This window comes from Ochotona princeps, chromosome 1, assembly GCF_030435755.1.
Source record: "Ochotona princeps isolate mOchPri1 chromosome 1, mOchPri1.hap1, whole genome shotgun sequence".
Taxonomy (NCBI): Eukaryota; Metazoa; Chordata; class Mammalia; order Lagomorpha; family Ochotonidae; genus Ochotona; species Ochotona princeps.
The window spans coordinates 7,015,403-7,158,993 of record NC_080832.1 but is presented as its reverse complement, the minus strand read 5'-3'; the positions used below and the strand labels follow the sequence as shown (position 1 = coordinate 7,158,993).

The window sequence follows — 143,591 nt, the reverse complement described above, 5'->3', positions numbered from 1 at the left end:
TTATTCACACCCGAGGCCTACACTTATCTGACCTTTGCTTTTTCACAAATACATTGCGTCTGTATCACTCTAAAAGCAAGTAAGACTCCACTAAAGTGGAGCAAAAGTAGTTAAATACTGGCAAATGCTGGAAAATACATCAAGCAAATATCTTCAGCTTTGAGGTTGCTTAAGTATGTCTGATTCTTTAAAGAACATTAAATCTCAATTGCTTTGGGTCAGCCATCAAAATAGAGCAGGTCTCTGCTTAAAAAAAAAAAAAAAAAAAACCTGTTGAATTTACAAGCAAGTGGCCAGGGCCAGTGTCATGGGCATGTGATGTCTACAGCTCCTATGATGGGTTAAAATTTCTATTCTCACTGTTTTAAAATTCCTTTCTAACTCTCTCTTTTTTAAATTTTATTTTTTATAATATTTACGTAGTTGAGAAGGATGCATGCCCATGTGGACCACTGGCTACAGTGGGAAGGGTGAGGAACAGGGGAAAAGGGATGAGACCATTGTTTCCAATTTTACATTTTTTCTTCCTGTGTCTGGGGGATGAGGGGAAAAGGGGAGATGCCGCACCCAGCATCCTAACTGCATCAGTACCCCAGGGATGGGAAACAGTCACCCAGGATCCCTGATGTGGAACATGATCTGAGGGTTCTGCTAGTGGTTCTGATAGTTCTGAAATGCTGTTGATTTTATTGCTTCAAGGATGGGGAAATCCTTCCAGGTCCACTGGCTGACATAGTCCACCTTAGAGTCTCCATCTGCCCAGATATTTGCTGTCAAGACTTGGCTGGGAGAGTCGTCCAATTTGTTCTGCCCTTCATCCTCTGCTATGGTACCAGATGTCCTCTGTAGGCCCCAATGGACTGCCATATCTTCTCTGTGCATCTGGGCATGCTGTCCACAGCTCTGTCTTAGCAACCAAGAAAGCCCAGTTCTGACACATGCACTCCACAGTCAGACCACAGATCCTGCTATTTCCCCCATGGTTGGAGTTCTGAGTCCAGCAGTTCAGTTGAGGGGAGGGGAGAAGGTGAAACCTTGTCTGAGGTGACCCCAGAACTGATCCCTGTGTGTGCTAGCTAGTACAGGGTCCAGCTCAGTCTGTCACCCACACCAACCTACACACAGTGGTAGCTGCAGTTGCTGCATCAGTTCTGTCTTTATTTCCCTAACCGCACACTTAGCCCTCATGTACCAATGAGAACTGTAGCCCAATCAGAGAAGCCCCCAATAATTCCCACTAGGCTCACCCCCAGCCCTGGTTCCTTTGCATGGTAGTATGTATAGCAGACTGGTTCTGTCTGTCCCACATCCCATTTGGCTTTTGTACACACCAGTGGGTGCTGTAGTCTAGCTCAGCCCAACAGACCCACTATCCAGCCTGCACTTACATGCTGATGGGTGCTGTCACCTGTCTAGCCAGGCCCACTCCCAGCCCTGGTTCTCATGCTTGCCAGTGGGAGCTGCAGCCCACCAGAGAGGTGCTCACAATTTCCCTAATAAGGTCATATCAGCCCCGGATCTTGCACTTTCCAGGTGGTTCTAGCCTGTTAGGATTTGTCTCTAGTCCCAGCATTTGCCAGCTGATGATGTGGCAAAGCCCAACCAGCCTGCACTTACTATTGTTCATGCATGTACCAGTGGATATGGTCACTTAGTCCAGTCTGGCTTTCCCCTTAAATGTGTTCACATGCAGGCCAACAGGTGTTGTAGCCCTGCCTAGCATAGTCTTCTCCTGGTCCCAGTTCTGTGCTCACCAGCTGGAGCAATGGCCCAGCAGGGCAGTCCTCACTGTCCCCCACTGGCCTCTCTCCACCCCGCTTCCCAGGTCTTTTGTGTGCTGGTAGGTGCTGTGACCAAATATGGCATGTCCCCACCTAACCTTGACACTTGCCATCAGGTACTGTAGCCTGCTCCAGCCCTGTCTGCTCCCAGCTCCAGCTCATGCTGGTGGGTGCTACAACCTAAGATGTCCTCAACAGTCCCCAGTCCTGGCCCTACTGTGAACTGGCTGATGTTGTGGCCCAACCTGTCCTGTCCTGCACCCCATTCTGTTCCTCACATTTGCCAGTGGGTATTATGAACTAGCCCAGCCTGGCCCAACTCCTCAGACCTGAGTCATACATATGCCATCAGGCACTGTAACCTGGCTTAGGCCGGGCTGCTCCCAGCCTTGATTCTTGTGCTCACCTGCAGGGACTGCATTCTGACAGAGGAATTCCTGAAGTTCCTCTATCAGGTCACCTCCCAGTGGCAGATCTTGCACACATCTGTGGGTTCTTGGCCCACCCCCTCTCCTGGCAAGAACAATAACCTTGCCCAACTGGCTCACACCCATTTTGGTTTTTACTGTTGGGTGCTTCAGCCCAGCCATACCTGGTCTAACCCCAGACCCAGATCTTGCATGGTGCAAAAGGTGCCAAGACCTAACCTAGCCTATCTTACACCCACCCTGGCTCTTGCGAGCACCAGTGGGTACTAGAGTCTAGCCCAGTCTGACAAACCCAGACCCAGCACACACCCATTCCTAGGGACACTGTAGCCATGTCCAGCCCAGTTCATCACCCCCATCCCAGCTCTCATGCTCACTAGTGGAAACCACAACCCAGCTGGGGCATCCCCTTAGCTCCCCAACCAGGCCTGCTCCCAACCACAGATCTTGTGCATGTCAATGGTTGTTCTGACCCAGTCTGGCATAGCCTATCCCCTGTCTTGGTCTTTGCCATTGGCTGCTGCAGCCTGGCCTGCCCAACTCACACCCAGTCCCAACTCTTGCTGGTAGGTGCTGCAGCCTAGCCAGCCTAGTCTGTCCCCATCCTTGGCTTTTGTGCAGACTGGTAGGTGTGATAACCTAGTCCAGCATGACCTGCACTCTATCCTGGCTCCTGCACATTGCAGTGTGCTAGCAGATTTTGCCTGGCCCTGCTCGGTCTGCCCCACATTCCCATTCCTACCAAACCAATACACACATTTGCTCACAAATGGAGCTTCCTTGCCTGACCTAATCAATATTCAGACCTGAAACACATGCTCACCAGAGGGAGCTGCAGCCCACCAGGGGAGTTCCCTAATTTCCCACACCCAGGCCCACTCCAAGACACAGATCTCACATGTGCTAGCAGGTGCTAGGTCCTTACCCAGCTTAATCTACCCTCTCTGTTTTGGCCTTTGTGTGAATTGGTAGATGTTGTGGCTCGGTCTGTCCCATACCTTATTCTCGAGTGCATCTGTGAAGTGCTACAGCCTGGACCAACCCAGCCTGTTCACAGCCCTAGTACCCATGAGTGTCTTGAGGTTCTATAGTTATGTCTAGCTCAGCCTGGCACTACTCCCAGCTCTTGAGCAAACCAGCAGATACTGCGATTTCATGGGGTGAGCCCACATATCCTCTACAGAATCTATCCCCACACCCGATTCTCTTGTGTGTTGGTTAGTGTCATGTCTCAATCTAACTTTACCTGTGCCCTATTCTGACACTCACAGGTGGGTACTGTGATCTAGCCCTGTCAGGCAGGCCCCCTGCCCTAGCTTTCATGTGTGTCAGTGGGTAGTAGTCAGTGGTGGCTGACGCTAACTAGCCCAGCTCAGGTCTCCCATGTGGGCAGAAATATTGGTCTGACCCAGAAAAGTCCTCCAGATTCCCTCCCCCAAATCGCTCAGTCCTAGCCCCTTTGCTTGTCTGTAAGTACAGTGGCCTTGTCAGTGGAATTTCCCCAGAAGCCATTCCTCACCTTCAACATAACCCCTCAACGCTCCTCCCTCCCCCACATCCCCATACCCCTCTCCCTGAACTACCCATAGTGCCTGTGCCCAGGAATGCATGGGTTCCCCAGCCCAGTCTTCCCAAGCTCAGTCTTCCAATGGGGTGGTGTGCTGGCCTGCAGCTCTGCCTGCCCACTAGGGACCCAAGCTCCTGGCATGCATGCTGGCCTGGGACCCAGCCCTCCACCCACCCAAGCATGTTCATAGTTCCCCAAGCATGTTCATTAGCACACCATGCCAGCATGCTAACCTAGAGTTCTCCCCTTCCCTGCCACCCCCAGCCCACACCTGGGATCAAGCATGTACAGAGATCCCAAGGTTTGCTCCACCTGCCTGGGTGTGAGCCTAGGTCTCTGCAAGGCCCCACCTGTGTTATCCCCCAACTCTCCTGCAAATCTGCACCCTCAGGTCCCCATAGGCCTGCCTGCACTGGCAAAAGCCAGGTGCCCACACTGGCAGAATATAATTTTTAAGATATCTTGCTTTATAACAACTTTTTTTTTTTTTTAAAGATTTATTCATTTTATTACAGCCAGATATACACAGAGGAGAGACAGAGAGGAAGATCTTCCATCCGATGATTCACTCCCCAAGTGAGCTGCAACGGGCCGGTGCGCGCCGATCCGATGCCGGGAACCAGGAACCTCTTCCGGGTCTCCCACGCGGGTGCAGTGTCCCAACGCATTGGGCCGTCCTCAACTGCTTTCCCAGGCCACAAGCAGGGAGCTGGATGGGAAGTGGAGCTGCCGGGATTAGAACCGGCGCCCATATGGGATCCCGGGGCTTTCAAGGCGAGGACTTTAGCCGCTAGACCACGCCGCCGGGCCCTATAACAACTTTTATTTAATTGCTTATTTGAGAGAGAGAGATTATCTACTTGTTGGTTCACTCCCAATAGCCATACTCACATCAGCCAGAGTCAATGCAAGGCAAGAGCCTGGAGCTCCGCTGAGCTCTCCCACATGATGGCAGGGGCCCAAGCACTGGGAGCTCACACCTGCTGCGCCCAGAGTGCATTAGCAGGAAGAAGAGTCAGGATTTGAACGCAGGAACTCCAATACGGGATGCAGATGCCTCAAGTGGAGTTTCCTGCGCAAGCCCTCTGCCACCTGTACCTTTTGAAGAAAAAACAACATGGCACATTCTGCAGCCAGTCCCACAGGAAGTTACCATCAGTTGTGAAAGGGTGTAGCCACCAGGGTGAGGGACATTTCCAAACTCCCTGAGCAGGTTATGAAATACTTTTCTGTGGGTCACACTCTTTCTAGTAAAACACAACCTAGAGAAGCTCCCTCTGGGGTGTCAGTGGATGGGATAGGCCGTGCTGGTTCATGCATGCAGGCCAATCACATAGGTTGGAAATGAACATGGTTCCTGGTTCCTGGTGCTTGCAAACATCCAGTTTCTAGTCCTGTAAAGCACAGTTCAAAGCCTTTAAGATGTTTCTTCGTGAACCCTGTTGGTCTTAAAAACCTACAACAGGAGAGTCTACAGTTAGAGAAATCAGGGGCTAGCATTGTGATGCAGGGGGTGAAGCCAGGCTGGCAGCCCATGAAGGGCGCTAGCTCCAGCCCCAACTGCTTCCTGCTGATGTGCCTGGGAAAGCAGCAAGTGACAGCCCAAGGACTCAGGCCCCTGCTGTTCACATGGGAGACCAGGATAGAATTCAGGCTGCTGGCTTCAGAATAGGCCAGCACGGGCCACTGAGGTCGTTTGTGAACTAGTGGATGGGAGACCAACCTTCCCTTTACTCACTACAGCTGACCATTGTTCCCTCCTCAGCCTGCCTTTGGCTGTGGACCAGCTCTGTCCCACTTGAGGCTCAGAGTGAAGCTGAATGCCCAGGCAACGCTCAGCCTTGCTGGCTGCCCTCAGCTAGCAGTACTGGCTACTGGCAGGAATGGTGGGTGAACCCCTCTTCCCACGTGGAAGGGGACTCCACTTCATGGCCTCTGGGCCCCACAGGTACCAGCCTGCCCCGCCTCTGTGTGGGCGCCAGCGGATCTGTCCATCCCGGAAACGCCTCTCCGTCCATCTCCATTTTACAGGAGAAGACACAGAGACGCACACAGAACTCCAGTCGCTGTAATGGCGGTGCTGAGGGTTAAGCTGGTCTTTGCTGGTGCTGGACACAGCACTGGGGCCGCTACCCAGTGCGAGGAAGGCTGGTCATGATGGCGGGCAGTGCAGCTTCCTCCAGCCCAAGGAAGTGGTCAGGCTGTGGTGAGTGAAGGCGCTAGGATCCGCGTTCCCTCCCCTGCTTCCCCTCCCCTCTCCTACCCTCACTTTCGCCTCTGCCTCCCTCTTTCCCTTCCTTCCCCCGCCCTTTTTTATTTGAAAGACAAAGTTACTGAGCCAACAGAATCTTCCCTATCTACTGTTAACTTCCTAAATGGCTACAAATAGCTGGCGCTGGGTCAGGCTGAAGCCAGGAACTTGGAACTCCACTGTGCGGCCCACACGGCTGCTTGGACCATCCTCCTCTGCTCTCACAGCTGCGTTAGCGGGGAGCCGGAATGGATGTGAACTGTGGTTTCATTAACCTGATGCGGGGTCTGGGACTGCTGTCCTCTGAAAGCAGTGGTGTGGTCTACCGGGCAGGAAACCACCACGAGGCCAGGTGCGGTGGCTCCTAGGCTGCAGAGGCCCTCCCACCCCTCGCGGGACCACAGGGCAGGTGCTTGGTGGTGCGTGACTGCTCACCACGCACCTCACCGTGGCCTCCTTCTGCCCCAGCCTGGGGCACTGGCTCTGTTCCTCTCACCCAGATGAGGAAGGATCCAGAAGCTGACCAGCATGAGGCTGGGCGGCCCACAGCCAGGGGCCCTTTCGCTTTCCTCTGCTGGTGGAGGCTGTGACGTCTTCCAGCCACCAGCTGCTCCAGCTGCCGCAGGACTTCCCCGGCTGCTGTTTGTGTCTTGCTGGGGCTTTCTCGGTCCCCGGCTGGGATGCAGGGGGCAGGATGCTGGGCTGGTTTTGAGTTCTTTGAAATCTCTGAGCATCTTAGAAGAGTCATCACGGTGGGAAGTGTGAAAAGCTTAAGATGTGGCCCATTTCTCCCCTCAAGACAGAAACCAAACTTTTCAAAGGGAATGAGAGGAAAAGTCTGAAAAAAATTAGGTTGATGCTTTTCTTCCTGTCAAACAGAAATGATGTCACAGAGTCACCCTTCCCTCAAGCCTGCCATGTCCACTGTGGAAAGCAGCCCCACCTCCCGGGGCCCCACGGATCAACAAGCTCAGCCGTGTGTGGGCGCGCACATGCGTATTCCCGTGTCTGCATGTATCTCTATGTATCTATTGTTCATGCATGGATCTGTGTGTCTACGTGAGCACACGTGGACCTGTGTGTCTTTGTGAGCAAGGCAGAGGGCTCACACTGCAGCAGCACTAATCTTAGTTGGGGTGGGTGCTCCCAGGACTGCTTCTCCTGGCACCCACCCCCCTTCCCATCCCGTGGACAGCAGAGCTAACTCCTCGAGCAAACCTTGTGTCTGGACAGACATGCCATATGAATAAAGCTGCTACGGGGCTGAAGTACACATTTCTGTCCTTTTGGAAGCAAACCTTGAAAATATCAACACTCGGTGCTTCCCAGTTACCGGCCACGTGGCCCGGGTCTGGTTTCGCACCCGTGGGACGAGCTGCTGCCCGGCAGGCAGCCTGGCTCAGCTCTGGCCTTTCCACCTACCAGACACCTCCCACGGCCTTCATCGGCTGCCCTCAACCCCTCAAGCACCGGAGGGTCAGAAGTGACGTGGTCCTGGGGGAGGCTGGGTAGCCAGGATGTTCAGCACTTGTTGATGTGCAGTGGGTGCCTCAGGGAAGAACAGGAAGCAGACAGGGATTGGAACCAGAGCGTGGCTCTGCATTTGCCCTGAATTCACTTAGCAGGTGAGGATGACTAACCCACAGTGTTGGAGGGAAGCATCATGCACCAGGGACTCTCGGCAGAGCGCAGCTCAAGCGCTAACCTGAGCTTTAACCTTCCGGTGCCCAAGGGCCAGGTGTGACCACCGTAAGTGCCGCAGGTGTGACGAGTGACAGGAAGTGGTAGGGACTGTGGAGAAGGAAGGAAACCACCCGTGTCCAGGGGGCGTCTGTTATTGCCACAAAGGCACGTGGCCAGGGTGAGGTGGTCAGTGCTCAGACCTCCAACGCCCACCCCTTCATCTATCCTGCCACGGGCAGGAAGACACCTGGCAGGTGCAGCATCTCGGGAAACCACAGAGGAAATGAATGAAGGTTGATAGTAGGACAGGATAAACCTGGCAAAGAGGAACCGATCTCTAGTCGGCAGAGAACAATTCTTTGGGATTTTAAAAAAGATGCAGTGCAGGTGTGGCTTCCCGCCCAGGCACGGGTCTCCTGGGGACTGCTGCTACTTCTCCTGTCTGTCTCAACTCCCTGCTGTGCCCGGGCCTCCCCAGGCCACTGAGAGACCGGCGCACTCCCTGGGCCTCATCTGAGTGATGATGTCATTAAAGGAAAAAAAGGGGGCACCCAGAGTGAACCAAATCTCACCACCGGTGCGCCTCAGCACTCTCACCCCGGGGGAAATTTCAGAAACGCAATGGGGTGAGGTCAGAGGCAGGAAACAAGCGACAGTGATGCGGGGAACACTCACCCAGCAGAAACAAAGCTGTCGGAGCCTGTCCAGGCAGGCAGGGGTTTCCGGCAGGTGTCCTCCCCTGGTGAACGTGTGCTCGCCAGAGGCCAGCTGTCCTCCGCAGACCCCTTCCACGGGCAGACTGCAGCGACCTGGACATGGGGCGGCGCAGGAGCACAGGAAGCGGCCAAGGCCGTGTGGAACCACATGGTTTTCTGTGTTCTTGCTGAGCAGGCTTTCTGCTGAAGTCTTCTGCCGGGATCTTGCTCTCTGCAGGCTTGGTGGCCATGGTGGCTTTGAAGTTAGGTGGCAAAGTTGTGGAGTGAGGGGTGAGGGCAGAGCAGTGATGGGTGGGACTCCACAGGGGGGTCCTGCTGCAGGGTGACTTGGCCAGGCTCACGGCCACCCAGCCACTCCACCAAGGAGCCTCCGCCCAGGTAAGCACACCGGAGTCCAGCTTCTGCGAGCACCGTATCCGGCGAAGCAGGCCGTGCCTGGCTGCCACCTGGGAGGCTGTTGCGAGTCCCTTTCTTTTCTACAATTGTTCAGTGAACATCTGTGACAATTGACGGGCACCGTTCCCTGTCTGCCAGACATTCTGCTTGATTTTGTTCATGAGTGCTCGTGAAATGCCATCTTTCCTGCTATGCCGCCGATTCTCTCGTATTTCCTCTGTTTATAACATCAGTTTGTTGTTTTCGGAGACTCAGGGCTCAGAGTTCTGACACTCTTGTAAGCTCACCTGATTTCTGATTCTCACCAGCTAGTGCCCAGCACAGCCATCTAACTCCCGTATACAGGTGGGAACCGGAGCTCCAGGGAGAAGGCAGGTACTGGGGTGGGTGAGGGTGAGGGACACGCCGACCTTGGGGCCCCGGATTCTGAACCTCACACGAGCGAGCAAGAGTCGCCTCTTCCATCCCAGCTCTGGCTCTTGCTGCCTTCTTCACGGAATAGCATCTAAAGCCGGTCTTGCTTGGGACAAGCGGCCAGACAAGACAACTCTGGAGGCTCCTGGGAAACGCCAGCTCCATGTGGTGTGTGAGTGGCAGGACCGGTCGGCAGGGCGGCCTGTGGAGTTCAGGCCTCCCCCTCACTCCCAGGTCCCTGGAGGACAACAAGTCCCAGGGCATCTGTGGCTGGCCATCTGTCGCTGCTTTTCAAACACCTAGAGGACCACGGCCCTCAGTCCTCGAGGCAGGACCCAGCATCTTCTCTCCGAGTCTGACCCAGGATTTGCCACCTCTCTGGCTCCTTGGAGTGTATCTGTCCCCCAGCCCAGCTCTTGCAGTCTGCTGGTCCCATGACTTGTGCACCTGCTGCTGTCCTGGGCAGCTGCCGAGTGAGGCCTTGGTCATATCTCATTTTGGGTGCGCAGCATCACTCACTGTGCCGGGTGCAGGGTATCCTGGGTAAGACCTGTGTTGGATGGACGGTCTGGAGTCTGGGTTGTAATCTGCAGGCATGAACCCACACCCGAGCTCACTTGGGTCAGGACTGAGTGCTGGGCTTGGTTTGATTCCTGTGGGCTCCTTGACGTGTGCTGATGAAAATTATCATTCACACCTGTGGGGTGAGGGCCCTGTGGCAAATGGGGTAGAAAAATTCAACTACTGGGTGCTTCCTGTGTGCAAGTCTCTCTGCTGGGTCCCCTGGGCAGGGATGGAACAGAGAGATGCTCCAGTTCTATTGGACAGGGTCAAGCCCGGGCCCAGGATCCCAGTAGCCAGGTCAGACTGACATGCTTTAGGCTTGCGTCCTCTCACAGGTACCCAGCACATTCTCAGCTGGTCGCCAAGACGACCACAAAGATGACCAGATGCCTTTTCAAACACCTTTAGGAAAAGGCCAAGGGGCCTATAGGAGTCGGGTCATTCACTGATCACAGAGACAAGATGCTGGCCCCAACTGGGCTTCCTATGAAGGGAAAGGCGTGCAGACCACCCACGTGTGTGGCAGGCGGGCTGAACCCCTGTGTTGTCTGCCCTGGCAGGATCTTGGCTCCGGGCTGCCAAACACTCCAACCCTCAGACAGGCTTTTAGCAGAACGTCCATGTCCGTGAGGTTGTGATAGCTAAGGGTGATGGTTACAGTCATACGCATCAAGTCAGATGGCTGATTTCCAGCTACCAAGTGTAAACCACACATGAAGGAACCTAGAGACACAGGCTGCTGGACCAGGTCTGGACTTGACCTTGGACTGGCCCAGCCCTGGCTATTGTAGGCATTTGGGGATGAACCGGTAGATGGAAGATCTATCTCTCTCTTCTCTCTCTCTCTATCTCTCTGCCTTTCCAATGACTCAAAACCATAACTCTGAGAACACCAGGTATTTTTTAGAATGGGACTTGGCCTCACTCGCCAAACACCAGACCCCATGGCTAGCAGGCTATAGAGAAACAGAGAGCTGCCATCCGACCGCAATCCCCAAACAACAGAAACTGTGTCTGTCACCCGCTGCCTCAACCTCAAGATGCTGCCCACAGGTGCCAAGGAGCAGAACTAGCAATATAGGCCATGGTGCTGATCAAGTAAGTACCCAGCACTGTCAGGTCCTGTGGCACACCCCCCGGGGTGTGGTCCCAGCAATACCCAATCCCCGTACAGGTGTCCGAGTGGACACACAAGTTCTGTGCATCCCAGGTGGGCAGGAATTCTGTGGTGTAGCTATAGGGGTGCTCTCCATTCCTGGAGGCCACACAACTCGCTGCTGCCTGGCTTGGTCCTGTGCTTCCCAGGCCCCAGGGTCATGCGGTTGTAGGTTCCCCAGCCCCGTTTCACATAGCGTTTCAGAGTCAGGCCGAGGCATTGGGGTCCTTCACACTGGATTCTGGGCTCACTCTCCCCTCAGAGCCTCGCTAGGGGCACCTGTGTCTGTACTCCCACCCTATCCCTGTGGGAAATGCCCAGTCCTTGCTCCCAACCTGGGCCGTGGAAGCTCCAGGTGAGTCTGGGCGCTTGGGGGAGAGCAAGGTGCGCCCACAGGATTCTGCAGCACCTGCATGGGTCCTGGGACAGACACGGGCTCTGTGTCTGAGAATGAGAGGAGTTCGTGGCCTCAGCTGGCAGTTGTGGTGACCCAGCCGAGCCGGCAGGAGGCACTGAGAGGGCGAGCTGAGCCAGGCTCCCAGGCTGGTGGCATGCAGGGCCAGGTAGAAGCAGGCTTGGTGCTATTAGATTAGGTGTGTTTGCACTCAGGGACCATTCCAGTTTGATGGTGATCATTGGGTCCCTCTGTCAGAGGTCCCCAGCTCCTTCTAGAGGGGTCTTAGCTTTCACTGTAGGTTTTTTTTTTTTTAGATTTATTTATTTTTTATTACAAAGTCAGATATACAGAGAGCAGAGACAGAGAGGAAGATCTTCCGTCCGATGATTCACTCCCTGAGTGAGCCGCAACGGCCGGTGCTGTGCCGATCCGAAGCCGGGAACCAGGAACCTCTTCCAGGTCTCCCACGCGGGTGCAGGGTCCCAAAGCTTTGGGCTGTCTTCAACTGCTTTCCCAAGTCACAAGCAGGGAGCTGGATGGGAAGTGGAGCTGCCGGGATTAGAACCGGCGACCATATGGGATCCCGGGGCGTTCAAGGTGAGGACTTTAGCTGCTAGACCACACCGCTGGGCCCCACTGTAGGTTTTTAAAAATCCCTCAGTATTGGACCTAGTGATCCTCAAGTACCAACCCATCCTAAAGTCAGACAGTATCCCTTCCCTGCCAACAACCCCAGTGACCTCCCAGGTGAGAGGAGAGCCTGGAGCAGTGTGGTGTCTAGGCTCAGGGGAGCTCAGAGCGGAACAAGGTGGGCTGAGAGGTCCTGCTGTGAGAATCCCAGTTGTGCCCCATCCCCACCCCCTGGGGAGGACGTGCTGGTGGACTGGGCAGCTCCTAGGTACAGCCCATCCTTTGCACTCCCCAAACATCAGGTGAATGAGCTGGCCCACAGTCTTCCGGACTTGTCTTCAGGAAAGCTGGCCCTGCCGGGAGCCCACGAGGCAGCAAGGGGCCTGATACGCCCGCGGCTGAAGCTGCGGTCCAGCTGCAAGGAGATGGGGAGATGGAAATGCAGAGAACACGGCTAGACGGCTGCAGCGTGGGCCTGGGGCCGCAGCCTCCCCGCCTTCCGATGCACGTGTTGTTCGTTTTCCCCCTCGCACATCCTCACTCCCATCAGGATTGCCATGGAGGAGAGGGCAAGTTTCCAAGCATTCTCTTCTGTGAAACGAAATCACTTTCTTCTGCAAGGAGATCACAGTACCAGAGTCTAGGTGGGAGTTATTGGGGGGGCAGGGGCGAGGAGTGGTGGCCCAAAGGCCACTTGGTTCTTTTTTAGAAAACATTCCTGCTGCTTTCCGTTTTCAGAATGAGAAGTGTTACTGTTGCCCAACACTCGGGACCACCTGGGCCTGCATAAAGAGGCTGGTTGGCAGGAGAGGGAGCTGCAGAAGCCCTCGACCCAGCTGAGCCCCAGGGAAGCGGGGGGACCCCCAAGGGTGCAGTGAGTTCCTGATTTGGGGTTTAGGGAGTCCTTCTGGGATCCTCATGGGGAACCGGTGATCCTAGCTTCCTCTCTTTAGACAGGGTAATCTGTTTACTGCATTGTTCGGAAGGCAGAGATGGAACTCCTCCCTTCCCTGGTTCCCTGCCTGAGCAGTCCAGGTCTCCTTGAGGGATGTCAGGAACGCAAGCACTTGAGCTGCTTCCCAGGGTGTAACTGGCAGGAAGCTGGAACCAGGAGTCAGGCTGCGACTCCAAGCCAGGCGCTTGAATATGGGGGGCTGGCATTCAAAGTGGTGGCTTCGCCGCTCCGCTGACATCTGCAACATTCCCAAGCCAGTCCAGCACACATGGAACACCCTGCCCTGATCATGCTCTGTTGGAGATAGAAGACAAAACAAGGCCAACACGTGTCTGTGTAGCTTTAAACAGCAACCGGTGTGATCGCACGCGGCATTGCCTCGTTCGGAGGTGGGTCACATTCAAAGCTTGTAGTACTGCTGCGTGCCAGGAAGAACTTTCTGTCGCTGCTGGCATGCTTACTCACCCGCTGCAGTCGGGCTCACAGTTCTGTCCCAGGCTGGCAGGTGCATCCGGGGAGGGCCTTCTTGCTGGGATCCCAAGATGTGCCACGCATTACATGGCAAGAGGCCCGGAGAGAGAGCTAGCCGAATTGATTTTTTAAAAAGAGATATATTTTATTTATATTGAATGGCAGAAGGTGAGGGGGAGGCAGGGGGAGGGAGGGAAGAAAGAAGGGAGAAAGAGAGAGAATCCTCTACCTGCTGGTTCACTTGCCAGCTGGCTTCAGTAGCAGCTGGGAGTGGCCAGCTGAGGCAGGGTGCGTTTGGAACTCCATTTGTGTCTCCCACAGGGTGTCAGGGCCCCAAGTCCTTGGTCCCTCTTTTACCTTCCTGAGCAGATTAGCAGGAGCTGGATTGGAGGCAGAGCGACAGACTGGGATGGCAGTTTTGATATGGGATGCCAGGCACTGCAGCTGGTGGCCTCATCTGCTTCAACCCAGCACCAGCCCTGCCAAATTCCTGTTTGTTTAAACACTCCTGGTGTTTATGACAGGTTCATTGTCAAGGTCATGTAATAACTCATCAATCTGCTAAGCGATGACCGGGTTAATCCATTTCTGAGAGCAAAGCTTAATCACCTCAAGGTCCCACTTGCTATGATCTCATTGTGAGCATCCATGTGCTCAGACCATGGCCAGGGTGGAGTGAGGGGGCCTGGAAGCAATGTCCCGGTTAGCACTCCAAAATGACCCTCACTCACCAGGGAGGTGTGGCCCAACACTCCAGGGTGGCTACTTGAGGGCAGCAGAGGGCTGCCTCGCCCCAGCTCTGGGGCTCTTTATTCTTGATCAAGTAAGAGGCCTGGGGAAGGTTTGTCTGATGAACATGCGGGTCATGCATGAAGAACACACGCCCAGCCCAAGTGGAGACTTCAGTGAGACCTTGTCCAATACCCCAGAGGTTCAGAAGCTCCCCCATGCTGCTCATGGTTCCCCAGCATCAGGGAGAAAGCCACCCAGGCCTGGGAGCATGGGCCCTGATACACCCCCAGAGCAGCCAGGACTGGGCACTCGCACTGGGTGTCAGAAGAGGACAGGCAGGAGCCTGGTGGGGGTCTTGGCCGAAGCGTCTCCTTACCTTTCTGGATCTTGGCCTTGTGGGAAGATGTGCAATCAGAGAGGCCAAGGTCACCACCTAAAGCACAAGCCAGGAGGGGACTGCGGGTGGTGCTGTTCTAGGTCTCCTCCTGCAAGCTCGCCTGGAGACCGGGCACTCCCATCACAAAGATGGGCCCCTGTGAGTTCGCAGTGAGCAGGTGGGGTGGGGGCTTCCTGGAGTGCCAGGCCCCCTGTGAGTTCGCAGTGAGCAGGTGGGGTGGGGTGGGGGCTTCCTGGAGTGCCAGGCCCCCTGTGAGTTCGCAGTGAGCAGGTGGGGTGGGGTGGGGGCTTCCTGGAGTGCCAGGCCCCCTGTGAGCTTGCAGTGAGCAGGTGGGGTGGGGGCTTCCTGCAGGTCTCGGGATTTTAGGTGTGGCTGCCTTTCCTGGGACCTTATAAGGAAGCTCATGGCAGTGTCTGCTCAGACTGCTCTGTGGCTGCGCCCCACTTCGTCCTGGGGAGTTGGCTGTAGCTGCTGAGCTGACCCGTGGGAGAGCCAGGGCTGGCTCTGATTGCCCCGGGTCTTATCTGTGGCCTGGGCAGCAGTCCGCTTCCCTCTCTGCTTTGAGAAGGGCTCTGATTCCCCACAGCCCAGCAGAGGCTCCCTGCCCCTCACCTGGGACACCGTGTGCTGGGAGTGGGGGTTTCTGTGTGCGGTTTACGGCCTTCCTGCGCCTTGAGTGCTGCCTGGGCCCCAGGGTGCAGTCTTTAAGTCTAGAACCCCTCTGCTCCCACTTGCTGTTTGTCTTGAGCTGTGACACGATGATACCCAGGCCCATGAAACAACACTGGGAGTGTCACCTTGTTGCACTGTATACACACAGGGCACACACATGTACACGCACATGCATACACATGACAGAATTCTGATCACTTGCCCTAACACATGGGTCTTTCTAAAATAAGAACTTTCTTTGTCTCTGCAGCTCCGGACCTAGCAGGATGCCTGGTACTTTGCAGGCACTGATTGTGCAATTAAGAATGGATGCAAAGATGCTTCTCACGGGATTGGGCACGGAGCTTTCCTAGCAAAGGGGCAGGGCCCATCTCTTGGCATTGAACTCTGGAAGTAAATGAGACCCTTCAAGTCATTCTTGGGACGAACTTGAATTTTGGCTACAGTGTTGATTTTGCTCCTTCCCTGGTCTTGACTTATTTGGGCTCCTTTTATGGGGCACAAATTTCTGTCCAGCTTGGGGTCTTCGGCAATTGCCAGCAATAGCTATTCCTCCCTCCCCCAGGAAGCTATAGAACAAGCAGGCTTCCAGGGCCTTCCAGGAGATGTGCACTTGTAATGGAAAGAGGAGGTGGAGGGTGGGCCGACAACCTGGGTAGAAAACACCCTCCTCTCACACACACGCCCAGGCATTATGGCTCCAGGTACCTGCTGGGAAGATGGGCTGCAGCAGGGGCCCGGGTGGTGACAAGAAGCTGTCTGGACCCCTGGCACTGGAGTCCCAGCACCCAGGCAACTGGAAGGTGGCCAGTCTTGTCCCTCTCACCCCACTGTCTCATAAGGGGTTATGGCAGGTGGCGTTGGAGCAGGTGACCATGGGCAATACAAGTAGGGTTTACCCACAGTCTACAGGGGACACCTAAGGTCCCAGCCAGTACCAGAGCTGTGGAGCAAGGCTGGGGTGGCTAGCCTTCGTCCCCTATGGCCTGGAGATGCATGCTTCCCACAGAGTGTGCCCTCCCCCCCATGCCAGGGCAATCCGCTGGGGGTGTAGACTCAGGTCAGTTGCGCTACCCCTAGCTGCAGTGTGAACAATTGGAAGGATATCATTGCAGTAAGAGCCATGTGACCCCCCCCTTTCTCTCTCTCTCTCTCTCTGCACCCCCGCCCTCCCCAGCTCCCCACTTCCCTGCCCTCCCCGTCCGCCCCCCCCAGTGTCTTAGCTCTTCATTGCGTGGTACTAACCAATCTTTTTTTTTTTTTATTATTGAATGTTATTTATTCATTGTGGGTGGTATATACAATGACATGTTTTACATTATTTTCTGAATGTCCTAAAGTACTTAGGGCTTTTTTTTCTATTATTTATTATTTTTAATTCATTAATTACATTGTATTATGTGACACAGTTTCATAGGTACTGGGATTCTCCCCACCCCTCCCCAAACCCTCCCACCATGGTGGATTCCTCCACCTTGTTGCATAACCACAGTTCAAGTTCAGTTGAGATTCCCTCATTGCAAGCATATACCAAACATAGAGTCCAGCATCTTATTGTCCCGTCAAGTTCAACGGCTTCTTAGGTATACCCTCTCTGGTCTGAAGACAGAGCCAGCAGAGTATCATCCCAGTCAATTGAAAGCTCCAACATACCATCAGCAAAAATTTACATCATTATGGAATTAATTGACATAGTAATGAGTAACCAATATGTTAAAAGTAAATGCGAGTTCTTAACCACCTTCTGTGACCACCTCACTTACATAATAATGCTAAGGGAAATGAGCCAATCCCAAAAGGTTAAATACCACGTGTTTGCCTTAATTTAAGATGATATGATGTTATGTATAACATGTTATGTTATGAATGTTATATGTTGTGTATAAACTAAAATTGAAATGTAAGTGAGGTGGTACTAACCAATGTTGAGCCCCTTGCTCTGGGAATATGGGGTCTCTCGCTGTATGGCTCTCTATTTCCCTCTGGTGGCAGATCTAAGCATTGCAGCGGACAGAAGTATTTCTGAGGCTGCAGGCTGGGACTGGAGCTGGGAAGCTCTTAGCATGTCTGTGCTGACGGATTTGCTGCAGAAACACTCCGCGGAAATTCGGGAAAGCCCCTGACGTCTCGACAAGACCCACAGTTTCTGCATTCGGAGGAATCACGTGAAGGAGAAGCGTGTGCTGAGCCACACAGACACCAGCTTTGTAACCGCGGACTGCCTGCAGCTCCCTGCCCGTGCTCCTGTTCCACAGCTACGGGAGGCCCACTGCGGGGGCGGGGGTCGCGGGGTCAGGCTCCGCGTTCCAGAAGCAATCTGCACCTGGAAAAGTGCTTGTGTGTGCATTACTGGGTCCCAACCAGACTTATGGGCCTAGGCTGCCTCAACGACCCAACACCACGGTATCCCACCCTGGGTGCTTGCTGTTGGCTACACCGTGGAGAAAGCAGATCTGGTCCTGGGTGGTGAGGAAGAAGCTGCTGAGAGCAGAGGGGTCGTTAACCCCCAGCGAGCCAGCTACACCAAGTCGTTTCTCATGACCATCTGCGGGCCAGGACTCTAAAGCCCTGCATACAGGGGAGCCTTTCCTGCTCACCCCCGTCTCACCTAAAACGTGCTCACGGCTCCACAGCCGCGCTGCACTTATGCCTTCCTCCTCCTAGGTGCCCAGCGATGAAGGACATCCGCCTGGCGACAGGCGCCTGCACGAAGTGACCTCGCTGGCCGCGGTGCCCATCACACACAGAGACCTGCAGGAAGGCGAGACTCGCGAGCCCAGGGTGTGCCTGGCTCCGGACAGGCAGCCTGGCTCAGGAGCAAGTAGAAGCGGGACCGAGGGGTGGAGCACTGGCAGCCGCCCAGATCCTGAGGCAGGGAGGCGCCTTCCGCTTGCAGGTGAACTCAAACACGGCCTCCGTCTGAGCTGTGCGTGGAGCCTAAACAGCTTTAAAGCAATTCCGCCCAGGAACAAATCAGCATCTTTTCAAGTAAATTAGGTACAAAAAAGAAATGCATTTTTAGGTACCTTATAGAACCGAACAGCTACTAATAAAATAGAGCAATTGTAATAATATAGGTAACAGAAGTTATATGACCTCCCTTTCTCTTAAAATATGATTGTCTTCATTCCTACTCCCCACCCTTACAGTAATACTTTTACCCACACTTGACCGTGGAAGCTGGCGGGTGTGGTTTCCCTGAGAACCGCTGCTTTACAGCTGCGTACCTGTGTGTCACCAAGCAGTGCAGGCTTCATCGTGACCGCGTGTTATCAAAGCGTGCCATCACGTGTGCATGGTGTGTTACTATGTAAGACTGTTATCATGCACTGTGTGGTGCTTTGTAGTGTTATCACACATGTCATGGCAGTGTTAACACGTATGCATGTGTCATTACATGTGCATGAGTTATCGTGTATTGTGTTCTCAAAGGTGCGTCATCACCTGTTCATATGCTATCATGCGTGTGTTATGTATTTGCATGTTATCAGGTGTGTGTTATCAAAGCAAATAATGCAATCCTGGTGTCCTGCAAATTCCCCTTTCACAGTGGTCCCCATTCCACGGGTGTTTGAGCAACAAGCCACGTGCCCAAGCCCTAGAGGGGTGCCTGAGTCCTGCGCTTAGATGGCGCAAAGCCAGAACTCCAGGGGCGCACAGCTTTCCCGACCCCAGCCCTGGCCTGCTCCGCAGCACTGCTCCAAGTGTCAAGACTCAAGAAAATGGACTTGGTCGATGCAGAGCTGATCTGTGGCCGTCTCGGCCCCAGGATCCACTATTGCTTTTCCTGGTCATTCAAATCCGAGCATGTTTTCAGTTGTCCTCACACTCTGATGAGCAGTATGGCTCCGGCCCCAGAGCATGCTGGGGACAGCCGTCCAGGGGGACATGGTAGGCAGCAGGGCGACACATCACTCACTGTAAGGCGGTCCATCGGGATCCGCATTTTCTTCTTGGTGTCTGGGAGTGAGCAGGGATCCCCAACTCTCTGAGTCTCCTGTGTGCCTATCCATGTCCTCTGCTGTCATTTCCCAGCATGGCCGGCCTGGGGAACGTGGCTAGTGAGCCTCAGAAGAACAGCCAGGGACACAGCCTCAGCTCGGCAGGTCTCGTGGTGCCCCAAGGCCCTCCGAAGAACCGACCTTCACCTTGCCTCTGTCAGCTCCAGAGGGCGAGTGGGTTCTCTGATGTCTGCGTGGCAGTGAGGCCCAGCCAAGAGACCGCAGGCCCTGCCCGTGGTGGCCAGGTGGCCCTGCTGCTAACGGGCTTCCTGTGGCCAGTGTCATCGCCAGGGAAATGAGTGTGTGGGTTTGTAGCGATGTGTGTACGCATGTGCCTGTGTACATGCCCTGTGTGCTGCACGCTTCATGTGAGTACAATGTGTGCATGTAATCACACACGTGTGCATGTGTGTTGCACGTCCCATGTGTACATGAATGTGTGTGTTGAAGTGACGGCTGCCTGCCTTCCACCAGCGTGCAGGGAGTGGAGCGGGCCTGGGAAGAGCTCGGGCATTCCATGTGGTGAGGGAGGCTCTGGGCTCTGCGAGCGGGGGCGGCACATTCCTGCCTCAGCGTGGATGCTCGGGTGTTAGGCGACCACAGCCCACTTCACAAACACAGGCCTGGGGAGCTGCTGTTCCTACGAGCCTTGCCTGTACCTCCAGGGCCTCCGGAGAGGGCTCCATGGCCACCACACAAGGGAGGGCGTGTGCGGATGCCGCTGTTCATGGGACGCGGCAGCACCACTCCAGGACATTCAGCCGTGCAGCCCCACTGGGGCACTTCAGATTTACTGGGGCACCCTTCACGTGATGCTGGAACCACACAGCCCTTCTCTCACCCTTCATCTCCACTGATGTCCCTCTGGCCACAGCACGCACGGCCCTGCCTGGTGTGGTGAGGGGTCACACTCTTAGCAGGATGCCATTGAGTCACATGGCAAAGAGGGGAGAGGTGGGGATTGCTGAACGACTTCTAGGGAGTCTAAGGGTTGTAAAGGTGCCACATCGCCCCCCACCCTTCAGATTCTGGTCCTGGGGTCAGGTAGGGGCCGAGCTGGGGGTGGCATGCTGTCCCAATGACCTGAAGTCTGAGTTGTTTTAGGACCACTTGGGGTTGGGCTGCTGGCACAGAGCACACAGAGGTAGTGGCCGCGTGGTGGGCAGGAGGTGGAGGAGGCCCAGGCCACAGCTCGCTCAGCTGCACACAGAGTGTGGCGCCTGGACGGTCTCCGACTCCAGTCCCAGGCTCTAGCTCAGGAACGCCTTGAACTTTCACTTAGAAAAGGCCTAGTAAGTTTATGGGCAGGTTCTCACTCTTTGGCATCTGTGGGTGCAGTGACATGGAGAATGGGAAGTGTGGGGATAAATTCACACTGTGAGTCTAAGGGAAATGTATGCAGCCCTTTGTCCTGGTTGATATTTTGGGGTTGGGGTGGTGGTTACCTTTGTTAACCTGATTGTACACTCAGAGGGAAAAACGCCTCAAACCGTCCGAGCTGAGGGACTTGCACAATCAGCGTTTCTGCTCAGACCTGGCAGCGGGAGAGCTGAGGTTGCCGGAGACGTGTTTGGGATGGCCTGCAGCCACTTGGCAGAAATGGAGTCTTGTGTGATGTTGCAAAGGAAATGAAGGCCCAAGGACCGTGGAGGGGAATGTGTGTGGCTGTCCCTGCAAGGGAGTCACAGGTCAGCAGGGGCTCGGCCTGGCTCTGTCCTCTGGGAAAAGACCCTCCTCACTCCCTTTCCTTGAATTTCCTCTTCCTTCTCGCTTTCCCTAGCCGACGGAGTGGTGGGGGACACACCATGTAAGTCCTGTCTGTCTGTGAATCCAGAGAGGGAGGGAAGCAAGAGTCGCCAGGGAGGAGTTCCTGGCCAGTGTTGCACAGTGGCAGGAATGCTGCTCAAACAAGAGAGGACCTAAGACGATAGGAGAGGAGGAAGAGGAGGTTTTGGTGTGTGTGTGTGTGTGTGTGTGTGTGTGTGCGCATGTGTGTGAGACAGAGAGAGAGAGACAGAGAGAGACAGAGAGAATTATCTCCCAGCCTTTGGTTCACTCCCTAGATGGTTATGACAATCAAGGCTGGGCCAGGCCAAAGCCAGGAGCTTCTTCTGGGTCTCCCAGATGGATACAGGGGCCCAAGCACCTGTCTTTCCCAAGCCATTAACAGGGAGCTAGATTGGAAGTAGAATAGCCGGGATACAAATTGGTGCCCATACAGGATGCCAACTTTGCAGGGGAAGCTTACTGCACCACACTACAACCCTGGCTCTTCCTTCCTGTCTTGGTAATTTACCTTTTTAGGGCTAAATAATATTTCATGACCTGATTCTCCCACAGTTTATCCACTCACTCACTGTTTCTAAGAATCGCTAACTCTGGGTAAAGCTGTTGTGGACCTTTGTGAGGCTCCTCTGGGTGGATGCTGATAAGTGGCTTAAGGGTCTGGTTTGTAGCAAACTGCCAAGATGGTTTCCAAAGTAGCTGCACCGTTTGGCATGCCCAGACCTGCAGCCAGTGAGACTTCCTGTTCCTCCAAGGCCTCTCAGCATTTGGGTCAGGGTCTTGGACTTGACTATTTACTCACAGATAGCTAATTTCCTTTTGGGGCTGTGCTGGCAAGCAGACACACACATCCCCATGGGCCACTGCTTGGTGGGCAGCGGGAGTGAGCCTGAAGGGCACCCCCAGGGTGTTGTGTCCTTTGCCCAGTGCCTTGATGGTGGAGGTCATCCGTAGGCTGGGGTTGACTAAAGCTCGTTCCTCTCCATAGCTCTCTTCTGAATGGGCACCTGTTTAAGAAGCAGACGAAGCTATTCATTGCCAAGGACACTGTCATGAACCACATTGTGTCCTGTAGCAACAAGCCCAGCCCAGCACTGGCAAGGTGCCCACTGTAGACACCAGGCCCAAGGCTATGACTGTGTACCGCCTGGAGTACAAGCCGGGCACTGGGGCATGGTGGCCTGGGTTGCTGGAACCATACCATCTTCACCTCTTACACCTACGTGAACTGCCTCAGCCTGCAAGGAGGCCACCTCCTCTGCTAACACAGAGACCCACCGTTGGGGTGGTGGCTGGAGTCGGCTTGTGAAGGACACCGCTCACCCTGGGGACTAGGGCATGACCATGGACCTGGGAGCACTCCACCAGCCATGGGGAGAGTTTGTGATGGTGCGTGTTTCTGGGTCCTATGCCCATGGAGTTCCCGGTTCAGTCCAGGGTGACATCAGGAACCTGCATTGGGATAGCATTCCCACGTGAGCTGACACCACTGTTGTGGACACATGAGTCACAACTTGGGAAGTTGCGTTCTAGTGAGCACAGTGGTGCGTCCAAGTCAGCCGTGAGAAACTTCTTTCCAGTTTTCCAGTTTTTCTAGGGTAAACTATTGTGCAAGAATTCTTGAATTGTTGATACATATTTTTAGAATAGATAACATAGGTGCATGAACAAAAATGAAACCTATGGGCCTGGCTCAGTAGCCTAGTGGCTAAATGCTCACCTTGCATCCATCCCACATGTGCAACGGTCATGTCCTGGTAGCTCCACTTCCCATCCAGCTCCCTGCCTGTGGCCTGGGAAAGCAGTGGAGAATGGGCCAAAGCCTAGGGGCCCTGCAGCTGCGTGGGAGATCCAGAAGAAGCTCCTGGTTTTGGATCAGCTCAGCTCTAGCTGCTGTAACTACTTGGTGAGTGAACCAGCAGACAGAAGATCTTTCTGTCTCTTGTCTCTGTAAACCTGACTTTATAATTAAAAAAAAAAAAAGATGAAACCCATGGTGGACCCCGAGGTATGTGTAAACTAACTTTCAGGTGGAATCGGTTGTCGCTGTTGGTTCCAGCACCTGGTGGCTGGCATGTGTGTGTGTTGACAATCCCCGTGTTCTGTGATATCTTCAGTTCTGCCTGTAAACCCTAGGCTGAGGTCCTTGCCTGTCAGAGTCCTGGGGACCAGAGCGGTGCACGCCTTGCTGCACGTTACTGCAGAAGCCCTTTCTCTCCCTCCCTCTGTGCCCTCAGCACAGCTCCGGTCGCCAGCATCTCCTCCCTCCCCATCTGCCTTCAGGGTCCCTGCACCACCTGCCCAATCAGGTGGAGAGTACCGTGCTGACTGGGCAAAGCCAAGACTTGCCCACTTTCCCTGGGGCCCCATGCAGCACTTTCTTGTGCTCCTCCTATCCCTTTAAAATTGTCTTTCTTTTTTTGCAGAGAGAGGGAAGAAAGGAGAGAGAAAGAGAGCTTCCATTCACTGGGTTGTTCTCAAAACGTGTCTACAGCAGCACCTGCTGGGGTTGCAGTGCCTAAATCAGGAGCATGGGACGCGGCCCAGGCATCTCCCAGAAGAGGCAGGGACCCAAGCACTTGAGCCATCATCATTGGCTCCCAGAGGCTGCACTGGCACAAGGCCAGGGTCGGAAGCTTGAGCAAGGAATGAAAGCCAGGTACCCAGGACACTGGTGTCTTATCCAAGGCCTGCCCCTCTTGCCACTCTCGGGCTACTGGAGCAGCTGCCTCCCAGCAACCTGAGCCCATCTTCCTGCTCCCTGGCCCCCTGAGGTTCATCTTGCCATGGGATGAGATCAGAACTCCCCTCCCTGTGGCTTTTGCTTGAGATCGAGCCTGGCGTGGCCTTCCTGCGTCCCCATGCCACCTCTCTGGTCTGCCTCAGGAGCCATACCTTTAAAAGAACCCGTGAATTGCTCACATACACATCATCATCTCAGAGTTCTTCTGCAGAATTCTGAGGCAAGCCACAGTGCCCTCTTACGGTGCCTGAGTCCCTGCCTGCCTATCACCGTCACGCCATGGTCACGTTGCAGCAGTACACATCAAACCATTGACCGTCAGGGATAATCTGTACTTGGGATCTGTTGTCCCACATTTCGCCTCCCAGGCAGCAGACTAGTGTGAGGACAGACTGCATGGAGGGGTAACTAAATGCCCCTCTCCTCCGTGTCATTAGACTTGGCCCAGAAGCCAGCTTGAGAACTGCCAGGCATGAAGACTGGTGTGGTCAGGAACAGGAGGGATTCATGGGAACTGGAGTTGGATGGCGCCACCCCAAGGCCTGAACACTCTCAGGGCATCCTAGAACTTGGCCACTGTCCTGGATGGGGGACGGACTCCAAGTTGACTCTGAGTTGATTGTGTTCATCCTCTTCCTGGTCGGAATGGAAATCCAGCTGCCGCCTGTACGTCATCGGTCCTGGGTGGACGAAGATGGAGACCGATGCCCACACTAGGCTGAGCCGCTAGAATGCACCACATGGTCTCCGGCATCTACACCTGTCAGGTGCTCAGATTCACCAAAGCAGGTGTATTCCTGGATTAGGTTTCTGATACCTTCGCCCCTAGGGCAAATGAATGGAGCCACTCAGCCAGCAAGCAGGTAAAACCCTGTACAAAGCCACACCCTCCTACCAGGCTAGGCTGTAACTTGCTTCATTCATAGGCTTGCCTGAGGCCAAATGAGCACCAATTCAAGGCTGGTTAGAAAGGATCAGAAAAGTTTTTAGAAAGTTTTATTTATTTGTTTGAAAGGAAGAGGAAGAGGAAGAGGAGAGGAGAGGAGAAAAGCAAGCTCCCATTTAGCTGGTTTACTGTCCAAATGTTTACAATGGCTGGAGCTGGCCAAGCTTGAGCCCAGACCTGGGAACTCTATGCAGGTCTCCCACTCGGTGCCAGCGACCCAAGGGCGTGAGCTTCCAGGGTGCACAGTAGCAGGAGAGCTAGGCCTTGAACCCAGGAATTCTAATCCCAACTCACATCTTACCTACTAAGCCAAACGCTTGCCCCGGAAGAGCTGTTGTAACAAAGCCAAGAGCTCATGCTTTAGAAGCAAAGCATTCAGGAGATCGGATGTTCATGAACACAATGCACAGAGTCCCCCATCTGGTCCAGGGGCCAGGGTGCACGGGGCAGGGGATTCACTTCCTGGCCTGGTGCCGCCTTCCCGTCTTGCCTTCATGCTAACCTTGAACCAGAAGATGGTGTCTCAGACTCTAGCTGCTTAGGGGCCTGTTTGTAACATGGAGAGGATGATGTGCGCCATACTAATCATGAAAGCTGCAGAAAAGATAGATACATTTAGAAGGCTGAGAAAGCCAGTACCTGGAGGGCTGACAGTGTTGACAAGCCCCTTGTATCAGTCAGTTCAGAGAAGCAGAATCACTAGGGGAGACAGACGCAGTATCTATCTATCTATCCATCTATCTATCATCTATGTAACATCCACCTATCATCTATGTAACATCCACCTATCATCTATGTATCTATTCATGAATTCTCTATCATGTATCTGTTAGTCATCTGTGAATAAATTGGCAGCCAGGGTGGGAACTCACGGCCATTGTTGTGATCTGCTCCTGATACTGGGCGCTGAGCCTTGGCCAGGACACCCGACTTAGGGATCAGAGAAGCGGGGGCAGGATCAGGTCCAGGCCTGGCTGCTCCAAATCTTGCACAGCGATCTCTTTTGTGACCCAGCCTAACCAGGAACTTCAGGGGAAGGGCATTCTGGGGAACCTAATTCAGCTTAGCCCTTCTGGCACACTACCAAGTCTACACACGCCAAACACCTGTGCCCCAGGAGCTCATGACTCTTGTAAGTCACTTTTAAGGTCTTTTAAAAGTTTTCAGTTAGATTCAACAGCATGTCTGCTGGTCTTTTGGCAAGTGTATTTTATATTAACAGGAGATAACTAGTGATGGTAGCTATTAGTAATGTTTCATACATGTATTTCCACAGCATTCTATGAATAGTGAAAAATAGATTCATTGAGGCTGGTGCCATGGTATGTCGGGCTAAGCCTCCACCTACAGTGCCAGAAGCCCAGATGGGGTGCCGGTTTGAGTGCTGGCTGCTCCACTTCTGATCCAGCTCCTTGTTCGTGCCCTGGGAAAGCGCTGGATGACAGACCAGGTCCTTTGGGCCTTGCACCCACATGGGATATCTGGAAGAACTTCCTGGCTCCTGACTTCTGACTGCTCAGCTCTGGCCAGTGAGGCCATCCGGGGAGTGAGCCAGTGAATGGACAATCTCTCTCTGTCTCATCATCTCTCCGAAACTCTCCCTTTCAAATAAAATAAATTTTAAACAATTCTTTCTGTACATTATATGCAATTTATGTGTCTGTATTTCAAATATTTAATTACATATATGTAATTGTTAGATTTTTCAGATTCTAAATGGCAGACAGCTTTTTGCTGATAATGCCCTAAAATAAATTAAGACACAGGGTTGCAGTAAGCTAAATTTCTATCCATATGTTGATGGACAAGTAGAAACTTCAGTAAAATGTTTAGCTAAATTCCAAAAATTTATATTTTATATTTCCCTCTCAAGTACATTAAATCCCACACTGATTTAGGGAGAGTCAGTATTTTTTATCATTCGGTTTCTTACTGTTTAGGATATAACATGTATCAGGAATTCTCAGAATTATTTCCTTCCCTATTATAATATTTTTAAATTTTGGATTTATTTACAATAGATGGTATTTCATCAAATAATTGATAGCACCGTCTTATTAGCTGTATTATACACTAATGGAAATTCAGACACTCATGGCAATTTATATTTGATTAATAAAATATCTACATTCAATCATGTTACTGTTAAAGATAAATGATATTTTGTCTTAGCCCTCATTACAGTTATTATTAAGCAATTTGTGATTTGGTGGCTTTTATAATTATAGTCTTATACTCAGGCTACAGTAGAATGTTATTAGTATATGTGAGAAAACTAACTTTATTTATTCACCTAATTTTACTCACAATCTTACTTCCTTTTTATCTATTTTTTTAAGTTTTGCTTATTTATTTGAGTCGCAGAGTTGGTGAGATAAAGAGAGAGAGAAATCTTCCATCATCTTGTTCACTTCCTAATACCCACAACAACCAGAGCTGGGCTAGTCTGAAACCAGGAGCCAGGAGAGTCTTCAAGTTTCCCACCTGGATGCAGGGGCCCAAGGACTTGAGCCATCCTCTGCTGCTTTCCCAGGTGCATCAGCAGGGAGCTGGGTCAGAAATGGAGCACCTGGAACTTGAACTGGCACTCAAATTAGATGCTGTCACTGCAAGTGGTTACTTGACCATCGTGCCAGCCCCTGCTTCCTTTGTTAGATTCTAGGGCTACTGTCCATTCATTTTTTTCTTTGTAATGACAGGAAAGCTTTGGCCTCATCGATCAGTACTTCTTTGGCTGTGGTTCTGAAACTGAGCTTGTCCTACACGCTTGAGCTCTATTAAGCAGCCATGAACCCCTGGGATGCTTAGGCTTAGGTGCAACAGTGAGGAAGATGCTCTCACTGTGTCTTTGTAACAGGGAGGACCAGAAGAGTCGGGTCTTCCTGCATTGCATTGAAATGCCCCCAGAGCATGAGTCGAAGACAGAAGCCCCAAGTGGCCCACACAGCTGGGGCTGCGCCAAAGCTGGGGTTGGAAGCAGGTGCAGCCCTGAGAGCTGTGGCCTATGCTCGTTCATGCACCTTTGCTCCTTTTGACGTGGGCCCATCTCCTCGGACCCCAGTTTCCTTCTGTGAAGGAACAGCGCAGTTGGAGGGTGGTGTGAGGAGTGTGACTGATGTGGGTGGCCAGCTGGGAGCTCAGAGCCTTGGCGTCCCTGGTGAAGTCAACCACATCCTGACCACAGACTTGAGCACATCAGAGTCTGCCTGTGTTCACCTTTCATATTCTGGTTCCAAGAATTTTCTTTACTTAGGAAACTCAGTTTGTTTTCGGTAGTGTTACCAGAGATTGAGTAAGACAGAATGAACAGAAGTGGGTTGGCTCACAGATCTGAGGGCTGGGACGTTCACGTATGGGGAGGAGCTCCTGGCTGTGTCACCCATGAGAGGCTAGAGAAGGAGCAAAGGGAGGCAAGGCAGGACTGGACAGAGGCATGACCTCCCTGCAAGGACAGAACCCCAGTGTCCTTACCGCCTGTCAGATGGTCACAAGGCAGTTTAACTTTGACATGAGTCTGGGATGAAACAAACATTCAAGAAAGTGACATACTTTTATTAAAATTTTCTTTTCATATCTGAGTCACCTGGCTCTGAAAACGTTGTTATTACCTGCCAGTTGAAGGAGTGTCGATGATCAGAAATTGTCACAGCATTGGCGCTGTCCGGGCTTGGTTCTCGGTTTTGGGTAAATAACAGCCCTCCTTTGGTTTTCTATGGCTTCCCGAAACATCAGGCTGTTTCAAACGTGGGAAGTCACATTGTTACAACTTTTTTTTGGGTATTTTTGAAAATAAAGGCATCATTTATTCTGAAAAATCTGAGAAATTTGCTCTGGGAGAACATTGAGGGGGGTGTGATGGGCTGGGTACATATGAGTCAGGGCACGTGAGAGCTATGCAGAATGGGGTGGAGTGGGGTGTTCCCGACACGGGAGGTGTAGGCAGTTAAGGGCTGGGCTAGGGAGATGACGATGGGAATTATGCAGGATTTGGGCCTTGGGATTCAGGCGTGTGTAGCTCCCTGCTGCAGCGGGAACATCCAGCAGGATAGAGTGAGGCTGACTTGTGAGGACGCAGCAGGGCTGGGAGTGCAGCCTGTCTGTATAAAGGCTGGAGCTGAAGCCTTGAACTGAGGGAGTTTCTTCAGGGAGAATGCAGACTTTGCATTCCAGGTTTTAAAGTCAGAATAGATTGTCACCTTCTCTCTGAGCTGTCAGTAACTGGCAGCCTGTGCTCTCAGCTCCTTGCTTCGGCAACTATTCTTGAACTATGGATAAAAGGCACATGGCTTTTGTCCACTCGCATTCTCCTTGTTCGTGGTAGTTGTGGCCTGTGCCTTCACCATGAACCCGGAATAGGTGAATCCTGAAGCGTTGCTCCTAGCCAAATCCAGGGTAGCGTGACTAATGGCCTCTGACCCCATTTCACTGACGGATCAATACTCACCCTTTCACAGGTGTGCATCGCTGCTTAAAGACGCTTGATTGGACATATGTTGATGTGGGTGAGGATGACATAGTGCCTCGGGCACAGATCTGGGCGGTCACAAACAAATTCTATCAGGTAGGACTGTTGACGAGTCGCAATCCGTGAATAATGAGGACCGACTGGGCTAGGAGGAGAATATTTGTGAATTCCAGATCATGCTGGTTGCCGCTTGCTTCCAGCTCTCAGACATTCCATTCTGGGATGATCTGCAGATCTGCTTGTCATAAAGATTTAAGCCACTGAGAGATTAAACCAGCCTGGAGCCACTGAGTCAAGCTACACGGGACTCCTCGTGGATCTCTCACTGCTAAACAATAGTACCCTGTGTGTTAGTCAAAGGAGATTAAACACCAACCTGTCGCCGAGAGTGCCAAGATGTCAGTGGCTCTGCAGGAGCCGTGTTGCTTGTCACATTAAAGAGCACAGATCAAGGGGAATTTTCTACCTGTTGGCTTAGTCCTCCCCAAGAGCTTCAGATTCCTCTGCGTTTCCTGTGGAGGTCCATCTCACGGCTGTTCTGTCCAGCAGACCCTGAGACCACTGAGGTGACTGTTGGGGCACGAGCGAGATCACACTAGACATGTCTAAGGTTTATTAAGGAGTCGTTATTAACCAAGCTTGGTGATAACAGAGCACAATAGCAAATCACAAATCCATATGGCAATCCAACCAATCATAATCCAACCAAACAATCCCAAAAGGAACATTCATTAAGCTGAAGACCTATGTCCCAGCTTCCCCAACAATATAAGTTATCCTAAGAGACATACAATGAATAACCTGGACACACTCACAAAGCTGCAGACATTCACCTTTCCCTGGCTTCTCTGCCCACATTCCATCACTGCTAGGCCTCACCCCTCCTGGAACTCCTGACAGCACACAAACCAGAAATAACACTATTATATCCATTGTCCCATCTAAGCAGTACACAGGGACCATGCTCAGGGGATTACCTATCCTGGGCCAGGCAAGAGTCGAGATGCCAGGGTAACAGAAGCACCTGACCAGAAAGTGCGTGAGCCCCCACTTCATGGGCCTTTTAGAGGGGCTTGTGAGGGGAGTGGTTACACAACAATGCAATACGGTCCCCTCTCAGTTGATAGGTGAGTCACAGGTGGGCAGAAGTGAATACCCAAGTGTTGTGGGCTAAGGAGTTGATTAGTGCTCGTTAGGATGGACAGGAACTGGACTTGTAGCTAAAAACACCTAGACTAATTGGACTTCTCTGCATCCAATATTCTGGCTAAATTAGGACATGGAGAGAGTGGTTGAGGATGCAATTATCATTTCATTGCTGTTAGGACCCACATTCAGGACAGAGGGTAGGGGACACAGCCACATTTCATTTGCCCACTGTCAATGGGTGCTGGCTATCACTGGCTGCACCCCATAGCAGTGACACTGGGAGACAAACACTGGCGACAAACTGGTGGTGAAAAATGCCCATTTATTTAAAAGAAGTCACAAGCTTATACAGGAGAAGGCAGCAGGCAGAAGGACGGTCTGGACAGCACTTCCACCCAACAACAACACTGTAACTGGCTAACAGATATGTCCATCTCTCTGGACCCTCCAATGAAGCTAAAGGTCAGGAAGCACAGGAAACTGTATCTCAGGGCATACTCCTTACTTGTTGAAAAGCAGGATAAATGTAACATTTGACTTCCTAGAGATGTTTACAAAGGAAGTCCTAGGCAGTTCATTCAAGAGGCAGAAAAGAGAGACTGGAGTACAGCCCATTGCTGTTGTTGCCTGCCCAGTGAACAGGCCATGTTGGGGCCTGTCAGCCAGGGGCACAGTGGGGGTTAGGGAGGTGGAGATCCAGGGGCGATCTCCTACAGGTCTTCAAGGAAGGCATGCCATCGACACCTCCACTCTGAGGGCCTGTCTCACGGGGATCTGAGGACCCCTCGCACACAGCCTACACATTTCCTACTGCCGTGGCTGCAGGTTGCCATTTAGAGGCTTCAAGCAGCCCAGGTTTCAGCATCTAACCTTGGAGGTAGGGTGGGTGACCTGCCTGGCGGGCTGAATTCAAGTGGGGTGTCACCCTGAGAGTTCATGTGGATTGGGACCCCCAGATGACTCAGTGGAGAGGGGCATGTCGGGGCATCTGGAGGACACCATGCAGCCCACATCCTGCTGGGTGCCCTTGCTTCCCAGAGGCCTGCACGGAGTCCACGGGAGCACCCTCGGGAGATGGCCAGGCCAGCCGAGAGCACTTCCATTTACATAAGAGCCTTCCTGTTTCCCCCTTTCCCTCTGCTTCCCTAAGCATGACTCTGCAAGGGCCAGAACCATAAGGCAGGAAAAAGCCAAGAGGGAAGTCAGAAGAAGTTGAGGGAGGGAGAAAATCTAATTTTATAGCAAGTTTGACACTTTTATTACTACACAGGACATTTTCTAGCTACTGAACTGGTACTGTTAACAACTTGAAATGATCCTAGGATTTATTTATTAATCATCAGCCCGCAGCAGTCATGGCACTTCCTTGGTTTCTCCCCGTGGCAAGGAAGACATTTTTCCTACTGTGCGTATCTCACACAGTGCAAAACAATCAAAAAGTTTTCTTATGAAACCTTATGTGTTCTATGCACATACTTCTAAAGTTTTCATATACTTCTTATTCTTTAGACTCTCATCTGAAACTTTTCTTTATTCATTTCCTGGTTTGGGATCAGTCTTCCCCCATCAGGGTACTCCCACTCCATCTAGCTACTGAACGGCTACCTAGCATTCTGTAGTACGGTTCCCTCCTCCACTAATAAGTAGCCACATTATTGTGTGTGTGTGTGTGTGTGTGTGTGTGTTTAAATATTTTATTTCTTTTTATTGTAAAGGGATATTTACACAGAGAAGGAAAGACAGAAAAATTTTCCTTCTGCTGGTTTACGCTGCAAGTGGCCACAATGGCTGGAGCACAGCCGATCTGAAGCCAGGAGCTGGGAGCTTCTGTGTCTCCCACTCAGGTGCAGGGTCCCAAGGCTTTGGGCCATCCTTGACTGCTTTCCCAGGCCACAAGCAGGGAACTAGACGGGAAGTGGAGCAGCCCAGACATGAACCGGTGCCCATGTGGGATCCCAGTGCTTGCGAGGGGAGGATCAGCACATTGAGCCGCAGTGCCAGGCCCCCACATTCTTCTTTGCTTTTCACCATTCAACATAGTTGAATGCAAGGGTGGATTTAGCCTCGTGGTTAAAAAGCCATGACACCTGTCACCCTTATTGGGGAACTTGGGTTTGATTCCCGGTTCCTGTGAATCAGGAGGAAGCAGGTGATGGGTACCTGTCATTGATGTGGGAGGCCTGGGTGGATTCCCTGGCTCCCAACTATGGCCTGGTTCAGCCCTGGCTGCTATGGGCCTTTGGGAGTGAAATAAATAAGCCAGTGACAGCATTTTCATCTGTGTGGCCTGCATAAATAGATGCTCCAGGCAGGAAGCACCACTGAAAAGAGCAGCGAACACCGTTGCTTATGTGATCTGTCCCTCAGGCTCCCTGCCTCTGCTAACTGCATCTCCCCATTTCCCTTTTGGCTGGTACACGAAGATGTCCCGAGACAGTCTCTTTCAGTTTGTTTCTCCCATGCTTTTATCACAAACTAGATGTGGACAGTGCTGTTCCTGTGTCCCAAAGACCAGCTCTCCTCCTGCCCAATGGGAAGGCAGAAGGGACTGCGGCGCCCACCCCGAGCCCACCAGGCACTCCCTTCTGAGAACCAGCATCTTGGACAGAATCCCCCCTGATGCCCAGAGGCTGCCAGTGAGTCGAGAGAGAGGTGTTGGGGAGAAGCTGTAAGTGTCTTTCCTACAGCTGTCCAAAGTCTTTCCCTCGCCCTTTCCTCAACCCACTGAGCTGCTCCTCGTTCCGCATGCGCGGCTCGTGGTTGCTGATGTCCGCTTACTTTAGCCGAGTGCGTGTCTGCTGTGTGTTAGTGCCACAAAGGGTGTGCTGCCTTACTGCCATGACAAACCCCTCTAGCTGCCTCCCTGCAAGGTGGGTAGTAATTTATGCAGCCACAAACAGCTAGAGGCCTGGGGCTCCACCGCTTTACTTGGTCTTGATTTGCTTCGAAAAGTTCTGTGGTGTGAGAGTCAGAGAGTCTCTTTTTACTCCACTTTCCTTCCACAGTACCGCTCTGCTTTGCTAATAGAGTGATCGGACTTCTAAGGGAGTGAGATGTTTTTTGTTGTAGTGGGTTGGGTGACAAGAACTCACTTATTATTAATGCCAGACTACAGCTGGTGTGCATTAGCTTGATGGAGGGATAGCTGAGGAAGTGATCTCGCATCCAATTAATTTCATCTGTAAGAAAAGTGATTTATGAGGACGTAAACCACAAATGTAGACACCAAGTTTTTCAAAACTGAGCATTCTTAAACCACCACCTTAGCAGCTGTAAAAAATGACATAATTGTCAAGTACCAGTGAAAAAGAATCCTCAAAGACACAAAACGGTCCCTTACTTAACATCATGCCTGCCGGTGGTCTCCGTTGCTTAAGTGTATATCAGCTGTACAAGTAGAATAAGCAGAGAATGAACTCAAGGTCTAGCTAACAACGAGAGACTTTCCAATGGGATGGATAGTATCATTGAAGTGATGACCTGTGTTGCGTACAAGGCTCCTTTCCCTGTGTGATGTCCTTGGGATTTATGGAAAAAGTGAACAATAAGAACTGGGTGAGCACACACCAGGGATCGCCCAGCAGGGAGAGGAAGGGGAAACTGAATCATATCACAGCCAAGTTCCGGAAACATTTTCTACAAGAAGACGTTTATCTGTTTTTCTCATCCCATCTACTTTTGTTGAGATGTTTTTTCCCCCAAAGCAGGGACATTGCCTAGAGAACACAGATTTATGGCATTGGAGCAGCGACTTTCCAAGCTTTGGTGTAGGAATTGGGGCGTTGCTCAAACTCTTCAACAGTCAGTGTGGTAACTTAAATGAATACGTAAAGCAAAATGCAATCCATAGCCACGATGCGTTTTATAGGATCTCAAGAAGAAAGACGACTTCAGTAAATAAAGTTGTGTTGTTTTGTTCCTTAGATACAAGGAAAAGACTGTCTTTCACGTGCCAAACAATGCAACTGACCATGCATGTGGAAAGATTGCCAAACGCCTGGGATAGATGACGGCTGCGTGCCAAGGCTGTAGGTGTTCGGGTGATAGTGGTGGGTACCCCGCTCGCTCAGGCTGCCAGAACAGGCTCGCTGGCCGTGGTCAGTTGATCCTGTTCACCCATTTATGGCACTTCTTTCGTATGCTGAGTGCCTAAGCCTTGTTTCCTTACATTTTAGCAACAGAATTTTCTGCATGCAATAAGGAGACCATATGGGCTTTCTCCTTTAATCTGTGAACTGTGGTACATGACATTGATTTTAACTTTGAGCCTCCCCCAAGGTCCTGGGGTGGAACACATTTGGATAAGATCTATCTTCTGTTCTTGCACTTGGCTGGTCTGCGTTTGCTCTTGTGACTGGGGGTAGTTGTGTCCATGGTTATCTGTTAATCATCTGGAATTTTCTTTCCTCATCTTTGAGTTGTCTTGGCAGTAAAGCTACATCAACTTCACCAGCGTTCTCCTCGGGGAACCCTTCATCTCCACCTTCTAGATGATGGAAACAATTCTTTGAAATGTTTTTAGAAGCTTGCCCATAAAGTTGGCTGTGCCTGCTGTTCTGATGGGAGAGCTTTAACTGCCGATTGTTTTTCTTTAATGATGATAGGACCATCCATGCATTCCCTTTCTTCTTGAGTCAAACTTAGTCAGTCACGGTTTTCCCAGAATTTGTTTGCTCTACATAAGTTTTCCCGTGTATTAGACAGCCTTGGTCAACCCACAAAGTAATGCTAAGTAGACAAAGCCACTATCTCAATTGCTAACTATTAGGTTTAGATATCTCCTGTCTGTGTAGGTCCGCTTCCTTTTTAAAGTTTTATTGCTCTTTATTTATGCCTTTGATCCTCTTTTCCTTGATTCATTTCACTCAGCATTTGGCTGTGAAATCATCCTTTTCACGGAACTTGGTTTTGGCCCACCATATGCTCTGTGTTCTCTTTATGTGCCTTTCCGTTCATGTCTACCATCTTTCCTTTCTTTATTTTGCTTTAAAAATTTGTTTTGGCGGTATCTTTATTTTTTTTATTTTTTTACAGATTTTATCTATTTTTATTGCAAAGTCAGATGTATATATAGAGAGAGGAGGAAGGACAGAGAGGAAGATCTTCCATCTGATGATTCACTCCCCAAGTGACCGCAAAGGTCGTAGCTGTGATGATCTAAAGTCAGGAGCCAGGAACTTCTTCCAGGTCTCCCTCGCTGGTGCAGGGTCCCAAGGCTTTAGGCCGTCCTCGACTGCTTTCCCAGGCCACAAGCAGGGAGCTGGATGGGAAGCGGGGCTGCCTGGATTAGAACTGGCGCCCATATGGGATGCTGGTACGTTCAAGGCAAGGACTTTAGCTGCTAGGCCACGGCGCCGGGCTCTTGGAAGATATCTTTAAAACTTCTGAATTGCTTACTTTCAATCCTGTCATTTTCTTACAAAAATTAAGGCTACATAGTTTTACTCATCTATGAATTTTAAGGCTATATGTATATTTTAAAAGGCTTATTTTTAAAAAGATTTATTTATTTTTGTTGCAAAGACGGATCAGATTTATGGAGAGAAGGGCTGGTTCACTCCCAAAGTGGCCGCAATGGCTGGAGTTGAGCCAATCTGAAACCAGGGGCCAGGAGCTTCTTTCGGGTCTCCCACATAGGTACAATGTCCCAAGGCTTTGGGCCATTATCTGCTACTTTCCTAGGCCACAAGCAGGATGGGAGGTGGAGAATCCAGGACACGAATCAGAGCTCATATGGGTTCTAGGTGCTAGCAAGGTGAGGATTTAGTTATTGATCCATCATGGCAGACCCAGAAGGCCTATTTATTTGCTTGAAAGACAGAGTTACAGAGAGGAAGAGCGCTATCTTTCACCTTCTGATTCATTCCCTTAAGTGGTCACTGTTTCATTTCAGTTCCTTGACAGGTGTCTTCTCATTCCGGCTGTTTTCCACCCTCTGTTTGCCTTCTGTGTTCTCAGCGTCTCTCTAGAATCTGTAAGGTGGACCTGTGCTTTGGAGGGATGAACCAGCACACCGAAGATCTCTCTCGCTTTGCCTTTCAAAGAATGAAATTGATACAAAATACAGAGCACCTGCTCATTCCTTTCCTGCCACCTACAGCCAACCTACTCTTTTCAAGTCTATTTTTCTTCCTTGCTATCGACCCTCCATGGGGAAGTCTGTTGGCTGTGTTTCTCTGGAATTCTCTCTCCTTTGGCATTTGGCACAGATGATCTTGTAGAACATCTTTCATCTGCCACCACAGCCGGACCTGGTATGCACCAATGTGTGTGCCCATGTATGGATGTGTACACACACACACACACACCCCCTTAGCCTCTTCTCGTGGATGAAGTGTTTCGTCCTAGAGTTTAAGTTCCTGGTTTCTGCCTACCCTGCTATTCTCAGACTACCTGTGAGTGCAGTTTCTGCCTTGTCTTTGGTTCCTCCTCCCTCCCCTTTTGTCAACGTAGAGGTGCAATGGGCTGGTGGGGTGCTAAGTGGTTTGAGGAGAGTGCAATGGTGAGTGGAGGTGTCCCCGAGGGGACTGGGGTGGCTGTAATGGTGTGATTCTGCTAGGGCTCATTTAGCAGGTACACAGGCTCAGGTATAGGGATGAAGAGGACACACCCAAGGATGCTTTCAGGGCACTGGTTTCTGAAGAGCTGGAGAGTTAAAAAGATTCTGCTGATTGTCCGCCACACGGAGAAGACGGAAACAAACACAAACCAGAGAACAATCTTGGAGCCCAGCCTGTGTGGCAGCAATGGCACTGGGAGTGTCAGAAACAGGCAGGAGGCAGACAGACCAGTGGGGGGCTCAGGTTCCTCTCAGGGGAGGATGTTACTTGCCATGGATTCCTGCTCTCCACCTTGGAAATCCTGGAGAATTTCTATTCTTGGAGAACATATAAATGTCTCCCTGTTTGGTGGCTTGGCAGTTTGGCTTTCTTGGGATAATCAATCTGTTCATATTTCCTTTCTTGCCAACAGTTATCTTGCTTTCAAAAAATGCATCCCAGTGACATGCCTGGCTCAGAAACCAAGCCAACAACTATATTAAAAGAGTACCCAGCTGGATTAATTTGCATTGTTTAGAAGTTTGTTAACTGTTGCAATATGCAAAGTGGACATGTTGCTAGGTTTCAACCTCTATTTGACTGAAGTTTCCAATCCGTGAAGACAAGTCATTCATTAAGCTGAATGGAACATGATTGGATCTCGTGTTTTGTTGATGCCAAACCAGCATTCATCTGAAAAACAATTCCAGACATTGTGGAAACACACTCTTGGTGATCCTCATTGTGTTTGGCCCATAGTAGGCATTTCAGGAACATTTGTTAGGAATTCAGTGAAGTTACTTAAAATTGACATTGTAAGGTCCAGTATGTTTCCCACAATTTAGCTTAGTTCTGTGAATACCCAAGAAGCACGGGTCTGTGCAACCATGTCAGGAACAGGAACACAAGTTTCTGAAGCGTGGAATGCTGGCCCGATATGCTGATGGCATAGGGAGGAAAAAAGGTTTTGGAGGGCAGATCAAGATGACTTCCAGAAGAAGCAGGCATAAGATGTGACTCAATTAAAAAGAAAATCACATTTGTTTGAGCAGACTTCTCAGGCAAAAGGAGAATGGGTATCTGGGGGGAATCGTAGGAGGGGGTACAGAGGAAGGGCCATCACTCAGAACCCCAAGGAGAGCAATCCGCATCTTTTCCGTCTGCCAGCACTGCCCAGCACTGCCCAGCGGCCTGTGGCATGCAAGCAAGCCACTGCATAGGATGTGTAGCTACTCTATGAACATACAGATAGGAAGCTTACCAGACAAGCGAATCAGAGCACTCTATCCCTAGAGCCACAGGACAGAGGGTCACCCAGAGGCAAGCACATCCACAAGATGATGACAGATGGAGGAGCACGGTGTCACACCTGCGGCTTTCCTGGAGCCAATGTCAGAACTGTGTAGGTGTGTGCCTTCCCAGCAGTGGGGCCTCAGACAGGACAAAGGGGTGTGAACTTGGAGTAGCATCAAAGAAACACCAGTCACTGGTTCGTTCTATGAGCCTGGAGGTTCACAAAACTATAGGGACCCTGTTACACTGTCAGCCATGAGCATGAGTCTCTAGCTGTGACCTGCCTCCTGCTGTTCAAGCATTGCAGGATCCTCTCCCACAGCAAGGCAGAGTGGGCGTTAGTCACCAGTGGAATATGCCAGTCATAGCTTCTGCTGGCCATAAAAGACACTGCCACTTCTCTCGGACTCTGGACACTGCTTGCTCTGGAGAAAAATCAACTGCCATGATCTGAGTGTGTTCTGACAGCCTGGTGCTGAGCCCAGATGAGCCCATGGGTGAGTCCATTGGAAGAGGATCCACCTGTCACAGCCTAACCTTTAGAAACTGCAGCCCAAGCTGACATGACCATAATTTGTGAGAACCTTCCAAGTCACATACGCCCAAGCAAGCTGCTTGGAATGCCTGACACACAGAAATAATGAAGGATGGTATATGATTTTTTGCTTTAAGCCACAAAGTGTTGGAGCAGCCAGGGCACAAACTTTCTGGAAACAAACACACCAAGGTACCATCCTGATGCACAGTGTGCCAGAGAAGTCAGCACTGCCACAGATCTCAAGACACTCATTAGCAAAACACCGACCGAAGGAAGGAAGGGATCAGCAAGGCGGGGCAATGAGTAAGAAGAAACGAACTTCTTGAGTGTTAATTGCAAAGTATGCAACTTTGCCAAACTCTCTTATGAAGTCTCATAATCTGACTTCCTCCTTTCTCGTTTGCTTCCTTTTGGTTTCTTTTTCTTATCTAATGGCTCTGGTTAAAATTTTCAGAACCGTGTTTTGAATAGCAATGGTCAAAGTAGACATCTTTGGCACTGGATCTTAGTGGAAATGTTTCTAGATTTTTTTTCCCGTTCAGTATGATGCTGGCTGTAGCTTTGTCATATGGTCTTGTGTTGAGGTGAAGAACCTGGATGTTTTCTGCCTTTTGTGATTCTGCCTTGATGGCTGGGCTGGGGGCTGTGTGAACTCCAGGCTTGACAGTCTATGTGACACCCGGCAGGACACCCGGCAGGTCACGTAGGCAGACCACTCCTCAGGAAGGAGGTACCTGGTGTTAGATAAAATTCACTGCCCAATAGCTCATCAAGTTGTACTTTTTGAAAGTTGCTTGTTTCAAACCCACCAATAGAAGCCTGTAAATCATGACTGTATAATTAATAGCCTAAAATGTATAAGAACTGGGGGACTTAAGCTCACTCTCTCTCTCTCTCTGGCTCACGGGCTCCTTTTTGCTTGCCCTGTGGCTGCCCCTCCCTCACCCAGCCATGCTGAGCTGGGGGAGGTGGCTGGGAGACCTAGGCTAACCTGAATAAACCACCTTTATGCCTCAGCACCGACTTCAGACTTGATGATTATCTGGGGATTTCAAAATCCGGCACAACAAAGGTATGATCTTTCTATACGCAATTTTCTTAAGTTTTTTTTGTCATGAAAGGATATTGCATTTTATTAAATTATTTCTCTTCATCTCTTGAGGAAGCCATATGGTTTTATTCTTCAATTATTAATGTGATGTATCATGCTTATTGATTTGTGTGTACTGAGCTGTGGCTGTATACTAGGGATTAATTCGCCTTGGTTCAGGTGAATGATATTTTTGATGTGTTATTGGATTCTGTTATATTTTGGAGATTCTAAAGTTGTTAATTTCCAGCTTTATTCCATTGTCATCATAAAAGTTAGATAGTATGATTTCAAATTTTTTAATTTGTTGAGACTTGTTTCATGGCCAAACCATAGGATCAATTCCAGAGAAAGTTCCATACACTTGTTGTGGGCTAAGGGGTTGATTAGCACTCGTTAAGCTGAGCACTGCAGGGAATGGGCTTGCGGCTAAAAGCACCTGCTCTAATGGGACTCATTGGCATCCTATTGTTTGGTTAAAGCGCTTGGGGGAAAGAGTATATAAGGAGTAATAAAGAGAGGCTGGAGAGAGACTTCCACCATCTCTGCTCTCCTATTGGTGCTTCATCCCCAGACCCTCGCCGTGTCCATGTTACTGGCTCTGCTGGCCGGAGCATACACTGATGAAAATGTTTGTTCAATTGCTATGGCGTGAAATGTTATATAGACATCAGCTAGATCCTTTTGGCCAATAGTATAGATTAACTCTGTTCTTTTTTTTTTTTAACTTAAAAACTATTTATTTATTTATTTTATTTGAAAGGCAGATTTGCAGAGAGAAGGAGAGGCGGAGATCTTCCATTCATTGATTAATGCTCCAGATGGCCTGAATGGCTGGAGTTGAGCCAATTCAAAGCCAGGAGCCAAGATCTTCATCCAGGTCTATCACATGTGTGCAGGAGCCCTCTGCTATTTCACAGTTATAAGCATGGAGCTGTATCCGACACAGAGCAGCTGGGATGCAGACCAGTGCCCATGTGGGATGCCAGTGCTGCAGGTGGAGAATTAGTGTGCTATGCCACTGTGATGGCCCTTTTGGTTTTGCCTGTTTGTCGTCTAGTTGATCTGTCGACTGATGAAAGCGGAATGTTTATTGACCACTATTATTACATTGGGGCTTATGTCTCCCTTTGGATCCATAAACATTTATTTTAAGCAGACAGGTGTTTTAGTATTGGGTTCATATACATTTACTACAGTCACAGCTTCTTCTTTTTTTTTAAGATTTATTTATTTTTATCGGGAGGGCAGATTTTACAGAGAGGAGGAGAGACAGAGAGGAAGATCTTCCATCCATTGATTCACTCCCCAAGCAGCTGCAACGGCTGGATCTGAGCCAGTCTGAAGCCAGGAGCCTGGAACCTCCTCTGGGTATCCCATGCGGATGAAGGGTCCCAAGGCCTTGGGCCACCCTTGATTGCTTTCTCACGCCACAAGCAGAGAGCTGGATGGGAAGTGGGGTCACTGGGATTAGAATCGGATCCATATGGGATCCTGGCATGTTCAAAGCAAGGACTCCAGCCGCTAGGCCACTGTGCAGGCACAGCTGCTGCTTCTTCTTTTTTCAGATTTAATTATTATTATTGGAAAGTCAGATATACAGAGAAGAAGAGACAGAGAGGAAGATCTTCTACCCACTGATTCACTCCCCAACTGACTGCAATGACTGGAGCTGCGCCAATCCAAAGCCAGGAGCCAGGAGTCTCTTCCGGGTCTCCCACGTGGGTACAGGGTCGCACAGCTTTGGGCCGCCCTTGACCTCTTTTCCCAGGCCACAAGCAGGGAGCTGGATGGGAAGCAGGGCCGCCCAGATTAGAATCAACGCCCATATGGGATCCTCTGCAAGGCAAAGACCCCAGTCACTAAGCCGCCACGCCGGGCCCTAGAGTCACAGCTTCTGATTGTATTGACTAATCATTCAACAACACCCTCTTTGTGCCTCTTTTCAGTTTTTTTTTGTTTGTTTTTAATATATTTTGTCTGATATAAACATGGCCACTTCTCCTTGTTTCTTCTTTCTTTTAGCATAGAATCTTTTTTCCCCATCCTGTCATTTTCAAGCTGTGTATCTCTGTTGGTGAGATGTATTTCTTGTGGGCAGCAAATACATGTTTTTTTTTTAATCCATTCATCCAGTCTATATTTTTAAATTCAAAAATCTAGGCCATTTACACTCAAGGTTGTTCTTGATAAACAATGATGTAGTCCTGCCATTTCCCGTTATTTCCTTTGTTCTACTAGATTTTCTTCCTTCACATTCTTTCAGATGCTGACTATTTTGGTTTTTGTATGGAACACATCAACAACATTTGTATAAACAACAACACTATGGCTGAGGAGGAACTTAAACGTCTTACTCATAGTATCTATAAAAACAATTTTAATACCACAGGCTATATTGAACTGAGTAAAAAAATCTCTGCACCAAAAATCATAAAATATTAAGGAAATAAACAGAAACACACACACAAAAAGCTGGAAAACTATCCCATGTGCATGGACCAGAATAATTAATATTAAAATGTCTATACTACCTAAGCAATTTATAGATATAATGTGATTCCCAACCAAAAGACCAAAGACCTTCTTCTTAGACTGAGAAGAAAATGATTCTAAAATTTACATGGAATCACCCTGAATAGCTAAAGAATGCTGATCCATAAAAACAAAGCTGGAAGGTACCACAATACCATATTCAAGACACGATACAGGATAATTATAATGCAAACAATGGGGTACTATTACAAGAATGGACATGCAGATGAATGGAAAAAGTTAGAAATCCCAGAAATTAATCCTTACATTTACAACGAACTAACTTTTGGCTGAAAAGCTAAAATCATTTCCTGGAGAAAGGACAATCTCTTCGCTAGATGGCATCGGGCAAGTATTTACATGCAGAAGTATGAAACAAGAGTCTGACCTTACACTCTACACAAAATCCACAGTGGATCCGGAATCTAAACCTAAGACCTGAAACCATCAAATCACTGGAGGAAAACATACAAACCACAGCAAGACATTGATACACATGAAAACTCCAGAAGCACAGGCAATAAATGCAAAAATAGAGAAACAGCATCGCACCAAGTTAAGAAACACTCAACAAACACTCAACAAGGAGACAGCACTTACAAGCTGTCAATCTGACAAAGATTGTACATATAAAGATCTCAAGAAACTCAACAACAATTAAGCAGTCCAGTTAAGAAAAAGGCAAAGGACAGGAACAGACCTTTTTTTAAAGGATTAAACACAAATTTCCAACAAACACATGAAAAGACACTCAGGCCCACTGGACATCAGGAAAATGTAAATACTATCCACAGTGAGATTTCGTCTAACCCCAATTAGCATGGCTGCCATCTAAAAATCAAAAAGTCACAAATTCTGATGAAAGAATAGGGGAAAGGTATTGTAATGCACCATGGTGGAAGAGCATGGAGATTCCTCAGAAGTCTGAAGCTATGACCATCTACTCCACTCCTGGGAATTCACCCAAAAGAAATGAAATCAGTATGTGAGAAATATCTGTGCCCTGTGTCTATAGCAGTTCAACTCACAATAGCTAAGTTTTGGAATTCCAACCCAGATTCCCATCAAAGATGACTGGATAAAGATATTGTGGTACATACACATGACAGAATATTACTCAGCCAAGAAAAAGAATGAAATCCTGTCTTTTGCAACAAAATGAATGTAATTGGAGACCATTCTGCTTAGTGAAATAAGCCAGTCCACAAGAATGACAAATAGCACATTTTCCCTGATTTGTGGAAACTAACATGCAGAGTACAAAAAGGTAATTTATATGGGTAAAATGGACATTTTAAGATGTGATAGTAATTTAGAGTCAAGATGGCAGAATAGAGTAAGGACATCTTTAAAAACAGACGGAAAAACGTTAACCAGTTCTAAGCAGAGAGGGCACATTCCAGGAAAGAGGAGCGGACAGAACAACAGCAGAGGGGTACCTGGAGACTGACAGACACAGGAAAGCAGCAAAAACAATGGTGTGGTGTTGCAGTGACTGATACTCCAGTGGCATTCAGCAAACAGTGATCTGAACTATTCCAGCAGCTGGAACTCCACCAGCAACCAGGTGGGAAGGGACATTCCCCAAGAGCTTGGGAGGTAAACCCAGACAAAGAACTGTCCGTCCTATGGTCCTGCTGGTCTGTTTGATTTGACCAGGAGCAGAGAAAGAGTGGCAGGTCCCAGACAGGCAGTATGGGAACAGGGTGGATTCCACAGTCCAGTTTTCTCCCCTAGAGCCGAATCAAGTGCCATCTTGTTTAAGAAGGAAAAGGCAAGAGAAAGGACTAAGCATACGCTGAGCTGGGAGTGAACTCATTTCTGACTCCGTGAACTGCAACAGCATGACATCCTACAGGTTCCACCCAAGACAGGTCTGGGTAGCCCTCAGACCTGACGGTCAGCAGATCAAGGACTCTAGTAGTGGTACATCAGGTGCCATTTTGTACACTGTGGCAAAACCTTTAGGACTGCAGGGACAACAGTGAACTGTGCATGTGCTGAGCTGGGAGAGAATTCACTGAGCTCAGTGCATTGCACTGGTCCCACAGGAAAAATACTAATACCGACTGTGGCATTGTACAGGCCAAAATAGGTCTGTGTGGCCCTCAGACCTAATAGCCAACAGGTTCCAGCAAGATCATAATTACCAACAACCCAGCTATATAGGATACCTGGTGTCTCTCTAATCCTGGGATCTATTCCAACCGGAAGTGGGAGAAAGATTATATACACAATGGTACAACCTCAGCACAATATCACAGGAGGGGGAGAGTGGTGATCCAAGAGCTGGGGCTAAGGAAACCATGGTGGAAGTCTAACATAAGAACCCAGACCTGGAAGTTGCTGGAGGGAGTGGCACAATTGGCTGCAAGCAGAATTGTGTACCAACTGCAAAAAGTAAAGTCGAATTATAGACATGTGGGTGACAGAGTTTAGAAACCTGCCCCAAGGAGAAGATTCTGCTAACCAGAAGTACAATGACCAAGAGCTAAAGAAGAGACAAAGGCACAATGAATATTACTGAAGACTCCCCAGCAAAGGAGCAAAAGTCTATGCCAACCTCAGAGTTCACTGAGGAATACATCAAGAAAATGGGGGAGACAGAATTCAAAACACTTGTTATAAAACTTAACAACAATGAGAAGCATGTGTAGCAGGCATTCAAGGAGTTTAAGGAATATGTCACACTAAAAATGAATCAAATGAAAGCTGACACATTAGAAATGAAGAATATAGTGGAGCAAATTAAAAGTACAGTGGAGAGTCTCCAAAATAGAATGGAGGCAGAAGAAAGAATCTCAGAATTGGAAGATATTTCCTGTCACCAGGGGGAAACAAACAAAAAGCTGAAAGCAGAACTGGATCAGGCCAAAAAAAAAAGTATTCAAGAATTGAAAGATAATATTAGAAGGCCAAATTTAAGAGTTATGGGAGTCCCAGAAGGTGCAGAAAGAGAAACTGGTTTTACAAATATATTTAATGACATAATAAAGGAAAATTTCCCTGATCTGGAGAAAGAATTGGGAAACAACATCCAGGAGGGGCACAGAACTCCCAACAGGCTTGATCAAAAGCTATCTTCACCATGACACATGATCATCAACCTCTCTTCAATAGAACTTAAGGAAAAGATCCTTAAATGTGCATATGAAAAAAATCAACTGACATATAAAGGAATGCCAATTAAACTCACAGGAGATCTCTCACAGAAAACTCTACAGGCAAGAAGAGAATGGAGCGACATATTCCAGATTCTAAAAGCAAAAAATTGTCGGCCCAGGATAACATATCCAGCAAAAATTTCCTTTGTCTTTGAAAATCAGCTAAAATTCTTCCACAGTAAAGAAAAGTTAAAAGAATATGCCTCTTCCAAACCTGCCCTACAAATGATACTTCAAGATGTTCTCTTGACAGAGAAGAGGAATAGCACCCACCAAAACCAAAGGCAAATATGAAGAACATCCCAGTAAAATAACAACAGAAAACAAAATCAATGAACAACCCAATCCTAAAATGACAGGACCAAATTACCACCTATTTGTATTAACCTTGAATGTAAATGGCTTAAACTCATCAATCAAACATAGATTAACAGACTGGATTAAAAAACAAAACCCATCTATTTGCTGCCCACGGGAGACACATTTCACCAACAAAGATCAGCGGAAACTGTATGTCATGGATTTTGATTTTTGTTGTTGTTGTTGTTAGTTTTATCTGTTCAAAAACACTTTCTTCTGATTAAATTCTTCACTGACTCATAGGTCATACAGTAGCACCATTTTCTTCAAGAAGGTTCTTTATTTTCTTTTTCATTTCTTCAGCGACACATTAGTCATTCAGTAGCATGTTATTTAACTTCATGGTATTGTTGATTTCTTTCTTTTTTCTTCCTGTTGTTGATTTTGTTTTGTGGTTTTTCATTAAGGAGATATATTGCAACTGTGTAATGGGGACTATCATATCTAGTAACATGCTATTTAACTTGATGGTATTGTAAATTTCTATTTTTCTTCTGTTGCTGATTTTCTGTTGTGGCTTTTCATGTAAGGGGATGTACAGTAACTGTAATGGAGACTGTCATATCCAGATGTGAGGATACAATGCAGTATGCATCTCTACTTCCAGACAAAGATGGACTCCCAAGAACACTGTTTACTATATCTTGACAATAGGATGCTGGACTCTCTGCCATTGTCAATGCCCACAATAATGGACATATGGCTGTGTAAGAAAGACTATACTTTAGTAATGATATAGGGGAACTCAATATGGGGAGGGAAATTGGGGTGGGGATAATGGAAATCACAGGAGCCTATGGAACTGTATCATAAAATGATAACGATAGAAATAATAAATAAAAGATAAAAAATAAAGTGTACAATTTAGGGAAAAAAGATTTGGTAGTAGTTTATACATTTATAGCCATTGTCTATACTATTGAGAAACAGTATTTTTTCTACTAATTGCTTGTTGAGTTCTTTTTTAGTGGAGGCTTTAAGCTTGTGATTATAAATCAAATTGCAAGCATGTCATTGCAAGAAAAAGAAAACAGGAAAGAAAGGAGGAGGGAGGGTGGGAAGGAAGGAACACGAGTTATATTCTTAAAATTGTATGTATATGAGCCAGGCCCGTGTCCTGGGGCCCACCTATGGGGTGGATGCTGGGTTTATGAACTCCAGGGCTGGGGGATCCAATGGGCTTGGGTTGCCTGGCCCAAGTCTCTTGGCATGCCTATGAAGTGGGTGTCAGGTTTTTGAGCCCCAGGGGTAGGGGATCCAGCAGGACTCGGGTTGCCTGTGCCAGGTCCTGAGAGTCCCTCCTGCCCACCTCCACCTCGCTGGCAGGGTCTCCCCATCCCACCTCATTCTCTGTGGAACTGTTCCTTTGACTGCTGGGGCAGCCTATCACAACCGCCCATGGAGCGGGAGGGTTTGCCATCTGTTAACAAATGGGCTGGGTACAAAACCCCGGTTTCCATTTCTGTAACAAGAGCATCATAATGTGTGTCTCTCCCAGAAGGACTCAAGCTCCAGCCATGCTTTGAGAATGGCCAAGCAGCAGATACTTAAGACATATATCCAAGATGCCTTATCAGGCACTTCCAGCTCAGATGGTAGGATCAGTTCAGACCCTCTGGTGAGAGGAGGGACTGGAAAGGTTGGGTGACAGCAGGGCAATGATACCTCGGCAGAAAGGGGCAGGCTGTGGTCTAGGCACCTGCTCTGGACATGGTCCCACCGGACAGCACACTTTGAGGGCAGGATGTGCCTGCTGGGGCAGAGGGTCTTTGGGCTGCTGATGCCAAGGCTTGCACTCACATCAGCAGGACCAGGTGTCAACCATGAGGCTCCCCAGTGGGCCAGGAACACAGCGGTGGCTTCTGAGACGGATGGCTCGTCCATCCCGCAGCACAGACTCTGGGGGCAGAGCAGGATGAGGCCGGAGGTGGACAGCGCTGCGCCAGGGTTGATGAGTGGCTGGTTCTGTTCCCAGCAAGGGGCCAGGAGGGAGGAAAACACAGCCTGGGAAGGCAGCCAGACATGTGTTTTCCTAGCCCGCTGCCTGGGCCAGCTCTGCAAACGGCTGACTGCAACTCAAAGACGGCACATTGGGAGCTCTTGTTCTACCCAAGTTTCCTCAGGGCTCCTCCCCAAGCTGGGTTCTTTTTGAACTCTCTGGGTTAAAGGGACTGTGCCCCTATGTCTGCCTGTGGCTGGCATGGGAAAGGATACACTCCTCCTGAGGGAAAAGTAAATAAAGAGATTGGTAATGCTGATTATGAATTTCTTTAAGCTGTATGCAGTCAGCACACCGGACTGCAGTGGGGGGAAGGCTGGCTGGGGTGTTTATCCAGCACACTGGATCATGAGCACCCTGAAGCAAGGATTATCTACGTATCTTCAGGTCCTAACACATCACCTTGAGTAAAAACAAGTGCTTGACAAAAGATCATACGGAGGAAGAGATGAATGAATGATTTCTCTTTATCCAGGCCAGGCCAAGTGGTGGCTGACAAGACTAGAGGTTCACTTCTCATTTGGGGTGATTCAAAAGTTCACGGAAAAATGAAATCAAAGTGTAGCATGCTTTCTCAGTGAAAATGATATAGCACTTTCAAGTGTCTTATTGACCTGGGCCATTGGATAGAAACTGGAACCCAAGTCTGGGGCTCTTCCATCCTGCCAACTGAACCACTTTTGTTTAGAACCCTCCAGAAAGCATATATGGATGCTTTAAAAAGTTTATAGAATTCAGAGCTATGTTTGTTTGGGTACAAAAACTTGAAGTCCATGCACCAATTTTTTTCATACTTTGCACTTTTCTACAATCTATTTGAAGATTCCCTCGTAGATGAGGCTGAGTGTTTGACACCTTAGCCCTCTCTTGTTGCTAACCCTCAATGTATTTACGCAGAAGAGGACCGCCCTGGAGGTTGGCAGTTGGTCCATCCCAGGTACCAAGGGAATTATAGGAGTCTTTTTTTAAAGAGTGCCTTTTTTTGGGCCCGGCATGGTGGCCTAGCAGCTAAAGTCCTCACCTTGAACGCCCCGGGATCACATATGGGCACCAGTTCTAACCCTGGCAGCTCCACTTCCCATCCAGCTCCCTGCTTGTGGCCTGGGAAAGCAGCTGAGGACGGCCCAAGCCTTTTGACCCTGCACTCGTGTGGGAGCCCCGGAAGAGGTTCCAGGTTCCTGGCTTCGGATTGGTGCAGCACCGGGAGTTGCGTTCACTTGGGGAGTGAATCAATGGACGGAAGATCTTCCTCTCTGTCTCTCCTCTCTGTATATCTGACTTTGTAATAAAAATAAATGAATCTTTAAAAAAAAAGAGTGCCATTTTTTTCTTGCACCTGCCCAACTCTGAGATGAAGAACCTCAACATGATTGAGGTTTGGGGGACTGGTTGCCAAGAAGGACTGGCTACAACTTGGATGATAAAGAAAGACTTTATTTGAAGTCTGAGAGAGAGGAGGTACCCCTTGCTGGGAGGGAGGGTGTGCGGAGGCTTGGATTTTGGATTCCTCTTACGGAGTTTATCTGTAAGGCTCTCTCTAAGGTTGCAGTAAGACTCAGAATAAGAAGGATACTGCTTGAGGAGTGCTCTCCAAAGCACCATTTTATTGCTAATCAGAAGCAATTCCTTTCATTTTCTATCCAATGTCCAAGTGCAATGGGGGAGCTGGGGTCTGCTTGCCTCCCTCTAGAACTCTCTCGTTCAGGTTTACAGATCCCCTTGAGACGGGCATTTTTCCTGCAGGTCCACTGTGTCTGAATATGCTCCATCCACTATTACTTGCCAGTTCTACCAGCACTTACTCCCCTTCCTTCCACCTGCACACACTTCTTGAACGCGGTGTGCACACCAGTCTCATTCAGCAGATGTTGTGGGCTGAGCTGCGGCTTCACTCCCTGTGGATGCATTCACAGGCAGTGCCTACGCGGGCATCTGCCGCGTGAGCCAACTCCAAGACTGGACAAGACATCATGTGAATTCCACGAAACACGCACTTCCCAAATTCAGAGTCTGTACTGGAAGGTCATTGGAAGCTAATTCCTATTTGTCCATTGGAAACATGAAAACAGCATTTTACTCTACCCTATCACATAAGAATGCTATGACAGTGTGTATGGAGAGTGTTGAACCCTGCTTATTCAAAAGATAACTAGAACCAGAGAAAGAACGTGTGAATGTGAACTGTCTTGGTTATTTTTTAAAAAAGATTTATTTGAAATGCAGTCACAGAGACAGGGAAGAAATAGAGAGGGAGAGATAGCTTTTTTACACTGGTTCACTACCCAAATGTTGCTATGGAGAGATGGACCATGTTGAAGCCTGGACCTGGGTCTCCCATGTGGCTGCAAGGATCCAAGCACATGGGCCATCCTACATTACTTTACCAGATTAGAAGGGGAGCAGCAAGGACTTGAACTGGCACCCATATGGGATGCTGGTGTGGCAGGCTTCAGCCCACATTACTGACTGTGATGTGGACTGATTTGTAAAGCTAATAATGGAACCATGAACCAAGCTGAAAGCAGAAGAGAAAAAAAATCATATTTCAGCAGGTGACACTGCTAGCTTTAAGGTGGTATCCTCTCTGTTTTGATGTACAAAACAGAAGCAGCGACCAACAATTGACCAATCACGTGAACTAGCTAAACCTACAAAGATGCTAATCACGGCAGAGAGAACCCAGCATCAACTAGAAGGAAGAAGCATCAGGGTGTTTCTACTGGGGGACAACCGCCAGCAGGACACATGACTGTGAGTCTGGTGGCAGGCTTCTTTTGTTTTCGTCATTAAAACAAAAAAAGTAGCAATACCTTAGAAGTCTCTTTAAGGGCTTTATTCATTTAAGGGTTTATTCATTACTGATGTGTAGACATCAGTAATCTCGTTCGATTTCTAACAACCCCTGGTCAGTTGTTCTGATCCTGCTACCAACCCTCTAACCAGGGAGGCAGTTCAGCACTGTGCCTCACTTTGAGATGTCCGGGTGAGAGAGGCTCTCTGGGAGAACATTCCTGGGAGGGCGCTGGGTACACTCCTGCACCCCCAGGAAGGAAGGGGCCTGGGTACACTCCCGCACCCCCAGGAAGGAAGGGGCCTGGGTACACTCCCGCACCCCCAGGAAGGAAGGGGTCTATGCTTGCATGAGTTTCACCTGCTTACTTCCATGTATGATCTCATGGGATGAAGCTAGGAAAACACAACTGAAAATGGAAATCTTGAAAGTACAACAGTCTTGAAGGAGACTCAGAGACTTGGGGAACAACAGGTGACTTTCTTTTCTTTTCTACTTTCTGTAGTGATGATTCTCCTTCTCATAATTAAATAGACAGCAAGGCAACCTGGCTGCACCTGCAAGATGCACCCTCAGTACCTCTCAGTTCTCACCATGTCTGTCACCCTGCAATTCTTCTGGGCCAAACCCTACCTGTCCTGACCTGGATCCCAGAAGCCCCCCCCCCCCCGCCCCCGCCTCTCCTGATGCCAGGAGCAGCCTGCACTTGCTCTCACCTGGTCCCAGGACCCGCCTCGACCTGCTTTCACCTGGATCCTAGCAGCCACCATCTGCCCCACCTGCTTCACCCGATCCCAGGACCCACCCCTACCTGCCTCACTGGATCCCACAGCTGCCTCTGGTCTCTGTGATCCCACCTCCCAAGGCTATCTTACACTCTGCCCAGAGCACTCACAGCGTGGTCCTCACCACCACCCACTTCCTGCCTCTCTCACTTGCCTTCTGTTCCTCTTCTGTCTTTAGACCCCTAGCTCTGTTAGGTACACGGTTGATGCCTAACAAGTACTGGTTAAATCAATGAATGATGGAATGAATGAAATACGTAGCCCCATAAGCACTTCCTGGGAGGTCCTATTTGCTTATTCCCTCATTTGGGCAGCAGATACAAAATAACGAGGTATATTGGTTCTTACACTCTCACAGATCAAGACAATGTACTGGGACAATGCACTGACTACATGAGGCAGAAAGCCCGTTCCCACTTACCGGTGAGAGGCAGGAGGTGTGCGGCTGCGCCTGGACGCCTGGACTGCTCTTTCTGCCTGGTAGCTTGCCAGGGTGTTTCATGTCCCTTTGGGTTTGGTGTCCCTTGACTGTCCCATAGGCTGGCATCCCACGAGGTGCCTTGGCTGCCATATCAGCTTACTGTGGCTGAGGAAACAACACCACGGAAGCGTTTGAACACAAAACCTTCTGGAAGTCAGGTGTCTGGGAGGAGTTCCACTGGCCTGGAATGGGGGTGTGGGCAGGACTGTCCTGCCCATGGACACCGGGGGAGAACTCCTCACCCACGCCTCTCTTCCAGCGTGTGTTGGTCTCCACTGTTACCTTACCGTTTCTGTGTGGCAAAGCCGTCTCCTCCTACTTACCAAGACACACATGGTGCATTGCCGGTGCACCAGGGTCATCTGCAAAGCAACTGTGATTTCCCCCTTGATAAGGAACATTCGGGTTCCAGGGGTGCAAGGCCGCGCCTGTCTTTGGAGCAAGTCACCACCCCTGAAAGGACAAGATTCTTCTCCCTTCCAGACCTTGCTGGAACCCCGTGGGGATGAGGGGAGGTGGGTAGTGAGGAGGGCCTGGGGAAAGGGAGGGGGACTGGGAGCAGTGCTATTGCTTGGGGAGGATGAAGAGTGGGTGGCTGCTGCTCCCAAAGGGTAGGGCAGGTTGGAGAGGTCGCTGGGCGCGTGGGCACAGGGAGCAGGAAACCTGCACTTAAAGGCTTGTGGGCCCAGCGCGATGGCCTAGCAGCTAAAGTCCTCTCCTTGAACTCTCCGGAATCCCAGATGGTTCTAATCCCGGCTGCCCAGCTTCCCATGCAGCTCCCTGCTTGTGGCCTGGGAAGGCAGTCGGCCTTGGGAACCTGCACCCGTGTGGAAGTCCTGGAAGAAGTTCCTAGATCCTGGCTTCGGATCGGCACAGCTCTGGCCGTTGTGGTCACTTGGAGGAGTGAATCGGTGGATGGAAGATCTTCCTCTCTGTATATCTTACTTTGCAATAAAAATAAGTAAATCTTAAAAAAAAATTTAAAAAGGCTCACTTTTTGGCCAGTCACATGCTCTGGGGGGCTCCTGGGGCTGGCAGGAGCCCACCCGGGGCACTGGAGAAAGGTATCCCAAAGGAGAGCGCTAAGCTCCGATTGGGCCAGGGCTCCCCAGGCCACGTAGTTCCTTTCCGACAACAGCCCCTTTCAGGTTTCTCCTGATTCCCGATTCATTTCACAAACGTTTCGCCCTGCAGACCGGCACGCGTCTGGCCTGGGCTCAGGCTGTCTTTGTGGAGGAAGCCCAAGAGGCCGTGGTGGAGCGCCCGGCTCCTGGCGCAGGAGTCCACGCCGCCGCCAGCGCTGCCAGGGGCGCTGGGAGACCTCCCCAAGTCGGGCGCTGACCAGGGCCAGGTGGGAATCGCGCCAGGTTGGAATCCCGGCTGGGGAGACCCAAACGCAACAAGTGGGAGGAAGCCAGATTAACGGAGCTAGTGTCCCATGGCTAAGGGCGCATAAGGAGACGGCGTCCTCTCCAAGAAGGCGTGCACCGACCCCAAGGCAGGGTCCGGGGCGCGCCGCGGGTACCCAGGCGCGGTGCGCAGAGAGGTGAGGGGTCTGGCATCAGCACCCCTAAGAAAGTGGGCTCCGCAACGAGCGACTGGACTCGCCCCGGATTTCCCTAGCCAGACAAGGGAGTGAGAGGGCAGACCAGGGTAGGAAGCGCCCCTGCAGCATGGTCCCGCGCGGGACCACCGGATTTCCAGAGACGCCCAGCTGAGTCCTGGGGCGCCCCGCCCGCCGGGGGCCGGGCCCCGCTTCTGACCCCGGAGTCCCCGCGGTCGGCAGGGGGCGCCCGAGCGCGGCTAAAAGGCGTCCCCGGGCGGCCCGCGGCCTCAGTGGCGGAGCGCGGCAGCCGGTGCGCGGCCGGGGAGCTGTCGCTGCGGGGGCCGGGGCGCGCGGGCACCGCGCACGGAGCAGACGGACGGCGGCGGGGACCCCTTCCCCTACCGAGGCGCCTCCGCTTCCCTGGACTCCAGCCAGCCGCCCAGCCCCCCGTGCACCCCGGGCTCCCGATGGCCCCCGAGGCCGGGGCGCCCTCGCGCGTCCCGCGCCTGCTGCCCTGGGCTGCGCTGCTGCTCCTTGCCGCGCTGCCCCCCGTCGCTGCCTCGGCGGGGGCCCCAGGTACTCTCGCGCGCTCCAAGCCGCCTGTCGCTGCCCTGCGCTGAGCGGCGCCAAGACGCCCGCGCCCTCTGGCTCTGTGTCGCGTCGTTAAGTTGGCGCGTCGCATTCTGGGGCGCTGGCACGGGCACGCCGGTGGCGCCGGGGTCCCGGGGAGATTCGGGCACAAAAAGCAGGACAGGGACAGAGACCCTGGACTTGGCACGGGTTGCCTTTGCTTTGTGTACCCAAACTTGTCCCGTGCCCCGGAGGGTGGGCGGCGCTCACCTGTCCCCACCGAGGGATGCCCCCGGGAGACCGGCCGGAGGCTGTTGGAGGTCGGCTCCGGGGAAGGCCGGGAGCCGCTGCGGGGTTGTTTTGGGGACCCTTTCGCGCGGAGTGGGGGTGGGGAGTAGCAGCGCTCTTAGGAGCGCACCGGCATGGGGGACACTTTGAGGCGGCGCGAAGAAAGGCGTCAGACCTGACAGGATGCAGGAGAGAGCCGGTGGGAAGTTGGGGCGCAGGGGATCCACCCTCCCTTGAAGCTTGCCAGGTGCTAGGATTGCGTGCTGAGGAGGGACCCTCAGAGAAGATGCTGGCGCTCTCACAGTGTGTGGGGGCCCTTGAGCAGCTCCCGTGCCGCCCGCCGCGCCCAGAGCCGAGGGACTTGGACTCGAGTCGTCGGTTAGCAGGTCCAAGGAGTCGGATTCTCATCCCTGGCGACAGAGGTGTGGTCTAGACTGGCAGTGAGGACAATGAGGGCGCGATGGGGCGTCTTGTCTTGCACCTTCTAGGAGAGCCTAGGGCTGGGAGGGGAGTCGGGCTCACAACGCTAGACAACCATCTGGCTTGGCCCAGGGCTTGGTGCAGCTTTAGGCTCAGCGGTGGATGCCACTTGGTGATAAAAGACAGTGTCAGCTGCTGCTACCGGGTCCTTCTCTGTGGCCGGTGGGTGATCTCTAGGAAAAGCCCCCTCCAAGGATTCCTGCAAGTTCTGAGTGGAATAGAACTATTTTAGAGTCTACGCTCCTCCACCCGTAGTCGGTGGCTTTGTTTTTCTTAGTTGTTTTATTTTATTTTATTTTATTTCTTATGAGTGCTGAAAGAGTTTTTGCTTCAGCAAGTGATCCACAGCCTGAGTGTAGACCTGGCTCCGTTCCGTGCCTTCCGGCTCCTCTAGCCACCTGCCCCAGGCTGGCCGTGAGGGTGTCTGCAGCACGGGTGGTTTCAGAGCCAGCACCCCGGGGTTCAGCCTGCCCCGGTCTGGCCTGGCGGCTGCTTCCCCTGCCTCCTGCTGGGTGAATCACCCGGGCTGTGGAATGTGGGAGCTGGAAGGCTGCCGGCCGGCGCTGGGCTTTGCTGTGCTGACGTGGGCTCTGCTGGGAGATGATGACCAGACTGGGAACGGACACAGGAGGGCTAGCACATTTCCCCTGGAACGTACCTTGTTTCCACCGATAAAGGAGACGAGCAGCCCTCGTGGCTTGCTCCTGTGCTGTGGCCACAAAGTTGCTCCCTGGGCTTGTGCCGGAGGCTGCCTGGCTTTGCACAGCCAGGAACTAACTGCTCCAGAGTTGGATGCTGGGGTCTGGAAGCAAAGCCATGGGCGAACGGCTCTCTCTTCCTTGGGTAGAAATCGCTGCTTGTACCCGTCTGGGCCCCATCCCCACAGCAGAACTTTTGTGTGGCAGACCACCATGGTGCCACAAGCACTTATTATTATTATTATTATCAGAGATTCATTTATTTTTTATTGGAAAGGCAGAGTTATAAAGAGAGAAAAGACAGAAGAATCTTCTGTCTATGGTTTCAGTCCCCAGATGACCCCCAAACAGGCCCCTAAATGGCCCAAAGACCAGAGTTGAGCAGATCTGAAGTTAGGAGCCAGGAGCTTCTTGCAGGTCTACCATACAGATGCAGGCTCTCAAGGCTTTGGGCCTCTACTGATTTCCCAGGCTATAAGCAGCGAGCTGGATGGAAAGTGGAGCAGCTGAGGCATGGAATTCTGGTGCCACAGACAGAAGGCTAGGTCGCTATGCCACCATCCTGACCCTGCCTTTAAAAACAAAAGCAAAAACAAAAAGAAACAAAAAACAGAAGTAACTTGCAAGGCTCAGTAAGACCCTTCCACTTCGTATCAAGAGGGTCACGCAGCGCCATCCTCACATCCCTCCTTGTTTGGGTGACCGTGGCTGTGTTAAAATGATATTAAGCATTTTTTGAAGCACATGGTTGCCCGTGTACACATATCTATCCACAGTGGATTCTGTGGTGGCTCTGAGAGGCTTAGATCTCTGTGCAGGATAAAGACTCTCAGAAAAGGCTGCACGGTGAGACTTGTTTTGAAGGTAACACTGAGATGCTGTTTTGCTTTTTTTTTTCCACATTGACATTTGCACGGAAGGTGCAAAAGCTTGGCAGATGGAAGTGCGGGCACCTGGCCCGGGATGGAGGCAGGGGCGTGGCACCAGGAGTCCTGGAACTGTGTCAGGCCTTTGCAGTAAGACCTGTTCTGTTCAGTTAGTGTCCTTGATGCCGCAGTAAAAAGAGTTAATTTTCCTGAATCTACTCTGGAATTCATTCTCAATGATGTTCTGTGTAAACAAATGAGAAGGGCCTGTGGTTGACTTTTGCTGGCTGCCCAAGTTCCATGGGAGCCACAGAGGGAGCAATCCAGTTGCAAGTTGAATGAGTTGAGTTTTTTTTTTCCGTCTTTTTAAACAGACTATGATGTTTAGCAAAAAAGAACAGCTATAGATGACCGTAGCTCTTCAGGCTTGGGTCCTGGGCCGTCATTTTCCTGAGGATGTGTGGAAGTAACTGCAGGGATCACCCGACTCATAAAATCTGAGGTTTCAGGTGAAAATGCAAGCCAAACCATCTCCATCAACATAAACTTGAGACTGTCCCAGTTTGGAAAAAGCTTTCTAGTGAGGCTGGCGTTGAGGCATATGAAGAGGGTGCTTTCGTCTACAGCTGGGGAACCTGTATTAGCAAGTGAACTCATCAGGCCAACTGGCCGGTGTATAGGATTGCAAACCCACATGAAGCGCAAGCTAGTCGGGTGGATTTTAATGCAATCAAACGTGGAAAATGCTCAGAGTTTCAGATTCTGCCATGCAGATAACACGTAGGAAGCTTCTCTCAGCTGAATGTTGCTGTACTCTTAAAGAGTAATCAAAATTATCCGAAAAGGCTACTGAAGTATTCTTTTCAGCCACAAACTGTGTGAGGCCAAGTTTTCTTGGATCAGAACAACATGTGGCAACAAAGGGAAAAGGTAAGCGGAGGGAAAGCCCGGCTATCTTCTCCTGATCCGCTTTGCCGAAATAGAAAAATAATGCTGCCCTTCTTGCTCTTTTTTCTTTGTTTTGAAAAATAGTTATTTTTCTAAATGAAATCTTTTTCTGTCCTCATGCCATGGCATATTATTAAATTTTAAGATGAATGAATGCATTTATTACATGTTTAATTTCTAGTGCAACACTCATAAACATGACCTGTGTGGGCTTCTCATTGGTTAAGAGGAGAGGGGAAAGCCAAGACCAGGACGTTGGGGAGCCAGCAGGGTGGAGGACGGGAGGCCGTTAGCAGCCAGGGCGCCTGGGTTTGGTATCTGCACGGTCACGCACCCACTGGTGGCCTTGGCTGCTCAGTCTGACAGGAGAGAGATTCCCTGAACCCCTACAAGCCCATGGAGCCCTGCTCTGGTACCTCCTTTGCCCACATCTGCAGGGACATCCTGCTGTAAGGCCAGCACACAAAGCGCCTGCTGTAGCCATGAACTGGACACCAACTCTATTGCAGGCCCAATGTTACCTGCATCGCCTGCTAGAAAGAACGGACATGGAGTCTTTGGGGAGGATGGTGGGGCTGGCAGCGGCAGTAGCACCCATAACTTTTTTTATTATATGAGGTTTACTTACTCTTGTTGGAAAGACAAATGAGATTTACAGAGTGTAGGAAGATCTTCCATCGACTGGTTCACTCCCCAAGTGGTCACAACGACTAGAACTGAGCTGATCCAAAACCAGGGGCCAGAGGTTCTCCCGGGTCTCCCATGTAGATGCAGGGTTCCAAGACTTTGGGCCTTCCTGCTTTTCCAGGGAGCTGGAAGGGAAGTGGAGCAGCTGGGACATGAACTGGAGCCCCTATGGCATCCTGGTGTTTGCAAAGTGAGGATTTAATCATTGAGCCATCAACGCCCTGCCCCTCTGGCTGACTTTAGCAGAAGTAGGCTGGAGATGCCGGAGGCAGGGCAGCATTGGTTATGCCTGAAAGTAATGCTGATTTTGCCAAGTCCCGTGACTTCAAGCCACGGTGCTTGCGCGCTCCGGGCCTTAGAGGGCGCTCCTGGCCTTCTGCCTCTTACAGGCCACGGAACTTTCTGCAGCAGCTGTGGTTTTAGGGAGCAGAGAGCAGGAGGGTGCAGAAAGAGGCCTTTGGCGCCTTGGCTTTCTCTGTGGTGCTTGCCTTCCGCACTTTGTTCATGAAGGTCAGGCATGCTCAGCAGAGCGCTGGTCAGGAAGGAATTGGAGGCCGTAACCTAAGCCTGGGTAGCACCCCACAGGTTTTGAGGGGTACCTACCCCTGCCTGTGCTGCAGGGTTCAGCCAGAGCTGCAGCAGCAGCAGGTGAGGGGTGCACAATGAGTAATGATTCAGGAACCGCCTCCTTAACCCTGGTGAGGTGCCTCTCCGTGTCTCTCCACCCTCCGTGCTGTGCTTTAAGAAATACATTTTGGGAAAAGCAGAGTTACAGAAAGGGAAGGGGGAGAGAGAGCGAGAGAGGTCCTCCATCTGCTGGTTCACTCCCCAAATAGCCACAAAAGCCCAGGAACCTCATCTGGGTCCTCAAGCACTTGGGCCATCTTCCCCTACCTTCTCAGGCACACTAACAGAGAGCTGGATTGGAAGTGGAGTAGTCAGGACTTGAACTGGTGCTCATCCTGGGTCTCAGGTGGCCGCTGCGCCCACTGTGCCACGATGCCCACCCCTTTGTGTTGCCTTCATGTTGAGGAAGGATACACAGTGTTCTGGCTGTGTATGCCGAGTCAGGTGTGCTGCAGCGGCCAGCTGTGACTGCCTAGCTGCTGATGGGAGACTGTTAGTGCTCATGGGGTAAAAGCAGGCCTCCTCCACCTGGTCTGCCTCACCTAGAAGGTGTGGGTTGCATGAATGTTCTCACCTTCCGGACTTGACCTCCTTTCACACTGCTTGGCAGCGTAAGGGGCCATGTAGTGTAGGCTTCTAAGGATACTGTTTTGTGCCGTTTTCATAGTCCCCTTGTAGAGTGGGTGGGTAAATCCTCACACTGCTGTGTTCACATAGGTTTCTTGTTTCTTTTTATTATTATTATTATTATTATTTTAGAGATCTACTCATTTTTATTGGAAAGGCAAATCTACAGAGAGGACAGACACACAGAGAGAACTTCTGATCCGTTGGTTGACTCCCCAAATGGCTGCAATGGCCAGAGCTGAGCTGATCCAAAGCCAGGAGCTTCTTCCAGGTCTCCAATTGAGTGGAGAGGCTCAAGGACTTGAGCCATCCTCTGCTACTTTCCCATAAGCAGGGAACTGAATGGGAAGTGGTACAGCCGGGACTGGAACTTCAGCTCATATGGGCTACTGGTACTTTGAAATGGATGGTTAGCCTGTTATGCCACTGTGTTGGCCCTAGGTTACCTAGTTCCTCAAGGCCATGGTTGAGTGCACAGTAGTCCCAGGATTGGAAGCCCAATCTCCCCCACCTTCTCAACCAACCACCCTCCCTGCCCACACTCCATGCTACCTCTCACTGACTGGTCTATGTCCCCAGGGGTGCCTCTCTCCTACCTGGTGGTGTGAACACCAATATCAGCATATCTACTTCTCCTCATCTTGCTGCTGACTATTGAGGCATGAGTTCACCATGCACCAGGATGCTAGGTTGTGAAGAGGCACCTGCCATTGTCTCTAAGGGTCTGTGAGCCTAGGCAGAGCTGCGTTCAAGTGTTTGGAATTTCCCAGAGGACACAAGCCCACAGAAATGCTGGCTATGTTTGTTAGGGATCATTTCTAGTGTTGCGTCTCTTCATCCAGTTCAGTAAGACCTAACCAGTTTGTGCCTCTGACCCAGGGCGGGTTATGGCTGCTTTCATCTGCAAAATGAGAGGAAGGTCCAGATATGGGGAAACAGAGCACCCACATCAGTAGGATGTGTGTCCACTAATTCACTCATTTGGGCAGCCAGCCAGCAAGGGTTTGTGTTTGCCAGAAACATGTGCACAAAATCCAATGCTGCCAGGCCTTGCTGCCCCCCTGGACTAGCCTGACTTGCCTTGCCTTGCTGGGGGTTGGAATAGGGGTGCTGGAACTCAGTGCTCCCAGGGCCTAGCCTGGCACACCTGCTGTCTGTTGCACCTCACCCAGCCCTGTGGGTGATGGTCAGAGAAGCCCCACCTCTGGACAAACGTGTTGACCTCACACACCTTTCTGGTTGAGAATGAAGCACCCAAGTCCAGCCGCAGCCTGCAGGCCCCCATGGTGTCTGCACACTAGGTCACCCTGGTGGTGATTTACAAAACCAAGGCCCCTATGGGGAAGGCTTATTCTCCCATGATGAATGTGTGATGGTCCCTTGTTGGAAGCCGCCGACATCCAGGCAAGACAGACGCGGTTCTGAGCTTTCCTGTGGTTTCATTTTGGGATAGCTATGGCTCCCCCTGCAATCATGGGAAGTTATACAAAGGTCCTGTGCACCTGTTTTTAGCCACATGTCCCCAAGCCATGCCCAATGTAGCTGCGGTGAGACCTCCTAGCCAGGGAGCCAACACTCACCCTGCCCAGACTTCAGCTGCTTTCCAAGCTGATATCTCTGTATGCGTGTGTGTCTGTAGGAGTAAGTGTGCTTGAGGTGTGCACATGTACATGTGTACTTACGTACACTGCATGTGTGTGTGTTCATATTGCCATGTACACATGGGTATGTGCATGCATGCATATGTGTCTGCAGGTGTGTTGACATCTGACATGGGTGTGCACACACATGTCCACAAATACACGTATGTAAAGTGGCATGTGCACATTCATAGGTTCATATGTAGGGTCGTGCATATGTGTGGTATATGCATGTAGACATGTATGTATTCAGATGTGTGTTTGTGCATATGCAAGTATGTGTTCTTGTGTGTTCGTGTGTGTGTGATATTTTACTGTGTGTTCAAGATCCAGAGCTGCTCCATGAGAGGCCCCCACGCTGTCCTCTTGCACTTGCAGGCACCCTCACTCCTCCTCTCCACCCACTCCTTGTCCCTCCACTCTACGATTTTGTCACTTCAGGAATGTCATGGAGGTAGACTTGTCATCTGTGCAGCCTTTATTGTCGTGTTTAGTTTGCCCATTTGGCTGGTGACCACCACAGTGAGCTTACAAGATTCCTGTGTTAACTGTCATGGTAGGGAACTGGGCATCTCAGGGAACAGCTGCTACCACTCTGCTCCAAGCACTTGCATTAACAGTGAAGTTTCTGCCTGGAAGGAGGAACAGTGTATTAGTGCCTGGAGCTGATGTACAGATGGGCCATAAACCAGGTGGCTTGTGACTGCAGAAACATCTCTCCTTGCAGCTTGGGAACCTGAGCTCTGTAGGGCACAGTCAGTCTTGCTGTCCCTGAAGGCTCCAGAGCAGTCTTTCTCGACCTCTTTCTAGCTTCCGATCATTTCCTTGGCTTGTGGACAACTGGATTTCCATCCGCTCTCCCTCAGTCCGACCTAATTCTTATGGGGATCTTTCTTATCAGAGTTGGACCTCAGGCCACATGACCTCTTGGTTACTTCTGCAAAGGTCCTATCTCCAAATAAAGTTGCAATCAGAGGTATTGTGAGTTAGGACATCAGCACTAGGGGCTACAAATTCAACCCACAATGCATGGTGACAGGATGGGCTACTGGCACGGTCCCTTTTGAGCAGACCAAAGGATTCATTCAGCTTCCAACCCTGGTCATTATTGAGAAGTCAAGAGTCACCAAGTGATATTGTGTGTGTGTGTGTGTGTGTGTGTGTGTGTGTGTGTGTGTGAGAGAGAGAGAGAGAGAGAGAGAGAGAAAGAGAGAGAGAGAGAGAGAGAGAACGTGCACTTTCAGCCCAAAGCCCAGTGGGGCTTTGAAGGGGTAAATCATTAACTCAGATATTCCTCAGGAAGGTCACTGGGAACCAGATGACTAAGATTTACTAATTTTACCTATTTGGTAAAATGTGATATTTGCTATAACCTATCTTCTTCCCTCCCTCGTTTCCTTCCTTCCTTCCTGCCTGCCTTCCTTCTCTCCTTTCATGGGGATTGAAGTAAGGTTTTGTTGGTCATAGTCTGATAGGCAGAGTGACAGAGAGAGGCAGAGAGAAAGAGAGAGGCAGAGAGAGATCATCTACCTGTTGGTTCACTCTCCACATGGCTGTTACATTTGGGGCTGGGAACGCCATCAGGGTCTCCCACATGGGTTCAGGGGTCCAATGACTTGGGCCATTTTCTGCTGCCTTCTTCAGGCTGTTAGAAGGGAGCTGGATCAGAAGTGGGGCAGATGGGACAGGAACTGGGACCTACACGCGTGCCGGCTGCACCACGATGCTGGCCTCTGTAGTGGTTTTGACTGGGGAAAATAGCTGCTCTTGTCTCTGCTTCCTGGGGAGGCTGATATTCGCTCTCATTTGATAAGCCTTATGATTTGGTTTCATATTTTGGTAAAACAAGGCAGGCAGGGTAGCTGGTCGCTCTACTTGTAGAAAGGAGCTAACGAGGTAGAGTTTGTAGAGAAGTCAGAGGCATGTTTGCCTTGTCTCAGTGCCTTGAATGGAGGATGGACGACATGTTCACAAGACAAAGACAGTGGGCTCCTCTCTTCTGGACGCGACTCTAATGGCAATGCCTGGTCTTCTGGGAGATTCGTCTTCTGGCTCCTATGGTGCAATTGAAATCCTTGTCTCTTCTTTATGTGAAATGTGTCATGTTTGATATGTGTCTTCCTCCCCAACTGACCCCTGGACGCCATGGGCCCCACTGAGGGGCTGCTGAGAGGTTGTTGGACACACTGGGGCTTCAGGAGCTGTGAGTCTGTGGCTGACCTGGACAGTGCTAGGGCTGGCCATGCTGCTTCAGGGTAGAAGGCTGGGCCATGTGGGGTCTTCCTGAGGTTCAAACAGCCTCTTAGCGCCAGAAACATGGGTCGCTTTCAAGTTGGCTGCCACTGATGATGTCTGGTTGTATATTTCTGGGTTCCCTTGGGGCTTTATTGCTTTTGCAGCACAGGAGGAGGAGCTTGGTCTATGGGTTCAGCTAGGGTTTGGTTCTAACCATTATTTGTAACTTCTCATGTGCCTTTGGGCATGTCCCTTAATGACCCAGGTCTCAGTTTGGAGGATATAAAAGCATAGTTGCGGTGTGGGTTTAAGAGAAAATAGTAATGATGATGTATAACACTTATTATCTATTATTACTAATTCTATGTTTGAGGGACAAAGAGAAAGAGAGAGCTCGTGTCTGTTGAGTTTATTTCAAAATAGTTGTAAGGACTAGATTGAGACTGACTGAAGCTGGGCTCTGGGTACTCAGTCCAGGTCTCCCACTTGAATGGCAGAGACCCGGGTACTTGAACCATCACCACGGCCTGTCTCCCAGAATCTACACTGGCAGGAGAGAGAACTCAGGAGCTGGAGCCGAGAATTGCACCCAGGCCTTCTGAGAGTGAGCACAGGCATACTAATCATCATCTTCACTGCTGGTTGAACATTCCTCCTAGAATTCTTTTTAATCACTTCTCTATCTGGGCATGTGGGACTCAGTTGAGACCCTAACATATAGTTTGTACTCACTAAATGTTGATGAATGAATGAAAGGGTAGCACTCTGTAGGTCTATAACAAAATGTTCATTTTCTTCCTTCTCTCTCTCTCTAGAAAAAAAAAGATTCATTAGCACCCTGAGTTGTCCCCAACCATGTTCTGGCAGCCACTGGGTCATGTCTGGGTCATTTAACACACTGCATACCTGCCTGTCCACACGGCGGTTTGGCCTCTCTTCTAAGGATATTTTTAGGAAGCCTTCCGAGTAGCTGAATGGAGATTTGGGGGCACTGATGCCCAAGTGCCCAACATAGTTAGACGATGACTTTTGCACCTTGGGAAAAGGAATAGATTTTTCAGGGAGTTTTACTTTTTTAACATTTATTTCTTTGGCTAGGAGGTTGGGCAATGAAACTAGGCTGAGGTTAAACTGGACCAACACACAATGGTAATTCTTTTATAAACCATTTCTTGAATGTGAATTGAATTTTGGGAATGTTCAAAAAAATCCCACAAAAACCTGGATTCACAAAAATCAATTAGAAACTGGGCCTCTGATTCCAACAACAGCCTGTGTAGGTCCTGTGTTCCTTTCTCAACCACAGGCGTTGACTCTTAAGATTCCATTTTTATTGTTACAAATAAATAGGTCTACAAGGATCATTCCAATTCTACTTTCTGAAGCCATTATTCATGCTGGTGGTTTAGATGGGTTTTATTTTTTCCCTCTAAACAGTAGCTTTTGCTTACATGAGTTACTGAATAAAATGGCCAAGAGCTTTAAAACTTCAATCCTGATGATCAGACTCTGCCAGCTCTGCTGGTTAAGTCCACTCTGATTTCTGCTTGCATCACTTATGGAACAGATGGGTTTGCTCAAGTCCATGGCACATTGACAAATAAACCATTAAATTCCCAGAGTGGATCTCGAACAACAAACAGAAAGAAATTAAAATTAAAACATAAGCTTCATTTAGAAATGAAAAGAAGTGACTTGATCTAGGGACCAAAAGCAACAATGTGAAGGAGCCATGGATTAGACAATGATGACAAAATATCCCAGGGACAGCTAAACAAATCAGGGAATTGTTTATCATACTCCTCAAGGAACTTGGGAGCAGAGAGACCAAACCTGGCTCAGGATCATGCCATGTTTCCACTCTGTGATATCTGGCCATATCATCATTCTAAGAGTTGTTGCTTTATGTTTTCAGATGACTTGCCATCTCTAGGTTAACATCACAGGAAGGGGAGAGAGGGAGGATATTACAACTGATGTTGACACCTTTAAAGTGCTTTCCTGGAAGTGAGATCAGGCACTTCCTCATAAATGTCCCTGATTAGAATGGATCCACTGGCCATCCTAGCTGCAAGGGAAGCAGGGCAGTCATGGCTGAATGTTTCAGAATCCTGCATCCACAGTGGAGGGTGACAGAGGAGAAGCTGGGATGATGGCCTCAGGCTGGCTCAGGCACAGTGTCTACCACTGCAATGGCTAGGTTCTGTGCAAGCAGCTAAACTGATAGAAGTTAGTTGGGAAACTAGACTTGAATCGGATTAATTCAAATTCAACTTAACACAGCTCTAAAATTGTCTTGAGGGAGAGATTTGTTTTGAGAATGTCTCTGGGAAAACTACAGAGGTTCCTGTTGTCTTAAGAATTTTTCGGTTTTGCTTGTTGATGTGTAGTTTGGAACAAAATTCCAGTATGATTTCTTTTATTGTTCCATTTTTGCATTTTTTCTGTTTTTTTGTAGATCTTCCACAGGTTAGAGGACAGCAGGGAGACAGGAAGTGAAATAGGCAGATAATAAAGGGATAATTTGGGGGGAAACCGTATTATTTCTCAAATTGCACTCAAGCACAAATTAATGGCTCTAGAGCAATCTAAAACATTCTAGGCAAACGTTGTCCATAAGGAGCCATTAACCCTGAAGGAACAAGGGTACCTCTGAGTGAAAGGCTTTGCCAGCATCGTGGATTATGCAGGTGGTTTTGGGGGAGGTTCAGGGCCTACTCCTGAGGAGACAAAGGGACATGGAGCTCTTGCTTTGGGAAGTCTCATGTGCTAGGAACAAGGGCCTGGTGGCCTTGTGTGTAGCTGTTTTTACGTAGTGCCCAGGGAAGCAGGTGACACAAGATTTCAACTGTAGTTCACTGTAGTCTGTGTGCAAGTGTCACCTCTTTGCCTGACGTGTGGCCCATGGAAGCCCGCTGCGTTAGACAGTCCTTGCACAGAGCTGGGTGAAAGAGCTCGTGATGCGGATAGTCCAGGCTCTTGTCAGCTTTGTCTGGAGATTGGCAAGTGGCTCTCATCTGGAGACTTTAGATGCCTCCAGTTGACTAGTTTCAGCTGATGGAAGAAAAATGTGATTCACAATTGTATTCAGTGACCAGCAAGTGCCCTTAGGAGTACATTGGCATGTGCCAGTATGCATGCAAATTGGGCCTTTCAGGCCCAACAAAATGTTGCTTTGTTATATGGTAAGGCTGGGAAATGGTAGAGAGGCCAGAAACAAATGAAGGAAACAGGCTTTACTGAGGCCAGCAGAGAGGGATGTGAGCTGGCACCTGTGTTCAGCAGTGAGCACTGATGACGGCCCCCTGCCTGGAACAACGTGGAGTCTGCTTGCTCAGTTACACCCGTCACCCTTACGAGGTGACTACAGTCAGGTACTTTTGGGCCTAGAAGTAGAATCTAATAGGTTAGTGCTCTACGGGGAAATTGATTGGATTTAGAGGACTAGGGCTCATGGATAAGGTCTGCAGAACTGGGCTCGGTTTCCTTGGCTGTCCACGATCTCCGGGTGATGTTTCTCTCTGACTTGCAGGTAGCACCATGTGATTTCCCATGGTATACTCAGAGCTTTGGATCCAAAGCTCCTTGTGAGACCAGACATTAGAGTTCCTGAGTTCGATTTCATTTCTTACTCTGCTACCCTAAAAAGATCAAGTCCAGCTGCAGGAAATACTGTTGTTTTTTTTTTTTTTTTTTTGATGGAGCCCTTATACACTATAAATGCCAGAAGAGGAGCCAGGCTGTTACTTTAGCATTCAGGCTGAGACTGCTGAACACCAGCCTCCCAGGGAAGGATCACAATTATTTGGCTTTTGCAATTCCACCTCCCTATTTGAAAGGTGATTTAGAAACACAGGTGGTCATTTCCGTGCTGTCGGCATGCTGCCCGCCCTTGGATGTCTCTGCATCGCTGAGTGGTCTCGTGCTGAGTTTCTCAGCTTCCCTCTGAATTACAGTCTCATCGTCTCTATCCCAAGCTGCACTGTGAGCTTAGGACTGCCTCACCTTTTCAGGCTTATCTTCTGGATGTTTTGGTCAAAGACACACGGCCATAGAGATCCGTGTCTTCCTTGCTTATGTCTGGGAAGTATTTGGCAGTTCCCAGTGGAAAGCAGTGCGTCAATGTGAAGCACAGACACGCCAGGGAGACTCACAGCAACATGGAGCTTTTGTTGTGCTCAAAAGCAGACTTTGGGATATTTAGTCTTGCTCAAAAGCCCTCGCCTGCCCCTCCACGGGTACTTAATAACAGGGTGGGCTGCAACAAATGCATAGATGCAGGGTGGTCACCACCAGCTGGCCCTGGCCTCCAGTGCTCTGGCTATGTCCGTGTGGCTTTTGAAGCTGTCCCCTGAGAAAGGGAGGGTTGAGCTGGACCAAGGATGCCTGGTGCCTGCTTTCTGTTGCTGTAACCCAGTCCCTGAAGTCTGGGGCTTTATCTAACAAAGAGGTTTAGCTTGCTCACAGTTTTGAAGGCTAAATATTCAACAGCAGTCCCCTGGGGAGGGCCCCTTGGCTGTATTATAGCCCAGCAGAAGAACCCAAGGGGAAATGGTCATGTGTCAGAAAACCAGCCACACATGTGGAAGGGCCTTGCCTTGTAACAGCCGCTGTCTTGAGAACTAGGTGATTTCCCACCCTTTACAGCCTTCTAACAGAGATCCAAGATGGCATCTTCAGGCTAGCTCCAGGTAGAACAAGTCTAATGTCTGCTGGGCAGTCTGGCATTCCATGTCGTATTCCTCTGCCAGGAGAACTAGGGGAGGTTTTACTGGGCGGACAGAAATAGTGTCAGGGTTGTTGTTGCAGCATTGCAAACTGAGCTTCTACCTGCCATACTGTCATCCCATATTGAAGCACCTGGCTGTTCCACTTCAGATCCAGCTCCCTGGCTAATCAATCTGGGAAAGCAGTGGAAGATGGTCCAAGTGCCTGGGCTTGGTGCCTCTCCCATGGGAGACCCAGATGGAGCCCCAGATTCCTGGCTTTGGCCTGGCCCAGCCCTGGCTATTGCAGCTATTCAGGAAATAAATTAGCAGATAGATGGGAAGATTCTCTCTCTCTCTCTCTCTCTCTCTCTCTCTCTCTCTCTCGTGTGCGAGTGTGTCCCTCTCTGTAACTCTGCCTTCTAAATAAATAAATCTTTAAAAAAGTTAAGTGTGTCCCGTATACACCACATTTGTATTCTTTCTTACAGGGATTTTAGGATCCTGAAGCTCTAAGACTGCAGATAAATGGAAGACTTTGGGTTGATGTTTTCTTCCTTTAGCAAATACTGAAGCATGGATGCCCACTGCACAGGCTGCAGTGGAACCCCGCCCCCCGCTGGGCATTGTGAATCCATCTGCTCTGTGTGAGGCGGCCAGAACAAGCAGCAGAGGGAACAGAGAGCGGGGCTTTCACTTCTCTTGATTTTAAGCTGTAACAAGAAGCAGCTTTACTGTCGGACCTCAGCTGTTCTCTGTGCTTCGTGATGAGAGGGATTTATATAGAAACTTGGGCGTGTTTATGTTGCTGCTGTTTATTGTCAAGATATTTTCAGGCTGTTGTGTTACTGCTTGATAAACTTCTGGCAGACATTTTAGGACAGTGTGAGCTAGCATGTTGAGGGCATGGTGTCTCCTGAAGGTGAGCCTGATCACAGGTTGATCGCTGTGTCTGACAGGGATGGGGCAGGGACAACCAACCGGGGATGTCAAAGGACGTTCATTTTTGTGGCATTTTTGTCAAGGAGCCACTTCTGGGTGACACTTCTGGCTTCTCTTCTGTTCTATGCCTCCTCCACTCCTTGTGTGCATGGCAAGAGGCCAGGCCCTGTTGGCCTACACTCTATTGGTGATGTTAATGGATAGGAAGCCACAAGAGTGTGTCTACTCCCTTCCCTGGGAAGCTGCATTTGGCTCCATTCTGGTTTTCCAGTGGAAACTCACTGGTTGGGGCCCAGTCTGTTACCGTTTTGCTCCCATATCTCCCTTGGCAAGTGGCGGCCACAGTACTCCCCCGGGTCCATCCCATGGGCCACAACTGGAGAGCAGAGATGGGAAGCAGGAAGTATCATCATGGTCACACGTTATAACCATACTCTCCTATTCAACTTTCCCAGGAATGAATCTCATATTTTTATTTCTGATAGCTTTATCTGTTTTCTCAATTTGGTATTGAACTCAGATCCTCTCAGGAAGCTCTTTTGTTGTCCCATCGATTAAAGTCAGGGAAATTTGCTCCTGGCTTTGGACTGGCCCAGCCCTGGTCTTTGTAGCCATTTGGGGAGTGAAAGATGAATGATCTCTTTCTGTTTGTGTCTCCCCCCATTCTCTCTATAACCCCACCCTTCAATAAATAAACCAGTCTTCAAAAAATTGGAACAAAAGCCAGCAAAGTTACATTTAGCATCCAGGGAGATTCCATTATTTTGAATCACATTTTTCCAATCATGATTTCTCTGCCACCTCTTGTTATTGTACTATTTGTGCCATTGGTTCATTTTTTTAAAATTGTTTTATGACACCGTATAATAGACACTGGGGTCTTCCTTCCTAATTCCCCGTATCCCCCACTGCTCTCCCCTCCAGTCTTACAATGGATGTCTTTCACGAATTTTCACAAGTTCTTCATGCTGCCACTGAGGAGTCTCCCAATAATGTAGGAGATTACCACCCATTTTTCTGTGAACCCATCCTTGTAGTGCATGCCTGAGGAAATGCTTCTCTCTGTTCATACATATTAATTTCTCTCTGTTGAACATTAATTTCGGCTACACTTCCATTATACATCCCCTTGAGTACAGTCCACCATGGGGAGAAAAATGGGAAAAAAGAAAAAAAATAGTAAACATTCATCCAAATGAAGTTGATGAACATGTAACAAAGGTATCAATGTGACTCTAGGGTGGTGAGAAGGGGTGTTCAGCATCTTCACATAGGAATAAATGCCAGCGTGTGTCACGTGTGGCACTAATGAGAGAATAATAAGGACTAGATCATTGTAACTAATGGGCTGTGGCAATAATTAACAGATCCTGAACTTGCTTTCCCTTAGTTCTGTGGAGCAGCCCTTGTTAGAGTCCTTCGAGAAGGAAACTTCTTGTTGTCTCTTGTGAATCTGCCTGTGTACTTCGGGAGGCCCTGAGCATCCCACCTGCCTAGGAGGGGTCTGAGGTCAGAACCAAGATCTGAGCAGTTAGACAATGTTCATTCTGAACATTCTCAAATCTGAGCTTCACTTGGGACTCTGTTGTCAGTGTTGCTGATTAGTGCCCCGTGCCCGCTCTCTGGTGTCTCGATGCCCATCTTTGAGAGGTCCAATTTCACGTGCTGGTCCATGAGTCGCACTGGGTTCTCAGGGCCTTCTGGCATAAGACCTGGAGTTTGGGACCAGACCAAAGTCAGAAGTCCAACGGCTCACTATGCTGTTATTTTCCATTTCCAAGCCAGCCAGCAGATCTCTCATGGGAGAAGTGGCATTTGCTGGACATCTGAAATATCAGCAAAATGTCATTTTGCTCCTTGGTTCCTGGAAAAATGTCCTCGATTCTGAATCAGGTTCAATTGTATGAGTTATGGAAAGGTGCTAAGGTATGGAACTGATCTTGTAAGATGTGTTCTATGGTCTTAGGGTCTGACTTCTGGGTCTCCAAAAGACCCTTATGTTCAAAAGTAGCTGTAAGGTAAGATGGTTCTCTAACACCTAAAATGCCAGTACCAGAAGGTCCATCCTTGGTTTTTGTTGTAGGAATGTCAGTGACTTAGCACAGAGTGATTGAAATAAGAGTACCCCCTCGCCCCAAGAGGAAGCTGGTGGGCAAATGCGGGCAGGGAGTACAGGAAGGGGGAGCACAGCCAGGTAAATCTCACAACTTGTTCTAGGACAATCATGGATCTCTAAATTCACAAAGTAGAGATGGCTTGGGCACTTTGAAGGGACGGATTCCAAGTCCGTGTGATTCCAGGTTTGGCTGTCAGGCAGGGCCATACTGGCATTTGACATCATCCCTGATGTAGGTCCATGACTCTGGGCAAGTTGCTCTAGCCTGTTTGTTCCAGGCCTTGTTTCGCCCATCAGTAGTTGGGAGGAAGTGCTAGTTGCCAGGATACATGTTAAGAATCACTTGCAATGCACTTTTTAGTGCCTCAAACAGGCACTGTAATAGAGCCCACCCTGCTCACTGCTCCATTTTATGATGTCCTACAGTAGCTGCCCACCATGTCCCGTTTCCCCTTCACATACACATGTTGACACAGGTAGTGATAGAGTCGAGACGCAATTAATGCTGCCTTGGTCAGTGCTAAGAGCGGAACAGGCAAACTAATGCATGGGCACCCCTGGGAACACTGACTGTACTGGCACTCCTCAGAAATTGGGAACCCCAGGTAGGTTTGCCTGGCTCTTCTCAGCTTTGTTCATTGTCCTGGGGCTCCCGCCATGGCTAAGTGGCTTCCCTTAATCTGAGCAGGATTCTCATGGGCGTGAGGTTCAAGCCTACGTGCAAGGCATGGCAGGGAAGCTCGGTGAGTGCCCCCACAGCCTGTCCTCCTTCACTCCCCTTCCTGTGTGCTGACTCTGCCTCATGAGTCTTGCACTTCAGAGTGTTTGTTCAAGAGTGGGCTCTTCTCAAGGGAGTTTGGAACTGAACTGTAAGAACAGCGTTTGTTATTCACACATCATCTGTTGCTTGGGAGGGCTCCACCACTTTGGGGTTTCGGGTAGTTTGCTTTGCTTCTACACTTTCAGTGTGGGATCTTGGATTCCAGGGTTTGTTTCCTGCTGAGATTTCCTGTATGTAAGGGCAGATACATGAAAGTTACAGAAGAAAGTCAATATTGCTCTTGTTTCATATGCCCAGAGAGGAATTGGGAGGTTATTTTTCTAGCCAATACAACCCAAACTGGGGTCACTTCCCAGAGAGCTACTACAAGTGGCCAAGCTGTGACTTTTGCACCTCTGGATTTTGGTGGAGGATACTTTGTGCATCTTGGCCCAGAGGGGTGTCCTTTGCCCATGCTGTGGAACTCCCCCACTCCACTCTTGGTTTATCCCTTGACTTTCTCTCTCTCCCTTGCTAATTGCTGTGGCCATAGGAAGTTTTGGGAGGAATGAAAGAGATAGGATAGAATCGTCTGCTTATTGGATATGGATTTCCACTCAGCATTTAAATTGCATACCAATCAATGGATGTTTAACCGTGAAACATTATCTTTTTTGAGACTGGGGTTCCACATGCATGTTTGCATGTTTCTTAATGTTAGTATGTTTAAAGGGTTTTTATTTGTTTATTCACTTATGGATTGTTTTTCTGTATGGAGAGGCTTTGCCTTGTTGAATAGTCAGTTTCAGATCCAAGATTAACCAGATTTTGTTTGACTGTTGCATGGATATTTAGTATATTTTTATTATATTGTATTATGATACCATTTAAATAGTGAACTGATGGGTTTTGTTTGATGAAATGTTTTTGTCTTTTTTTGGATAATTTTAAAAATCAAGAATAAACATTTCTAGAACATTTTAATAAGATGAAAATATAATGGTGTTTCCTAACATGTTTTTCTTCTGGGATAGAACATGGAAGCATTTAAATAAGATATATACAGACAAAACCCAAGTCTTACTTCCTTTTTAAGGTGATGATGGTTTTGGTTTGTTTTCTGTGTGGCAAGGTATGCTTGGGTCATCTCCATTTAAACACAAAGCATGTTCTTCATAATCCTGGTAATTTTATGTTACTGTTCCAGAGATGTTCTAAAGGTTGCTCAGTTTTATAATGCCCAATACTAGCAACCTATTTCATACAAGAATGCCTCTGGAGACCATGTCAAATTACTAATTTGTTATTCTTACTCTGGCAGGACCGCATAATCAAGGCATCGAAAGCCTTGAGTTTACTTTGATTTGCTTCACTTTTGGTTTAAATTTACCACCCACAGTGGTCCAAAGCACATACAAGCTTGTGGGTTTGGTCTATTTGTTTTGCCATCACACTGTGTCAAAGCACAAACCTGACTATACTCAAGCTCTGTAGGCTCATAGAAATGAAATGTCATTTGCTTTTTTGTTTCTTTGCTAATACTATCCAAGAACATTTAAATAGTTCATTTTCCCAGTGTGCCGTTGCTGTTGAGTTGATAGTTGCCCTGTTTGTATAGTTCATCACCCACTGAAGCCAAGGCATGTGAAACTGCTGTCCACTAAGATGGGCCTGAAAGTCATGTGGGACCCACCCAAAGATGCTGCCAGTAGACCCGTGGAGCATTACAACATTGCCTATGGGAAGTCACTGAAAAGTCTTAAGTACATCAAGGTGAATGCGGAGACATCCTCCTTCCTTATTGAGGATGTGGGTAAGTGACCTGCGCAGTGGCTCTCACACTATTAGGGTGACTGTTGGTGATGCGGTGGGGCTCTGGGTACCTGAGGTCCTCTGGGAACAGGCAACCCACTCCGGAGCCTCTAACAGCCTCTTGCCTCTTGGCTTCATCCTGACCCCTGGGCTTCCCCGCTGGTGCCCTAGAGCTTGAGTGTTCCTCAAACATCTTGGGTTTCTGAGTGTGCTTTCAGAAACTGATCCCTTTTGTCTCACAGAAAGGTGACCACTGGACAGTTTGGTGGCTCCACCTAGACATTTTTCATTTATGAGCCATTTTCTAATTAGGAAGATTAGTCAAATAATATGTTCCTGTAAAGGAGTGTGTTGTAGATCATATTTAGCCACACCTGTTGAAGATGCCACATGTTTCCCATTTAAATTCTATTTTAGTTTAATTCTGGGAGATTTCTAGTCTTGCTTCCATATGCTTGCCCTGTAAGGGCCAATGGCAGGGAGCTTGATCTTAGGTCTCTTCCTCTGGAGTCCACTGTTGGACTTCAGTAACCTCTAACTCCACTGATTCTCCCAACACATCATGGTCCCACCTTAAGCTGGACCCTGAGGCAGTAGCAAAAGTGAACATGTGGGAGACCAGATCATCTTGATTCGGGGCTCCTCAGGAGGGTCTCCTGGCCATGGAGTCCCATAATGCCCCCTCCCCAGTGCCTGCATTTTAGTTTATGCCTTCTGGGTGATGGAGTAGAAAGTATATGAAAGAAAGATTAACGAGAATAGATTCCCTTCCCCCTGGCTTCAGCTACACGTGCCTTTCCCTGGATGTCTTCCACATCATCGTCAGAAAGAAGGAATGAGCAGCTCAAGTTTGTTTGCTCAAACCTTGGGTTGTGGTAATTGCCACAGGCAAGAAAAACATGTGAAATAAGGGCCACACAGAGCTCACTGGAAAACAAATGGTGTCTTCCCGAAGCTTTCTGATGAATTAGCCATGTGGAAGTCAGACATGCGACTCAATTTCTTTGAAATACAAAGCAGCTCACTGTGAAGAGGGCAGGTGCCCAGAGAAGCCCAATTTCTGCCTTCTGTTTGGTGCTGTATGAACAGAGAGCATTTCCCACCTGGCCCAGTGGCTCTGGGTAAACCCCACCGTCCTTAGGCCCTGCCGGAGCCAGTCAGATAAGCCAGGGCTGGAGCCGAGCGTGCTGTAGCTGAGGCTCTGTTCCTGAATGAAGTCGTGTTAAAGGCATAATCCTTCCTGAGGAATGTAGTCACCAAGGCTGCCTTTGACGGAGCCAACAGTGACCTCTGCATCCCTTCCTGTCCTGAATGCCCACAGACTTCTGTCTGTCTCAGGAGCAGGCACCCTCACTGACCTGTCACAAGATGACAATTCATTGTGAGGAAACAGGTGCTCCTAGAATTCTGCTCCTTAAACTGCAAGTTCAGGGTTGTACACTGCAATTTAGTTTCCTTTTATAGTCTAGCAAAAAAAAAAAAAAAAAATTCAAGAACTTAAAGATTTCTCTGTCAATTTACCTTGATCGCATCTAGCGGTTAAAGAGTGAAACACAAATGTCAACATGAACATATCCACATAGTTATTCTTTCTGACTTTTCATTGAAATGTTCAAAAGCAATGAGCAGACATGAGGAAGGAAACTTTTTATTGTGAAAAAGAAAGTTTCCTGAAGCTCCATGCCTTGCCATGAAGACTTTCGATTTGCAAAACTTTACGAGTTAACACTGATGCTTCTTAATTTATTGGCACATTCCTTTTGGAGCATCAGAGGGGAGTTACTGTATGTTCAAATATTTTGTTGCCAAGGCATTCTGATTCCCTGTACTAAAATCCACACAAAAAGTCTGAAAAACTCTTTTGCGTTCTTGTTTAGGAGCCCAGGTTTATTACACATGCCACGTGCATTGTCCTAATTAAAGGCTGTGTCTTTAGTCAGTTGTGATTCACTTGTATGAGAAGTACAGTTTTAACATCTGATTTTAAATAGTGTAAGGGAGATGCTTAGTGAATCAAACTGTGTCGTTCTTGGAGATGTGCGACAGTGGTTTGATACGACCCGTGTGTTTCAGAGCCGGGGGTAGTATACTTTGTGCTGGTTACTGCAGAAAACCCCAGTGGAGTGAGCCGTCCTGTTTACAGAGCTGAGAGCGCGCCTGGTAAGTCTGACCTAGCATTGCGTTAGGAGAGGCGCTCCCCTCCTCACTTCATCAATCTAGACTGTGAATCGCTAAAGGGTTCCTGAACGCGGAACTTTAGTCATCTGCAGCAAGCCGAAAGACTGATAAGTAGGAGAAACTTGTCCCTACTTTTAAAGTTGCTTTAATGTTGCCGTTAGCTTTTTGCCTGAATATATTTTGAAAATGTCCAAAAGGCCAAACATACATATTGTCCCTAGTAAAGCTTAGGCGTGGAGTCACTGATGTGATCCACGTGGATGCTTGGGCAGGCTGTCGAAGAGGTCATCCAAGTGTTGGGGATGCGTTGAAACAGAAAATCTGAACATGCTCATTTCTAACGACCAAGTTGCCTTTCCCTCATTTAGGAGGTGAATGGATCAAGATTGATGCTTTTCCCATTAAGGGTCCAGGACCACTTAATGAAACCGTCACAGGTACCACGTGTGCATTCGTGTTGCCACTGAAGCAGCACCTTGCCAGCGGGTGTGCTTCTGTCACCCACATCTGCTCACAACCTTCACTCTGTCATGGCTCGACTAACCCACACGCTGCCACCCAGGCTTGGCCAGTGTGTTCCGCACCTGATGAGCCGCACTGTGTGGTGCTGCTCATTGTTGCTTGTCGTCCTTTTGTGCTCTCATGCGTCTATAGCCGGGGACACTTGCCCTGTTCACAGGCAAATATGGTGGTAGAGATGGCAGTAATGGCCTGAGGAGGGTATGTATACCTCTTTCACTGAGAATGGCATAAATGAATGGGACCCACAAAACAGGGAAGTCTATTGGCTGAGAGGTTGTACCAAGTGTTGCTCTGTTTTCTTATAACTTTGGGATATTTTATGATATGTTAGACAACCTGGCTCCCATCTCTGATCCATATTTGTGTATCTGTGCGTTTTGCCATTTGGATGTTGATGTTGTCTGGTCATATTGTTCTTTTCATTGAGAGAAGCATTGACAGTTCTTGTGTATTTCTTGAATATATTTAACTAATGGTGGAAACAATAATGCAAAATGAATGCAACTATTTCAGAGCGTAGTTGGGTAATATGCCTGAAGTGAGAGGGCGAGGAGCTGTTTTGTTTTCTTGTGCTAGGTGTTTAACCATGTCATCCTGGTGTTCTTACAGAGAGGAAGGTGAGTATGTTGAAACCAAGGACCATCGTCTGCTTCCAAGAGATTGGGATGGGTGGAGATGGTTTTCTTTTCACTTGATAAGAGTGTAGAACAAAACCACGAATAAAGAATTCTGAATTTCTGGGAGCAGTGATAAGTTCTTGTTGAAGTACATTGGACTTGAGGTAACCATGGGGAATTAGAGTGGGCATGTCTGTAGGTGGGTGGAAATGAGGAACGGAAGTTGGAAGAAGGAAGTAAGAGCTGGACATAGATTTAGCAGTCATGCTGTCAAGTGAGAGTGGTAGGTGAGGGTCAATCCTTGGAAAGCATTGACGATGCAAACACCCCGCCTTGTCTGCCATGGAGTGCATGAAGCTAGTACAGATTGTGTGGGCATATACTCGCACATATACGTATATGTGTGTGTGTAATATTTTTTCTGTGTTTACATATGTGGGATAATGTCTATAAATGAGGCATAGTAAGAGATTAACAACAAGGGAACAGCTAGAACAAAGTACTGTGGAAGTTCTGTGCTGGTGGTCTTTCTCTGTGTCTCAGAAGAGCTGGGTGAGTTGCATTCACTCTGCCTGCTCACGATTCAGTGCCTACCTGTTGAGAAGCAGTGGAGGCACTTGGACCAAAGCACAGGGACAATGTGGCAGTCAATCAATGTTTGTGGAAATGGTTCCTAAGTAATGAACTGGGTAGTGCAATATGCCATGGTTATGAGGAACAGACTCATGTGGGTGTGACTGAGCAGGGCAATGTGAGATTTCATCACAGTATTCAGAAAATGCAACAATGTAAAACTTACCAATTGCTTATTTCTAGAACTTTTCATTTAATATTTTTTGATCATGGTTGATTGTCAGCAATGAATACTCAGCAAGGGTTATAGGGTAATAGGGGCTACTGTACTCTTAGGAAATGCTCAAAATAAGAAAGGATGTTTATTCAAGGGCTGTTTGAAGACATGGATATAAGCAAACATACATGAGCCTTCTACTCATGCATGTATGCATATGGTAAATCTTATATGCTATACTTTAAATGTCCATTTTATTTCTATAATCATCCTGATAGTTTCCTGAGCAACCTTAGTTTTAAAACAAGTTAGTACTTTACTTATGTTTTCTTTACCAGAAATGTGTGGGAGAAGCCTTTTTCAGGAGCCAGGTGTTACAGACACCCCAGGGGCGGGGTCCCTCAGCCAAAGCTGCACCTGTTACTGTGTGATGTTGAAATTACGGAACCTCACTCTACCGGAGCCCCTGTACGTCCGGCAGTCTAACTGCTCAACTGTAGCATCTCATGCTCCATTTGTCATGTGTTATTAACAACAAAGGGGCTGCAGAAGTTTTTTGCAGAAATCACTTGTATGCTGTGAAACACACCAAACCTCATGAAAACTCCAATTACATAGACTTGGTTAAAGCCTCCAGGAAAAAACAAAATCCTGTTTCATTGTCAGTGAAAGAGATGGGAATCATTTATGAGAAAATATGTTATTGAGTGACCAATGTATCTGTACCATTTATAAACTTGGAGAATGCAAATGTACTGTAGTTCATGAAAAATTGGAAGAAAGATGGGTTTATTTTGGAGCCAAAAAAAAAAGTTGAAACCCCTGGATATTATTTTTGTAGCATTCATTTCCTGTAAGCTCTCTGAGGTACTCTTGCATTCTGTGCAGTTGTTGTAAGAAGTGGTTTAATACGTAATAATTTTGTCAAGCACATGGAATCTTTAGAATCCCACATATTTTTATTTGAAGGAGCATGTTCCTCACAAACGCGGTGGAGCATGGGCACCTTGTGGGGAGCTCTAGAAGGGTTTGCTTGAGGGCTTTGATTTCATCACATGTGCTTTTGGGATTTTGTTTAGAACCAGAGGAAAAGCTATCCTCAGACCTGTCTGGACTTTGTTTATCTAATGATCGAACTTTAGTCATTTAATTAAATACTTCAGGTTTCCCAGGGGCAGGTCTCAGATTTAGAATGATGAACAGAGACTCATCAAAACTCGTATTTTGATGTGAAAAAACAATAATCAAGGAAGCAAAAAATGCACAGGGGTGGCATTGTGGTGTGTCAGGTTACGCTACTCCAACACTGACATCCCATATGTTCCAGTTTGGGCTGCGGCCCTTCCACTTCCAGTCCAGCTCCCTGCTAAAGCGCCTGGGAAAGCCGCTGGATGGTCCAAGTGCTTGGGCTCTGCATCCACATGGGAGACGGGATGGCGTTCCAGGCTCTTGGCTTTGGCCTGGCCCAGTCCTGACCGTCGTGGCCATTTAGGGAGTGAACCAGTAGATGGAAGATCTCTCTGGTTTTCTAACTTTCACATTCAAATAAAATAAAAGCATCTGCAAAAATGCACAGACTCTATTAGCTTGTTGGAGTGGCCCGAACTACAGGCTGCTTGGTGCCTAAAATAGCACAAATATAGTTCTTGTGGTCCTGAAAGCTCTAAATCCAAGATCAAGGCGTTAGCAGGGCTGGTTTGCCTTCAGTCCTTTCTGCTTGGCTGGCCAGTGGTGCCTTCTTGAGCACCCTCGTGAGGTGCATCCTCTGTGTGTGAGTGTCCGTGGTGTCTTTGAATTCAGGACAGCAGTCAACCTGGAGTAGAGCACCTCTTGCAGCCCCATTCAAACATCATCACTTCTTGGACTCCCTGTTCAGACATAGGCACATTCTGAGGCGGGAAGAGTTAGGGTTTTCACGCATGGATCTTCAGGGGAGACACAATGAAGCATAAACACTGATTCCTTGAAAAACAAGCAGCCCAATTACATAGAGAAAGCAGATGGGAGAGAGAGCTGGGGCAAGAATTTTGCTGAAGGAGCCAGTTCATTTATTATGTTCATTTATTTAGGCTGCTCAGTGTCTGTGCCACTCTTGGCAAAAGGACCACGTGGGTTAAAGCCACATGTGAATCACACAGGGTGTTGTTTCAGCGCTTCATCACCGTTGCCCACAGACACACAGGATCTGCTGTGTCCCAGCCTTGTGCTGCTCCAGGTGTTGTCAGTGGGATGCTTTCCCCAGGTGGGAGGCTATGTGTGGGTTATTCCGAGTCTCCACACACCATGCTGACTGCCTCCAGGACGAGTCATATGGCCGGAGCTTTGGTGGGACTGATAAAGACTTGGCTCCTTAACACATGGACTTACCACAGCAAGTGCCCTTGGACATGTCAGGACATCACACAAGGAATAGATGCTGAAGGCACAGGGGTTAGCCAGGTTTAAAATCTTGCTGACATGTGTGCAGGAGGTTGCTTGTGAACAGCTTGCACAGGGTCCCCAGTACGGCCCATCAGGTCCCTCACTAGATACAGTCACTAGATATAGGCCAGTGGACCTACATCCAGAGAAGTCATCATGCCTGTGTTGTAAGGTGGTTGCTAGTGACATCAACCCTGTTATCATCGTGAGCTTCTCAACCCAGGGGCTGGGCAGAGAAAAGTGGGCTGCAGAGTCTATGGACTGACAGCTTCCAGTTCCAGGTCCAAGCTTGCTGCTGTTGCTTGCTCTCTATGCTGCCCTCATCCTGGGGTCTCCCTTTCTTTTTTTTTAAGACATTATTTTATTTTTAATCGGAAAGTCATATATACAGAGAGGAAGATCTTCCATCTGTTGATTCACTCCCCAAGTGGCTGCAACGGCCAGAGCTTCGCCGATCTGAAGCCAGGAACCTCTTCTGGGTCTCCCACGTGGGTTTAGGGTCCCAAAACTTTGGATTATTCTCAACTGCTTTCTCAGGCCACAAGTAGGGAGCTGGATGGGAAGCAGGGCCACTGGGACATGAACCAGTGCCCATATGGGTTCCCAGAGTGTACAAGGCAAGAACTTTAGCCACTAGGCTACTGCGCTGAGGCCTAGGACCTCACTTTCTTTGTGTAGGCAGGCATTGGGTTACTGTGAGGACAAATGGCAGGTATTTTGTGCAGAGTTGTGGTCCAGTAAGTTATAATAGCTGGTCGTTCTCAGACAGGTGCTGTTCTCAAATAAAGGAATCGGATTCCTTTCTCCTGGTTATTGTTAAAAAGCTGAGCTATCCGGTCATCCAACAGGTCTTTTAGTAAAGAGGCCACATTTTTAGGGATTTACTGGAGAAGAAAACACAACATCAAAGACTCTAGAGCTGGTGTTGTGACACTGGGCATAGAGAAGAGTTTTATAAATCCATTCACAGGTGTTTCTTGAAGACTATGTGTTCTAGCTCACCCAAGAAGCAAGAGCCTGCGGTAGGTACAGGCTGGTGAGTCTGACATGCCCTGGGGCAGATCACTCATTGCAGGGCCCGGGCCTTGTTTGGGTCAGGGGCTTTGATCTCAGACTGTAGGCAGCAAAGCAGGCTTCCTGCCCCACCTCTGGCATCCTCAGTTAACCTTCTGTGTCTCCAGCACATTTACCCTGCTCACTCCCACCCTCTTTCTTCCTCTTGTGCTTGCTCTCCTCTTCCTTAAGCTGATTTCATCAGAAGTACACACAGAAAGCCTGAAATCTCCCTTGATGCACCCAAAGCTTTGAGCATCACCACTTAGTCCAGGTGGTGTACACCATCACACCTGTAAGACAGTGTCCATGGATGGGCACTGGCAGGCCCAGGAGCCCAAAAGCTGGCTCTTTCAGGCCACAGGGATAGGGCCAAGACTGTCTTTGCAGTGGGAACCACACATGGCAGAGGAGTTGTGGATGAGTACCACTGCACAGCCTTCAACAAGACGGGATGCCATGGCAGGCAAGACCTGGGCTAGGAGAGAGTGGCCAACAAAGAGCAGCGAGCAAGTATTCATCACACCAGGGACTTGGAGTGATGAATGCTTGTTAGCGACTGGCCAAAAAGATGACAGGCAAGGCTTTCTGCTCAGAGCAGAGTAAAGCCCTTCGGATACAGACCATTTCATAGTTGAAGAGAAAAATCCTCTTATCATAAGTCCTCTCATTAGCTCACGTGGTGTCTGTGTATGAGGCCTCAAGGCAGGGACTCACAGCTCACATTCTGAAAGGGCCTGCCCACTTGGGTTGCGAATCTGAGTGGAGGCACTTCATTTTTGTCATGGCCTCTCACACAGCTACAGGACCAAAAGTTGGTTTCCCTTACAAACCACCCTCTGTGCTGTGGCTCTCTTCTGCATAGAGGGGAAACAGAGGGGCAGATGGAACTCACATGTCACATGGCAGTAAGTACACACTGACTTCAGAGCCTGTGGAGTCCCAGTTCAAAACCACCGTTTAACTAGCATGCAGTTGTAAGGGGGTGCAGCATCAGGTAGAATTTTGGATATTAGCAGACTTTGAGTCCGAGCCATTTCTGCATAAACAGAGTTTTGCAAGGCTGGTGACACAAGGGCAGCCTCCTTATCTTGCCTGGCCTTGCAGTGTCTGCTCCAACCTGGGTAGGAATGGTTTGGCCAGTGGCGTAGATGTGATGACTTGTTTTGGGTCTTTTGTCATCAAGCAGCCCTACTTGACCTGTTCTTGGTCTGAGATGAGCGATGGGCCAGGGGCAGGTGTCCTGCCAAGTCTGAAACCCATTCAGTGAGGTGGATGTGACGTGTGATTGCCCCCACAGGCAGGGACTTGCTGTTTTTCAGGTGAAAGACCTCCGGATTTTTGTTAGGAACTTTAGGAAGACTTGGGTGACACTATCGCATGCAGGCCCAGAGAAAGTACTTAGCTGGTTGAATGGGATTGAATTGGAATTATCTGGCTAGCTTTATTGCTGTGTGCATTGGCTTACAAAAGGATTACCAGATGATCTATATAAGACACACAGGGTATCTATAGATACCAGGATACTAAACATGGGAAACTTTCAGACACTTGAAAAAAAATGATGTGGTTGGCTTTTCTAAACCCAAGGATGTGAGAGAGATGGCTGCCTTTGAAGGGATACTGTTCTGACATCATTCTGTGGTTTTCAGTGAGACAGTGAGTGCCAGGCAGTCATGGCATCTGCAAGATGCCTTCACTTGTCCATTTGCTACCTGGCTTGGTATACTGAATGACTCCTGGGCAAGACTGTATGTTCCCACGCCAAGGGAGCAAGACTAGCCCCAAACTCTTATTTCACTTTTATGGCTGGTGAGCTGGCGTGTCAGGTGAGGGGTAAGCTTAAATGAAGGGGGCCAAGTTTAAAGAGACTGGAGTATGGGGTCAGAATGGTTGGATTTGGGTCCTTGCTTGGCACTCAATGGTCCTGGGCCTTAAGTAGCTGCAACTCCTCGTGAGCTTCATTTTTCTCATGGTGGTGATGCTGTCTTTCTTACTTACCCTGCAGCTGTTGTAAGGACAACCAGAACAAATGCCTTGAGAGCTTGTTGCAAACTGCCAAGTTCTCTTTAGAGGCAGACATTTTGCTTGGGAACCTGCATCCCATGTAGGGATGCCTAGGTTGGCGTATTGCCTATTTTTCTATTCCAGTTTCCTGTTAATACATACCTTGGAGATAGCATATGGCAGCCAAGGTACCTGAGCCCTTGCTACCTACTAGGGAGTCCTAGATCGAGTTTTAGGCCATTGCTTTGGCCTGGCTTGGCCCTGTGTGTTGACAGGCCTTCGGGGAATGAACCCGTGAATGAAGTTCTCTGTTCCTATCTCTCTGTCTTTCAAATAAAATGGAAAAAAAAAAAAAACAACAACATGTAAAATTCTATCTGGAGTATAAGGAATTCCCAGAAGGTTCATGAAAAATGTGTGTTCCCTTTAATGCCATTTTCCCATGAACTGGTGGCAGGGTCTCCTTCCAGGTAGCTGCCTGCTGGGCCTGGCCCATCCAGAGTCCCTGTGTGGTGTGGTTGGGTGGCAGGCTGGAGCCTGAGGTAGTGGGACACTGTACAGTCTGAGTGGGCAGCTGCTTCCCTGCCACAGGGCTGGGTGGCCAACACCGGGTGGGCCCGGTATGGGTCTGCACAGAGCCATGGCTAAGTATCTGAAGTGGTAAACATGTTCACCTGTCCTTGGAGCCTCACTGCTTCCTCCTCAGGCACTCCATCTCTTTAGGAAATCCCAACAGTCTTTTGCTTATCTCTGTTGTGTTTTGTTTTTGTGTTTGGCTGCTGAGTGTCAGGAGTTGCTGAGTCATACTCTGTCTGTGCTTGGGCTGGCCCCTAAGCAAGGGTGGCCCCAGGACACTGTTTCTTTCCAATTTGTCTGACTGGAGCAGACCTGAGTGTCAAGAGCACTTTCTTTGTTCAGTGATTGGTTTTTAGCTATCCCATGTGAGACTCGTGTGTGGATTTCCTTTCGTTGGCTTTACTGCTAGATTAACAATACAGCTTTTATGTCATTCCTACTGTGTACATTGGGGGAAGCATTTGTTTAGTGTTGCATGGCACTGTCTTAGGAACACTTAGGGATGGGTGCCTAGTGACTGATTTGGGAACCATAGCTGATCTACAAAAAGGAGTTCCTCTTGTTTAGACTTAGACACTAGAAGCAGACATCTGATGTTTCAGAATAACCATCTCCAGTCGCTATTTATTTACTGTCATTGAAATTTACCCTAACTTGTGATATTTGGTTTTGCTTCTATGTCTTAGTGTTGGGATTTTAGCTTAGCTTGAAGTGTTCCAGTCAGATAGGATTAGTCACAGTGGTGATGGTGTTGATGTGCGCTGTGAAGGCAGAATGCTTGAGAAGCAACCGGCTGACATCATTAGAGAGACACCCTTTGGCCCAACTGGGTCCTCAGATGGGAACTAGAATGTGTGCACTGTTCAGGAATGGGCAATGTGGTATTCACATGGGGGAGACCCTCGTCCTAAAATACAACAGCTCTCTACTTGATGTCAAAGCAAATTGTGAACGTTTATTGGGCAGCATAACATATTGCATTGGGAAAGTTTACAGTGAGAGTCCTTGCAGAGGTCAGTCAGTTGGACAAGAGGATTTCTTAAAACTGATTAATTTTGCAAGGAGGAAACAGCAGGCAGAAGGCAGCAGGGAGGGTATGCCATGACCAGGGCTTATCTGAAAGGGCAAGACTTAGGGCAGAAAGATCAAGACGCTGTAGAGAAACCAGCTGGCATTTAGCTTCTAGGAGTTCATTGTAAGGGTAAGGAAAGCCCATCTTTTCAACATTATACCAAGAAATCCTTCTAGGGGACACTTAAAAATAGCACACAATGTGTGTCTGCTGTATTTTTACACTGACCTTTTGCAACTTGCCAGAGAATATATAGTCCTGGCCTGAAGGAGGAAAAAGAGAACAGATGAGAAGGGATGCTGTAAAACACACAAGTGTTCTGGCTGGCAGACTCAACGACATGGTGTGTTTCTGTATTAGGTTGTTGGTATGAACTCTGGGAAGGCAAGTCTTTTCTCCAAGGCTTGGACCTCAGAAATGGCCCTTGTGAGCTCAGCAGCTCCTTGTCCTGGCTCTGACTTGCCAACGTTTCTAGATGTCAGGGGTCAGCTTGGAGTGTTTCACTGTATAATGCTTTCTGGTGTTGTGTCCTCTTCAAGAGAAGGAAGTGCCCAACAAGCCGTTGCGTGTGCGTGTCCGGTCGTCAGATGACAAGCTGTCTGTGGCATGGAAGGCGCCACGCCTGTCTGGAGCCAAAAGTCCACGCAGATCACGTGGCTTTCTTCTGGGCTATGGGGAGAGTGGCCGAAAGATGAACTATGTGCCCCTGACGAGAGATGAGCGGAGTCATGAAATCAAAAAGCTCGGTGAGTTGGGTAGCAGTCGTACTCCGTGTCCGGATGACCTTGGCAAACATGTCGACATCTAGAAGCTCCTTCACGATGGAACATTTGGTTTGAGCTGTGATGTTCACTCCCCTGACATTGTAGGTATTTAAAATTGTCTTCTGTATTTCTGTCCTGGATTCCATCATGAATTTGAGCAAATATTGGACCTGAAGTCCGGAGTGGGTTCTAACCCTGGTCTCAATGGAGAGGCTGGACCTTTTGGGCTCCTCCTGGTACAATGAGTTTGCACATTGGATTTATACCATAAATGATCTCAGAGGTTACAGCGAGGAGGCGGAGGAGGTCCAACCAGAAGGTTACCCCAGCCTGGGAGTACGGGACAGGATGAAGGGAATTCTCCATGGAGCTGGGTTGGGCCTGCTGGGGCTGTTACCTTACTTCATCCTGTATGAGCCTCTCATTGCCCCTGAATACATGGCACTGCTGGCTGTTCTCCCAATGTCCAGGACCCTGGAGGAGATTGGGCCCAGGGTCCTGTTGGCAGAGCCCCTTCCCAAACACTTATGTACCATGTCTTACATAAGTGTAAGTATGCCCCTGGACAGCACAGTGTTGCCCTGGTGGTCAGAGCAGCCCACAGAGAGGGCCATGTTGGAAGAACATCTAGCAGCCTTGGCCATGGGAGTCACAGGAGAGAGATGACATGTCCAGGCCCCTGGGGGAGGGAGCAGCGGCATGGGAGCAGGAACACGTATGTTTGGAGTTCTTGGGGAAGTGGCCACAGACCTCTGCATGCCGGGACACTGTGCCTCTGCTCCATTAGACACCTGGGAAATGGGCATTTCTAAATTCTGTGGCAGAATAAGGCACAAGGGCCTGCATATGAGTGACTATTCCAGTCGCCACACAGGTTGACACATGGGGCAGAGCTGGTGGTAGAGCTGAAGTCTGCCATCTTCCCTAGCCATCTCTGGCAGGTCTCCAGCAGCTCTCCCTACAGCAGACCTGAGGCACCCATCTCTGCAAAGGACCATGTGGATAGTTATGTCATTTGTGGGCCATACAGAATGATTAGCTTACACATTAGCATGCTGTAGATACGTAGAATTTTGGAGCTCCTGAGCCTAGGTCTGCCTCTCTGTGTAGCTCACCATGTTGTGAAGATAAAGGTCTACGTGCCAATTGCCAAGGAAGGGATTTTGTGCTTTAGATCCCCCTTTGGGATCTTCGAGTCCCCTCTGTGAACTTACTGAGGTATCTTCTAATAATATAATGACATGCACTAGAAATAGTGCTGATGAGAGCTGCAACAGGGAGTCCCTGTTGTCCCTGCCGCCTGGAATTAGGCACTGGTGGCTTTGGACCTGGGTAGGATTGTGAGTCCTGAGGGCTGTGGCCTTGGGCAAGTCCCTTGGTTGCTGTGGTTTTATGTCCTGATTGGTAAAATAAGGTCTCATAGGGAGATGGCCAAGGTCTCACTTGGGTCTCAGGCTCTGTGATTCTAATGGCCTCAAGAATATTAATTTTAGCCAATTGTTTCAAGTTATTTTCTAAATAAAAATGTCAAGTTTAGAGGAAGATGGGTGGTGGTGAGTCCGATGTATCATGGAGGAATATTCTAGAAGTAAAGCACACCTTTGAGCAATTCCACCTGCTCTCAACAGATCTTTAGAGCCCTTGCCTAGGAACTTCAGTTTGAGGAGTCACAGAGTTCCTAAAGAACAGGAACCTTTTCTGGGCATCTCTGCCTCTCACCTTTTTCATGATGCCGACAACAGCAAAGTGATGCCCTCCTTTTATTTTGGAATTTTTTTTAAGAAACAAATATTGCCTACTTCTCTTTGAGACCAAGACCCATTTTCCAGGATAGCTGGTTAAAATTTAGATTCTCGGTCTCTCACGTGAGTGTTCTTTCAGAGCTTAGTTCCCTGCAGTCCTTAGGTTCATCCCTAGCTGTCCTGCAGAAGTGGGCAGGCTCCTGGAGAACTGGAGCAGGACCAGGACATGGTGCAGCCGCAGTCTCATCCTTGCCCTTTTCCCCACAGCCTCAGAGTCAGTGTACGTGGTCTCTCTGCAGTCCATGAACTCCCAGGGGCAGAGCCAGCCAGTCTACAGGGCTGCCCTCACCAAAAAGAAGATCTCAGGTGCGTCTGAGGGTGCGTGGGCTCAGACCATCTGTACATGGCACAGATGCTTGCTTGGCGATGCATTGCGTGAATTTCATGGAGGCCAACGGGAGCAGCAGGGCAGATGGGTACAGCATGGCTGGGAGTGTGTCTTGCACAGGCAGGATCTGGAGCCATCCTGGGTCGAGCTGTATTGCACTGTTTGGAACATCTTCACCATGCACTGGGTTTGCCATGGCAAGAGCAGCCAAGTCTCGTTCCAGGCAAAGGCACTGCCTGGCCTGCCAAGAACTGCCTTTGGCAATGCCCTGACCCAAGCAGGAGCAGGAAGAGTCGTGTGGAAGGGTGGGATGCAGCGTGTGCACACAGATGTCATGCCGGTCATATTGGTATCGCACAGTGTAAGGAAGCGTGAGAACAAGCGAATAGTGGCTTGCTGGCAGTCTGCTCACAGTCCTCCTGCTAGGGGGACATCCCCCAACAACTACTCACAGATAGGACTCATATAAAACAAATTATGGCTCTCTTCTAGACCCATGTGCCTTAAGGAGGCAGGCTACGATGTGATCATCTTTATGATTCCACCCTATAAAATGGGCTTTATTATGCTTTTTTTTTCTTTTTGCGTTGTGTAAAAGAAGTTCCATCACATGATGTTTCCCTGTTACTACTCATTGACCGTTGGCCTTGAGAAAGACTTGATGTCACTTGTCTAGCAGGTGCTAAATATTTCCACCTTGTCCTACTCATGGCAAAAATTCACATTTTTTCGAAACACAGTCCCAGAGAAGTAAAAAGAAAAAAGAACCCAAAGCTAAAACAAGGAACTCAAAGCCATTTTGTGAGGCATTGTTAGAAATTCAAGTAAGACTATAAACTCTGTGACGATGATGTAGCCTATTGTCCACAGGAATACTTCTCTGTAAGAAATTGGCAGACTGAATTCTGTGTTATAGTTGAATGAAAGTTCCAGTCTACCTGGAAGTCATCCGTTGTAAAATGTGAGAGCATGGATCCCCATGCTTTTCTTAACAGCTGTTGGAACTAGCATTTTCTTGTCTTGCTGTGATGCTCAAGCAAACGCATACTGAGCTTTTTCTTCCCATAAAAATTTCATTATTGTGCAGGTGTTCGGCCTCCCAGTTGAGAGGAGGGTTGGCACACCCACGTCTCACTCCAGAGCACGTGTGTGCACTTCACGCTCTGGCTTCGGGGTCCAGTTCCTGATCATATAGCTGTAGGAAGCGGTGGTAATAGCTCAAGTCAGTGGGTCACTGCCACCCACATTGGAAATCTGGATGGATTTCCGGGCTCCCGGCTTCAGCCTGGACCCAGTCTGGCTGTTGCAGGGGAGTGATGAGAGCTCTCACATTCTCTTTCTCTCTTGAATGGATAAGTGTTTTTAAGAATCTTATCACTTCCCTGAAACCTACAGCAAACACTGAGAGAACTAGGGATGCTATGACGTGTCTTCGACCAAGACAGAGTGCCCTCTCTGTGCCTTGCTGTGTCTTTGGGTTGAGGGGCTTTGCAGTGAACTGCCTGATTCTCAGACTGTGTGTGAAAGAGCAAGCATGCAGATTTGTGTTCTACTGTGTTCAGGTAATCGACTAACTCCACGTTCATTTCATTTGATCCACATTAACCATAAGGGATTTAGACCTTATATAGGGTAAGACAGTCTTTACCTAGTGACAGCATCACCTGTGCCTCCTGTTGCCGTTTCAGAAGAGGATGAACTGGACGTCCCTAAAGACATCAGTGTCCGAGTGATGTCATCCCAGTCTGTGCTTGTGGCCTGGGTGGATCCTGCTTTGGAAAAACAGAAGAAGGCGTCAAGGTACTTTCTTTACCTTGTTTCTTTCCTTGGGTATGAGATGTGCTGTTTCCACTGAAAAGACCTGTGTTGAATGGTTTTTATCTTCTGAATTCTGTGAATTCTGGCTTCTTTTATAGTTGAATTGTAGGATGCTTTGTGACAATTCTTACACACCAGATGCTAGTAGGTGTGTGTGTGTGTGTGTGAGAGAGAGAGAGAGAGAGAGAGAGAGAGACAGACAGACAGACTCAGTGGGACCTTTCATCTCACCATCTTACTGACTCAGAGAATTTGGTGTTGTGTCTGAAACTTCCTGGATTCCATCTCTCCTGGCCCACTTGTGCTTCACTTTGTCTCATTAACATACTGTTCATGCATAGTACCTGTCCTGGGGGAGGCTGAGCTACTCCTGCCACCCGGGGGGGGGGGTCATGGAAGGTTGGATTTTTAGGAACCATAACTCCTCACGAGACGTCTGCTGAATCCCAAGTTGTTTCAAATTTAGCTCATCTATGTGAAATACAGTGCGCCTTATTTTCTCTTAGAAAATGACATTCTGTGGGCCCGGCGGCGTGACCTAGCGGCTAAAGTCCTCGCCTTGAAAGCCCCGGGATCCCATATGGGCGCCGGTTCTAATCCCGGCAGCTCCACTTCCCATCCAGCTCCCTGCTTGTGGCCTGGGAAAGCAGTCGAGGACGGCCCAATGCATTGGGACCCTGCACCTGTGTGGGAGACCCGGAAGAGGTTCCAGGTTCCCGGCATCGGATCGGCGCGCATCGGCCCGTTGTGGCTCACTTGGGGAGTGAATCATCGGATGGAAGATCTTCCTCTCTGTCTCTCCTCCTCTCTGTATATCTGGCTGTAATAAAATGAATAAATCTTTAAAAAAAAAAAGAAAGAAAGAAAATGACATTCTGCTAGCCAAGATCTTATATTCATTTGTGATAGCAACAGAATGAAAACCAATTATGAGGTTAATATAAATTTCAGTTAAAAGACTACCGCGATCCCCACTTCTGGTTAGTAGTAAATGAATACAGCCATGAAGCTTTATATGTTCAATGACTGAATAGTTCATTTGGCCAAAAGGATGATTTGGTGGCCTTGTTGTGTATCAATACAAGAGGTCTTCTCAAAAAGTTCATGGAAGAAAAAGTTCCTCTTTTTCCAATCCAAATAATGTATCTTTTAACTTCCTTTTTAAAGTGAAGTACCCTCATCTTCGAACCCATCTGCCACTGGAGAAGGGTGAACTTAGGATGAACAAAATGGAATGCTGAGACTGCACATGCCATGATCTGTTTACAGCTCCACGGTTTGGTTTAACCTCTGCTAGTAAGGAAAGAACGTCTGTGTCTTCCAAAAGACCTTGGAAGCTTCAGAGGAATTCTCCCCACCTCGAGCTGGCCTTCCCCACATGACTCACTCCTGATTATGGTTGAACTTTGATTTCCAATGTCTTGTTTATTTTTTCTTTTTAAAAAATTATTATTATTATCATTATTATCATTTTATGAAACAGTTCCATAGGCTCCTGGTATTTCCCTTATCCCAGCCCCAATTCCCACCCCCCACACCTACTGCCTCTATATCATTACTCAAGTATAATTTTTCATACACAGTCATATGTCCATCATTGCAGGCATGGACAATGGCAGAGTTCAGAATCCTATTGTCAAGATATAGTAAACAGTTTCATTATAAGTCCATCTTTGTCTGGAAGTAGAAATGCATACTATATTATATCCTCACATATGGATATGTTAGTCTCCATTTCACAGCTACTGTACATCCCCTCAAATGAAAAGTCATAATACAAAATCAACAACAGGAAGAGAGATAGAAATTTACAATGCCATGAATTCAAATTACATGCTGCTAGGTATGATAGTCTGCATTGCAGTTACTATACATCCCCTCAAATGAAAAGCCACAAAGCAAAATCAACAACAGGAAGAAAAAAGAAATTAATAACACCATGAAGTTAAATAACATGCTACTGAATAACTAACATGTAGTTGAAGAAATGAAAATCCAGAACCTTCTTGCAGAAAATGATCTATGCAGAGTATGATCTATGAGTCAGTGAAAAATTTAATCAGAAGAAAGTGGTTTGAAGAGATGAAACTAAGAGAAAACAACAAAACCCATGCGATACAGCTTCCGCTGATTTTTGTTGGTGAAATGTGTCTCTTCTAGACAGTAAACAGATGGGTTTTGTTCTTTAATTCAGTCTACTAATCTGTGGCATTTGATTGAGTTTAAGCCATTTACATTCAGGGTTAATATGTATGAATGATACTTTGGTCCTGATATTTTAGCAATGGGTTGTTCATTGGTTTGGTCTTCTGTTGTCATTTTAATGGGATGTTCTTCACATTTGCCTTTGGTTTTGGTGGGCACTATTCCTCTTCTCTGTGAAGAGAACATCTTGAAGTATCATTTGTAGGGCAGGTTTGGAAGAGGCAAATTCTTTTAGCTTTTCTTGACTGTGGAAGAATTTTATCTGATTTTCAAAGACAAAGGAAAGTTTTGCTGGGTACTTTATGCTGGGCTGACAATTTTTTGCTTTTAGAATCTGGAATATGTCACTCCATTTTCTTCTTGCCTGTAGAGTTTCCTGTGAGAGATCTCCTGTGAGTTTAATTGGCATTCCTTTATATGTCAGTTGATTTTTTTCATATGCACATTTAAGGATCTTTTCCTTATGTTCTATTGAAGAGAGGTTGATGATCATGTGTCGTGGTGAAGATCGCTTTTGATCAAGCCTGTTGGGAGTTCTGTGCCCCTCCTGGATGTTGTTTTCCAATTCTTTCTCCAGATCAGGGAAATTTTCCTTTATTATGTCATTAAATATATTTGTAAAACCAGTTTCTCTTTCTGCACCTTCTGGGACTCCCATAACTCTTAAATTTGGCCTTCTAATATTATCTTTCAATACTTTCTTTGGCTTGATCCAGCTCTGCTTCCAGGTATTTGTTTGCTTCCCCCTGATGACAGGAAATATCTTCCAATTCTGAGATTCTTCCTTCTGTTTGCTTCATTCTAATTTGGAGACTCTCCACTATACTTTTAATTTGCTCTACTGTGTTTTTAATTTCTGATATATCAGCCTTCATTTGCTTTATTGCTGCTATTGCTTGTATAAAATATTCCTTAAATTCTTTGAACTCTTGTATGTGCTTCTCATTGTTGAAGAAGCTTTGAAATGAGTTTTCTGAAACCTGTGTCCCGCATTTGCTCGATGTCTTCCTCAGTGAACTCTGAGATTGGCAAAGGGTTTTGCTCCTTTGCAGTGGAGTTTCTACTAATATTCATTGTGCCTTTGTCTCTTCTTTTGCTCTTGATCATTGTACTTCTGGTTAGCAGAGTCTTCTCCTTGGGGCAGGTTTCTAAGCTCTGTCACCCACGGATCTATAATTCAATTTTACTTATTACAGTTGATACACAGCTCTGCTTGCAGCCACTTGTGCCACAACCTCCAGCGCGTTCCAGGTCTGGGTTCTTATGTCAGATTTCCACCAAGAACTCCATAGCCCCAACTCCTGGCTCACCAATCTCCCCCTCCTGTGATACTGTGCTGAAGCTGCACCACTGTCTGTACAACCTTACTCCCACTTCCAGTTGAAATAGGTCCCAGGATAAGAAAGACAGCAGGTGTCCTATATAGCTAGGTTGTTGGTGGTGCTGATCTTGTCGGAAACCTGTTGGACGTTAGGTCTGGGTGCCACACGGACAGACCTATTTTGACGATGCTACAGTCAGTATTATTTTCCTGCGGGACCAGTGCAATCCACAGAACTCAGTGAGTTCTCTCCCAGCTCAACACATGCACAGTTCACTGTTGTCCTCTGCAGGCCTAAAGCTATTGCCACAGTGTACAAAATGGCGCCTGACATACCACTACTAGAGTTCTTGATCTGCTGGCCCTCAGGTCTGAGGGCTACCTAGACCTGCCCCGGGTGGAACCTGTAGAATGCCACGTTGATGCAGTTCACTGAGTCAGAAATGAGTTCACTCCCAGCTCAGCGTATGCTCAGTCCTTTCCCTTGCCTTTGCCTCCTTACACAAAATGGCACCCAATTCAGCTCTAGGGGGCTGACTGGGCTGTGGAATCCACCCTGTTCTGGCACTGTCTGTCTGGGATCTGCTGCTCTGTCTCTGCTCGTGGTCAAATCAAACAGACCATAGGACGGACAGTTCTTTGTCTGGGTTCACCTCCGTGGTCCCAGTGAAAGTCCCTTCCCACCTGGTTGTTGCTAGAGTTCTGGCTGCTGGTGGAGTTCAGATTGCTGTTAGCTGAATGCTGCTGGAGTATCAGTCACTGCAACACCACACCATTGTGTCCACTGCTTTCCTGGTTCTGTCAGTCTCCAGGCACCCCTCCACTGTTGTTCTGTCCTTTCCTATTTCCTGGAATGTGTCCTCTCTGCTTCATCCTGATTAAATGTTTTTCCGTCCATTTAAACGTGTCCTTACCCTATTCCGCCATCTTGAATCTCTCCAACATCTTGCTGACATCTACAGAAGGCTTGAGATTTCAGGTCTTGTGTTCATTGTGCGCCATGTTTTCAACTGGAGTCTTGCAACTTATTAAAGATAGCCAACAGTACTTTTTTTTCAGGTACTAAATACTTTCTTTAAAGATTTAGTTATTTGAAAGGCAGATTTAAAGAAAGAAAAGAGAGACACCATCTTTCTGCTGATTCATTGCATAAATAAGAGATTCTTCTGGGTCTCCATGTTAGTGCCTGGGATTCAAGCACTTGGGCCATCTTCCATAGCTTCCCAGGCACTTAGCAGGGAGCTAGCTCAGTACTGAAGGAGTCGTGATATGACTCCCCATAGGGGATGCCAGTGTTACAAGCAGCAGCTTCACACACTGCACCACCATGTCAGCCCCACATCAAGCACTTCCTACTGCTAGCAGACAGCAGGAACATGTCTTTGAGAAGGGATACAACACACTGCCTGAGGCTCTTAGGTTTCAGGGTAACGCTGAGTTCGATCACATCTCCTTTCTCTCCTGGACAGCCACACACCAGAGTTCCTTTCCTGAGTGCCTCTCGCTGGTCTATTTGTTACACATTTTTGCCTTATTTGATGGTCATAAGTTTCCTCAATAGCACGTGTTGCATTTCCTTCTATACGTATGGCAAACATGCCAGACCTGGCATGAAATATGTTTTTTTTTTTTTCTTGTCTTTTAGTGAGTTGAGATACCTACGGCTTGTTCTGGTCTTAACCAGTTTCCCCACTAACATCACTGTCACACAAACACATGCACAGGCATCCACCCAGACACATCCAGAGAAAGACACGCAGACACACATGCGTATACACAGACATCCAGCAAGACACGTGCATACACACACACACACCTGTAGACATACACACACATACTCATCAGACACACAGTGACATGCACACAAATGCACAGACACACGCATACAGACACAGGGACACACAGATAGACAGACATAGGGACATACAATAAACCTAAACACACAGACACATATACACAAGCGTATACATATCTGCACATACACCCAGAGATGCCCACGCACATAAACACACAGACACACAGAGGCATACACTCACACCTAACAAGGCAGTGACTTCCTAAAATCTGTCTCCCTCTATCCCTTCCCTGGGTAACCTCTGCTTGGTCTTTGAGTCTTAAGTAAAACATTTGGTCTTGAAAAGTTATGAGTTTTTTTTGTTTGTTTGTTAACGCATCTTAACTCATAAGTTCCATTTTTCCTGGTTGACTTTAGCATCCGTGTCTGGACTGTTGCCCATTGGTGCCAACCACATAGACAGCAGTTTACAGATTTTTCTCTTCCTTGATTTCCTCCCAACACCATCATCTGTGGAGACGGGCAAACAGCAAGGGATCACATGGTGAGTGGCAAAGTGTGTCACCACCTGCACATGTTGCTGTGTTCGTTTCCTTACAGACAGTACACCGTGCGCTACCGGGAGAAGGGCGAGTCTGCCAGGTGGGACTACAAACAGGTCGCTAACCGGCGTGCCTTAGTGGAGAACCTGATCCCAGACACCGTGTATGAGTTTGCAGTCCGGATCTCCCAGGGGGAGAGAGACGGCAGGTGGAGCACGTCTGTCTTCCAGAGAACACCGGAATCTGGTCTGTGTCTCATCTCCTCGATCTTCACCTTGTCGATGACCTCTGTAGTGAAAGAAGCGGACAGTGGCTCAGGCCACTTTTAAAACAATCCCTTTCACCCTAAGCTCTGGCCACATTTATATTTATAAATGCAGAGAAGGGAAAAGATTGGCCCTTTGACTCCACGTTTCAGCCTCCCCTAGCCTCTCTCACCAGCTTGTGGCTCTGGCACGTGTCCAAGTGTGTGTATGCCACGCTCCTGGGTGACATAGGGCTGTTGTGGAAAGACACACTCCTCTTCCCTCTTCCTCTTCCCTCAGGGGGTGTTTTTAGGCCTGGGGAGGAATTTGTTCCACATGCAGGATTACTTACCCTTGTTTCTTTTAGGCTGCGTCTTCACTTGTTTTATGAGAAGTTGCAACTGGGTTTCAATCTGCTTTGATTGTTTCAGTATTTAGTTGTGCAGGAAATTCCGAATTCCTAACAATATTTACCCAGACGCATCTCAGTTCACACGGGTCGGGCCGAGCGATAGAAGCCCTATTGTACGAGAGAGCAGTGTAGTGTTTCCTTGGGTGTGCAATAAGCCTGAGCACAGTAGTTTGCCAATTAAAAAAAAAAAGCATGCCTGCAGGTCCCATGCATTTACTTTTGGGCACTTCACACTGCTTGCTTCCCTGTTGCATTGTAGCTCCTACCACAGCTCCTGAAAACTTACACGTCTGGCCAGTGAGTGGCAAGCCGACCGTGGTCACCGCCTCCTGGGATGCGCTGCCCGAGACGGAAGGGAAAGTGAAAGGTAGGGTCTCACTCCTCAGACTGTCAGATGCACTGGCTCTGATGAGCTGTGCCTCTGCTCATGGTTCTCGTGATGGAAAACCGTATCAGGGAGCGACCTATGTATAACAGGTGCTAAGCCCAGGGACAAGGGAAAGCCCTGCAGAGCTTTCATTGGCTAACACAGGTCATTTGCAAGGGCATTGCCCTTCTTGCCTTTCGTGTTGCCTTCAGGAAGGGTGTGACATCACACGCCTCAGCGTCCAGGTGGCACCCTTGTCCTCAAGCCAGGAGTCACTCCTTGGGGCCTGAAGGATTGAATCCCATGTGGGGGAGTTGGCAGGAACTCCAGGAAACCCTAACTACCTTTAATGGGACCCTAAAAATAGATTTATTTCATATTTGTCCATCTTCATCAGTGTGGAGGAAAGCATAACATGAAAAGAGAAAAAATACTAGAGGTTTAGAAGATTGTAAAACAGAATAAAATATTCACAGTGAGTGATATTTAAAAGGAGTCTGTTGAGATCCTGCAGAAGTCTGCTTGGAGACTTTGTAGAGTCCCATTGAGGTTTTTCTTGGCATCACCTACAGCAACGTACCCCAAGGGTAGGAAGGAATAGGGTTTATATTTAGGAAAGAAGTATTTTTTATTACTACTAGATTTGGGGAGACAACTTTAGTCCATAATGTACAGAAACTATAAAAAAGTTATTGTAAAGAAATCCGGAAGATTACCACTGATCTCCTTTGAGAAACTCTCAACTGGAAATACTGAGTAATTTGTTTTGTACTCAGCTGTAAGTTATCTTTTGTGTAGGATGTCTTTTCATGGAGCAACAGAAAGCAAGATGGATGATTGTGTAATCGTAGTTTCTGTACTTAAGTCTGACTTTCTAGTGTTTTGAGAATAGTTCATACAATTCTTCTTGTTTCGTTTTTTCTGCCAGAATAGCTCAGCAACCAACGAAGGGGATACATATTTATTTGGCCCTAACCTCATGTTTTAATGATGAATCAAACACAGTTCCGTCTGTGTTAAGTGGTGCTGTGATGCTGAACACATCTCTGCAAAAGACACCAAGATGTTTCTGGCGGACTGATGATTTTTAGTTTTCAAAAAGTCAGTTACTGGTCCTCAGGTGAATTACTCATGAAGCTACTTGTTCCCTGTCCCTCATCCTGCATCTTAGTTGATATTTACAGCTCTTTGATGACAGAAGGTCCCTGGTTGTGAGTTAAATAGTTCCAGAAAAAAAACTTTGTGGGTCTTTGCCTTTGTCATGGCTCATGTTTCTACCCTCCACCTTAGATGATTATCATAAGGTATGGTAGGAGTTGAAATTCTTGATTATATTGGGGTCTTTTTCTATAAAAGATCAACACAGAATGCACTTCGACACAGCGTTCTTTCCAGTGAATTGAATCCAAAAGAAAAACTGGCATTACAAAATTTTATGCACAGTGAGTCCTCTTAATTTTTACTTTGATTACCACAAATGACCAGTTTGTTTTCAGTTAGGAGAAATGTCATGTTGTACCATTTTTTTCTTTCCAGAAAAATGCTGAACAGTCATTTTTGGTTGAAAGATTTTGAAAGAAGTACTTTTTCACAATTAGAGCTCGTAGGAAAGAGGCAGTTTCAATACTTTTTACAACTGCTGGATATTTTTTTTTCTGTCCACATTATTTTTCTTAGTCTTTTTAATCTTGAATTCTCTGAGAGGAAAATGGGCCTGCTAGGTTTTAGTTGAAGGTTAGACAGGCTATGAAGTATGGCTTCTTATATTACTTTATTTCTGTGTAAGCATAGAGATGATTTCGTTTCTTGGATGACTTTCCCATGATTTTAAAAGTTCCAGGGCCTTGATGAGACAACCTACTAAAGTTAGAATCATGTGGTATCCTACAAAAATCTGTGCTTAGCAACTTTTCATCAGCATTTGAAATATTGCCCAATAGCCTCTATCAGCATATATCGAGGGCCAACTTTTAGGTTTCCCCAAAAAGAGAAATTATACTCAGAGTAAGGAATTTTTCTGGCTAATAAAAATAACTCGGCTTGGGCCTGGAAGGAAAGCTTAGTGGTGAAATGCTCAACTTGCAAGTGCTGGGATCTCGTTTGGGCACCAGTTCATGTCCTGGTGCTCTGCTTCCATCCAGCTCCCTGCTTACGGCCTGGGAAAGCAGTAGACGGTGGTGCAAAGCTGTGGGACCCTGCACCCACGTGGGAGACCTGGAAGAAGCTCCTGGCTCCTGGCTCCCACCCTTGGATTGACTCAGCTCCAGCCATTATGGTCATTTGGGGAGTGAACCAGCAGATGGAGGGTCTTTTCTCTCTGTCTTTTCTTCTCTGCATAAACTGATCTGCCTTTCCAATAAAAATAGATAAATACTTCTTTTAAAAAAGCTTAAGAAGATACTAAAAATCTTGAAGCTGTTCAGAATACATCTCTAGCTGCTGGTGTTTCCTTTTGCTAGTTCCTTGGTCCAGGACAGGTGAATTCCATCATGAGTAAAGAAATACAATGAAAGCACACTCCTATGTGGTGGGAATGTTTTCTGGGAACTCTGTGCAAACTGGCTTCCTGGGCTGCAGAGGTGTAATGTTCCTGTCCAGTTGCCAGCTGAGGACATGGTCCCGTGTGCTGGTCCCATGGCTGAGAAGAAGTCCACCCCTGCTGTGTCTGCCGGGTGCTGACCTGGAATGAGACTAGGGCCCTGATGAGTCTCACACATTCTAGCTCATGCTTTCCCGTCCCTTTTCCCTCCCAACCGTCTCCCAACCATTTCAGAATACATCCTTTCCTATGCCCCGGCTCTCAAGCCCTTCGGAGCCAAGTCCCTCACCTATCCCGGGCACACCACTTCTGCGCTGGTGGATGGCCTGCAGCCTGGGGAACGCTACCTGTTCAAAGTCCGGGCAGCCAACAGAAGAGGCCCCGGGCCTTACTCCAAAGCTTTCGTTGTGGCCATGCCAACAGGTAAGTGACACGCGTTCCTGTGTCTCTCCATTTGTCAGCGTTGAATCATGCTCTTTGTTACTAGTGCTTGCCTAATGATATTTTTTGGGCGGAGGGAGAATAGCTGAGCTTGCATACTGATGTGTAAAATAGGTTTGTAACCCTATTACAAGTAGTCTGTCTAAAGAAATAAAATGTTATGGATTGCTGATGACATTAATAAGTATTACAACATTATCAGTGTTTCAATTTTATGATTAGTCATACATCATTGTTTCATTTGGGACTTATGGTGACCCCGGAAGGACATCTGTACACATGTAAACTGACATTTTTATTGTTAGTTCTCCCTCCTTAATTTCTATAATGCATTTAAGTTTCAGTTTGCATTCTGTTTTTTAAAAATGTCACTATGTATTTGAGGAGCAAAAAGAGGATGAGAAAGGCCTCATATCAGTGGGTTTACTCATTCAGGGCCAAGAGCAGACATTGTCTGATGTTTCCCGACTGGGGGTGGCAGGAACCCCATTACTTGAGCCGTCACCCCTGCCTCCCACCGTTGGCTTTAGTAGGAAGCCAAAGTCAGGAGCCAGAGTTGGGTGTCAAACTCCCAGCGTGGGATATGCAGGTCTTAACTGGCATCGTAGCTGCAGCCTAGGTGCCAGATTCCTGTTCTGTCATTTTTGAGAATTGTGGCTGTGTGCTTGTCTGATGAGCATCAAGCCGAGCAAGCACGTAGAGCCCCAGGGTGGAGCAGGTGTCTGTGAGCTGCTGCTTTTCCCTGCTTGTCTACAGCCAGGTCCAACGTGGGTGGTTCTCTACTCCCTCAGAGGCTGGGGCTGCACAGTTCTGCAGTGGGAAGCTTTCCTTGAAAGTAACTCTGAGACAGATGACGCTCACTCCCTCTGGGTCCCTCGTTCCCCTTGCCACATGTTGTCCCTGGGATGCGCTCCTTGTCTGGGTCCATCTGCAGCAAGGCGAGCTGTAGGCTCTGCTCAGTAGAAGGCTCCAATGTCTCCCAGAAACTTTTTTTTCTTAATTTTAAACCTTACTTTGGAATTACAAATGTCTCAATTAATAATGTAATTTTAAGTATGAAGGAAGAAAGAAGTCCCACAATGCTTTGTAACAAAAATTACAGATGTGTTGCTGGTCCTGGTCACTTGCTGGCTGCACTCCTGAGCTCCCATCACTTTTGAATACAGGTCATTGAGCATTTTGCACCAGATGCATATATAGTTCCGTAGGTCAGTGATGCAGTTGTAATAATACTGATACTGTATATTTCATGAAATGAAACCTATGTAAGACTTTCACATTTCCAAAGTCAGTGCACCCCAGTTGTCTCTCGGTGTCCCTGGGGGATGGGTCCCAAGACCCCTTGAGAATACAAACTTTGTGATTCTCCCTCATCAGCGATGCAGACCCACCTGCACATCCACCCCTCTGTGGAACACGTGTGGCTCCTGATACGAGGTGAATGCTGTGTCAGTGGTTCCCAGGCTGCTCAGGGAGCAAGTCGCTGCGTGTCCAGTACAGACACAGTTCCCCCACAGATTCTCTCTCCACAGTCAGTTGGATCCATGGGTGCAGAGCCTCCCTGGGTGCCCGGAGTCAAGGTGGGGGAGGGTGGTGACTGCTCCTGACGGTGCTCCCTTTCAGAATCCCTGCAGATGACCAGCCGGGAGGTAACCCCATCCAGGCATGTGCTGGACCGAATTGTGCTTACTAAGCACAGCAGACCTTCCAAAAACAAAGGGAGGTCTGCTAGAAGCCCCATCAGTCACAGTCACTGACCGGCAACACCTGGACCCCACTGGCCTGGGTTTTCTGTGTTCATGCCCAGCTTTTGCATTTGTTTGATGGCCAACTTTGCAATCTGTTGCAGCCGGTGTCCGTGAGAAGGATGCGCTACAGAGCACAGCTGAAAACTGGAAGCCCGAAAGCCCCCAGCCTCCCTCCTCTCCGCCCCAGTCCCCAGCCTCCTCAGGGCACAGCAATGCCAAGGACCTGCTTCTGGACTTGAAGAACAAAATACTGGCTAATGGGGGGCTGCCCAGAAAGCCCCTACTCCGCCCCAAAAAGATCCAAGAGCTGGACCCTCAGTCGACAGAAGTCACCCAGGAGGAGGAGCTGGATTCACTGGAGAACCCCAGGGTATCACAAGACCAGAGGCAACCTTTGAGGCCAGCAATTAGACCAGGCCCCTCAGTCCTGGCTCCTGGCAGGACTCCAGCTAGGGCCAGAGTGCCGCAGCCACCCCGACAGGACACCGTTGACAGGCGGGGCCCGGCACTGGCCGCCCACCCTGGCCGGGGTGCCCCTCAGCGCCCTACAGCAGGGCCCAGAGCCAACTCTGCCAACAATGACGCAGTGGACTCAGATGAGGATGAGGACCCCAAAGTCATCTCTCAGCAGCTGCCTCCCAAGAGCCAGGCCCCAGCCCCCGGAGGCCAATCCACTGCCAACATACCCCACCAGGGTATGAAACCGGCTTTGCCAGCACGCAGGGTGCCCCACCCAGTGGCTGTGGAGGAAGAGATCAGGCCTGCCTCAAGACCTGCCCTACCTCATAGGGGTGTGTCCCTGGCTGGCCACTCTCAGGGGCCACTGCAATCCACTGCACCTTCCCCAGTCTCTACACCTTTCCCCTCCAGGATCCAGCTATCTAGGGGTGGGGGCACTCCTAGTGATGACAACAGCAGGAGGCAGGACCCCACCCTGCGGACCCGGCCAGCCTCTGGACACGTCACTTTGCTCCGAAACAGGCCCTTTACTGCCCACGGCAGGTTTCCCAACCGACTAAGCAATGGCCGAGGACTGCGGCTGCAGCCCTCCCGTGCCCCTCCCCAAGCCACCACTGCCTCCATAGTGTACCCCAGGGTTCAGCCACAGCTAGCCTCGGCTGGCTCAGATGGGGAGGACGAGAGACCACTCCCTGCCACTGTGGTCCATGGCCATGGGTCTTCCTCCTCCAGGCAGCCAGCCTCTCGGGGCTGGGACCCCCTAAGGAGAGGCCCCCAGAGAGGGACCAGCCCTTACCACAAAGAGGCCATTCCAGAAAATCCCAAATCAGCTGGGGCAGTGGTGCATTCTAGGGAGAAGTCTGCCGTCCTGACCCATAAGACACAGGAGGCTCAGCAAAGCACAGGTACAGAGGAGGAGGCCAGTTCTCCCAAGGCACGGCCCGGGTCGGCCAGCCACCCACTGCCTCCTGCCCGGCCACAGCCTGACCACGAGGACAACAGCGCCCAGGCTGGTCAGCCCGACGACGGAGTCCAGCATGCACATGCGGGCTCCTTCCCGAGGCCTGGGGGCCGGCAGGTCCCTAGCAGGTCAGGGGTCCAGGCTACTCCAGGGAAGAAGGAGGCACCTTCCAAGAGGCCCCTACCGTCCAAGTCTCAGCAGTCAGTGTCAGCGGAGGAGGAAGAGGAGGAAGAGGAAGGGGAGGATGTGGAGTACCTAAAAGGGGGAAAGGAAGGCCCCCTGCCTCCCTCCATTTCTAAGTGGCCCTCTGCTCCTGGCACCAGGGCCGGCAAGTATGCCAAGGACAAGACTCTGCCTGCAGGCACCCCCAGAACGCCCCAGCCCTCCCACAGCCCTGCGACCAGCGCCCCGTCCTGGCCGAGGCAGCCCACACATGCACCACCAGGCTTCTCGTCCACCACACCCATGCTCTCTCTGCGCCAGCGGATGCAGCGCAGGTTCCGCACACCGCTCTCCCGCCAGCCGCCCAGAACCCCGCATGCACAAGGTAAGGCGGCTTCAAACCCAGCTCTTGGCCCCCTGCACCCACTGAAGATACTCAATGACAGCTGTCGCTGAGAGACTGCTGTTTGCACCTCGGCTGTGCTAACCCCTTTACGCAGATGACTGTGTCCGGGGGTTTACCAGGTCACTCATGGTGCACGCCATCGGAAGCCGGGGTTCAGGGCTCCAAGTGGCCAACTCCGAATCAGAGCACCATGAAGGGGCTGAGCTGCAGGCCCAGGGCAAACTCTGGCCTCCTGGCTCTCTGCCCTTCTGCCTCTGGGAATTGCTGTGTGCCTAATCAGCAGTGACTGCAAGCCCAGTTGGCTCTTCTTACTGTCATCTCCTGCCTACACAACTGTCAGCCGTGTGCACTCTGGGACAGACCCCTAGATCTTGAGAATGGACTTCACAGACATCAGGAGTAGTGAGGGTCGGCCAGGACCTCCTGACTGTGTTGGCAAAGGGTATCCATCACATGGCGGAGTTGCAGGGCCCGTGCACCTGTGTGTCTGTGACAAAGGTTGGAACGCAGGTGGCCATGAGCTGGAACCCACGTGGAGTCCAGGGCAGGCACCAAAGTATTTGCTATAAATTTGCATTCAGCAAGCCTTGACCTCTGCTTGCATGTAACCAGGCCTTTATAGAACCTTCATGGACAAATGTATTGATGTTGGTTAATCTGCACCATGTGTTATTTTAGGACAGTCTAGACACAACACAGTGCCCTATGCCAAGATCAACTTTATATGGAGACTGGCTGTCTTAAAGTAAGCCTAAAATCCCAGAAATAGAGGTGAAACTCAGCGTTCTAGTATGTAGTAGAAGCTCAATAAATGTCCAATGTGTAGTTATCTTTTTTGTTTTTTTTTTTTTTAAGATTGATTTATTTTATTGGAAAGTATAGAGAGAGAAGTAAAGAGAATCTTCTACCCACTGGTTCACTTCCCCAAAGGCTTCAATGGCCAGAGTTTGGGTCAGTCTGAAGCTTGAAGCCAGGAGCTCTCTGTATGTCTCCCAAGTGCATGGCAGGGGCCCATATGGCACATGCTGCTTTCCCAGGCCACAAGCAGGGAGCTGGATTAGAAGTGGAGCGAGAAGCTGGGGCTTGAACCTGGGGCTCCTATGGGATGCCAGTACCAAAGGCAGAGGTTTAGCATGCATTGCCACCGTGCCAGTTCCGCAGGTATTTATTGAATGAAGGAGCTCAAGACGCAAGTCCCTGATCTGAAAACCACAGTCAGAAAGCCTTTGTGTTCTCCACATAGGCCAAGAGTAAAAGGGTGCATGTAGCTGTGGCCTCACTTAGACCAGGGGTGCTGGGTAAGGCCATGAGGCAGACAGACAACAGGGCAGCAGCCATCCCTTCTGCCTCTTCTCGGCAGAGGCTTGCTGAGCCCAGCAGGCTCTGAGCCCCTACTCGTGGCCGCGGGGAGTCTCGAGGCCTGAGTCAGCCGCAGCCCATCGTGGGCTTAGCACCATACACTCTGTTGGGAGTGATGAGTCACAGGTTGCTGTGAATACAGAACTTACTATGTTTTGTTTTTTTCCTGGCTTGCACCATGCAGGTTACAATGGCAGACCAAATGTGGATGTGAAAGAACTGCCTGGTAGTAATGGAAAACCCAACGGACAGAGAATTATCAATGGCCCTCAAGGAACAAAGTGGGTAGGGTCAACTTCTTCCACACCCCAGCTTTCCTGCTCTTGGGAAGAGAAACTGTGTGCCAATAGAAACATGCCAATAAATAAGTGCTCATCCCTCCTCTTCCCCTTCCCCTTCTTCTGGTTGTCTTCCTCTTCCCTTTCTTCTCCTTCATCTTCCCCTTCCCCCTCGTCTTCCTCCTTGCCCCTTGCTGCTCCAGTTGATACACTCAGTGAGGAAGTTGTGCACAGCTTCCCTGTGCTCGGTCTTGGCGTTTCCTGGGATGTGGGCATGGGTTTCCATAACTACTATGGGGACACAGCCCCTCCTCCATCTGCTGGTTAAGCCTCTGGTCCATCCGTAGCAACCCTCAGGGATCTGATGATCGGCGTTGCCAATGAACCTGTGTCCCCTGTCCTCCTATCTTTGCCTTTCATTTTTGTCTAGCCTCTGGTGAAGTATGACATGTCTGTTCTGTGATTGTCCCAGATCCTTTGCAAAAAGAAGCAGGTGAACAGACAACCCCCTGAATCCTGCCAGCAGCTTTTATCAGATCACCCTTTGAATCTTTCAGCAATTGTTGTTCGACTAACATGAGGTGTTACCACTTTATGTATTTCTGAAGTAAAGTATGCTGGTGATTAAGATCAATACCGGGGCAATAGAATACTTTGCAGTGGTCTTTAAAATGCTTGTTGAGGAGTGGGCCCTGCTGTGAAAACGCCTGCATCCCACAGGCAGTGGCAGGGGCTCAAGTAATTGGGTTCCTGCCCTACATGGGAGATGTGGGTTGAGTTCCCAGCTCCCAACCTTAGCCCTGCCCACTCGTGGCTGTTTAATGCACCTGGGAAGTGAACCAGCAGGTGAGAGATGAGTGTTTGTCTGTTTTCTCTCCATCTCTCTCTTCATATATATGCTTATTTCACTGAGCATAATGGTCTCCAGTTGGGACCATTTTTGTTGCAAATAGTAGAATTTCATTCTTTTTCATGGCTGAGTAATATTTCATAGCATTGTGTTTTAATTACTGAAACAGCATCCAACACAATGGCCACATGAGGGGAGTACAGGCCTGGGCCAGGGGACAGGCAGGTGGTTTGCATAGCTGAAAACTTGCCAGGTGGTGCTGTGGTTGGTGGTCCTAGACAGTGCTTTGAAAACCACTCGTATCAAGCATTTTAACAACCACCAGTGCCCTTCCTCGTTCATGGAGATAATCGCCCTTCAAATTCTGTACTTCCTTGTGCATTGTATTGGGCAGCTTTATCACAAGCATTTTGTAATAGCAACTTTGATTTTTAACATTCAAAGATGGTCTTACATGTCTAATGCCAAAACAATGTGTGTTCATAGCAAGAAGTTTAAACTATTCAGAAATGCATGAAAAAGAGTTGCTCACACCCCAGGGCTCTTCTCAGAGTCCGTACTGTTAGCAGGTCAGCATTTGTTTCTCTGTTTCAAGATTGCATAGACAAGCGAATATATTTTCATTTTGGCTAAAAAAGAAGTCCTGTGGCCTGTGTTATGTCGGCAGAGGTGAGCACAGGTGGAGTTCCTGTGTCCCTGTGGTTGGCCACGTGGAGATCCACCACGGGCCTGAGTCACTTCCTCTCCCGACAGACACTCGGCCTGTTCTCCCCTTTAGTATGCTCCACGGTAAAAACGTTTTGATCACCTTCTGTCTGTTTCAGAAACTTGAAAAGCATTGCACATTACATAGGTAAGCCATTGTAATATGAAATACAGCTGTGCATGTTTCTGTCTCTAGGCCTTGTGGATACTCTATGTATATGGATGCACATGACCTTGTAACTTGTCCAGGAGGTGTCTGCATATATCTGTGTCCTTGGTCAAGTGTGAATGCCTGGCATGCCCACTCTGTTCTTTACCCTGTGTCCTGGGTTTAGGTTGTGGACCTTGACCGTGGGTTAGTGTTGAATGCAGAAGGAAGACACCTCCAAGATTCCCAAGGGAATCCCCTGCGGGTCAAACTGGGAGGAGATGGTCGAACCATTGTGGGTAAGTGAGCTGCTCTGGATGGCACAGAAGTGCCCTCCATCAGCTGCAGCCAACAAACCCTGTCTTCCTCCTCTGCTCTTTAATGTTGCCAAGAGGGGAGGAGGGTATGAGCTTGTTCCCTCGTCTTCTCTACAGAGCATGACCCTGGCTTCACTCTTGGAATGGAGCCGTTCAGGGCAGAGGTTCGAATTGGAAGCTCAGAGCAATTTCTGTGCTTTTTAATGATTGCAAAGAATTATGGTTTGTGATGTGAATCATTACAGAAAAAAGATTCAGTGTTGATACACCAGCTTTATTGGACTAAGGAAGTCCTCATCTACCTAGCTGTCCAGCTGTCAATCACCTATCATCTACCCATCTCTATCCATCATGTATCTCTCGCTCATCTACCTCACTGGCTGTGTGTCTGTTGTCTATTTTTCCCTAGAAGCCAGAGCTGAATCATCGCACCAAAGCCCCTCAGGCCCCGGAAACTTCAAATCTTTACTGTCTGGCCCTTTATGGGAAAAGTTGCCACCCCCTTGTCTTAAGAACCTCTGGCTGGGATCAAGGGTAGATCCTCTTTTCCCCTTCGGAGGAAGACTGAGGAATAGAACAGAATTGGCCCTTGATAGAGGTCATCTTGGGATAAGGGGCACCCTAACGCAGTACATGCATGTGTGTGAGGGGTGACACGGAGCATGGGGCAGTTAGTGGTGTGTTCGTATGCCTGATACTGAGCACTGGCTGGGCAGCATACTGAGCCAAGAAGTACTTGCACAGCTGTGGATGCTGCTCCCCAATGCCACTGTTTTTCATCATTCCTTTGCCTTTTCTAAGTCCCGAAGGGACATTTGCTGCTGGCTCTGCCTCTCCTCTGGGCCCTCCCACCCACTGGTTCCATGGCACTGGCTGCTTTCATTTCAGATCTTGGTGGGACGCCCGTGGTGAGCCCCGACGGCCTTCCCCTGTTTGGGCAGGGACGACACGGCAAGCCGCTGGCCAGCGCCCAGGAGAAGCCCATTTTGAGTCTTGGAGGGAAACCTCTAGTGGGCTTGGAGGTCATCAGAACGACCACCCTTCCCCCCACCACAATGCTGCCCCCCACCACAACTACCACCCCTCTGCCCACCACCATCCCGCAGCCAATGACCACCACCACCCGCCGCCCGTCCAGCACCACCACCACCACCCGCCGCCCGACCACCACCACCACCACCACCCGCCGCCCGACCACCACCACCACCACCCGCCGCCCAACCACCACCAGGCGCCCAAAGACTACCACCAGGCGTCTGAAGACCACCACTACACACCCGATGACCAGGATCCGAACCACGAGATGGACCACTACCACCACCACCACCACCACCACCCCTGAACCTACCACCTCAGCCCCTACCTGTCCCCCTGGCACCCTGGAACAGCACGATGATGAAGGCAACTTGATAATGGCTTCAAATGGGATCCCGGAATGCTACCCTGAGGAAGGTAACTTGGCTTGTCTCTATGGTAACCCGGTAACTAGCATCCCATCGCAGGGGGCATGGACCAAAGCCTGCAGGGGCAGGAGATGGAGAGCTGGTGCGGTCAGACAGCTTCCTGGGCCCCACAGGTTTTGCACATTCAGCAGATAAAGAGCACTGCAGGGGCATATGGATGGGAACAGGTTATTTATTATTTATTTGCAATCCGGCTTTAAATGGGTATCCTATGTTTTATCTGGTAGCTTTCTCAAAACCAAAGTAAAAAAAATGTGGTCAGAGCTCGTGACATCATTAATTTAACTAGTATTTCCCAAAGTGGGTTTTACAGGGTGTCAAATAGTAGTTGTCAATTACTTTAAAAGTTTCTGTGACTAATCATGTGATTTAAACAAGGCCCGAGACGTTTCTTACTGGTGAGCCGTTGAGATCAGTGCACCGTCGTGTGGACTTGTGGATGTCCAGGAAGCACACTTGGCCAGGCAGGTCTGCTGCCTGTGCCTTTTGGATCAGCCCTCTTGTTGGGAAGTGCTAATGTGGGGAGAGGCTTTTCCGAGCGTGGACTCTGGCCGACTACAGGTCGCAGCATCATTTGCCCTGCCCTGTGACAGTGGATCTGAGCTCTGCTCCCACCCAGGGCAGTGTCTGGAAAGGTAAAAGCAGCTGGAAAGATCCTGTGTGGGTCACAGTGAGCCCAGCGTGTGGTCATCTTTGCTGATCAGACCCTGAGGCGAAGCACTTGGGACAGCATCACCCTGGATTTGCAGCAGCCTGGGAAGACAGTCCTCTGCTGGAGTGAGCCCGAGTGACCGTGGCAGTGCTTCCATGGGTTCAAGCACACGCAGAGTGAAGAGCCTTGGGTTCAGGACCCGGATGCAGGCCTGGAATGCCTCCCCAGTGCCGTCCACTTTGCCAAACGTCACCCTCAATATGTTCTCCCAATACGCTGAGAACTTCGATACGCTATCCCAAATGAGAGTTAGTCTTTTCATGGAAAAGTTCCAAATACATAGGAACAGTGGACATGCCTAAAATATACAAACCAAAGAGCAAGAAAACAATTGCAGAGATGCAAACCATGGAGAGTCCCACCCTGCTGGGCCCGGTGAGTACCAGGGCAATCCTCCTTGAATTTCTAGTATTAAAATATTGCATTTTTTCCTTGAATTCTTTCTTACACATGCATTAATGGGTTTACTCTGTAAAACTACAATATGATAAACATGTATTACCTAGTAAGTAGGTGTAAGCCATTTTGGATTTGGTTTTAATTCCTGTTATTATTCTGCATTTTATTTTTCTTGCTTTCATTTAGCTTTATATTACGCATGTTTTAGTTTCCCAGCATTAATACTTCAAACTTCCATGTCCATGAAAGTCAACATTGTTTTGGCATTTCCTCTCCCTCTTCCTTGCGCATTATGATACATGTATGCATACTTTGCACTTCACTCATGTCCATTTTTCCGGTTCCTTGGTCCAAGGCAAACAAGAGCTTTTGCATCTAAGCAACACCTTGACCCTAAGTACAGTGCCCTGGGTATTTCATAGTGCAGTGAGGACTCTGCTTAGGATAGCCGCATTCCTATGTCAGAATGTCTGGGTTTGATTTCTGGATCCACTCAATTCCAAATTCCTGCTAATGGGCATCCTAAGAGGTGGCGGGTGATGGCTCAAGTAGTGCCTGTCACTCGTGCAGGAAGCCTAGACTGAATTTCTGGCTACTGGCTGCAGTTCGTTCAGCACTTGTGGAGTCAGCCAGCAGATGGAAGCTCTGTCTTTCTGTCAAATACAGACATTAAAGCAAAGCAAGCGATCTCCCCATTCAGGGACCAGCCAGGATACGCGTGCCTTAGTGCCTGTCTCCTTTGACTGCGTTCGATCTTCTGTCTGCCTCCTTGGTCATCAATTCCCTTTGCTTCCTCCTCCCTTTGTTTCTTAGCGTTATTCTCTCTTCATCTCTAGATTGCCCTACTGGCCCAACTCTGGCCTTACCATTCCTTACTATGCCCCTGACACCAGTCTTCATGCACCTGCTTCCCACACATTGATGAATCTGACTATGGACCAGGCATCGGGCTTGCCTTGGAGATCCAGACTTGGAACCACCTCATCCGTGGCTGGGTGCCACACCATGTGACACTGATCAGAGAGGAGTCAGAGGATGGACACAGCTTAGCAGGAACTGTGTTCTAAAGAGAGCCTGAGGTTTGAAAATCACATACAGACTCCTCTAGAAGGCAGTCAAAGACGACCATTTGCTGCTTTCTGGTTCAACACCTTGCAGGGAAGTTGGCCCTAAGGACACTAGAAGTGGAGAGATTGAACCCCTCTCTACTCAGGGGCTTAAGAGTCAGACAGCCTCCTGAGCTAAGCCTCCCCGCTGCGAGCCCCACCTCTCCCCATCTTTCTCTCTGGTGTCTTTCGTTGTCAGCCCATGGCGCAAATCCACAGGGCTCTCTATGCAGACAGCCCTTTTGCAGCACTCAGCATCTTGGGCGTGGTGCTTTCCAACAAGGAGCCTGAATATTTATTATTGTGGGGTTGGGACTTGCAGCTGCCTTAGAGACCAACCAGTGAATGCCCCCGTTCTTACTAGTGCCCCTGGTGCACCCCCAAGCAGTTGGCTATCACCCTGTTTCACTGGAGAAGTTCTAAAACTTTTTATGGTGCTTCCTTTTAAAAATTGTCTTTCAATCTCAAAGTCTTAGCTCCTCTAAAAGAAGATTAAGCCATGCCTCATTCCTTGCGTTTAAGGCGGCAGGTTGGGGGGCAGGGGGTTGGCACAAATATTTTCCGTTTACTGATTCACTCCCCAAATAGCGCTGGATAGAGTTGAAGCCAGGAGCCAAGAATTCCATTCAGGTCTCTCACATGGGTGGCAGGAGCCCAAGCATTTGAGCCATTGTCTGTTGCCTCCTGAATGCATTAGCAGAAAGTAGAGAAGCCAGGACTGGAACCACAGTGTAATATGTTATGCAACCATCCCACGCGGTGGCTTGACCCACTGCACAGAACACCTGCTCCTGTCTTTCCATTCAAAACTGTGCTTTTTAACAGGCCCTAGGAACTGTCTTGGGCCGCTCAGTCATGGCAATGGCTCAAGCAGTATTCCTGTGTGCGTTCTTTGTTAGTGAAGCCACACTTCCCTGTGGGCATAGATGTACATGATGTGTGCTTGTGTCGTGTGTATTACTGTTAATCCCCATGTCTTGTGTGCGTGCTCTCATGCACATAGACTCACAGGCATATTGACTTTCGCTTGATCTGGCTTCCCCACTAGACACAGCAGCATCTTTGGCTTCATCTGCAATTACTCCTGATACCTAATTATGCACTTTTGATGTCTATGCAGCACCTCAAGGCGCAGGCTTTCTCTGTCTCCTAGATGAGGAGTAAATGTTTGTGATCTGTGTTTTTCAGGTTCCGTTTCTATGGTGGATCTGATGAGACTGCAGAAATGTGGGAGTACCAGGAGCCTGCCGAGAGTCCTGGAGAACTTTACCCTCAGCTTGTTGCATGTTGCAGAAAGATCTGTGATGGAAAACCGCCTGTCTGCAGCTCACTCTGGAGACAGAACATGCAAAGGGAATCAGTGACACTGGCTGGAACTGGACCAGCCCTGTGACTTCAGGCCAGCACCGAGTGTCAGAGGCTGCTGCTAAGCCTTTGCTGAGAGTTTTTCTGTTAATACTTTTGAATGGTCCTGCGAGCATTCTGCACTCCTTATTTCAAGGCCCTTTGGATAAACATTTGACGGGGGACTGCCCCACCGTGGCCCATGGCTGGCAGCTGCATCTAGGTGAAGACTTCAGGCTTCTGACTCACGTCAGGTTGATGCACGTGGCGTCCACTTCTGTATGGTTCCCAGTGGTTCAAAATGGCATCCACAAAGGAGATGATATACGTGCCCCTTCTCTTGTTCACCTCGGAGCGCAAACAAACAAAAAACTTACTCAGTTTTGACCTAATTAAAAGTGATAATGAAAGGAAAGGCAACCAGATTAATGAGGAAGAGTAGACTATGTTCCTAGAAAGTGAAATCTGGAGTGATCGTCTCCCTGTGAGGCAGGTGCTGGGGTACCTCAGGGACCTCCGAGTGGTGGCCGTGGTTCCTCACCATCCCCTACAGTAGGACTGGGCAGACAACTCCAGGCACCCATTGCCCTCCATGGCTGTGGTTTGCTTGTGTGCCACAGCAGTCATGGCACTTCCGCCCAGATCAGAAAGACCTGGGGCATGATCACTGATTTTCTATTAATGCTATCTCAACGTCGGAACGTGTGAATTCTGAAGGAAACTGATGCACCTCCTGATTCAATTCCTCTTCATCGCACCATGGAGTGGCAGTTATAGCAGTGCGCAAGGCTACAATAGCTGGATAGGCTAGCGCAGCCTCTAAAAGGTGAAGGCAGTTTTACATAGTGTAAAGCACACAGCCTCGCTGGTTAGAGGGCTTGGAGTTCAAGTTCTGTCACTTAGAAACTATGTGACTCCAGCCAGGCCTGTTATAGAGCCTCAGAGTCCTCACCTGAGATGCGGTGGGTAAGCCCAACACTACCCCAAAGGCTGGAGGTGAGGATGAACTCTGACAGCATTACGCCTGCCAGTGCCAGATGCCCCTGGGAGACAGGAGGGGAGAAATTCCTCTGAGGTTTTTCGAGTTAAGAAATCTTTTGCCTCAAGATTTCATCAGCCATGGTAGGAAGTTCTTCTCACAGCTGCATTTGTATCCTCCAAGTAGCATGAGAGTATAGCATTGATCACACCTGCTTAAAATCTCACCTGTGGGGCCCGGCGGCGTGGCCTAGCGGCTAAAGTCCTCGCCTTGAAAGCCCCGGGATCCCATATGGGCGCCGGTTCTAATCCCGGCAGCTCCACTTTCCATCCAGCTCCCTGCTTGTGGCCTGGCAAAGCAGTTGAGGACGGCCCAAAGCCTTGGGACCCTGCACCCGCGTGGAAGACCTGGAAGAGGTTCCAGGTTCCCGGCATCGGATTGGTGCGCACCGGCCCATTGCGGCTCACTTGGGGAGTGAAACAACGGATAGAAGATCTTCCTCTCTGTCTCTCCTCCTCTCTGTATATCTGGCTGTAATAAAATGAATAAATCTTTAAAAAAAAAATCTCACCTGTGACAACTACCCAGAGCTCAAAGGCAGAAGGGCCTTCTCTTCCCTGATCGGTCACGTTTTATGACCGTGGGCTGCTGTTGTGGCCACACTATCAGTCACACACACAGCCACACTATTCTCTCTGGAAATGTTAGTAACAGTTCTTGTTGGTAGGGTTTCCTGGAAACCATGATAGATAGATAGATAGATACATACATAGATACATAGATACATAGATAGACATAAAATAAAATAAAATAAAATAAAATAAAATAAAATAAAATAAAATAAAATAAAATAAAATAAAATAAAATCACATCTGAAATTCCAAAAGCTATGCGGCTGTGTTCATAGTTCCGTAGTCACACCTGACCCAAGCTGGCTACAGAGAGCAATCTGTTGTTTCTAAACTCTGAGTGCAAGTTAGGTAATGCATGTAATTGGTGAGGCACGGGGAGCTAGTCAAGTCAGACTGTGTGAGAGAGGCAAGACACCTTAGGCTTCCAGAATATTCCCCAAGGCAAATTTGAGGGGACAGAGTACAGACAAGCGCATCCTGGCCAAGGGATTTTTGTCACGTTCTCACCACCAACTACTTTCTGTATGTAGGCCTGCGGCCTGATGGCCGGCCACCAGTCCACAGTGCCCAGAGGAAGGTGTTGGATTGTCCCTCTGAGCCCTGGAGGAGAGAACGGCTGGCTTCCCCCTCCATGTTCTGAGGGGAAGGCTGGGTCACAGGCCCTGGGGTCCCCTTTCCTCTTCAGGTCCCACCCTGGGCTCTGAGGAAATGCAGGTGGCTGATGCCTCCCGTCTTCCCCCAACAGATGACTTCTCGGGCTTGGACGCTGACACGGCTGTTCCCACAGAAGAAGACTACGTGGTATACGATGAAGGTATGTGCTGGTTTTCAATCGTTATTCGGATCCTTTGTGCCCCATCAGGGACGCGACTTTCCTTCCATTGAGGTTGATCTTCAGGACTGTGGCCAGGGGAGGGCTAGCCATGGTGGGTGCTTGTACCCCGTTCTTTCTCACCATCCCCTCATGCCCTGAGGAAAGGGGGCATGTTCAAAGTGTGAGTGCGGCTTCTGCCCGCTCTTCATCCCCACTCACCTTTCGGGGAGGACTACCTGAGATTGCTGCGATGAGGACCTCCCCTCCCCTAGGCCCCATGGGAGTTCCTGGTTCACCCCACACCTTGGCTTCACCCTTCACTCATCCCAAATGGTTGTTGTAATTAGGGCTGTGCCAGGTCAAAGCCAGAAGCCTAGAACTGCATCTAGGTCTCCTGTGTGGGTGTTGCTTTCTCAGGAGCATTAGCAGGCAGCTGGATCAGAAGTGGAGCAGCCATGGTTTGAACCCATGCCCACATAGGATGCTGGTGTTGCACATGGTGGCTTAAGCTGCTTTCCCACACCAGCCTTTGAATTTTCTTTTCAATGTAGAAGGATTAGTTCTCTTAGTAGCATCAACCTTTTGGGGGGGAAAAACCCACGGTATACAGATTTTTTTAAATTCAAGTTTATTTTACAATATGATTTCTCATAATCCTAAGAGAAAGTTAATGGAGGCAGAAAGTCCTGGAGGGGTGAGAGGTACATGTTATGCTGGGTGAATTTTAGGGTGCTCTGGTTTTGATCCCAAAACATTGCTTTTCTGCCCATCCATGTTTCTCTCTGTCTTTGAATCTATAGCTATTTTATTTTTGGTTTTGTTTTGCTTTTTTCCCAGAAGGTCATAAAGTGGGGAGAAGTGGTATGTTAGTAGAGGGAATCACTTACTGGGATAGTGTTTATTTTAGGCCGTGTGTGTGGGGGGGGCGTGTGTGTGTGTGTCTACACCCAAGTCATGAGAAGCTATCTTTGAATGGCAGACAGTGCTCCCTTCCCAGCAGTGCCAGATTCCCAAGCCTTCATCCTCTTCCAGATTACCAGGTGGAGACCTCAAGGTCACCAGCCCCCACGAAACCCACGACCACAGCTGCCACCCCGAAAGTCGTCCCAGAGCATGGCACCATCCTATCATTTCCTGAAGAGGAGTTCGATCTGGCTGGAAAGAAGCGATTTGTTGGTAAATACCCACGCGTGACTCCCCTCATCAGAGAAGCAGGCTCTGTAGCAGCGCAGAGACGGTCTTCTTGGCCAGGCCAGGGCAGCACATTCTGAGAAGTTGTTTTCCTAGACTGCGGTTCCACCGTGGATCACGTGGCCAGTCAGCATTGCCCGGGTGCATATGAACATGCTTTCCATAAAAGTCAGCTGAGGGGAGGACCTGGGAGAGTGGAAAGGTTGGGACTACCAGTGCAGCTGCTAACCCTAAGACAAGACTTCACCGTAGCCCAGTCTGTACTGGTGCCTTCGGTTCTTTCCACAAGGTAAGCAGGTCACTGAATGGTGAATGCCACCAACATTTGAAGTTATTACAGGGCTGGTTTTATTCAGCTGTTTCCCACGATTTTCATTAACCTCAGGACTTGGACTTGATTGTATGCTTCGTTCTCAATAAGGAAGACAGTTTCCCTGGGCCGTTCTGTATCTGCATCCTGTGCTTGGTCCTGCCTGTAAGCCCTCCTTTCCCATGCCCCTGTTGAACTTACCTAATGAGTCAGCTGGATTTAAAAACAGTGGAGACAAGCAACAGCTTAAGCTAATATCACACAGTTCTGTTTCCAAAACAAATGTTCTGCCATAGGCAGGGAACAGCTCTTGCCAGCCAAAGATGTAGTGTCTACACCGCTCAAACTGGAAGAGCAAGAGTGGTAACGTGAGGTAACATTCCTGTGGTGGGTGCTCACACTGGCACAGGCTGCTGCTACGTTTCTCTCCACAGCCCCATAGCCAATTCGAAATGCATACAGTGCTGTTCTTAGATGTTCCAAGAAGCTCTTCAGACACGAGAAGAAAGGCTTACTGCCTGTCTCTTCTCAACTGTCTATCACTCTACAAAGCATAATAGACCACCTCCCAAGACTTCTTATGAGATGCAGGGAATGCCCCAAAAGCCCTAATTTTATACAAATTGAGAAAACTGAAGAGTTAATGCTATGTTCTGAGAATGAGGATGTGATGCTAAAAGATGCTGTGGACTCCTTAGAAATTTCTGGACACTGTTTCATGAGAGTCTTGCACAGATACAGCCCCAGAGTGAGATGTAAGAAAAAAAATGTAGTGTTGGAGACAGAGAGGGCCCCGCTGGATGCTTCCATGGCATGCACTCTTGGGGCCAGCAGGCTTGGCCATAACTGGGGAACATATGTCCCCATCCCTCCTGTACCCAGGTCCTTTGTCTGCACTGACATGAGGAGTTCAGAAAAAGCTTCCACCTGTCCAGTAGAAGGATTAGCCGAGATTAGGCTGCACAGTGATGGTGGTGTCATTCACAGCTTCATGATCTTCAAGGTGACTCTGCTGGGATAGAAGGCTGTCCAGAGCTGGCCTCACACACAGATGTGTCTCCAACTTGTAGGCCTTTGGGAAGCCCTAGGGGAGCCCACTCAGGACAGAAGCTAGAGGCTATTGTTCTGTCCTGAGATAATCAGGACAATGGTTTCGGGTGAGAATGTTCTAGTTGACTGTAGAATGGACCCGAATCACACTTCTCCAAATATTTGGGTGTAGAAATGACAGTATGCTTCAGGCTTGTGTTGTGCTGGTTATAGGCTAGATATCTTGCCAAATCCCTTTGAAGATAGTCATCCATGCTAGTGGAATCATGGGATTTTTTGCCACTCCCAGGGATCCACTAAGGAGAGCCAGGTGAGAGCTTTGGGTTTGTTTGTCATAAGGCTGTGGGCTGGAGCCACTGGCTGGCCGGAAGAGACAGAACTTCAGCAAGAGTCCTGACTTCATGCAGTAGGTGCTGTGTTTCTGCTTTCAAGAAACAGTCATACAACCCAGTGTCTCTGTTCTTTCCCAGCTCCTTATGTGACGTACCTAAGTAAAGACTCAGCAGCTCCATGCTCTCTGACGGATGCTCTGGATCACTTCCAAGTGGAAAGCCTGGATGAAATCATCCCAAATGACCTGAGGAAGAATGACCTGCCTCCTCAACATGTCCCCAGAAACATCACTGTGGTTGCCATGGAAGGCTGTCACTCATTTGTGATTGTGGACTGGGACAAAGCCAGCCCTGGAGACGTGGTAACAGGTATGTTCCAGCTGATGCTTAGGGTACCCATGGTTCTGTAGGTGGGGGTTATAGACACTAAGGAGGGATGGTGGGTAGACAGATGTACACATAGATGGATGAATGGATGGCTGAATAAGGATGGATGGATGGATGGATGGACAGATGGATGTATACATAGATGGATGAATGGGCAGCTATATACATGGTTGGGTAAGTGGTAATATACATGGATAGATGGATGGATGATGGATATGTACATGGATGGGTAGATGGATGTGTACATGGATGAGTGGATGAATGGGTGGATGAATGAATGGGTGGATGTGTACATGGATGAGTGGGTGGATGGATGGGTGGGTGGATGGATGGGTGGATGTGTACACGGATGGATGGATGGATGGATGGATGGGTGTGTACGTGAATAGGTTGGGTAGAAGTGCGTGTGGATAGATGCCTGGGTGTGTGCATGGATGAATGGATCCAATGGATGGGTGAATGAGTGGATGCGTACACAAATGAGTGTGGGGAGCGGGGGGCTAAAGCCGCTCCTGGGATTGAGAGGGGCCATTGCAAGATGGCAGCTGGCCCAGGGCCAGGAGGCAGGGTTGGTCTCACCAGCAGGTAAACAGGAAGTCACAGGGATAGACTAATGCCCTTGCCACAATTATGTCATTGCTACTGGCCTATCACGTGGCGCCAAGTGGACCCACGGAGAGAAGTGATTGGTGGAGAACGATATAAAAGTAGCCGGTAAAAGCTAGGCGAGGACGATGACGACGAGAAAGACGGAGACTACGACAGAGAAAGACTGGGATGACAGAGAAAGGGACGACGATGAGAAAGACGGGGAGGAGAACGAGGGCTGGAATGAGAAGACTAAGGCAGAGGAAGAGGGATGGGGAGAGGAATGAGGGCCGGAGCAAGAGGAGAGGGACGACGGAGAAAGACAGGACGAGGAGAAGAAGGACGGGCGGGAGGAAGGGTGGCGGAGGGAGGGCTGGAGAAGCGGCAGAGAGGGATACCAAAGCGGTACAGAAACAGTAAGACCTACGTACGGGGGCCAGAACGGAGAAATGCAGCATAGAGTACGGGAAGAAGAACGGGAAGGAGGGTGTTGGAGAGAGGGCTGGAGAAGCGGGAGGAAAGCTAAGGCCAATGGGGAAAGGGGCAGTGGAGAGAAGGGTTTAAACGCAGCTGCTTTGGGCAGTGAAGGGTCCGGTTGTGGTTCCGGCTTTTCCCAGACCCTCAGAGTATGCCTCATCATTTTAGTGTCGCTGCTGGGCAGCAGCAAATGAGCAGGTTGGATGGAATTTGTAGGTGTTTTATGTCAGCATGAGAAAATCTGGGCAACAGTAGAAGCCTGTTGGGGTAGTGTTCAGAGAGCTAGGTGGATGTGGGGATTCCTGAGATTGGTTCCGTGAGACTTGGCTTATCTAACACTGAGCTGCCCTATTTCCATGGGCCTTTGTCTCCTGAATGCAGAACGTCACTGACTCACCATCAGTCTGTATGGAATCCTGCAGGCAAGCAGGGATAGAGGTAACTGCCTGTAAAGCCCAAGAGTGATAAAGAGCCACCTGCTGCACGTTGCCCTGTGTATGAGTCCACCCTGGGATTGGGACTGCACCTATTCCCTCTCTGCATGGCTGCTGGAGGTTCCCCAGCCAGCCTGGGTGGCTCCCAGTTCCTCATGCAGGAATCAAAGTGAGGAAAAGAACCCAAAGCTCTTGTACCACCAAACCCTCACCTTGTGGGCTCAGAGGGTTCATGTGACGACGCTGAAAGTAGTTCTTACAGAAAGAAAAGTGATATTTTGCTCTGAGAAACTTCTTCCTTTGGAAACGACACCTTCTGAATCAAAGAAAGGCACATGTGTCATGTGGGTCCCTGTGTGAGGGACGAGGGGGTCTCGGTCTGCTGGAGGGCTTTCAAGGGCCCAGTGGTCATAATAACTCTGACTAGCTTCCTAGTGCTTTTGCTTTCTGCCCCCAGTGCCGTATCTTACCCAAAGAACAGCTTCTCTCGTGGAGTTCACAAAGCAGCTTGAAAGGGCCCCTGTATGCTGGGCAGGTGTGACTGGTGGCTGGAAGCTGAGAGTGCCATGGGTGGAGTGGAGGGGTTCCTGTCTTTGGTGTAAAAATAAAAGCATTGCTCACTCCAGAGCGTGTGCTGCATGGGCTGCTGGGATCAGTTTCCATGAAGTGCAGCATGTTCCTAGTATAAAGTAAATAAATCACTGGAAGGAGGAGGAAGAAAGCTTGTAACCAGAATAGCCAGAAATGCTTTTATTAATTGAATATGGTTTTATGAATGGAGATTTTAAAAGAAGCAAGTAAGCACATGGAGGAAAATCATTGAAAATCTTTTTGCTTGGTAGCATTTGACCCTTTCTTGTATGGCAGATATTGCACAATATACAGTCAATATCCCACTGCAATCCGAGCCAAGGATTGCAAAGAAACCCTGGCTGCAGGATGAGAGCGTTGGCCACACTGACTGTGCCTCAAGGGCTCGGGAAGCCAAGAGACAGCCTTCAGCAAATGCCCCATAAATGTCGGGGGCTGAAGTCAGTCATGACTACTGAGTTTTCCTGCAGAAACCTTAACCTCAGTTAAGTCAGCCATTGGGCATGTACTCCAGGCCATCTTCACACCCCTCCCCACTGCCCCCACTTTTCCCAAAGGAAGCCTCATTATCCTCTTGCTGAGTACTCATGGCCCCAGCATAAAGGATATGAAAGGCGGGCACGGGGAGCTGGGCTGTACCACCATGAAGCCCTTCCCAGGACTCTCAGGCTGACTTCAATGGGCCTCTTCAGTGCAGACAGTACTACAGTGTGAAGGAAGAACCAAAGACCCCGGAAGGCTCCAGGGGAGACACGGGGGCTGAGAGTCATTTGGCAAGGGGAGCACAGGCTCTTGGACCTGCAGAGTATCCCGGGATCCACTGTAGGGTTCTGATGTTGATGTGGCAGGTGGCAGGCTTGCTGCTTCCTCTGCCTGTAGGATGCTGTGTAACACAGTGGAGCCCCAAATACAGAACACTTCTGGGGGTACATGTGCATATAGCTGACCGCTCTCCTGGTCACTCCCAAGCAATGACCCACTCACCACCATGGACATGATGTCATGGAAACTGCCAAGGGGATGGCCTCTTAGGACCAGATAAGCAGGCAGTCTTTGGGGAAGAAAAGTCAAAACATCAGGATGTGTCCTGAGCTCAGCAAGTGCAACCTCGAAACAGCCTCACAACTCTGGTACCAAGATTATCAGAGAGACCTGATCGCCGCCAGGTTCTGCTGCAGCCAGAGTTGAGCATGCGAGCACCACTGCCTTCCCATCCGAAGTGGGCTGCTGTTACACTCAACACCCTGTGGTTGTCAGCGGAGGAGGTAGCTCTGTGCAGCGGCAGCAGCTTGTCAAGGTTCACATAAAACATCTGTAGAAGGAAAAGAAGAGCTGTCCTCCAGAGAGTGGTGTGGAACGTGCCCCGGAGCCCAGCTCACCCAGCTTCTGGCCCCAGTGTGTCCCTCTGCCTGCAAGGCGCTTGTCACTGACCCCAGGCCGTCAGGCAAAGCCTAGCTGTTATGTGCATTGTATGTGTTGACCGTCTCCTCCTCCTTACTTTCTGGGCCCAGTTCTTTACCCTGTCAGTCTGCTCGCAAGCTCTTGCTGTTCTGCATGAACACTACATGGTAGAATTTTGGAATTTCTCAAGGCAGGGTCTTGCCTGTGTCCTTGTCTCTTCTCGTTCTGTCTGCTTTCCCCATAGTCTCATTGCAGTGCCTGATTTTCAACCATCTTGGAGGAGAGTCATTGATTTATACCTCAGAGCCAGGCCCTTCTCTCCTCTGAGCCTCCTCCGTGACTTCAGCTGCCAGTTGACAAAGCACTCAGACTCTGCAGAGGTGGCACTGGACTGCCTGCCCTCTGGTCCCTAGCCTGGCACTCTGGCTTCAGTCTACCCATTTGTTCAAGCCGGGATCTGTGGAGTGACCCTAAAGTCTTCCTGTCACACCATCTTCAGTTCACCATGGAGTCCTCCTCACTTTCACCTTTGCCTTCTCCTGAGCCATCATTTCTCTCTTCTGACCGACTGCCCTGCCCTTCAGCCTTGCTGTGTCTCTCCTGGCTACTGCGTGGACCAGAGCCATTGACAGCATGCCCTGTCCACTCTGCCAGGAGAGGGATTAAATAGTGAAGCTGCTTGCATCAAGTTCCTGAATTCCCTTCCCTGTCTTTCTAAGATGAAAAGCAAAAGGGCATTGTGTGGCTTTTCTACTTTCTGCTGCTTCAGCGGCATTTCCTTCTGCTCCCGGTTCCTGACGCTGGGTTCCAGCCATGCAGCTTCCCAGCAGCTCCCTCCACCTGACAAACTCCCTATTCCTGCCACTCCCCTTGACTGTGTCTCATCCTTCAGGCGTCAGCCACATCTCGTGAGCTCAGGGAAGCTCTTCATGTCCCCCACGAAAGGTCAGCTCCCCGCATATAAAACTGGTCTTGGCTGTGGACTACTGGGTCTGAGTATCCAATTACTTGAGTTCTCAGTACAGTGACTAATAAGCAGTAGTCATGCAGTAAACATTCACTGAAAATTGATTGTATTCATTGATATGAGTTTAGAGATTTAATTTGTCTCAAAGGTACGTCCTCATTCGTCAAAATAGGGATGCAACACCTACCTACAAGGGTCGTGACAATCAGCTCACATCAAACACTCAGATAGGAAGTGCTTGCAAGATGTGTTCTTTCTTTTGTGCACATAAAGGACTCAGTGTGAGGACTACACGGAGCCGTGGTGTGAGCTTCACTTTGCTTCCTGGGCCAGTCTTGAGGCCGGGCAGGTGTCAGAGCTGAGGGCCCATCCAGGGAGGGCTGTGAAGAGCAGGGAGGACAGAGCAGTTGGACTTCAGCAAGGCAAGGAGGACGTTCAACATGCATGCATGAGAGAACCTTCACTGGGTGGGGGATGGCCGAGGGTCTCTGAGGGAAGGGGTCTTCCGAGCTCTCTCTTTCACACACAGACAGCGTTTGCTATCACCGCTCTTCCTTTCCTATCAAGAACAACTGTCTACGTCCCCACTAGGAAATCCCCATGTGGAAGTCATTGCTTTGCTGCTTTCTTTGTGCAGTCATGACGGCTGTGATGGGGATGCCAGGGAGCAAGAGCGATGCACAGGGAGTCAGCAAATCATCAGCAAGCATCTTACTCTCCTGTCCATCTCTGATACCCAAAGGGTGCCAGGGCCGTGTGTTGTCCTGCCACTTGTTCCGCTTTGGAGTCTGCCCCAGACCTGCATGCATGGGGTGACCCCAGCCTTCTCTTTTCCACAGGGCTACTCCGTGTGCATGACTTGGTCCCTTGTTAAAAATGTTAACTCAGTTAAACATATAATCAGTTTACATTTATATATATATATATATATATATATATATATATATATAAAATCATTGGAGATATATATATATATATATATATATATATATATATAAAATCAAAGAGAGACAAAGAGAAGGAGAGAGGTGGAGCTTCCATCCACTGGCTCACTCCCCAGGGGCCTCAGCAGTTGGGGCTGTGCCAGGCCAAACCAGGAATTTCGTTCAGGTCTCCAATGTGGGTGACAGGGGCCAAGCACTTGAACCATCCTCTGCTGCTTTCCCAGGCCATTGTCGGGGAACTGAATTGAAAGTGGAACAGCTAGGACTTGAACCAGTGCCCATATGAGATGCAAGTGGTGGCTTTACCTACTCTACCACAATGCTGGCCTCACTCACTGTGTGCTATTTCCATTCCAGGGTATTTGGTGTACAGTGCATCCTATGAGGACTTCATCAGAAACAAATGGTCCACACAAGCCTCTTCTGTGACTCATTTGCCCATTGAAAACCTGAAGCCAAACACAAGGTGTGACGTTGTCAGTCATTCAGAGACAAAACATGAGAACCATGCACGTGGTCACAGACACCCTTAGGCTGAAAATGAAAGGATTCAGGAAAACCTCTTATAATATGAATTCTCTTTAATTTTAACCAAATGTCAATGAATGCTGACCAAGTGTCATGTAATATCCTTAGGTAATGTGATTGTAAGTATTATCATTATTAGGTTGTAGTGTTTATGATTGGTTACATTTTTTCTTAAGATTTATTTTTATTTTTATTGGAAAGTCAGATATACAGAGAGGAAGAAAGACAGAAAGGAAGATCTTACATCTGATGATTCACTCTCCAAGTGGCCGCAATTGCCGGAGCTGAGCCAATTAGGAGCCCGGAGCCTCTTTCGGGTCTCCCACACGAGTGCAGAGTCCCAAGACTTTGGGTCGTTCTCGACTGCTTTCCCAGCCCACAAGCAGGGAGCTGAATGGGAAGCGGGGCCTCCGGGGTTAGAGTTGGGGCCCATTTGGGATCCTGGGCATGCAAAGCGAGGACTTTATCTGCTAGACTACGAAACTGGGCCCGGTTCCCTGTTTCATAAACACTGCATGCCACTAAGAAATGAAGGGCGGCTCTGTGAATTGAGAACAAATATATCTGCTTGTAGTCACCCTGAAGTATGATATAGGCAGCACAACCTTCGTGTGTGACCCAGTGGACTAGCCATTGCTAAGCAGTTGAGTCGACTGGTATTCAAACTCTGTGGAGTAGAAGTTCAAACCTGTAGGGACAAGGCATCTCACACCCTGATGAAGGTACAGGTGTGTTTTCACATCCCAGGCAGTGACTGGGCAGGGCCCTATGCTGGAGGCCAGAGTTAGTAGCCCTCAGTATGAAATGGGAAAAGCTGGTTCTCAGGACGAGGTGCACAGGGAAGTGACTGGGTGTTCCTGGTTTACACTGTCTGCTTCCAATGGTAATGACCCTCACAAAGCTTCCCAGCAAGGCACCAAGCACGAAATCACTGAGCAAAAACATGCAGCCAAACAGCATCTCTGGGAAAAAAAAAAAAAACTGGTTTTTGGCATCTTCCAATGTCTGTGTTGTAAATCCTTCTACCATGGCCAATTTCAAAATCCCAGTAGGCTTGCAGAAATCCCGGGTGGCAGCGACTGGCCCTCAGACTTGCCTTGGACTTTGCTCAGTAAAGAGCTCAGGGGCCTCTGGGGTGGGCTTGAGGGCTGCCATCTTCCATGCAGGCAGAGGAACGCGGGGAAAGCTGGCGCCAAGCATGCTGGGCAAACAGACTCACACAGAGGGTTAGAATCTGGACAGAGGCCAGGGGCACCCAGAGACTCAGAAGCCTGCTGGGAACCTTCTCAGGACATCTGAACACATCATCTGGGCTCCCTTGAAGCGAGTGTCCACAATCTGTTAGGAATGTCAGGATCTGGCAAGTAAACAAAGTTGTAAAACAGGGAACTGAGAAAGCATTTTCCTTTTCCCTATTAATAATGAAGAATGATAAACCAGAGAAAACAAAAGCAGCAAAATTAGAGCAAAAGGGCTTAACATCCCTTTTTTTACTGTGTGTGAAGTGATGGTCCCTTTACGGCCCAGCGGCAGGATTGAGAAGCTGGAAGAAGGCTTCCAGATGCTCTCCCACGTGGCTCCTTGCAACTGAATTGCCATCCCTGTCTCCTGACTGCTCCCTCTCCCCGACACCTGCAGTCAGAAGACCTTGTAACAGCCTGTGCCACCAGGCTGATGTAGGCTCCTAAATAAAGCCAGCAGGTGGTTATGTGGAATGATGGCTTACTCAGCAGTAGCCAGTGCTTACCCTGTGACTTGGTCAGTGAGTACTTACCAAGCATTCAGTTGGGGTGGGCACCACACCAGTTGTGCATCAGGAGTAGAATTTAGGGGAAAATAGGCATGACTTTGTTGGAATTGGCAGTCTGTGAGAGGAGACAGGTTTGCTTTTAAAACAGCATGCATGTAACTTCCATCTTGCAGGGACATTGTACTTTGGGCTTTTTCTTCTGTGAGCCTGGGAGTAGAGGAGGCAGTCAGGTCAGCTGGCTTGTGCAAGTCAGACCTGACGCACAGGAAGCTCCCCTGGAGCAAACGTGTGGGGTGGGATGGGATTACTGCAGTCAGAGAGCACAGCCCAGAGCACGGTAGGTTCCAAGGAAATGAAGGGGGCTGGCTTAGGGAGGATTGGGGATGAGCAAAGACCGGGCTGGCAGTGCGGTGGGGGGCGGGGGGTGGGTTTTGGTTCCCTGTTTGGTAGTGGCTACACAGAACATGTGGGCTACTACATTAAATTCCCCAAAACTCAACAGTGGCTGGGAAAGTACAGATGTGATATAAGGACACCAAGGGGCTCATTCTGTGAGGTTCCTTCTTCCCAGTCCTCGGGGCCCCGCTGAAGAGCCAGCCTCAGCCAGTGCAGGAAAGGTCGGCCGCTCTCGGAGGGGGCAAGCATTCAAGACAGCTCTGCTTACTCATAACTGTAGCTCGCTTTTGGCTTTAAGTGAGCGTTACTGACCTTATTCCCTAAACTGAGTCCCAAATGTGTCTTTGCAGCCTACATGCATTAAATCCATAAGTACAGAGATTTGTCACTTTCAAGGTATTCAAAAGAAGGTGCCAGAAGCTTATGTAAGACGGCGGGGCCTGGACTGGTTTTGTGACTTGGAAGAGGTAGTGGCTATTCAGATATGAAACACATATTTTAGTCCACAGGAAAAAGTTTCATATGGTTTTGAAAATGAGAATTTGACTTTTCTCATAATTCCAGCTGTTGTTCTGCTCAGCATGTTTAGATTCACTTGGAAACAGTGAGACAAATGGAAATACAAGGAAATGTCAGAAAGTTTATAGAAAATGGAATTAAAAGATACATTCCTGTTAATGCAAAACAGTTTTGAAATCCATGCATAGTTTTTTTTTTTTTCACAAAACGTGTTTTCATGAACTTTTGGAGGGCTTCTGGTATGCATGGATTTCAGAATTCTGTTTTGCACTAACGTGAGTGTATCTTTTAATTCCATTTCCCGCAAACATCTGGAAAGGCTGTTGTAGGTCTTGAGCTGACTCCAGTGCACGGGAATCTGGTCAACAGGGAGGAAGATTCCAGTGGTGGAAACAAACTTGCTGCCAACCGAGGTTCATTGGGGCAGTGGGCAGGACATGATGCCCACCTTCTTGCCACTGCCTCGGCTGCCTGCCGAGAGGGAGGCTGTGCTGCTAGAATGAAAGGGAAGGGGCAGTGGTGCAAGGAACCTTGCAGCAGAAAGGGTCCATTGGTCTCTAAAGAGAAGTGTCATTCCTTAAGGAAAGTTTGACCAGGGTCACTGATGGATGCCAAACCCACTGCTTGAGCTGCCTGCATAGTTTTGCTTTAAATAATTCCATAACCAGTGAACAAAAGTATGTAAAATTGGGAAGACACCCACCGCAGAGTGAATTGAGGTCAGGGAACTCATGTGTTTTTAATTGTACATATTTTTAAAAAGAAATTTTAAAGAATATTCTTAAATGAGAGGTGAACAACTTAAGAAAACAGGTTTACAAAACAGGTTTTCCATTTTTTCTGTTGAATTAAACTTGACTGAAATATCCCTGTGTACTCTAAGGCCAGGAACTGCCTTGGCCCTCTCAGTGGCCCCGCAGGTTGGGCCAGGAGGTCTGTGCAGCAGGTATCATGACCTCCATTCTCTGAATGTAAATAAGGCAGCCTGTTAAAATTTAGTGCCTCTAATTACTACACATCAACTTGATACATGACTTACAAATAAAGAGTGTTGCAGCATTAATTTTTTTCATTTGAGAAATGAGACACAGATACGTGCACACAAAGTTTCCGTCTACTGGCTCACTCCTCAAATGCCTGCAACAAACCCCGCAGCCAGGAAGATGTGGGCCTCTCATGTGGATGACAGGACCCCGGCACTTGAGCCGTTACTGCCATCTCTAGGCGTGTATATTAGCAGGAAGCTGAGTCAGGATCCAGAGCTGGGAGTTAAACTCAAGGATTCCCGTGTGGGATGTGCTTGTTAACCAGCACCTACCTTTGTGGCTAGGTCAAATGCTCACCCCAGAATTTTGTAATATTTTTTCTGACCTGAAAAGTAAACTTTTTCTGGTGGCCGAAAGCACCAGCCCTGGGATGCTGTCACCTCTTTTTCTCCTGTGGTTAGCTAAACGCCAGGCAGGATGAGGAGACAAAGGGTGAGGATTGATACAATGGTTGATGCAGTTAATACAGAGAATTGATGCAGTCATGGAGTTGCCTCTGTCCAGTGTTTCTCCAAGCACTGCTTTCTGTCTGGTAGCTCATAAGAATGTAAAGTAGGAGAACTTGAGGTCTAGATTTGCTCTAAAGAGCCAACCAACCTAGTGTGCTTCTGGCATGTTCTCTGTTCCAAGACAGTGTGCAGCCCTGCAGCAAAGGCTGTCTCTCCAGGACCTTCCACATTCTTCTCACTTGCTTTTCACTGGAGGTGCAGGAGCCCATGCCTCACTGACCTGTGGGGCCATCCATTCCCAGCCCCAGAGCCAAAGGCTCCTCCTGTGCCCACAACATTCCTGTCATGTTACTTCCTCTGAAGAGGCCAGCGTCTGGCCAACTTCCCCTGCTGCTTGCCAACCATGCACTGCCTCACCACTGAGTCAAGACTCCTGCTCTTCCCCATGGTTGCAGTGATCAGAATGCAGTTAAAGAGGAAGTTGTCTGGAGCTCACACTAGGACAAAAGCAACATCAGCAGGGAGCATCTCAGGATATGGGCACAGGGGAGCCCATGTGGTCCTGATGCTCTGAGGAGCGCATGCTTCCTGAATAACCTCTTGCTCATATGCTCTTCTCTTCTCACTAGCTATATGCCTCCACTATGTTAATATATACAAACACTCATAGAATAATACGATGGGATAATAATCAAAAGTTTATGGAAATGGGATTAAAAGGGTTTTGTTTTGGTACAATTCTAAAATCTGTGCAAGCATGAAGTCTTTCGCAATTCACAGAAAGGTTCAGTCTCTCACGCTCCCTCTCTCTGCTCTCTCTCTTTCTTGCTTGTTCACTCTCATTCTGAAATAAAATTAATTTTAAAATAAAAGGAAGAAAGAAGCATGGGCATTTAGTCTAGTGGTTAAACTGCCAGTTAAACGTGAATTAACTCATGGTGTGTGCATTTGTACAAACTAGGACTGGAAGACTGCCCTGAGTAGATGCTCCGTTTTTGGAAACCCATCCCATTATGCAGAAACCAAATCAGTCAGCTTCTCACATGGTGTTTCTTCCTGGTTTCAGGTATTATTTCAAAGTTCAAGCCAAAAATCCACAAGGCTATGGGCCCATCAGCCCGTCGGTCTCATTTGTCACAGAATCAGGTAACAAAGTCCTTCCAATCTTGTCTGTTTTGTTCTCCTCGGAAATGAGACAAACTATCCAGAATAACAATGACTGTGATGAGTAAATTAAAGCAACAGAACCCTTACTTTTTGTATTTTAAAGAGTTAATGGTGAGTTTCTCTAAAAAAAAGTGTTGTTTCCTTGCCATTTGGCGCTCTTGGGAACAAGCAGAAAGGCCCAATTCCAGTAACGGGGGAATCTGGCATTTAGCCACAGAGGAGAGACAAGTGTGGGTCTAACTGTACCAGAGTCAGGGAAAGTTTTCCAAAAGGTTTTTCTGCAGGAGACTAAAGGTCGTGTCCTGTGTGTGGATAAAGAGGGTGTTGCTGCTTGACTGGCTAGTCTGCTTGCCAGGAGACCTGGGGAGAGCTCAGTTACAATGCTGCTCAGTCATGTGAGCGCTGCCTCTGAGCATCACGCTGTGTTTTGGGGGTGCTGGTAGATGAGCAGTTAGGCCCTTCCCTACCACGTTGCCGTTGCCCTCTGTGTGAGGCACTGCCCACAGGGCTGGCCCACTGTGACCCTTCTCGGGTCAGCCATGTTTCCATGGAGGAAGTCACATGGGCGTCCAAGTCCCTCCCGCGGAGCCGGCAGTGGCGCTCACTGCTCTGGCTTCCATCTCGTTAGATGGTTTTCTCCAGCGAACTTGTCACAGGAAGGTGTTTTCAAGTGGAATGATTTTAAAATCTGCTGAATCAAAATATGTGGGCAAGATAAACTGCTTTGAGAGAATGTACTTGAAACAAAGGGGGTCAGAAGTGGCTCACACGCCTCTCCCTCCTGTCCGCTTTCTGTCTTCTGCGTGGGATCATAGAGTGTGCACTTCAACTGGCTGCTCTCCGTCGGCACCATCCTTGTGAGTGATCCGCACTGTTTTGCGGATCTCATGCTTTCACACTGTGCAGCGGCGTTTCATTGTGTGGCTATGCCACGTTTCTGTCCAGCCCTATTCCCTGTCCATAGATTCTACTTCTTGGCACTACAAAGATGCTGTGTTTATGTGCAGATGTTCGCACAGATGCATGTTTCCACTTACTTGGATAAATAAGAGTGTAGGCTCTTCCTCTTTGGAAACTCCCAAACTGTCCACTAAAGATGGAGGGTTTTTTTTTTTAATTTAAATGAATACTGAATTATTTCGTAGTACGCAGTATTAAAACATAGTTTTTAGGACTCTACAGATTATATGTAAGAGTTTTTCCAAAAAAGAAAATGCTTAGGAAGTGAAAATGGAGGAATAATATTGTGTCTCTTGAGTCTGCCTGCCTGTCTGTCTTTGCTGCAGTTTGGCTAGCTTGGTTACAGAGAGTGTCCCAGTTGGCATTTCTGTGAGAGGTGATATGAGATCAGCTGTTTCTGTTTCATTCCACAGATAACCCTCTGCTCGTCGTGAGGCCCCCAGGTGAGTTCCTCTCCCTGCTCATCTTGAGACTGGCAGTGAGGCTGAATGTTGCACACGAGGTTGCTGTGGTTGCTCACAACCAGCTGGACCACTTCTGCAATAATTTTTCCAGCAACCTCCAGTTGCTTTGAACCATTCATCCTGATCTGTGCGAAAGAATGGCCTGGGAACTTAAACATCTTATTGATTTGTTTATTTGAGAGATAATGAGATAACGGTTTTCCTCCCTGGTTCCTCCCCAAGTACCTGCAATGGCCAGGGCTGTGCTGGGCCAAAGTTGGAAACTGGGAACTCAATCCAAGTGTCCCACATGGGTGGGAGGGACCCAATCACTTAAGCCATCCATCACTGCTGCCTTCCAAGGCTACATTGTCAGGAAGCTAGAGTCAGGGGTGAAGCTGTGAATGGCAATGTTGAAAAACTGTGCTTTGAAAGGCAAAGAAATCACGTGTACTAGTTCACCCTCCAAATGCTTGCAATAGCCAGTGCTGGCCAGACCAAAGCTAGGAGCTGAGAATCCCGTCCAGGGCTCCCATGTGGGTGACAGGACCTATGTACTGGAGCCATCACCTGCTGCCTCCCAGGATGTATGTTAGCAGGACGGAGTCAGGGCTTGAACACAGCATTCTGACATGGGATGTGGGTGTCGGTGGTGGCTTCATTGCGATGCCACATACCGGCCTCAGGAAAGGGAAGTGTTTAATGGAGCCCAAACAATCAGTGTCTCTGAAAAACCACAGTGGAGTAGCCAATATCAATGACATAAATATTTACATAATCCTACGCACATTTTAAGTGACTGGAAAGATGGTGCACCATGAAGGTTTACTTTGTTTTTCAATCAACCTGAGAAATTCTAGCTACTGAAGTTCAAGATAGGCCTTAATGTGTGGCAAGGAGGGTGGGGAGTCTGCTAAGGGGCTTGGGGTGGGGTCATGTAACCCCCAAAATCAGATCTGCCAGTTTAGCTTGTTTTCTTGAAGGATAAAGACCCTCCTTAAATGTGAAAATCCCTTATTGAAATATACACAGTAAAAGTTTATTCACATTTTTGTCTAAACTCCTTTATTGTACTTCAGTGGTAAAAAAAAAGGGGGGGGGGAAAGGAGTGTTCATCGGAGAGGGAGGTATTCATTGGAGAGGGAGGTGTTCATTGGAGAGGGAGGTGTCCACTGGAGAGGGAGGTGTTCATTGGAGAGCGAGGTGTTCATTGGAAAGTGAGGTGTCCATTGGAGAGGGAGGTGTCCATTGGAGAGGGAGGTGTCCATTGGAGAGGGAGGTGTTCACTGGAGAGGGAGGTGTTCATTGGAGAGGGAGGTGTCCATCGGAGAGCGAGGTATTCATTGGAGAGCGAGGTGTCCATTGGAGAGGCAGGAAAAGGCGCCCAGAACAGCCCTGGAAGTAGAGCAGGTGTGATGAATGTGTGCAGCTCTCTGTGAACCGCCCTGACTCAGCAGGCGTCTTTTGTGCTGTCAAGGTGGTGAGCCCATCTGGATACCATTTGCTTTCAAGCATGACCCCGGCTACACAGACTGCCACGGGAGACAATATGTGAAGCGGACGTGGTACAAAAAGTTTGTGGGAGTTGTTCTTTGTAATTCACTGAGGTATAAGATTTACCTTAGTGACAACCTGAAAGGTAGGTCGTTGTGGCCGACAGGTGGTGGGAAGCATGGGCACTTGTGGTTTTATCAGATGCAGACTTCATGTAGCAGTACATCTGAGCCTATTTGGAGCCTGGACTTATTGTGGTTCACATGCAAACCAGTTTCAGGACTTTGCTTAAGTTACTAGCTTTTACATTGGCACCCAGCAATAGATAGTCTTAAGTGCACTGTTTTGGGGATAAAGTCCAACATTATGCTAGAAATTTAAATGTATGTCTTCTTTGAAATTAACTCACTAATAATAGACATGACTGTGAACTGAAGAAATTGAGGGAAAGTTTCCCCAAACCCCTGTCACTGCTACAACTTTTCAGAGGGGGGAGATTACATGGTAAAACACAGATCAGCAATACTATGCGTTTTGTGTCCAGATGGAAACCACATAATTTTTTATTGAGAAGAGGATTAAAATGAAAACTGGCAGAAGTACACCAAACTATTAACACTTAAAAATGCCATTTTTATCCAGCTGGCTTCGGTCTACTCATCTACATAAGCTTAATTTTTATTTTGAAATTTGTGCAATTTTCAGTTTTTTAGAAAATGCATCTCATGAACTTGCAGCTGCTGTGTATTTTGCCATTGGTAATTTTGAAAAATACCTTCATGTTTGTTTCTCACTAGCTGTGATTAAAGATAGTGTCAAGACTAAGTTTCCCCTCCCACACCCCGCTCTGGCAGTTTCTGTGTACATGACTGTCCCCATGTTTTTCTGTTTTTCCCTTCCCTTCTCTTCCAGCACGACCCGCTTTCCCCTGCTGCTTCAGAATTGCTAGGTGAGGGTAGCACAGGCAACTCTGGAATCCCAGGGTTGGGAGACGCTTGGCACTTGCTGAACTAGTGGTTCAGCACCACGGACAGCGTCCAATGCCACAGACACACCCTTTGTCTAGTCATGCATGAAGTAAGTTGTTCTTTTAGGTTGACCTTCCTGCCTTTCACAATCATTTCATCATATTCTCTATCAGTTTTCTTACTTTCCGTTTTTAAACTAAAGCATAAACAGGCCATCATTTACAAACTGTAACCACCTGTAATTTCTACTTCCTGAATATTCCTTAAGGATTTAGCATACATGCTTTCAGAGAAATCTGATTGTGTTTATGAGGTTGGTACCGTTGTCATCATGTTTCACACCTGCAAAGTGTGTCACACCCAGAGTAAACAAGGGGCCCAGTTGAAATGGTCTCTGAAGTTTGTGGTACCAGCTGGCATTCTTTGACTGGAAACTGACTTATTCTGTTCCTTTGTGCAGACACATTCTACAGCATTGGAGACAGCTGGGGAAGAGGGGAAGACCACTGCCAGTTCGTGGATTCACACCTTGATGGGAGAACGGGGCCTCAGTCCTACGTGGAAGCCCTCCCCACCATTCAAGGTAATCCGAGCTAGGGCCCGACACACTGGATTACACTGAGGGGAGAATGGGGTATTTATATAGAAGGAAATTCATGGTAGCTCTGCCCCTCGTTTACCATTTGAACATGGATTTAGAGCATCAAAACTAATGAATTAGCAGAACATTCCTATTGAACAGGTCAGAATACAAAGGAATATAGAATATTCCTTCCATCTCTGGTGGAAGGAATGCGCTCTGAAATTGGCAGTGCAAAATAGTGGTGATGGTGTGAAAAGGTGCACCTTGCAGCATAGATGACAAGAGTGACGTCATACAGTTGTCCTGTTCTTGGGTGATTATTAAGGCCACTGACTTCAAAGATGGTAAGTCATGTGAAGATACTTGGAAAGGTTTGCAGAGGAGGCAGGGTCTCTGCTGACGTTTAGAGACAGGCTGGACATGCAAGGAGCAGGGCACTTCCAGGCAGAGCCTGGCGTGAGCAAGAGTAAAAGGCAGCCAGGAGTGTGCATGACCACTGTCGTGGGTGGCAGGAGACAGTGGCATCCAAGCTGCCTGGTTGTGGCATTACAAGGGGAGGATGGGTGTGCCCACCTCCAGGCTAGTCCCTGAGATGTTGCCAGCCAAGTTGCTACTCTGTTGAGCGGGCAAGTGAAGACCTGCTCCCCACCCTTAGTGAATTAAATGTTTGGGAGACAAGAGGTATGCTGATATGCCAAGAAATAAAGCTAAAAAAAACCGCTTTAATAAAAAACATCTTTGCCCATTCTCAAAGAATTAAAATACATTAAAATAAGTGCATCCAGGGTTATCTTATCCAGACAAACAGAACCAATAGGATATATCTAGCCATCCACCATGTATCTAAATATCAGTATATCTTTATATACTATATATGTATATATATATATATATATAATCTATCCATCCACTTCCTATTTATCCTATCATCTATCTAACTTACTTACCTATACTCTGTATAAATGATCTTTCCAGATTTGTGAGATCTGGCTGCTTACTCAGCTCAGGGCTGGCCCCTCAGTGAGAGCTCAGTAGCCCTCAGCTAACCCTGCATTGTCTGTAGAGAGAGGGAACAGGGTGAGCAGTGAGCTAGCTCCTCCCTGCCTGAGCCGTACCCATGTGGACACTCAAGGCAAACCCCATGGGCACCTGTGATCCCGTATTGGCTTGTAAGTCACACTTGTCATAGACGAACTTTGTCCGGAAGGAGGATGTGAAGGTGAGTGTTCCCACTGTTGGTTCCCACATCTCTGATGCTTCCCTTCCCTCGACCCCACCAGGCTACTACCGCCAGTATCGCCAGGAGCCAGTCAACTTCGGCCAGATTGGTTTCGGAACCCCCTACTACTATGTGGGCTGGTATGAATGTGGGGTTGCCATCCCAGGAAAGTGGTAATCCCTGGAGCCATGGTCCTGCAAGTTCAACCGTCCAGCCCTGGCCTGCCAGCTGACTCATCCCAGGCACTGTGAGCAAGAGAAAGACAGTCACACACCCCGCCACCCCCCTCCTCCTGGCTGGTGGGGAGGCCATGGGATGAACACTGGATGATTTCATCATCTTCAGTCTGGAACTCAGTCAGTCCCACTTACTGACCTTGACTGTGAGCAGGACTTGGCCTTGCCGTTCACGACGCGTGTCATGGCTTTTGTTTGTCGTGATACATCCAGAGTCATCACCAAGTAACCACTTTCCATGACTCACAGACTAAATCAAGGTCACAGAGTGTGGGCACTCGGACACCTCCAGGGAACAGCAGAGCTGTGCCCTGTGCTTTCTATGTTGCTTGTTCTGGACACTCCCAAGCCAGCCCATTTTAAGCTTCAGATCTCTTTGTATGCAGCCGAACCAAGTTACTAAGAACACGCCCAAAGAACCACAGCCTACCTGAAGTTTATTCTGTGGACTTGCCCACTGCTAGAGAATATGTATCGTGTTTGTCAGTTCTCAAATGTGGTCTATATGTATATATGCATATACATAGGCACACTGATCTGCAAGACTATTGATTAAAATGGCTATATTTGTACTTTGTTCACTAGAAAAGTGTGTATGGGGCTTTGTTGATAAAACCATCACTGTGGACATCTCGTTCAAGTGTCCAAGGAAACTCTCACACTCCATGCACAATGCAGCAGCCAGGAACGGGTGCTCACTCCATGGGCAGGGGCTGTGCCCTTGCAAGCAGGGATGCTGAGCTGCTGTCAGAGAAGGGCCACAGCCGCAGGGCCAGGCCTTCCTGCTTCAGGAGGCCTCTCCGTTCCCTTGTGGAGAATGTCAGGGTTGCCTCTTAGTGGGCAAGTCCAGATGAATGAAGATTTCAGATCCCAAACTCTTGCTTTTGAAACTCCCTTTCCTCTCCCACTCTCTGCGCCTGTGGAAACGAACCAGAGACAAACCCTGCTCTGGGTCTCATGGGGGTTGCTGCCGCCAATCACTGCAGCGTGCCCCTGGGCTGTGGAAGCCGCATGTGGCCCATGCCCGGCACTAAGGTAAGGAACTCTAATGGGGCTATGAGGCCAGGCCAGGTGTGTGCTTCAAATTCCACCATGCCCCTTCCACGATAACCAGCAGTAGCACTTGGCAAGCATGCTGACAGCAGGGGAAAGAGCTGGAATTCCTCAGGAAGAAAGATCAGGCTTTAGCCATGTCGCAGTATGCTAACGAGGGAAGGGAAGCAGCTTTCGTGACAGGGAGGTACCCTTACACATGAAAGAGGAGTGCTCAAGGAAGGAGACCCCCAATCTCCCACACTGGTCAGTGTGCAAGGGAGCTGCACACGCCATGCCAAGCCCATGCAATTCAACAGTCCGAATTTTCCAAGCAGCACAGAAATCTTCTTCATAGTTCCCCTGCAGAAATATAAAGAATTCAAGACGTCTTTTCTGCCCTGCCTGGAATCTGCAGGCTGCATTTGCTTACAGAAATTGGAAGCTAGGTTAAAGTGAATGCTTGAAATTTTAGAGAAATGACCAACACCCCTAGAGGATAGAATTTCCAGAATAAAAACGTTACGGAAGAATATAAGCCTAGGCACCATATGAGGGTTCCTTAGGAAGAACTGACAGAATGCCCATAGATGGATGACAGATACGTAGATGGGTAAACGTGATCCATGGTAGCTGCAGATAGAACAGGCAGACACAGGAAATATGGTATATGATAGATATGTATATGATATATAGATATAGGTATGACAGAATAGATAAATATGATGGGTAATAGATGATAGATGGTAGGTAGAAAAATGAGAGGTGACTCGTTAGGGGAGCCACTTCACAGGGTGACAGAAGTGAGGAGTCCCTGACTGGTCATGTGACAGTGGGAGACCCTGGAATACCAAGGTTCCATCTGTGCCCAAAGCCTTCAGGCCCAGGGACGCCAAGACTGTGACTGCATCTGAGGACTAGGTCCTGAGAGCCGAGGCCAGTAGACCAAAGGCTTGAAAACCTGAAGTTTTGAAGTCCAAGGCTAGAATAGAGCATGTCCCAGCTCCAGGAGATGGAGACCATCCCGCCCAGGACCCTGTTAACTGAACGCAGTCTGCCCACCCTGAGGTAGGGTCCACCCTGCACAGTCCACAAATCCGCATGCCTCCTCTGTACTCACCCTCGAAGGCACACCCAGCACTAATGCTTCACCTGCTGGCCAAGTCAAGTACCACAGGTACACGGTCACCATTCTGCTCAAACTAGCCTGGGTAGTGGCATCATGTTTCTAGAATACTAAATTCTGAGGCCTAGCACAGTTGCCTAGTGGCTGAAGTCCTCGCCTTACATACACCAGGATCCCATATGGGTGCCAGTTCATGTCCTGGCTGCTCCACTCCTCATCCAGTTCCCTGCTTGTGGCCTGGAAAAGCAGTAGAGGATAGCCCAAAGCCTTGGGATCCTACAGCAGTGTGGGAGATGCGGAAGAAGCACATGGCTTAGGATCAGCTCAGCTGTGGCTGTTGTGGCCGCTTGAGGATTGAATCAGCGAACAGGAGATCTTTGTCTCTCCTCTCTGTAAATCTGACTTTCCAGTAAGAATAAATAAATCTTTTTAAAAATTATTTATTATTTTTAATTCATTAATTACATTGTATTATGTGACACAGTTTCATAGGTACTTGGGTTCTCCCCACCCCTCCCCGAACCCTCCCACCATGGTGGATTCCTCCACCTTGTTGCATAACCACAGCTCAAGTTCAGTTGAGATTCCCCCATTGCAAGCGTATACCAAACATAAACAATAGTAACTTCTGGAAACCACACTCTTGGAAGACTATTGGGGAGTGAAGGGATGAGAAGGAGCATTCAAGTTTGCAAACGGGCAGAAAGCCAGGTAGGTGAGGTTACCATGGAGGACGGTGGTCACCAGGTCAGGTGGAGAGGCTCCAGAAGGGAGTGGTCACCTAAAGGGGCGGAGCCTATGCCAGTTCTAGAGAGCAGAAGCAGACACAGTGGGTATTATGGGGAAAGAACACTCCACAGAGAACTGTAGGGAAGTCCATTCTGTAAGAGACATCTCTGGAAAGTGGCCAGATGTCCATCCCTGTGGACATAACTAGCATGCCCACACCTGCAGCAGAAACCCTGGCTGTGAGTTCAGGGTGGTTTCTGCAAATGAAAGGCTCCTAACTGAACAGAAGGGAGGCAGTGTGGGGCAGGGGCCGTAGGCCATGCATAGGTTTGCCATGTTTCTTGTCTGATTGTTTAAGAAACAGTCAGTGTAGCCATGGTATGGTTTTGTTGAGGCTTTTAAGAAGGTTCAAGTGAAGTCTGAATTGAAAAATGAGCCGAGGTTGTTTCGTAGCTGTTTGTTTCTCTTTTACACCCTTAGTCTGCGCCTATTTCCTGACAATCATCTTCCTTTGGGCATAGCATGTAGTTGGCCTTAAGTGACTTGGTCCTGGATTCCCCGCACCGGGTGTCCCACTTGACCTCTCGTTTGTGTTGCAGTCTCAGAAAGTTATCTTAAGTTCATACTTATGCTCCACTTGGCTAAAATGTAATTTCCAGCTCTCATCAGGGTTGGTTTTTTTCCTCTTGACCTACTTGAACCCCTTATTGGGGTCAGCCATGGAGGGTGGGGTGCTTAGAATGGGAGGAGGAAGAAGGCTGGCATGGAAAAGAGGTCACTGCCGCAGTGGGTGGTTACACGAGTATTCCACTGATGGGGTCAGCCCAAGTTTCTGTGAGGCTCTACCCTGGGCCATCCCAACATTGTCTCCATAAGATGTAACCATTTGGCAAGCAAAGTGAAGAAGCAAGCAAGGTGATTTTTAAAAGTGAAGTAAACTTCAAGTTTTGGGAGTGAACTCTCTCCCCAGTTCACACTGGTGCTGAGTTCAGGGAAAGCATACAGTACAAGGGGGCATGCCACGTGGAAGATGGGCAAGGCAACCTGCTTGTTCTGAATCAGAGCTTTGGCTGCCCTGACATGACTGCCAGTGGGACTGCTGTTGAGGCTCCAGGGACGGCCTTGGCCCAGTTCCATGGGTCTCCTCTCCCCTCACTCTGCATGACTCCACTCTTCTCCCCACAGTCTGGCTTTCTCTGGACACATGCGTCCCAAGCAGCTACCAGTGCCTCATCTGTACCCATAGCGGTTGGGAGGACACAGCCCAGCTTCTCTGTCTGCTTGACTTTGGCACCTGTTAGTTCTGCATTAGCTGTAACAGATGCTAGAATCCAGACTCAATGAACCAGACTTAGGCTTAGGTCAAGCTTAGGTCAGGTGTGTTCACCTTGGTCCAATCCTACTGCTGTCCCCCACACTGTAGGAGCAGGAGTGTGGTCGTCTCCAGGAAATGATGGTGCTTAATCAGCTATTATCACCCAGCCAGTGTCAGCTGCACCCCATATGTGCACTGGGCACACAGTGAAATCAGGGGCTGTGAGATGAACAAAGTCCACCCCGTCCTGCACTCATGAGATCTAGTCCTAGTGAGAAGACCCACAGTGAGTAATTCAGCTGTGGGTGATGCAAGTGGACAGACAGAAAGAGAACAGACAATGAGACCAGGACCAAGCAGGGACCGAAGACAGAGGAGGGACCCCTTGAGCTTCTTGAGAGACTTCAGACCGCGCTGGTTAGAGAGAATGGAAGTGGACCGCCCAGCGTGGTTGAGACTGGGGGATTTCCATATAGGGTCTCAGACTTGAGTCTTTAAAGCATGGGAGAGAAATGCTCATTTCCTGAACTTGTAAGGCAGAGATTAGCCCATGTGACCATTGTTTTGATATAACTTAGACACCTTGAAGGAGAAGCTCTGCAGGTTTTTAGACTTATTTTTAACTTGAAAGTTAGAGTGATAGGGCGGGACAGAGAAAGAGAACCTTCTATCCACTATTCACCCCCCAAATAGCAGCAGTAGCCAGTCAGGTTGAGCCAGACTAAAACCAGGAACCTGGCACTTCATTTGAGTCTTCCACGTACGGGCCGAGGTGCTAGTACTTACACCACCCTGTTGCTTCCTAAGTGCAGTAGCAGGGAGCTGAATCACAAGTGGAGCAGCCAGGACTCAAACCGGGATGCAGTCTGGGATCTAAATTACGGTTGTGTGACTGAAGAACACAAATGTGTGGCTTTCCCCAAAACCAAGGGCAACTACCTGAAAATGAGCTGAGGTCTCACCTCCAACAACCAGAAGCAAAGCTGTTTTCAGGAAACCAAGCACTTGCCTGAGGCTTATCTTGTTTAGACCCTGTCCTACCTGTTCCCACGGTCCACTGAACTTCAGCATCATGAGGTCTTTGCTTTTTGCATCTCTCACATAGAAGTGGAAGACCTGACACCAAGGTACCTTCTTATGCCTCTGGAAAGGGGAGCCTAGAGCATGAAAGTTGGGGAGCTGCATTCCCCTCTTGTGGTGGGAGGGCGGGCAGGGGGTGAGAGGCAAGGCAGCCTGCAGGAGAAGAGAACCATGTGAGGGAGTTCTGAGCTTCAGTGGTCCTGGGAAGTCTGTGTCTCTCCACCCCGTCTGATGCCTGTGCTGGGAGGGTCTAGGAGCTGTGCCAGCAGCTGGGGCAGGGTCTAAAGGTGAATCCTCCATTGTTGCCAGCTTCCCTCCTTACTCCTCCCCTGGACTGCTTCTGTCATCTTCACCCTCTGCTTATCCTGGACAGACCTGGACTCTGAAAGGAGCCTGGAACTTACACTTGGAAAAGTAGCTTCGTGCAGGAACAAGAAGCCAACACTGCCCATGGTTCATGGGATAGGAAGGATGCTGCAGCTAGCAGGTGGCTGCAGGGGGACCTTTAGGGCATCTCAGAAATGAGATGGAGAGAGAGAGAGGGGTGAGAGACACAGAAGAGGAAGAGGAGGAGGAGGAAAGAGAGATCTTTATTTAGATTGTATTGATCACCCATCTATCATTCTATTGTGTCTATCATCTATGTCTATTTATCATCTAGCTATATGATGTATTATTATCTGTCTCACTGCTGTATTTCATCTATCTATTGTCTAAATAATTATTTACTGTCTATCCTCTATCTATCCAGCCATCTACTGTTCATCACTCATCCATCACCTGTCTGTCTAGTACTAGCCACCACCGTCTCCACAGTGGTACCAAGACAGAGGTTTAGGGAGTAGGAGTGACTCCTGGAAAGCTGGGCTGGTCCGTCCATTCCCATCCTTCTTTGGTCCTGGCATGTCTGCTCTCTTCCGAAACCTTGGTTTCTACTCCACAAGTCTTCTCTATCCTTGCTTCCCCAGCCTTGCCAGCTCTACAGTGGTGCTACAACCATCTAAACAGACAAGGATGTGTACGCATTTCATTAATTTGGTGAACACCAACTATGTAGTGACTTTGTATAAAGGTGCCATGATGGTGATTAGCATCCCCAACAGTAAACAGGTGTCAGTTGGAATCATGACAATTCAAGGAAGCTTTGCAAATAGATGTTGATGTGGAGTGGGTGGGTACATGGGAACACTGTTGGGGAGGTTTTGCTGCCCTGCAGAACCTCCACAGCAGGAGGAAGAACTGGCTAGTGGGATCTAGAAGGAGCCATAGAACTCTAGAGAAATGATGCTCTCACTCTAGGGACCAAGGGACAGTCGTGGCTGAAGCAGCCCTGCAGGGGGATGCCTCTGTCCCTTTGTTCTCCCTTCCTTCTCCCTCCTGTTTCCTGCCAGTGTGCCCCATTAGCCAGTCCCATCTGGAAGCCACATGTCAAGGAAGCTGAGTAGTGAAACCGATACAAGCCAGGGCCTGTGGCTCTGAGCAGGGTGAAGAAAGGAAGACTCCAGATCTGGGAAGACAAACAAAGCACACCACACCCAGGAATTGACTGTACATTTTCCATACTCATTAGTTACTTGTGGCACACTTGTGGGAAAAGAATACGCTAAGGATGATTCTTAGAGGGGGCCTTTAAATGCTCTTCTCTTCCCAGAGGGGATGGAAGCTTTACAAGCATTTCTTGTAAAGGAGGCTGATACTCAGGAGGGTGAAAAAACCAGCAGAAAACACAAGTGCGGTTGTAGGGTTGGGGGAACCTCAGGCCTCGCTCTTTCCACCTGTAAAAGTGGAGCAACAGGCACCTAGGACCCCACTCCCATTTCCCTGGCCTGTGACGGATATTACTAACCCTTCAGAGCATTTCCCCACAGTATCTGCTTTTGACTGTGGTCCCAATTGATACTGATCTCTGGGCAGTTTTCCCAGAGGAATGGCACTAGCCGAAAAGATCAAGTCCATTTGTCTTTTCCACACTCTGTTGATTCCTGGTAAGAATGGAGCTTCCACACTCAGAGACCCAAAATATGTTCTTAGAGCAGGTGGGAAGTGGTACTCTGAATCAAATCAGATGTTCTACCCAGTGAGGTCTTGATTCAGGTTGAGGTTGACAAATTTTGTCCTCCTTTAGAACAACACAACAACAACTATATATCTATATCTATACCTATCAATATATATATATATATATATATTTTTTTATTTGAAAGGCAGGATGGGGTGGGGTGAATGATGGCATAAGCTTTTATTTGCTGGTTCACTCTCCAAATGGCTGCAATGGCCAGAGCTAGGCTGAGCTGAAACCAGGAGCCTAGATTTTCATTCAGGTCTCCCACATAGGTGCAACATCACTTCCTCGCTCTGGAACAAGGATCTTAGAGTGAGGGCACTACGAGGAGAAGGAATACAAATGTGTACCATCACTGTGGCATCATTTTGAAAGACCAGGCCGTTGTTTTAGCACTTATCCCACCTTTATTTAACCAAAAAACACTGATGGTGCATTGTGGACTGGGCCACGCGGGGCTGTGAGGGATACCTCCAACTCTTGCAGTCGACATTACAGCAGTATTTGAAAGATGGACTTTTAAAAAAAGAAGATTGGGAAACGCATGCCTCAATGCTGGGTACTTTTCCTTGTCTGTTGGTTTCTGTGCGTGCTGTCATCTCGATTGTTCTGTGTCCATGTGGAATGCAGCTGCTCCAAGACGCTGTGAATCCCTGACGCTTGGATTGTCTGGCTGTGTAAGAAACAGTCCAGGGCTCCTCTCTGGTTTAGATCCTGAACTGGAAGACACTATTTTTCCGTTGGCACTGCTCTCATTAATGAGAAACAAAGGGGGGTCCAAGAGGTCTATGACTTGGGCACCAGTGAATCAGGATTTGGGGGTATCAACTCAGGACTCCATCTGGGTCAGAAGGGTTCTTAATTAATTTGTAATTACTGGGTTGGAAAACAGTTTGTGTTCTGGTGTACAAAAGCAAATAGTGTCAATATGTCCACCCAGACGTCAATCATAAGCAGTTTTATAAGTGCTTACTAAGTACCAGGGACTCTTAGCCCATGCTAGTTTCAAACTTGATCACTTTTAGTTACGTTTTGGGAATTTAGCTACAGTAAACACACATGTTTTAGTGTGCCCTACTGTGAGTTTTCCACAAACACATAGATTCATGTAACTGCTAAGATTAAAATAGGAATCAACCTATCTCCTCCCTCAAATCCCTCCTCTCCCACCCCCAGCCCTTCTACCACCTGTTTTTTGGCTCTAAATTCTCACTTTTTCCAGAATATCACACGGAAGGAATCCCAGGGACACCCAAGTGGACCTTCACTCAGCCTAGACAGGCTGTGTTTGAGACTCCAGTGTGGTCACCACATCAGGAGGGACTTCCTTTTAGTTCCTGAGCAGCACCACTCGAAGAGCCACTCACCAGGTGAAGGACATTGGGTAAGGTCTGGAGTTTCCAGTAACTGTGAATAAAGCTGCTATATGCAAACACAGGCAGCATCTTATGCAAATGAGAGCTTTTATTTCTCTTGGCTAGTCTTGGGGGGGAGGGGTTGAATTACGAACAAATGTGTTTATGTTTAGCTTTGCAAAAAACTGCCCAACTGGGGACTAACATTTAGCTTGTCAGTTGCTTAATGTGTGTTTCCGCAGAGACTACTGATGTTGAGCGTTTGTCTGTTCACTTGTCTATTTACCAGCCAGATGTGGTCTTTGGTGAACTGTCTTAAAAATACTGTGACCCTGTCTTTCAATTGAGCTTGTTTTAATTTTTAAAATTTTTTGCTTATTTTT

The 143,591-nt window shown here is 48.8% G+C and overlaps 1 protein-coding gene across 1 annotated transcript; it reads left to right on the top strand.

Annotated features, from left to right (window-relative positions):
• The first annotated feature begins 53,701 nt into the window (after nucleotides 1-53,701).
• Nucleotides 53,702-135,091, top strand: FNDC1 (fibronectin type III domain containing 1). The gene is made up of 23 exons (XM_058668891.1): nucleotides 53,702-53,996; nucleotides 73,229-73,423; nucleotides 75,496-75,582; nucleotides 75,969-76,037; nucleotides 85,198-85,404; nucleotides 87,432-87,530; nucleotides 89,241-89,352; nucleotides 95,292-95,479; nucleotides 96,150-96,257; nucleotides 99,031-99,219; nucleotides 101,087-102,952; nucleotides 104,517-104,617; nucleotides 106,501-106,612; nucleotides 107,519-108,082; nucleotides 114,011-114,079; nucleotides 115,112-115,255; nucleotides 117,101-117,331; nucleotides 123,109-123,217; nucleotides 128,506-128,585; nucleotides 129,980-130,009; nucleotides 131,487-131,648; nucleotides 132,932-133,054; nucleotides 134,335-135,091. Exons 1-23 carry the CDS (start codon nucleotides 53,888-53,890, stop codon nucleotides 134,448-134,450), a joined length of 5,070 nt encoding a protein of 1,689 aa, XP_058524874.1. The 5' UTR covers nucleotides 53,702-53,887; the 3' UTR covers nucleotides 134,451-135,091.
• The last annotated feature ends 8,500 nt before the right edge of the window (nucleotides 135,092-143,591 follow it).

What these genes read in the sequence shown, in the direction of transcription:
- FNDC1 (XM_058668891.1), top strand. Translation starts at nt 53,888, where the DNA reads ATGGCCCCCGAGGCCGGGGCGCCCTCGCGCGTCCCGCGCCTGCTGCCC. An exon ending in TCATGAAATCAAAAAGCTCG is followed by an intron (nt 85,405 to 87,431) that starts GTGAGTTGGGTA and finishes TTTTCCCCACAG; the next exon opens with CCTCAGAGTCAGTGTACGTG. An exon ending in AAACAGAAGAAGGCGTCAAG is followed by an intron (nt 89,353 to 95,291) that starts GTACTTTCTTTA and finishes GTTTCCTTACAG; the next exon opens with ACAGTACACCGTGCGCTACC.